The following is a 144,179-nucleotide window of genomic DNA, read 5'->3' as shown; positions in this document are numbered from 1 at the left end:
CCTTTGTGAGCTCAATGATGGTGAAAGTCTCAATGCGCCCCTTGCAAGAGTGGCTTGCTTCCATTCAGGGTTGCAGGCATTTGTAGCCCTTGGTCATGCTTGAATACCTCTTCCAGCCACGCATGCTGTCCATTGCCATTCTTTGATAGGATACACCTTTGCCTCCTAAAATACCCAACTCTAAGGTTCTAAGAAGAGTTCTTCAGTCTCAACTGGCGAAAACCATCTCAAAAGCTGGCAGACACCTGGGGGAATCTCATCTTCCATGTCTGTAGAAAATCAAGAAGCTGGATAAATTGGCATATTGGGATTGACATATACACACTACTGTATATAAGAGACAACTAATAAGGACCTACTGTATAGCACAGGGAACTCCACTCAGTACTCTGTAATGACCTATATGGGAAAAGAATCTAAAAAAAAAAAAAGGAGTGGATATGTGTATATGCATAACTGATTCACTTTGCTGTACACCTGAAACGAACACAACATTGTAAGTAAACTATATGCCAATAAAAATTTTAAAAAAAGAACCTGAGGGGATGGGGGCAATCCTGACCTTCTTTCCACCGGTACTCATCCACTTGCCATCTCTCTGCTAGTCTGCTCTCTTATGTAGGGAGCGTGGAGCGACCCTCAGGTCTGCTGGTCAACCAGACATCCATATAGGGAATAAAATGCCAATCTCTGCTTCTTGCAGTCACCCCCAATCTTTACACATAATTCTTTTGGAGCCTCATTAAAGATCACCTCCCTTGTTTTGGGAAGGGGAAGCAACCTGCTCTCTCTCTGTCCTCTTGGGGGACAGAGGGCATAGATTCTTCCCATGAGTTGCGGTTTTAAGACCGTTGAACAGTTCTCTTTCTATATAGTCTAAGGAGGGCCAGGAACCGGGTGTGGCAGTAGGCCTGGTTCTACATTTTTGCTTCTGTCTGTGAGATCTCTGGGGAGGGCAGCCCCATTACTGGCTGCTTTGTGGGCACCAAACACAGAGAGCTTAGGGCCTTCTGTCTTCAGGTCTGACCCCTAGCTGAAATTTTGCTGAAATTTTGCACCCTGAGAAAAATCCAAGTTGACATCTTTTTAAAATATCCTTACACTCTGGAACTTGCTCCCTGTGTGGGCTGTTCTCTATTTGTCTTGTTCCCTAAGATCTCTTCTCTACCTTTCCCTCTCCTGCACTGCACCTTGGAAAGCTGATTGCTATGGACATATGACCTCGATTCCCTGGTCTTTTTGCTTCTGGTTAGTTTTGGCTAAAGGGAGGCAGTGGTAGGAGACTGGAAAGGAGACTCCCAGCCCGTGTTCCTCTGTGGCCAAAGCCCCCACCTGGTGACCCCTCTTCCTCACCCCCAGCTAGTGGTCCCTTCCTCCTGCCCCATCAGTTCAGTGCTGGTAAAGCTCCCACTCTGCTAATCCCAGGATGCATTACCTTCACGTGTTGGTTCCCTTGACCCCTTGCTGCTTCCTTAACCCCGTCCACACCTCTGAAAAGGGTACATTCACTAAAATAATTTTAGTTAAATTCTTTGAGTAGGCCTTCTGCTTTCTTTTGTGACCATGACAAATGTGGTCACATTTTTCCGTTAGCAAAATATCCTGAGGTCTTCCATGTCTTCATGTATATGTTTACTTAAATGAAGATGCATAAATGAATCATGAGGAAACATCAGACGAAACCCACATTGAGGGGCATTGTATAAAAAAATTGGCTCGTACTCTTCAAGGTCATGAAAGACAAAGGAAGACCAAGCGACTATCCCAGATTAACTCAAAAGACATGACAAGTAAATGCAATGCCCGGTTCTGGACCGGAAAGGAAAAGTGTTTTTATTTTTACTTAAAAAATTTTATTTTATTGAAGTATAGTTGATTTACAATGTTGTGTTGGTTTCTGATACAGAGCAAAGTGATTCAGTTTTATATATATATATGTGTGTGTATATACATAAGGATTTATATATTCTTTTTCATATTCTTTTCCATTATGGTTTATCATAGGGTATTGAATATAGTTCCTTGGGCTATACAGTAGGACCTTGTTGTTTATCCATTCTCTATATAATAGTCTGCATCTGCTAATCCCAAACTCCCAATCCATCCCTTCTCCACCCCTCCTCCTCTTGGCAACTACAAATCTGTTTTCTGTGTCTGTGAGTCTGTTTCTCTGTTTATAGAACAAATCATGCTATTAGTTAAGCTGCAAGTTTAGAGGTGAGGATTTAGGGTAGGATAGTTGGAATGAAAAATTATTTCAAGTACATAATGAAAAATTGGCATAAAGTGATCATTGTAAATGATTTATACCAAGCCCCTAGCCAGGAAATATAACTGGCAAATTGGGTACTTCTCTTTGGATTGCTAGAAACTGCATCAAAAGGAAGAATAATGCTGTGAGTATCACAGATACATAATGTGTCCTTAAAACTTTTGCCCAAGTGGTAATTCTAGCATGCTTCATATACACAAGGTCAAATAGTACTATACTTGGAAATGACTAGATTTTCTTAGACGATTTGTGTAGCTGAAACTTGGGTGATTCAGTTCCTAACTCTCTTGATAATGGCATAATCCAAACTAAGATTACATAATTTAGCTTTTATAATTGAAAGAAGCAATTCTTCGAGAGTTTACGCCATAACGAGGAAAGATGTGTTATACAAGTATCAGCACAGACCTCTCTCATCCTTGCCAAGTCATCCACTTTTGCTTTGGAAATGTATTTGTGTATTCAGTTGTATGTAGGTGTATGTAACATTCTGGAAGCTCAGAAAGTTTCCTATATAATCCTCAAGTTTGAATGCCGCTAGATCCTATCTGTACCTGCTTCATAACTCTGCTGGGATTACTTGCAGAGCATATTAGGATTTGAAAAACTTTCATAGGTATGGGAGAAAATTTTGTAGTGGTGGAGGGGGCAGCTAACTTGGCCATGGATCTGATCATCAAGAGAAAGGATAGCCAATTAAGGAAAAGATAGTTTCTATCCCAAAGAACCCTGGGATTTCACCCTGATTTGGACTGGTGTGATTATCTAAGGCGATCCATCTAGTTCACGGGTGGCAGCACCAGGAATTTCTGTCAATGGTGACACCATAAATTAGGTGGCTCCAAGTCTTCACCTAGTCTTCGTAGGCTAAAAAGAATTGATAATCAATGACTGGGCAGGTGGTCAAGTCCCAACTAAGTGGCTTTCACCCTGACACAATGCCCTCTGTTTAAAACAAAACACCTGGAACTAACACAACATTGTAAATCAACTATACCCCGATATAAAATAAAAATTAAATTTAAAAAATAATTACAAAAGGATTTGCATGTGTTTGACAAAATAAAGATGAAAACAAAGATGGGGCCGGGAGGTCTCTGGTGGACCAACGTCCTGAACAGTGGTCCACCAATGGTCTCGGCTCTCCCACCTCAGTGGCTCAGGCCTGACACCGGGCTGGAGCACCAAGACCTGTCAGCCACATGGCAGATGAGTTGTTTATTACCAAGGATATTAAAGCACAGGAACTAACAGCCAGATGAAGAGATTCATAGGGTGAGGTCGAGAATAAAGAAACTTCAGTCCTCTTTGAGTTTGGAGCCCTGATCAGTGGCACATGAAGGCATTCTTCTTCACCAGCCTGGAAGCTCTCTGAAACCCCTCCTTTTGGATTTTAATGGTGGCTTCACTACACAGGCATGGTTGATTAAATCCTTAGGCATTGATGATTAATTACAAAGGCAACTTTAAAAAACCAGTATGCCCTAACTATAAAATAGAAATTAAAAATGAACTGATAAAATTTATTTTAATATATAATGCTTGTGCACAACCCCACTGGAACAATGCTCCCCAAACTCACCTGCATACACATCTCCTGGGATTTTGTTAAAAAGCAGATTCTGGTTTAGTAGGTGTTAGGTAGACCTTGAGAGTTTGTATTTCTGATAAGCTTCCTGGTGATGTCAGTGCTGCTGGCACCTGGCATACACTTTGAGTAGCTTGGCCCTAGAAGTTATAACTGCAGAAGTGGTTATATCTGCGAATGCAGCTTGACACAGGCGTGTCAAATCAGCAGTTGAATTACCAGGAGTGGCGTTGTCATTATTAATGTGATTTTTCAGGAAATCCCTGAACAATTCTTGGTAAAAAAACCTGTTCCACTTCCCTTGATTTGCACAGTTAGTTGCAGTCTTGCAAAAATGCTTTGTGCTCATCTGTGAAACGAAGTTGAGTTTTAGGCTCAGATAACGATGGACGTTTTTTTCACCTACAGGAATGCCCAGGGGGATGCTTGAAATTTTCATGGAATCCAGGGCCACTCTTTGTATGCAAGATTATCCCATGGATGGCCGAACATTATTATCCTTGACTCTTGCCCACTAAATATCAATAGCACACCCCATCCCGAGACAACCCAAAATCACCCCCACAAATTTCCTAAGTCCTCTCGGGTACAGAATGGGATTCCCAAAGAGTGTGAATCAAGACAGAGTGCTTGCGGCAGAAACCCATGGTGAGGTTGGGCAAACACATCAAGGGTTAGAGGCCACGGTTGCTTGGAGACAGGTAAGCCTGGATTTACCCAGATGTGCAGGTCCGTTTGCTTATGACACTGATACTACTTCAAAGGCTGTTGGAGAAGGAGTGGGCTGGAATAGAAGATGTGTCTCAGTGTGAAAGCATCTACAAATCGCTTGGGAATCTTGTTAAAATGCAGGTACCGATGTGGAAGGTCTGGAGTGGGACCTAAGATTCTGCTTTTCCAGCAGACTCTTAAGTAATGCCAAGGCTGGCTGCTGGACACCATTTGCTCCACACGCCCTGAACAGCAAAGGATGCAACACCTAAACTTGATGGCACTGGGGTTGTAGGTTGAAAACCTCAGTGCCCAGAATTGAGATGAGCTGAGGGCACCTAGTGTGGACAATCTCCCATCTTTTTTCCCCCTCTGTAAGAATTTTTCTTTTTCTCACTCCTTCTTACCTCTCAGAGTGATGCCAACCAGTGGAGTACAGAGCATTAGCTTGTTTGCAAAGGGTTTCTGGTTACTCTGCAGAATGGGGATGTGGTGGATAACATTTCATTTAAAGGTCATTTTAGGTCTAAAAATACAGAAAAAATGGTACAGAGATTCTATTTATGTCATCAAAGGATTTACCTAGGCATCATTTGACCTATTGTTAATGGATACTTGAAAACCAGATTTCCTGGAGATAGCATCTAATTCAAATAATGACTTACTGATGATTGAGAATTTTCTCAAAAAATCTGTTAAGGGAAAAATTGTTATTTGGTTCTGGGGTCAAGATTACAACATGCATACTATAAATCTCTACTCTTGTGCTTGGAGTGCGGCCAGCAGGTAGCTGGTGGGGGGCACCCACTCTCTGGGTGGTGCAAGGGCCTCCTTAATTTTTACCTTAGATGCCTCACCTGCCTCACCCTAATTCTGACTCTGCCGGTGCCCATGACAGACATTGCAAGGAGATGATGCTTGTATTGAGAAATGCATGGTGGGTGTACCACTTACCTGGATGAAGATATCTTCCATGTATCTTTGGTTGTTACCGGTTGTCTGGGATACTGTATTTATTCATACGTTTTGTGGTTTGCCAAAATAAACCCCATATAAAGCCATGCCAGATCCTTTCTTGAAGACCTAGAGATGGAAAAAATCTCGACAATTCTTTAAACAAATTTCTCCTTCTCTGTATCTAACATTTCTTCTTGGGCTTCTTACAAATGGAGTATTATTTTACCATAGAATTTCATAGCCTGTATATTTGTTATTTGGAAAGCTCACCTAAGGATGAGAATTTCCAGATTGAGTGAGTTTTTTATGAACAAAACAAACACAAAACAGAACAGCAAGCCAAAACCACAAACCATACCCCTTCCCCAGCATGACTTGTCATGATTAAATTATGAAAAATGCTTTATTTTTGAAAGAGAATGAGATCCCAAAGGCCAAAACCAACACTGGAAATCCTTCTGTTGGAAAAGGCCTTTTAGAATATTTTGTAGCTGGGTGTCAATTGCTTTGATTTAGACCCGCTGCATTAAAATCAGTGTGAGCGAAGCGTGGACCTGAAATGTATAGAGTGGCAAAACAACGGGGGTCATTCTCGATCCTGCCTGGTGTTCAGGCAGGATTGAGAACGACAGCCTGAGGGTATGTCTGTTTTCATGGTGGCAGAAAATGCCCACCTTGTCAAAACAAAGTTTCTCTCACTATGTGAACCTAAGGAGGCATTACCAATTAAATTTTTTTCCTTGAATTTATGGGAAAATGATATTATAATAGCAATAACAAAAATAAAACCAGTAAATTCCATAACCCTGATAAATGACTCACTTGTTTTCATTGTCTGTTTTTCCAGCTAGTCTGTCCTCAGCTAGTCCGTGATCAAGCTTCAGGGGTGTGTGACCTTGGCAGTGACACAGGGCTCCACACTCAGAAGGGCCCACAAATTCCCTAGCTGGTCACGTCTTAATACATGTATGTAACGGCATGAAATTTTAGACAGCTCTGAGTCCAGGGCTGATGTGAAGCTGCATTCTTTTTTCACTCGAAAATATATTATAGGTATTTTTCATGCCATTTTATGCTGTTGTTATCATCTTCATGAGGATTAGTTTTTATTGTTATAGAATATTAAATGAATTACATTTATAATCAAGCTTCTATTCCCTTACCTTAATTTTTCCCATATTAGGTTGCTTCTCGTTTTTTCACCAATACATATTTTATACCAGTGAGAATCTTTGTACATTCAGCTTTATCCTTTGAAAATTTTACTGAGGATGCATTCTTTGGACGGGAATCAGTGGGCTGGGCTGACCGTACTTCTCTGCTTGCCTAGGACAGTTGGCTTATGCCTGGTGTATTTATTAATAGCGCCCCCTTTTGATCTCAGACGTGCTCCCATTTGGGCTGTAAATGTCATGGTTTTCTTGGCTATGACTGGTATTATGGCTATTGAACACTTTTAGAAGGGACAGCTGATAAAATCAAGTGATCAACCGTAAAATATTTTATAGAACACTGAGAATAAAAACTTTAGAAAATAAAATATAGTAAAAGGAAAAGCTTCTTTAGAAAAGATTATCAAAGTAGGTTTAAATTTTCCACACAATCACATAATTAAGAAGAATGGGATTAAGTAAATGGCAGTAATATTTGGGGCATTTAAAAAATTTTAGCAAATATGTGGTTATTAATGTCCCGTGGTGGTAGGAAATACCACTTAAAAATCAAGATGTTACCTTTATTTTTACAATCCACAGATAATTCTGGTATTGTATTAAAATTTCATTAATTCTGGTATGACCAATTTAAAATGTGTGATAACTCAGCAAGGTCTTTAAGGTTTCTCTTTTCTATATCACGAAAAAAGGAAAAAAGGACATTCTTAAGTGAGGAATAGTATACATAAGAATATAGAAAGAGACAGTTATTCACTTTGGAGAATAAATAACTTAAAAGCTTCAATAATTGTACCTACATAGCCAAAATGAAATGACTCGGTAAGCAGGGCTTTGTAGCTGCTTGGATTCCTGTTCTGATCTGCTAATTCAAATATTCTTATCTATTCATTAACTTAGGGTTTTCTTCCGAGTATGATTAATACATCCAGTTCCAATTAGTACATGAACACGAACATGGCAAAGCCTCACTTCCTTGAAAATAGTGTACCATCATTTCATTACTTTTTCCAATTCCAGACAGACCTGCCCCTTGAGTTTGTTCCAAATTTGTGGAATTTTGCAGGAGGCCATATTTTTAGGATAAAGGCCCCCAAACGCAAGTGTTCCTAAGACTTGAGTTTGAATGTGACCTTTATGAAACCAAAGTGCAGTCCAGGATTTACAGGGTATGAAGCTTTTGACAGTCTCCTTCCTCTGGAAAGAAAGGGCACGTGGAGGTAGGAGGTATACGCCTGGGCTCATTTGTACTTGCCAGCAGCGTGAAGCTGCTGGGGAGATCAGGGAGGCTGCTCGTGGAAGGCTCAAGAGCTTTGAAGGTTTGATGGAGAACACAAACTGCCGAGTCTGAGACAGCATTATTTTAATCTTATCTTCGACACCGATGAGCTCTGTGACCAAGAACAAGTTCGTCTTCTCTGAGACTCAATTTCCTTGTTTGTGTATCACTAAACAAGTTTCTCCCCACAGTTCCTGGGCAGTGAGTTTAGACTGTGTTCTCAAAAGAGAAGGAAAAGACAACGGATGCCTGAGAGGAGAGGCAGCCAGGAAAAAAATCAAGAAAGTTGGAGTTTTGTGTGATTTTCCTGGAGTAGAACAGATCCTCACAGCGGAGGAAAGGAGGTAGGGGACCCTCTGGGCAGGCTTAGCCGTTTTGATCAGCTGGATCAGAGTGGATGACCGGCCGTTTTGCCCTTGCCAGGGGCCAGGCATCTTTTAGGGCAGTGCAGGTGTCAGAGGGTGTGGTTTGGAGGTGACCAGCAAGAGGTAGTGGCCAGTGGAAGCGATAGTGCCTCCAAGGAGGGGTCCAGTTGGGCGATAAACTAATTCCAAGCCTGGATATCCATCTTAAGCCTTTAGCCTTTGATTCAGTGGCCTCTAAAAAGCGTCTTTCATTCATAGAATCCTGCATAATTCTCTCCTTTATTTAGCGAGTGCTGACCAGGTGTTCAGCACTGGGGATAAAGATGGACAATTGCTGCCCCAGAGCTCTCAGACTTTAGGGTGGAGACATTCATTACAATTTAGTGAACATGTTAAGGCTTATTGGTGACCCCTCCTGGCTAAACTGACCTTGTTCTGCAAGTGACAACCAAACTCTGCTTTCTAGGAAGGAAGGCGTAGACGTCTTTGGCCGCTGGGTCTGGAGATATGTCAGCTTCGCAAATCTTAACTCCCACCCGGGAGCCAATGTGCTCAACTGGTCCTGTCCCACTGGCGTTGTTTGCCTTCTATGATGGTTCTTTCTTGGGAATGGGGACTGGAGACCACCTTCCAATATCTTCATCCTTCTTGGTCACTGTCCCAGAGAACTCACTTTGGTTTCCTTGGCTGTGAGGTCACCCCTCTACTTCAGCTGGTAGACTGAGGACTTAGTCATTCATCCTGGTTGTTGTCAGCACTGCTTTCTAGGACTAGGCCAGGCCTTACTCCTAGTAATCATGCTGTCTAACCCAACTCAGAAGTCCCGATCATTTTTTCTGTTTTGTTCACCGTGGGCCTGACTGCCTCTGGCCATTGACAGCCTACCTGGAGGCAGATGAACATGGTTAAAATGAGGTCAGGTAGCTAATAAGTGGAAACACAAGAAATTCAAACCCAGGTGAACCAACTCCAGAGTCCATGTCCATAACCATAGGACTACTGGTCTTTCAACATTGTGTACGCTCTCCTCCACGGTCTAGCATCCAGCATTGCTTGCTCTTGAGAAAATCCAATTCGGCTCACAGGATCACTGCTTTGTTTGCAGTTTGGTTTTCCCCCTCCCTCCCTCCTTCCCTTCCTTCCTCTCTCTGGAAGCTTTTAGGATCTTACATTTACTGCTAGTATTCTAAATTCAGAATGTGTCTAGATATAGGTCTTTTCCTCTTTCTCTCTTCCTTCACATTGTCAGTCAGTGAGTCCTTTCAATTTATGAGTTCTAGGAAAAAATTTTGATTCATTTCTTTGACCAACCTTCCTCTTTATCCATTCTCTCTTCATGGAAAACCAAATCCTACATATTCTACCTCCTGGACTGCTTCTCTCTGTCTAATTTTTTTCTCTCATATTTTTTATCTTTTAGTCGTACTTTTTGGGGAATGTCCTCAATTCTATTTTCCAACCCTTCTATTGAATTTTTAAATTTTGGCAAATATTTAAATTTCAAAGAACTTTACTTGTTTTATATCATCCTGATTTTTAAAAACTATATTTAATATTTTGTCAATTTTCTCTGATGCCACCAATTAGAAATTTTTGAAGTTCTCATTAATATTCCCAGCACCTTTTCCTCTTTTTCTTTCTCTTTTTGAAATGAACTTCTATTTGTTCATACTGGCCTTTCTCTTTCATGTGGAAGACTTTTTACAAACATCTGGTGATTGCTGATTGTCTCTTTATATTTTAAAATGAGGTGTTGAAAGTTGCTTGCGAGTTCTATTGCAAGGTTGGGGCTTGTTAATAGGTGCCTCTGTGTATCAAGTGATGGAGCAAGGAGCTGACCTGCCCTGGGACTCAAGAATACTCCCAAAGGTGAGAGTCTAAAGCAGACTCTTGTCCAAAGCAGAAGCTTCCGATTTCACGCCGGGAAAGCAGATCCCTGTGCGAAATATTCTGTGTGAAGTTGTAGTATTGATACTTGTCACGTCACATATTGACTCTTGTAACCACTATGGCTGCATAACAAATTTCTCCCAAACATGGTGGCTTAAAATAGTTATTTATTACCTCTGAAGGTTTCTGTGGGTTAGAAAGTTGGTAGCAGCTCTGACTGGTGGTTTGGATTTGGGATTGCTCATAAATTGGGGCCACAGTCATCTGAAGGCTTGACTGAGGCTGGGGGATCCACTTCCAAGGGGACTCACTCATATGCCTGGGAAGTCGATGCTGGTGCTGGTCTCTCCACATGGCCTCTGCACAGGGTTGCTTGAGCATCCTCACAGCATGGCTTCTCCAGAAGGGAGCAATCCAAGTGGACAGAGTGGAAGCTTGCAAAACGTCTGAAGATCGAGCCTCAGAAATCTTTGGAGAAATGTCTGTTTAGGTCTTCTGCCCATTTTTTTGATTGGGTTGCCTGTTTTTATGATATTAAGCCACATGAACTGCTTGTAAATTTTGGAGACTGATCCTTGTTGGTTGCATCATTTGCAAATCTTTTCTCCCATTCTGTGGGTTGTCTTTTTATTTTGTTTATGGTTTACTTTACTGTGCAAAAGCTTTTGAGTTTAATTAGGTCCCATTCATTTTTGTTTGTTTGTTTGTTTTTATTTCTGTTACTCTGGGAGACAGATCGAAAAGATATTTCTGCGATTTACATCAGAGAGTATTCTGCCTCTGTTTTCTTCTAAGAGGCTTATAGTGTCTGGTCTCACATTTAGGTCTTTAATCCAAAGAAGGCATACAGATGGCCAAGAGGCGTGTGAAAAGATGTTCAACATCGTTAATTATTAGAGCAATGCAAATCAAAACTACAGTGAGGTATCACCTCACACCTGTCAGAATGACTATCATCCAAAAATCCACAAACAATAAATGCTGGAGAGGGTGTGGAGAGAAGGGAACCCTCCTGCACTGTCGGTGGGAATGTAAATTGATACAGCCACTATGGAGAACAGTATGGAGGTTCCTTAAAAAACTAAAAATAGAACTACCATATGATCCTGCAATCCCACTCCTGGGCATATATCTGGAGCAAACCATGGTCCAAAAGGATACATGCACCCCAATGTTCATTGCAGCATGTTTACAGTATCCAAGATGTGTCGAATGTCCATTGACGGATGAATGGATAAGGAAGATGTGGTACCTATATTCAAAGGAATGTTACCCAGCCATAAAAAAGAACAAAATAATGCCATTTGCAGCAACATGGATGGACCTAGAGATTATCTTACTAAGTGAAGTAAGTCAGACTGAGAAATGCAAATATCATGTCACTCATATGTGGAATCTAATTTAAAAAATGATACAAATGAACTTATTTACAAAACAGAAGCAGACTTACAGATATCAAAAAGAAACTCATGGTTACCAAGGGGAAACATGGGGGAGGAGGGATAAATTGGGAGGCTGGGATTAACACACACACACTACTATGTATAGAATAGGTAACCAACAAGGACCTACTGTAGAGCACAGGGAACTCTACTCAATATTCTGTGATAACCTATATGAGAAAAGAATCTAAAAAAGAATGAATATATGTATATGTATAACTGAATCACTTTGCTGTACACCTGAAACTAACACAATGTTGTCAATCACCTATACTCCAATATGAAATAAAAAGTTAAAAAAAAAAAAAAAAGAAATCACTCCTTGTCACTCCTGCTATATTCTATTGGTCATATAGGGCTTCTTGTATTTAATACGGAAGGGGACTGAACAAACGAATACCAGTACGTAAGGATCGCTGGAGGTCATCCTGTATGATGGCCACCATGCAGACTTCCAATTTGTCTTCCTCTGTTCAGTTTTACATCTTACTCTCACTTTGTGATGTAACTTAGTTTCTAATTCCAGGCTCCCTGGGGCTCTGTCAAGAAAGGCAGGCAACTTTGTGCCCTAGTTTCCATGTCTGCCTCTGTGTACACATTGTGCTATTCCTCCTTCCATCTCTCAGAATTTTCTTGAAATTTCCTGTCTGCCAGCGGATTCCCTCATGTTCTCTTTCTTACGGTAGGTGTATATATTTTCCTTTCACTATCATTAGTGAGTTATAAAGAGGAAGGAGAGAGAAATGTATTTGGTCTATTTGTCATTTTTAACTTGAAGCCAGAAATTGTGGTTTTAATGCAGATCCCAGAATGGAACATACTTTTATTTTCATGGGCTGATTTTCTGATTATCTCTATGAATAAACTGCCTTCCCCTAATAGCTAAGAACAGCTAGTTAATCTAACGGTTATGGAAAGATTTTTAAGAAACTTCAGTTAATCTACAAGACATAAGTAGTGCTGTGTGCTGTATGCTTGCTTGACGCTTAAATTTTCTTGGTCTTATTGCGATATTAATGTAAAATTAGGACTGCAATTTATAATGGGTTTCATGCTGTGAAGTTGGCACTGTATTTCAGCGGCTAGAGGAAAAGATGAGTTTGATGACTGGTGATCCTGTCACTTTTGTGGCTGGAGCAACTCTATAATGTACCTTTTTCTATCATTAAAAACGTCTCTTTCCTCACCAAATACAATTTGCTCATAAATATTTATAGCTCTCCATTCCCCAGGCTTTTCATTACAGAGGCCTTCATTTACCCTGATGCAGACCTCTATCTAGTTTTTTTTTTGGTTAATAAAGGATACACATTTTTCTTTTGAAACCAGTAAGAACCTAAATTGAAAAGAGCCAAAAATATCTGATATTAGAGTTAGTTTTACATTCAAATTTCTCTCTCTTCTTTTGTTTAAAAAACCCAACTACTAAATAATTTGTATTGATTGCTTGAAAACTTAGAAAACACACACAACCAGAAATAAAAATAATAAGCAAAAATCAGCCATAATTTTACCACTTTCCTCCTGGTATATATCCCTTTGATTTGTTTTCTGTACATACATGCTCATTATTCTCTGTTAATTTTGTCACATAATGGTTTATTATGAACATCCTTCTTTATAAAGAAATCTAAGCCAGTTATTTGTCAATTATACTCCAATAAAACTGAAATTAAAAAAGAAATATAAGCCTAAATGATCAATTTTAATAATTCATTTTATGAATACAATAATATATTTAACCCATTCCCTACTGATGGATATTTAGGTTGCTATAAAATCTTGGTTATAATAAACAGTACTTTTATGAATATTCATATATGTGTGTATGTACACACACACACAAACACACACACACACACAAAAATACCCACGCTGTTACTTTGACTATTTCTGGAAGATAGATCCTTTGCAGTAGAATTTCTGGGTTATAGGCTATGCACATTTCACATTGTCAACTTGACCTCCAGAAGGGTGGAAATATTTACATAACCACAAACACACACTTGAACCTCCAGTTTGTCACACCCTCTACAGCACCAGTGTTAATCATTATTTTAATAGTTGCCAGTGACAAGTTTTCCATTTCCACCTTGCCTCGCTCTCCGCCCTTCTCCACCCTGCTCTCTTTTGCATCAGCAGGCTTCTTGCTCTCTGGCCTCTACATGGGTCAGCAATGGAACCACTGGCAGAGCTGGGCAGACAGGAGCAGAGTGAGGTCAAGGCATTGACTCTTCTGCTCCCTCCCTGCCAGGCCGATGGTGAATGGGCTGCATGCTTCCATCAAAGGTGGCGGCACCTGTCTGGTGGTCTCCAGGAGCTATTCCTCCCTTGCCCCTGACTCAGGGTGGGAGATGGCTCCCTCCAGGGCTGCTGCTTGCTTGGGCCTTCACCACCCCTGGCTGGTCTCTCAGCCCTTCCCACACTTGTGTGAAAAGCCCGTGACATTAAGCTGTTCCCAGTCACCCTGCTTAAGTGTGCCTTGTTTTCTCCCAGGACCCTCACTAATAGATGTAACAAATAATATCTCATTTTTACGGTCATATTTTTGCCTCACATATTATAATTTCCGTCCAAATTTGTCATTTAACCTTGTTTGCAGCATTTTTGCAGTGCCATGTTAAATAGCTTTAGGCAGTCAGATTTTTTGCCCTTTTCCTTGTTACGTCATGTTTAGAAATTCTTCCCCAACCTGACTGTGCAAATAGCCACCCGAATTTCCTTCTTTTATGTTTACAATTACATATTTTAATATTTATGTCTTTAATTCATCTGGATTTTCTTCTGGATGAAGGTATGAATTAGGGATACACTTTTCTTTTTTTCTGTAACTGCAGATTTTTCTCTAGTTTTCCCAACAAGGCTTACTGAATATTTACCATTTCCCCACTGGTTCGAAGGTCTCTCTTTATCATCATTAATCACTTATTTGTTTTCAGTTGATTTATATGTCTACTCTGGCTCCCTTGTCAAGACTTTTTCATTTCTGAAATGACTTTAAAATGTATTTTAAAATATAGTACGATAAGTTTCACTTCATTACTCTTCTTATTCAGAAAATTTCTGGATATTCAATTTTTCATGTTTATTCTTTAAACAAACCAGGATTTTTTTCAAGACCTTTCTGCATCAATAGTATCTTAGGATTTTATTTGGCATTGTATTATATTCACATATTATTTTATAGAGAATTGATTTCTTTTCAATTTTGACTCTTCCAATCCAGATATATGGTTAATATATATTTACCTAAGTCTTTTACTGTCTCGGTAAAGTTTCTTCACACATCTTGTACAATTTTTATATTAAAAATAAATTGTCATTGCTATTGTGGCATTTTTATTCTTGTTATAAAAAAGATATGGTGAAGGAGACTGAGAGTTATTTCTAGCTGGGTTTTGAAAAATCACTAGCAAATTGAAGCTCAAATTCATTATAAACTACTTTGCAAAGCATTTCAATTTTTTCCCCGATATTTGTGCTCACAGTAACTCATCAGCCATTTCACATTAGTTTACAGTTATGGATTATATAGTGTCACTGTTAATTCATAAATGTATAATAGGCTTCCATTTCTAAGATCATACAGCACCCGTATATTTACACTTTAAATTTTACCAAACATTAGTGGCATCCCACAATAACCTTATGAGGAAAGAAATCCATATATATGAATTAATTATCTATAAAAATAAAACTCCACATACATACGTGTTCAACATACTAACACCAATGTTAAAAAAAGTCATGTGCAGGTTGAATAACCCTTGATTTTCCAAAGCTCTTGCTAAATATGAAACATTTTTATTGTAGTAAGATGAATACTAAACATTAGCTCTAGAGAATTTAAGTACATTTAATATGTAGCTTAAAAAAATTACCTCTAATTTACTTTCAAAATAAGTTTAGCATTGTTGTAGTAATTTTTTTCTTTTTTTTTTTGCGGTACGCGGGCCTCTCACTGTTGTGGCCTCTCCCGTTGCGGAGCACAGGCTCCGGACGCGCAGGCTCAGCGGCCGTGGCTCACGGGCCCAGCCGCTCCGCGGCACGTGGGATCTTCCCGGACCGGGGCACGAACCAGTGTCCCCTGCATCGGCAGGCGGACTCTCAACCACTGCGCCACCAGGGAAGCCCTGTAGTAATTATTAATGTTACAAAATCTGTATAGATTCTCCTAATGAAATTTCTAAGCAGTTTAATTTTTCTACAGTGCATCTGAATTTTGCATGCATTGTTTTGAATTCCCGAATTTAGTTAATGGGCCTAAAAAAAGACTATTTTTTAGAGCAGTTTCAGGTTCACAGCAAAATTGAGCACAAGGTACAACGATTCCCATGTACCCCCTTCCCTCACACATGCACAGACTCTCCCATTATCAGCATCTCCCACCAGAGTGAGACACTTGTAACGTTCAGGAAACTACACTGACACATCATAATCACCCGAAGTCCATTGTTCACGTTATGGTTCACTTTTGGTGTTGTACATTCTGTGGATTTGGAAACATTTGTAATGACATGTTTCCACCATTACAGTATCATATAGAGTAGTTTCACTGCCTTAAAATCCTGTGTGTTCTGCTTATTCATCCTTCCTTCCCCCTAACCCCTGGCAACCACTGATCCTCTTACTGTCTGCATAGTTTTGCCCTTTCCAGAATGTCATATAGACTTCTGTCACTCAGGAGTATGCATTTAAGTTTCTTTCATGACTTTCCATGGCTTGAAAGGTCATCTCTTTTTACCACTGAATAATATTCCTTTGTCTGGGTGGACCACAGTTTATTTATCCATTCACCTGCTAAAGGAAATCTTGGTTGCTTCCAGGCTTTGGCAATTATGAAAATAGCTGCTACAAACATCCACGTGCAGGTTTCTATGTGGACATAAGTTTTCAACTCCTTTGGGTAAATACCGAGAACCATGATGGCAGGATCCTATGGTAAGAGTATGTTCAGTTTTGTAAGAAACCACCAAACTGTCTTCTAAAATGACGGTACCGTTTTGCATTCCCACCAGCAATGAATGATAGTTCTGTTTGGTCCACGTTCTCGCCAGGATTTGGTGTATGCCAGTGTTTCAGATTTGGGGCATTCTAATAGGTGTGTAGTGGTATCTCATTGTTTTAATTTGCATTTCCCTGAGGACATATGATGTGGAGCATCTTTTCATATGCTTCTTTGCTATGTGTATATCTTCTTTGGTGAGCTGTCTAAGGGGCTTTTCTATTTATTGCTAATGTTTCCATTGGGAATACAGAAGCAAGGTGAAACAAATGTGTGTATTCAATGAATTGATAAACTGAAATATGGGAGGATTAAGTAGCTTATGTTTGCTCATTTTACTCTTTTAGGTTCTTTAGATTTTGCCTTCTCCTGTTACAGGAGTCTCCTGTCCAGTCTGTCCTCATTTGCGCAGTGACCTCTTCGAGGACAAGTCAGAGTTTGTCCCTTTGGCTCAGATGTTTTGATACCGACCAGGGTTCTTGGCCTTCCCCAATCAATTTCTTCCCCAATCAATAGAAATTGACTAGAGGCCAGGACAAGAAATTCAGGCAAAGCTTTACTGGGGCCCCTGCTGCAGCAGAGGGGAGCGAGAACAACCAACAGGTTCCCTTGCTCACTGCCCTAGCGGGGGCGAGCTGGTTCCTTATATGGGGTGAGGGGAGGGGTGTGTCCAGGGGTGGGGCCAGAGGTGTGGCTTAGGTGGTCTGCCCGCCCCTTAGCTGGCGCTGAGTGCAGGGGGCATGCACAGTGCCCTGCTTTTGCTCCTAGCTCTTCAGAAGTGGCAGTTGGGTTTTTGGTCTTTTTGTATCTTGTAGTCCATAATTTGCCCCAACTGCGCATGTACACCGTTATTTTTAGTCCCTCATAGTTTCTTTGTATTTTGTTGTTCAGGTGCAAGCCTTGCAGCACTGCAGCAAAGGGTCCCACATCCTAGCCTGTCTCAGTTTTACAGAGAAATGAGAACGTTCAATGCTCCTTATGCCTACAGAGTAAGCTGACAGTGTCTAGGTGTACAGCCAGTATCCCCAACTCTGTCCCTTTCGTAACCCAAGGCTTTTGTAGCCTATCTTTTCTTTCCTGTTTTCATGTTGTAATCACATTGTTCTGTCCTCCTCTCCACCCCTTGAAACTCTACCCAAACTCTCAGCAGAAGATCCAACACTAAGTCTTTTTGATTTTGTTGATTTTCCTCATCTGAAATAAACACTTCATTTTTTCCATTGCATTTTTGTATCTCTCTTATAAGCTTAATAATTTTTGGTGCACATGCATTAAGAATTGCTCTATTTAATAAGCACCTTTTTTTTTTTTTTTTTGGCCGCATCATGCGGCATGCGGGATCTTAGCTCCCCGGCCAGGGATCAGACCTGTGACCCCAGTATTGGAAGCGCGTAGTCTTAACCACTGGATGGCAGGAAGAATGTTTTTTTGTCTGTGCATGCCATGGCTTGCTGTGCCTAGCGTAGCTCAGGTCTTACACACAGCAGCTTGTAGAACTGAGTGGTAGTTTCTAATGCTAAGATTCACTGGACAATGTTGACATTAGCCAAAGTTGGACTATTATATAATTGAATCTGTGCAAATAAAGTTATAGGCTTTCACTATTACTTTTATTTGGGAAAGGAGTAAAATGATTTATTTTTCACAATGATTTCTTACATTCTACTGTATTTCCCCCTCCCTATGATCCTTTACTTAAGGGCAAAGTCAAAGTTATTAAAGATATAAGGAAGGGGGATTTTCACAGAGAAAACAATGAGGTGGAAATTTGAGAAAGCCAAAGGTGAAATAAACAGTGACCATAAAGTATGTTGGTAGATTTTGGCGGGGTTGGGAGGAATATAGAGCAATGGGAAGGTAAGCGGTGACAGAAAAGGAATCCACTGATGGTCACGAGCGACTCATTGAATTCATCTTATCATTTGGTCACACATTACAGAAGACGAACTACTCCTCATTAATCCTGAAGATCTAGTTTGTATCCCACCCCCTTCATGAAGCCTTCCTGACGACTTCAGCACAGCATGGTGCTTGCTTTCTGGATTTTTATAGCATCTCTAATAAATGCTATAATGTACAATAGTGCAATCAATACTAGCACTTAATTGGGACCGACTTGTTTAGTTTTTAATTGCATTATGAACAAACCCTCTTCTGAATCAGTGTTACACATTTTAGTATACTTCCAAGGATGCAAATGTCATGATTGTGTAAGAAGTACTCATTTTTGAGTACTTTGTTGGCTAAAGAGAACCATTTTTAAAAAGTTACATACATAACAAACATTTTATTTTTATTTAGAATATAAATAGATATTCACTTATTAATCTTTTAATGTAAGGCAAAATTCTTTTCTTGGAGTTTGAGTTTGTTGATTTAAGTGCCATTTTGTCTTCCTTGTATAATATTCACCCATTATGAATCATCTACGATTTTCAATTTTTTGAACAAGATATTAAAAACATTCTTAGAGAAATTTGAGAGTAGAATCCATCTAACATTCTACCTTTTCCTCCAGTCCTTTAAAAATTGTTACACCCATTTGATTCGACTCTAGTACTTTTTTTTTTTTTTTTAGATGTTGGGGGTAGGAGTTTATTTATTTATTTATTTTTGCTGTGTTGGGTCTTCGTTTCTGTGCGAGGGCTCTCTCTAGTTGTGGCAAGCGGGGGCCACTCTTCATCGCGGTGCGCCGGCCTCTCACTACCGTGGCCTCTCCTATTGCGGAGCACAGGCTCCAGACGCGCAGGCTCAGTAGTTGTGGCTCACGGGCCCAGTCGCTCCACGGCATGTAGGGATCCTCCCAGACCAGGGCCCGAACCCGTGTCCCCTGCATTAGCAGGCAGATTCTCAACCACTGCGCCACCAGGGAAGCCCCTCGACTCTAGTATTTTTAAGGGACTTGCCTTTATTAAAACTTTCCACAAGCATTCAGCTGAGATTTTGTATAAACAACTTTTTTCACCCTCATACTTATCAGTTTATAGAATATTCAGTTAAATGACATAATTATAATAACAATTCCAACTGGCATTAATAATTTGAAGACAAACTTAACTGACTCTTAGTAAAATACAACTTGGCTGGTGTAATCCCTGTCATCACGTAGGGTGTGTGTATGTACTGGTCATGGCTAATGTACCATTGGCATCAGTCAGTATATTTTCTGGATGGACTGGGAGGGCATCAGGTAATCTGTGATTGGAAAATAGATACAAGGGTTTCTTCCATACTTACTTTCTATACTTATTTTTTTTTATTGCAATCTTCTAGCTTAGATGACTGACCATGATGGATCATTGGAACAATTACTGCATTAAATATGGCTACTAAAGTGTTTTCATCAAATTGTAATATTTCATAGAGGAAGGCATAAGAAGGAATAAGAAAGAAAATGCATATTAAGTGGTTAGCACCTTGCATGGCACGCAGAAGATGCCTGACCAAACCATTAGTAGTTATATCTTAACCTACGTTCTCCTTTGAGGACTAGTGGGAAAGTGAAGGTAGCCTCAGGAGCTGTCTTTGGGATAATTTATGGTGGGGATGGAAGGTGTTCCTTTCCTTAGGAATATCTGGGATCCTTCAGTTATTTAGGGACAAACACCGCTTTATTCTTTTTCCGAGATAGAGGGATAGAGTTGGGAATTGCCCAAAAAGAGGGTCTACTATACATGTGGCCCTGATTCTTATCCTAGCTGAAAACTGGGGAGGCAGCGCAAATCTCTTTGCATCTTAATGCAAGTTCCAAGGAGACCTTTATCCATTGCTGTGGCTTAAAAGGTAAACAGCTGCCACCAGGAAAGAAACCCTTGACCCAGAAAACATTCAGCGCCATGAATTAGATATCGGATTTAGCTCTGGTACAACCTTGGAATGACATTAATTCATTTATGTCTCTGGTGGCTTGGGGAGCCCAGGGGAGTGGGCTCCCTGAGATCTTTTCAGAGGGCCCCTGAAGTCAAAACTATTTTCATAATATACTAAGATGTTATTTGCTTTTTTCACCTTCGTTTTCTCATGAGTATGCAGTGGAGTTTTTCTAGAGACTAAATGATGTGTGATATTGCAACAGAGTGGGCGCAGGAGCAGATGGGATAATCCAGTTCTCATCGATTAAGCCAAATGTTAAAGAGATTTGCAAAAATGTGAAACAACACTATTCTCTCACTACTTATTTTGTTTTGGAAAATAGAGTTATTTTTCATAAAACCCGTTATTTATGCTAACATAATGAGTTTGTTATTGTTTATTTATAAATAATAAATCGATATTTCAGATTTTTCTATTTTAATTTCAAATATGGTAAATTTTGAAAAATATTTACCCACATGAACAAAAAGCTTTCTGGAGTCCTGGATAATTGTTAAAGTGTAAAGAAGTCCTGAGATCATGAAGTCCTGAGAACAAGTGATGTAGAAGAAAAGAGATTGGACCGAACCCTAGGAAATGGTACAGCCAAGAGATGTAGAATTTGTAATGATCAATTAGCATTTAACAGATTATATTATTATGGGTCCTTGATTCCAAACACTTTTAAAGGCGAATGAATGCATTCTAAGAGCCCTGAAACATTTTGCCTCAAACCTTTTAAAGCAAAACCAGACACAGTGCAGAGTAATTAGCAAAAAGGAAAAAACAGATTCATGTTTCTAAAGAATTTAGCAGGAGAGGAACTGAGAGGTGAAGAAATTATCATGCCTTGTAATGGCACAGTCTTTTAAAATATGGATAAAGTTTGAATTTAACCCACAAGCTTTGAAAGTTACTGAAAAATTCTTATTTTAAAATTGCCATCTAGCTAAATTAGCTAATACTTTGTTAATTTCCTTTATCCGTATTCTTCTCTAGCCTATGTACCAGCAGTTATAATGCATTGTTTTAACCGATATGAAGAAGAAATAACTGCTCAAATACCAAGCCAACGTAGTAATCATTAAAAAAAAAATCATTAAAAAAACTCAAAATAACGTAGATACTTGAATATGTAGATTGATAGTATGTTTAGCTACAGCCTTTTAGTAGCATGAGCCATATTCCATGATTCATCTTTATGAGTCATGATGAACAACATGACCTACTTGTACATGTTTAGTTTGTGAGGATTGGGTAACAATAGGTGAGGCACTCCAGTGGTATCATTAAGATTCAAGAGCCTTTACAAAGGCAGGTCTTTGGAATAACATTTCATTAATTGCTCACGTAGTTTTCCATCAGTAACTAACCCCTAATTCTGTAAGTTCATCCTGGAGCATGCATTTCTTAAAATAACATTGATCATTTTTTTATATTGCAAAAGGAATACGTGTTCATTGTAGAAAATACAGCAAGTATGGAGAGGCTAAAAGAATTAAACGAGTATCAGAGGCACACCCTTCTCATGAAAATCATCCTCTCAACATTTTGGTATGTATCTGGTTAGTCTTTTGTGACAAGTAAATAATACCCATATGTTTTTCTTTTGCAAAAATGGGACTATACATACTGTTTTGTAAATTGCTTTCCCCCCAATAGTATTTCATTAACATTTTTCTTTCAAGTATACTTTTTTTAGTACTCACATTACCTAAAGTTCTCCAGATATTTTTCTTGCTATTATCTTAGATTATGAGAGTGTATCACGCTGTCTTGAAGGTTATATCGCTCAGGGTTCTTGCTTGCAAACAACAGAAACGGACTCTGGCTAAATTTCCCAGAAAAGGAGTTTTCTGGAAACATTGGCAGCTCCAAGGGTGAGGGGTAAAGTGGAACAGCCAGGCTCAGAACATGGAAACAAATGCCCACTACAGTGAAACACTAGAGATTTCTACCTAAATATGTGCACGTTTAAAAATTTAGTCCTACCTGCTTGACCCTGCAGAATCTATTCCGTACACTTAGATTAGGACTGAGAGATGACAAAATGGTAAAAGACGAACAGCTCAACCACTGATATACATGCACCTCCGAACCAGAGGGGTTATTATATAATGAGACCAGCAGACCAAAGACCCCTGGGCTTGCTGCATTGTGAGTCAGATGTAAGACGGGCCGATTTCATTTCTCACTTATGGTTATTTACGGAGCACACACATTGCAGTTATTTCTTTGCGTGTTGGGAATGACCACGGTGGGCTGTCCTGAGGAGGCTTTGAAAGTCAGCTGGAAGCTAGGGCTGGATGACCTCAGTGTGAAATGCTCAGTCTGTGGCGATGCTCAAAAGCAGAGGAGGCGAACCCAGGATGTGAAGGCTCTTAAGATTTAAGGCTGTGCTATGTTGTAGGGGCAAATCAAGCCCTTTCATTCCCCATCGCCCTCTTCGAAACTGCTAAGTCTGAGACCTTGTGTTAGTCTGACTGAGACAAGAGCTTGACCAGGCCTTTTGAAATATAAGATGAATTCTTGGGGAAAGGTGAGAAACTGTGCCATTTTGAAAAGTCGTCTTCTACTAAAGTCATTGCATGATGACATTCAGCAGCATTAAAAATGACATGAGGAAGAAATAGTGCCTTGAGAGATTAGAATAGAATTTCTCTTAGCTTTCTTTTAAAGTTCTGGGAGTTCTTCTAGAGACATGTACTCCTGGTTTGTTCAGTAAAATTGGATCTCCAGTAACTGTTCTACGAGGGAGAGGCTGTCTTTCACACAGCACTGGACTCTTTGTGGTGACAAAAAATTATCAGTCTCTTCCCTTCTCCACTTCCTCTCCCTACCCTATCCCCCCTACCCCTAAAGAAGTGAGCTGAAGTCTTAAAATAGGAGCTTGCTGAGAAAATGAGTGCCCTAGTCTCTGCAACCTTTTTATCCACGTGTTTTCTCAGAAAATAAGGGCTTCAAAGAGTTGACACTAAGAAGTAAAGAAATGGGCAGTAAGTGGACAAATAGAAAGGCAGGTACTCATATCTGCTACTGAGAACCTACTCGTCCACTTTGCCTGTATCTTCTCAGTTAATGCTCCCGACCACTCTGTCAGTAGGTATTAGTATTTCCATCTTACAGAGGAGGTAACTGAAGCTCAGAGAGGATGAGACTTGCCCACAACCACAGACGCTAACAAGGAGATACCAGATGCAAACTGTGTTTTTTTTTCCACTGCAAACTATTTCATCACAATCCTTGTGTTGTGGGTGAGGGGTATCGAGGAGAAGGAAACCGGTCAAGGACACTGCACTGATAGGGAGAAGGGAGACGAAACAAGACCATTTTATGACATTTGTAATTGACGTTTGTTGGTGTTAACATCTGTATTTGTAGTTGACCACAATATAACATGTAATACAAAATTACATAAATATAAAGGACTGATTATTAACTGAATTTATTTAACAACATGGTCACTAAACACTAATATGAAAACTCTGTCTGTGGCTCATGTATTCATACTCCTTACATTAACAGAAATGTTTTTGTGATAATCCATTCCACTATCTGATAAATTTTGTAAATGGCCATATCTGTTTATCTATATCTCTATCTCCCTATCTGTCTATCTATATCTATCATCTTGATCTGTCTATCTGTCTATATCTATCATCTCTATCTATCTATCTATCGATCACCTGTATCTATCACCTGTATCTATCTATCTATCACCCATATCTATCTATCTATCATCTATTTATCTATCTATCATCCATTCATCCATCTTTCCTCATATGTATACCATGTGTATATATGTACCCTCACACGCATACATACATACTCAAAAAAAGGTTTTAATTCTTGGCACATCTTTAGGCTTTTATGTTAGTTAAAACAATATAATAACATTTTCTGATTATAAGACTAATCTTTGCTCATTGATGAAAAGTTTTAAAAGTGGGATGAAAATGAAAATCACCCAAATCTTATAAATCAGTGGAAACCACTGTTAGCAGTTTGTTGTATTTCTCCGTATTCTCAAAAGTATATGTTCAGGGAAAAATCTTCCTGTCTTGAGACCATTATAGAGTCATAAGAAATTAACCAAAATAGTACAGATCTGTCCTGTGTATCCTTACCTGGTTACGCCCAATGGTCACATCTTATACAACGATGGTATAACACCCAAATCCAGGGAGCTGACATTGGTGCACTGCATGTGTATAGTTCTGTCAGTTTAATCACATGTATATATTCATGTGATCACCACAACCATAAAAATTGTATATGTACATTTTAAAAATTGGGAACTTTCTGTATAATCTGCTTTATAACATTTTTCTTCATTTAACAATTTAGTACATTGAGAACATTTTTCAATACAATGAATATCTCTCCTATAATGATTATATTTTTGTCTGTCTAGTGTTCCATTGTGTTGACATACACATTTGTGTGCATCTTGGATACTTTCTTTATAGTAAGTAGTAAGTAAAATTAGGAGGTCAATGGCTATGGACATGTTAAAGGTATTGGCAGCATGCTACTACTCATTTCTTGAAATAGTGTATCAATTCATACTCATGTGAGCAGAGTGGATGACACTGCCCACTAACCAGTGACTTGGCCAACATAGGTATTTGTAGTAAAAGAAATCAATACCTATCTGATAAGGTGAAAAGTGTTTAATTTGCATCTATGCTTTAATTTGCATATGTGTGATTTATAGTCAGGTTGAATGTTTCTTATGCTTATTGAACGTTTATATGTCTTGATTTAAAATTTTTATTCCTATACTTTTGCCAAATTTTTCTATGGGGGATTTTTTCCTATATATATTTGTAAGTGTCATTTATCTGTGAAGGACATTATCCACTATCCCATATAGTGATTTCTTTGGTATGTTTGTTTGAGTTTGTTGTTGGGTTTTAAATTTTGTTCATAATGGTTTTGCTGTGCAGAAGTTAAGAATTTTTGTGTTATCAAGACCTATTAATCTTTTTTTAGTAGTTTCTGCCTTTGGAGAGTCCTTTTCCACATTAAAATACTCAAGTTTTTTTCTTTGTTCTTTTAGGATTTTTTTTATATTAAACCCTTTAAACCATTTGCCTTCTATTTTAGTGTGTAGTATGAGCTAAGTATCTAGTTTTTGTTCTAAGTTGTTAGCTATCCAAATAACAGGTTTTAAGCTCTTTTTTAAAAAATTTATTTATTTATTTATTTTTGGCTTCATTGGGTCTTTGTTGCTGCACGCGGGCTTTCTCTAGTTGCGGCGAGCGGGAGCTACTCTTTGTAGCGGTGCACGGGCTTCTCATTGCAGTGGCTTCTCGTTGCGGAGCATGGGCTCTGGGCATGTGGACTTCAGTAGTTGTGGCATGTGGGCTCAGTAGTTGTGGCTCGCGGGCTCTAGAGCGCAGGCACAGTAATTGTGGCACATGGGCTTAATTGCTCCGCAGCATGTGGGATCTTCCTGGACCAGCTCTCGAACCCTTGTCCCCTGCATTGGCAGGCAGATTCTTAACCACTGCGCCACCAGGGAAGCCCCAAATAACAGCTTTTAAAATCCTTTCATTAATCTGAAATGTCTCATTTATCATATATTAAAATCACGCTTATACTGCACAAAGGATAAAAAGTGGATTTGAACCCATATTCATTCATTTCATTTACTCATTCATTCTTCAACTTACTCATTCCACAAACATTCATTTAATCCCCACCATGTGCTTTAGATGCAGTGGTTAAAGTGATGCACAGGTTGGACAAGGTACTTGTCCTCACAGGACTTTCATTCTTTTAGGAGTGGGTTGGGGAAGGAAAGAGGTTATAGCGAAGAAGTAAAAAGTTATGAAAATTTAGGTAGAAGATCTGTGAGAAAGAGAAAATATGACTGCGTCTCATGACCTCACACCCTAGTACAAGCCCCCATCATGTCTTGCCTGGACTATTTCAATGGTTTTCTAATTCGGCCTCTTTTAGTCTATTCTCCATGCAACAGCCAGAGTAGTCTTTCTAAAGCACAAGTTAGATCACCCAACTCCTCTGCTCAAAACACTTCAATGGCTCCCCCTTCGTTTTCTGTGGCTGGGTAACAAATTACTATAGACTAGTGGCTTAAACCAGCACACATTTACACCTCACTGTTTCAGGGGTCAGGAGTCAGGGGTGGTGGGGGTCTTTTAGCATCCATCTGCCACTGAGAGAAGAAGGCAATGCCTTACACGGCCCACCCTGACATCCCTCTCTGGCCACGGTTCCACCCCCCTTGCTGCCCCTCCTCCAGAGCCTGCGGCCCCCAGCAGGTCCTCAGACCCACCAGGCACTCTGCAGCCTCGGAGCCTCTGCTTTGGCTGTTCCCACGGTGTGGAGTGCGCTTCCTACACACAACCTCTGCTTTCCTTCGACTCCGTCAGCTCTTTGCTTCTATGCTACCTTTCTGTGTCCCTGACCACCCAGAGAGTGCTGCTAGGCTCCTTCCCACTCCAACTCCTGAGCTGCCTGTCTCTTGTAGCCTGGGCTCTGTTTTCTTTCTCCCACAGCCTCTGACAATCTATTGCTTCTGACGTATGCTATATTTGCTGTGGTTATCCTGTATCATCTGTCTTGTCCCATGAGAAAGTCAACTCCACACACAAAGGCAGGGATCTTTGTTTTCTTCATGGTACCCAAAAAGTGTCTGGCACATAGCAAGCATTTCATAAATATGTATTGAATAAATGGGGCTGGAAATTACTTAATGACATTTGAACCAAGTTTGCCTTTTTTTGTTGGCTCTGCCGTGCGGCATGTGGGATCTTAGTTCCCTGACCAGGGATTGAACTCACGCCCCCTGCAGTGGAAGCTCGGCGTCTTATGCACTGGACCACCAGGGAAGTCCCTGAACCGAGTTTTGAATAAGAGGCCTTCTCTGAAAAGATCTGTGGAAGAAAGATCATTTCATGCAGATAATTTGGAAAAAGATTTTACACATTATTTCACTGAATCCTCTAAAAACCCTGTGATGTATGTGCAGTTATTATTCCCATTATACAGATGAGGAAATGAGGTGCAAGGAAATTAAATAACTCACTGAAAGTCACACTGTTAATATTTAAACAGAAAGCCAGGCAATATGGGACCACAGTCTGTATACTTAACCTCTGTGCTTTGCTGCCTTTCAAGGCATAGCCAGTGCAAAGGCCCTGAGGCTGGAACAAACGTGGAGTTTTTAGGACAGCAAAGAAGCCCAGTGTGGCTGGTGTTTATTTAGGCGTTAGCAACACGAGATGAACTGAGTCCAGAGAGTAGACAAAGGTGACAACATAGCAGCCTTACAGACTGGGGTAAGGAGTGAGGTAGAGATTGTTCTTATTGCTGAAGGCTTTTTTTTTTTTTTTTTTTTTTTTTTGCGGTACGCGGGCCTCTCACTGCCGTGGACCCTCCCGCTGCGGAGCACAGGCTCCGGACGCGCAGGCCCAGCGGCCACGGCCCACGGGCCCAGCTGCTCCGCGGCACGCGGGATCCTCCCGGACCGGGGCACGAACCCGCGTCCCCTGCATCGGCAGGCGGACTCCCAACCACTGCGCCACCAGGGAAGCCCTGCTGAAGGCTTTTAACAGGGCAATGGTGTGATTTGATTTAGGTTTAAAAATAATTTACTCTGGATCCTGAATGGAGAAGGAACTTGAGGGTGAAGAAGGAGGTAATGAAAAAAAAAATCTTCATGAACAATTCTGTTAATTCTCTGTCCCCTGGATGTATTTTTTTAAAAGTTATATTAGTTTATAAATACCTCCTTGAATCTGTTTGATTCCTTATTCTATCAGCTAATGGAATAGCTTTACATTTTTATTATGTTTTATGATCCTTTGCACGGTGAGCTTTATGAAAATGCAGAGGATGCAACATTAGAACTTTAAAAAAATTTTTATTAGAGTATAGTTGATTTACAATGTTGTCTTAGTTTCAGGTGTACAGCAAAGTGATTCAGATATATATATATATATATATATATATATATATATATATATATATATACATTCTTTTTTAGATTCTTTTCTCATATAATCACAGAGTAATTTTTTTTTCTTTTTTTGCGGTACACGGGCCTCTCACTGCTGTGGCCTGTCCCGTTGCGGAGCACAGGCTCCGGACACGCAGGCTCAGCCGCCATGGCTCACGGGCCCAGCCGCTCTGCGGCATGTGGGATCTTCCCGGACCGGGGCACGAACCCGTGTCCCCTGCATCAGCAGGCGGACTCTCAACCACTGCACCACCAGGGAAGCCCCACAGAGTAATTTTTTAAAATTGTGTTTATCTATCTATTTTTTATTGGAGTATAATTGCTTTACAATATTGTGTTAGTTTCTGCTGTACAATGAAGTGAATCTGCTATGTGTATACCTATATCCCCTCCCTCTTGGACCTCCCTCCCCCATCCCATCCATTTAGGTCGTCACAGAGCACCGAGCTGAGCTCCCTGTGCTATACAGCAGGTTCCCACTAGCTATTTTGCACATGGTAGTGTATTTATGTCAAACCTAATCTCCCAGTTCGTCCCACCATCCCCTTCCCCGCCTGTGTCCACAAATCCGTTCTCTACATCTGCGTCTCTATTCCTGCCCTGCAAATTGGTTCATCTGTACCATTTTTCTAGATGTCACATATATGCATTAATATATGATATTTTTTTTCTCTTTCTGGCTTACTTCACTCTGCATGACAGACTCTAGGTCCATCCACATCTCTACAAATGACCCAGCTTTGTTCCTTTTTATGGCTGAGTAATATTCCACTATCACAGAGTATTGAGCAGAGTTCCCTGTGCTACACAGTAGGTCCTTGTTGGTTATCTATTTTATACATAGTAGTGTGTGTATGTTAATGCCAAGTTCCTGATTTATCCCTCCCCCCACCGTTCCCCTTTTGTAACCGTAAGTTTGTTTTTGATATCTGTAAGTCTGTTTTGTTTTGTAAATAAGTTCATTTGTATCATTTTTAAAATTAGATTCCACATATGAGTGATATCATATATTTGTCTTTCTCTGTCTGACTTACTTCACTTAGCATGATAATCTCTAGGTCCATCCATGTTGCTACAAATGGCATTATTTTGTTCTTTTTTATGGCTGAGTGATATTCCATTGTATATATATATATATATATATATATATACACTGCATCTTCTTTACCCGTTCATCTGTTGATAGGCATTTAGGTTGCTTTAGGTCCTGGTTATTGTAAATACTGCTGCAATAACACTGGGGTGCATGCAGCCTTTCAGATTATGGTTTTCTCCAGATATATGCCCAGGAGTGGAATTGCTGGGTCATATGGTAATGCTATTTTTAGTTCTTTAAGGAACCTCCATACTGTTCTCCATAGTGGCTGTATCAATTTACAATCCCACCAACAGTGCAGGAGGGTTCCCTTTTCTCCACACCCTCTCCAGCATTTGTTGTTTGTAGATTTTCTGATGGTGCCCATTCTAACTGGTGTGAGGTGATACCTCATTGTAGTTTTGATTTGCATTTCTCTGATAATTAGTGATGTTGAGCAGCTTTTCATGTACTCTTTGGCCATCTGTAGCAACACAAGAACTTTTGAGAAGACAGACAGAAAGGCCTCACGTGCGCCGATGTCAAACTGCAACCAATCCATAACACCCTGGCTCATTTCCAGAATAAAATCTTATTTTTAAAAACAGATTTATTGAGGCATAATTTATGTACCATAAACTTAACCCAGTTTCAGTGAATAATTCAGTAATTTTTAGTATATTTACCGGGCAGTGCAACCATCATTGCATTCTCATTATAGAACTTATCACACAAACGTCGTGTCCACTAGCCGTCACCTGTCTTTCTCACCTCGACAGCCATGAATCCACTTTGTGTCTATGCATTTGCTTTTTCTGGACATTTTGCATGAATGGAATCATACGGTATGTGATCTTTCATGTCTTGTTCCTTTCACTTAGCACAATGTTTTGGAGGCCCATCCATGCTTTAGTATGTATCAGTACCTCATTGCTTTTTGCTCCTGAATAGTATTCTGTTATATGGGTATACTATATTTTGTTTATTATTCATCGGTTGACAGATATATGGGTTATTTCCACTTTTGCTTATTATAAATAAAGCTGCTTAAGGCATTACCATACACATCTTTGTGTGGACATGTGTTTTCATTTCTCATGGGTGGAAATTTATTTTGGAGGAGTGGAATTGCTGGGTCTTTTGGAAAATCTCCATTTAAATTAATTTTCAAAGTCTTAAATAAAACCAGAATAGCCTACACGGTGAATTAATTTTGATAAGTTGCCATCTCCAAATAATTTTGATTATTTTGCTATTAAACGTAAATTTGTAAAACTAGCGTTTGTTATATACTTGACATTTTAACTTAATAAGGGATGTCTTTGCACTTCATAATGTTTCAGATATTGAGAAATAATTTCTCTATGCTCATAGATTTTTTTTCTTGATGCTCAGTTTGTGATTTGATTAAGAATGTCATTAAAAAGAAGATGTTCTCTAAGTTATTGTTTTAGACCATATAACATATGGAGTTATTTCTGCCTTTAAAATAATCTGTGGAGCAGGTTTGAAAACCACAGAGTGAATATCTTTCTTCTTTGTTATTTTAGCTGCTGACATTCTAAATTCAATTTAGCAATGGCCTTATATTTTTAAAGTTAATGAAGTAGAATTCAGGTTCAGTTAACAGTAATTTAAGATGACAATTAAATCATTAGTGAAGCTAATTATTTTATTAAATGGAAAACTCACTGTAATACCCAAGCTCATGATGAAATAAAATCTTAGTTCCAAGAGCTATGCAGACCGCGAACTGATAGGTGTCTAGCACTTTTTAACAAAGTAGCACAATGGCAAGGTTGACAGGTGACACTCCTGCATAAGGTATTATTTCCAGCAAGCTGAAGTTTAATATTTAGGTTCATTTCTAGATCGGTTTTATTTAGCTAAGTCCCATAGGGTGTAAAACACCGTTTCACAGCATCTCAAGCAGGGTTTCTAAATATAAACATATCCATTATGTTTATCCCATTTATCTCAAACTCACATGACAAGTGTAGTAATTGCCATGTTTAAAATAAAAATAAAATAAGAAAAACGCTGCTAGGAACCCTCCTTGTACCTTTATTTTGGTAAACAAGGGCATGCATTTCTCTTGGGTATGTACTTGGAGCAAAATTTCTGGATAACAAGGAATAGTATGTTCAACTTTGATAGATGAGGCCAAACCATTACCCAAAGAGGTTAAATTTACTTTCACCACCAGTGTGTGAGAGTGTCTGTTGCTCGGCCTCGTTTGAAAAAGTAGAACTGGAAGCAAGGCAGGTCCATCAACAGTGAAAGGGATGACCAAGAGGTGGTCCATTATCCCACAAGGGGACACTGTACAGCGTTGAAAATGAGCCGTGGGGTTCAGGTAACAATAGGCTTGAATCTCAAAGCATAATGTTCAATAAAGAAAGCAAGGCATAAAGGAAAGCGTACTGTATGGTATCTAGTTTTGTAATGTTCAGAAAAGACAAAATTAAGCTTGTGGTATCAGAAGTCAGGATGGTGGTTGATCTTGGGGAGTAGAGGGGCCAATGATGGAAACGGCAGGAGGGGAGTTTCTGGGTGACCTTCTGTTTCTGGACCTGGGTTTCTTCACTTTGTGATATTTCTCTGAGCTGCATACCTATGATCTATACACCTGCATGTGTGCATGTTAAATAAACCGCAATAAAAAAGTAAAAACAAGTAGGTAGTCAACTCAGAAGCACATGAATCGTTGCCTTTTGATTTTAATTGTAGCATTGATTTGAACTTCAGCAGAATCCTTAAAGTAAAATTTATTAAAAAACTCTTGTACACAAATAAAATTCCGTGATATATGCTATGAATGTCATTTATTTCAAAATAAGTTTGCTTCCTCATAGAATTCTTTTATAAATTTCCAAAAATAGCTAGGATTTTTATTTTGAGTACTTTAAGTTTACAAATTAATTTTGGAGGTATTGTCATCTTTATAGATGTTTTTCACCTAGGTTTATCTATGAAGTTTCTCCGTCTATTTGTTTGCCCTTGTGCTGTTTAGTATTAATAATTTTTTTTAAAAAATTGTATTCACATAGTTAAAATATGAATACATTCTTATTGTTAAAAAATTAAAACATTACAAATAAGTTTATAATCCCAAACTCAGATATAGCTTTTCCTTTCCATAGGCTGTTCACAGTTATCAGTCTGGCGTGTACCCCTACAAATTTTCCTACACATCTATATATATGTAAATGTACTCAGAGAAGACATATGGTATCATGTCATGATTTTTGTCTATGTACCATGTAATCCTTATTTGTGTGTGTGTGTGTGTGTGTTGTTATTTTCCCCTCCCAACAATATGCGTTAGAACTTTTTTCATGATAGAACATTAGAATTCCCTCATTCTTTTAATTTTCTGATTAGTATTCAATAGGACAGATATGCAATGGATTATTTATTCATTCTATTAATGAATATGTAGACTGTTTCAATTTTTTTATGATTATAAACAGTGCTAAAACATAGCCTATACACATCTCTTTATGCATGCTTGCATGTTTTTCTCTAAACTAGACTTTGAGAGTTACAATTAGTCAAAGAGTATGCACATATGAAAGTTTGATTAGTACTGCCTAATTCTTCCCTACAAATTTTTTCCAATTGGCATGCCTTCTAAGAATATATAAAAAATATTCATTTCTGTCTTCTCATCAACATTTCATATATTAAGTATCATAGGAGATGGTAAAAATGAATGATTATCGTGTTCATGGAATTTATAATTGAATGTGATTAAGTGTATAAATAGTTGTAATATAAGGCAACACAAATAATGCCTTAAAGATAGCTAAATTTGTAGAAGTAATGGCTTGTGGTTCTTGGCAATGTGAAGAGAGGTTATGCTATCTCTGGGATGCCTTAGTGAATTCTTCCCAGCCAAAAGGCTGACTCAGAAACCCAACTTGTTGCTTACTTACTGAGTGGATTCAATTTCCAGGAATAGATTCACAATAACCAAACTTGTGGAGCCTGAAGTACAAACCCAGTTTATTAATGCACAGGAAAAACAGATGTGCCAAAGAGTCCAGACCTGCCCTCCAACCGTTACCTTCTGTCCATGGATACCCCATACAGAAAGCTAAGTTATCATTTAAATGCCAGCTAGTCCAGGTTTTAAGAAAATATATCTAGATTGCAGTCCACTGGGCATGTAGTCTCTATTAAGCCTCTCAACTGGGAAAACTGATTTATATTCTTGATCAATGAACTTGAAACGAGAAAACAGAGAAAGAGTGGAGATATTTACTCGTATCACCACCTCCACAATATGAGATGTACCTGCCCCTGGTCAACAGATGTCTCCTTAGCAAAGACATCCTCTCTCAGACACTGTTGGGCTGGGTCCAGCCAGTGTTTTCCTGTAGCATTCTCTTTTTTCTGGTCCCTCAAGGAAGGACAGTCCTCCATCTGATGGGTACATTATATTCCACTACAATCAAGTATTGTTCTCTGGGAGCAATCCATGTTATTTAACTCTAATAATAAAATCAATAATTATAGTCAGTGACGTTTATTTAGGGCTTATGACGTGCCAGGCATAGTTCCAAGTGCTTTAAATACATTAACTCATTTAATCCTCTTTAAAGTGTCTTTCTTGATCTCCCTTTTTGTCCATCATGTGTTGGTTTGATAGCTTATTTATCCAAGGGAGCAAACTCATTTATTTTATTTACATGTTCTTGGAGTGACCCTCAATATAGGTGTAACATATGGAAACACAATTAAAATCCAGCAGCAATGCTAAGTAGAAGAGATTCTTTTTGACGAGGTCAATAAAAGAAATTTCTCATGAATAAAGAGATGGTGCTCTAAAGAATGAGTAAAATTTTTATTGACAGAGACTAGCTAAGATTTCATGCTTTAAACAAAATGAGTTTTCCTGCTTAAAAGCTAAGTTTCATTTACCTGGAAAGTTTACTGACGTGAAATACCTAATTTCTCAATTATGCCTGATAAATAAGATGTATTTTATAAAGAATTTTGCTATTCGGGGTAGAGGTAGAGAGAGAATACGGGTATTTTCCTGTACAATTTTTGTTGTCTGATTAAACTAAACAGAAATAAAACAAAACTGTCATTGGCTCTGTGAGCCTTTTCCTTCTAATCGTGTTTCTCACACACTTGTAGTACAATTTATATCTTAATAAAAATGAGGCTCAAGAGATGCTCTTGAGATCCAGGAGGGGAAATTAGAATGCGTTGCCCTTGATTGCAGAATCTGTTATTTCCTAGGGAAAAAGCATCAGTGGTCAGTTATAAATTGTGATTCTGACCTACATTGCAGAGCTAGCAAATTTCCCTGGGAGCCTGATCAATAACATACTGTTAAAAGAGAACATTGCTAACAGCCTTTCCTTAGAAAAAGCTAAGGTCCACAGTCAAGAAAACAATTTGTTCAATTTCATCTGCTCTCCTGGAATTCCCATTGGGTGAAATTGCTCCCTATTTCATAGTCACAAAAGCATTTCATTTAAAATAATAATGTTGATGTTCATTGCACTTTAATATCAAAGTTATACATGTAAATATAAAAGGGACCTATGGATTACTGTGATAGCAGGCTGGCTGTGTCTGACATCCTTCTCCCAGTTTCCAGTGTGGTACCCTGAAAAGATGCACAGAGAAGACCCAAGCTGGCAACAGAGGAAGAAACTAAAAGGAAGACAGCCAGTCAGCTTTTGCATGAAATGTCTACTAGTTACCGCTGATGGAGACAAATTAAGAACCTATTCTTGGACTACACACCACCTGCGCACTTTTTGCATCTGAACTGTACAGAGAGGCCCAAAGATAATATGAAGAGATCTTAAGTCAACCCCTATTTAAAGGGGGCCATTCTCTGAGTTAGGAGTTTTCAATCTTGGCACTATTGATATTAGGGTTAGGGTTAGGGTTACAGCTAGGATTAGGGTAGCAGGCTGGCTGTGTCTGACACCCTTCTCCCAGCTTCCGGTATGGTACCCTGAAGAGATGCACAGAGAAGACCCAAACCGGCAACAGAGGAGGAAACTAAAAGGAAGACAGTCACATCCAGTCCCTAGACCAGATAATTCTTTGCTGTGGGTGGCTGTTCTGTGTGTTGTGAGATGTTTAGTGGCATCCTGGTCTCTATCTACTAAATGCCAGTAGCACTCCCTACACTTACCTCTGGTTTTGATGACACAAAAATGTCTCCAGACATTGTCAAACTCCTCGAGGGGCAGAAGAGGCCCAGGTTGAGAGCCAGGATCTAAATGACTAGAGTAGCCAGAGCCTGGAGCACCCCCTCTGTCCCACCTCTCCTTTATCACCATAATACCTGCTTTTCTCACTTTTTATGACAGGAAGTCAAGAGGGACAGATTGAAGTGCCCTGAAGCCCAGGCACTCTGTTCCTAAAAAAATGTAAGGAAACATGTTCGGACCCCAAGTCATCTGTGCTGCAAGAAGTTAAAGTAATGGTTAGCTTTGAGGGAGGGGATATTGACAGGGCAGGGACATAAAGGAGGCTTTTCCAGTGACAGAAATATTCTGTACCTGGATCTAGGGATGGTGATACATATTGAAAGTTCATCAAGCCCAACTGTGAAGCTGGGTGCACTTTGCTATATTTAAGTGGTACTTTAATTAACAAAAACATCAAAAGAAAGAAAGACACAGGAGAGAGAAAACCCAGCTCGGGCACAGTAAAAGGAAAAGGGCAAAGGACCATTTCTTTGCAGATTGATGGGGAGAACGTACTTTTGAACATGAAGAGCCGTGCAGAGGTTAGCAGGCATGAGCTCCGTTTGGGGAGGCTTCTAGATTCTCACACAGCCCATGCCATGGTGCTCCATAATCCCTGTGAAGCAAAGGGAAACCTAGTATTAAAAGCTGGGCTTTGGGATTAGTAGATGCAAACTACTACATATAGAATGCATTAAACAACAAGGTCCTACTGTAGAGCACAGGGAACTATATTCAATATGCTGTGACAAACCATAATGAAAAAGAATCTGAAAAAGTATGTGTATACATGTATAACTGAGTCACTTTGCTGTACAGCAGAAATTAACACAAAAATGTAAATCAATTATACTTCAATAAAATAAATTTTTAAAAACTCTGGGCTTGGGCTTACCTGGTGGCGCAGTGGTTGAGAGTCCGCCTGCCGATGCAGGGGACGCGGGTTTGTGCCCCGGTCCGGGAGGATCCCACATGCTGCGGAGCAGCTGGGCCCGTGAGCCATGGCTGCTGGGCCTGCGTGTCCGGAGCGTGTGCTCTGCAACGGGAGAGGCCACAGCAGTGAGAGGCCCGCGTACCACAAAAAAAAAAAAACCTCTGGGCTTGTTATTCAACCGTTTACCATATTCTTGGAGAAATTTCAGCAAAATACAAAGATAATGGATCGGTTTTAAAAATGCAAAACAATCTAAATGCCCATCGACAGATGAATGGATAAAGAAGATTTGGTACATATATACAATGGAATACTACTCAGCCATAAAAAGAAAGAATTCTCTTAGCTTTTGCTTGTCTGTAAAGGTTTTAATTTCTCAATCAAATCTGAATGAGATCCTTGCTGGGTAGAGTAATCTTGGTTGTAGGTTTTTCCCTTTCACCACTTTAAATATGTCTGGCCACTCCCTTCTGGCTTGCAGAGTTTCTGCTGAAAGGTCAGCTGTTAACCTTATGGGGATTTCCTTGTATGTTATTTGTTGCTTTTCCCTTGCTGCTTTTAATAGTTTTTCTTTGTATTTAATTTTTGATAGTTTGAATAATATGTGTCTTGGCGTATTTCTCCTTGGTTTTATCCTGTATGGGACTCTCTGTGCTTCCTGCACTTGATTGACTATTTCCTTACCCATATTAGGGAAGTTTTCAACTATAAACTCTTCAAATATTTTCTCAGACCCCTTCTTTTTCTCTTCTTCTTCTTGACCCCTATAATTCGAACGTTGGTGTGTTTAATGTTGTCCCACAGGTCTCTGAGACTGTCTTCAATTCTTTTCACTCTTCTTTCTTTATTCTGCTCTGCGGTACTTATTTCCATCCAAAAACAACAGAATACACTTTCTTCTCAAGTGCTCATGGAACATTCTCCAGGATAGATCATATATTGACTCACAAATCAAGCCTTGGTAAATTTTAAAAAATTGAAATTGTATCAAGTATCTTTTCCAGCCACAATGCTATGAGACTAGATATCAATTACAGGAAAATAAAAAACTATAAAAAATACAAACACATGGAGGCTAAACAACATGCTACTAAATAACCAAGGGATCACTGAAGAAATCAAAGAGGAAATCAAAAAATACCTAGAAACAAATGACAATGAAAACACAATGACCCAAAACCTATGGGATGCAGCAAAAGCCATTCTGAGGGAAGTTTATAGCAATACAATCTTACCTCAAGAAACAAGAAAAATCTCAAATAAACAACCAGACCTTACACCTAAAGCAATTAGAGAAAGAAGAACAAAACCCCCCACAAAATTAGCAGAAGGAAAGAAATCAAAAAGATCAGATCAGAAATAAATGAAGTAAATGATAGCAAAGATCAATAAAACTAAAAGCTGGTTCTTTGAGAAGATAAACAAAATTGATAAACCACTAGCTAGATTCATCAAGAAAAAAATGGAGAAGACTCAAATCAATAGAATTAGAAATGAAAAAGAAGTAACAACTGACACTAGAGAAATACAAAGAATCATAAGGGATTACTACAAGAAACTATATGCCAATAAAATGGACAACCTGGAAGAAATAGACAAATTCTTAGAAAAGCACAACCTTCCGAGACTGAACCAGGAAGAAATAGAAAATATGAACAGACCAATCACAAGTACTGAAATTGAAACTGTGATTAAAAATCTTCCAACAAACAAAGGTCAGGACCAGATGGCTTCACAGGTGAATTCTATCAAACATTTAGAGAAGAGCTAACAGCCATCCTTCTCAAACTCTTCGAAAATATAGCAGAGGGAGGAACACTCCCAAACTCATTCTGCGAGGCCACCATCACCCTGATACCAAAACCAGACAAAGATGTCACAAAGAAAGAAAACTACAGGCCAGTATCAGTGATGAACACAGATGCAAAAATGCTCAACAAAATACTAGCAAACAGAATCCAACAGCACATTAAAAGGATCATACACCATGATCAAGTGGGATTTATCCCAGGAATGCAAGGATTCTTCAATATATGCAAATCAATCAATGCGATACACCATATTAACAAACTGAAGGAGAAAATCCATATGATCATCTCAATAGATGCAGAAAAAGCTTTCAACAAAATTCAACACTGATTAATGATAAAAACTACCCAGAAAGTAGGCATAGAGGGAACTTACCACAACATAATAAAGGCCATATATGACAAACCCACAGCGAACATCATTCTCAATGGTGAAAAACTGAAAACATTTCCTCTAAAATCAGGCACAAGACAAGGATGCCCACTCTCACCACTGTTATTCAACATAGTTTTGGAAATTTTAGCCACAGCAATCGGAAAAGAAAAAGAATTAAAAGGAATCCAAATTGGAAAAGAAGAAGTAAAGCTGTCACTGTTTGCAGATGACATGATACTATACATAGAGAAGCCTAAAGATGCTACCAGAAATCTACTAGAGCTAATCAATGAATTTGGTAAAGTAGCAGGATACAAAATTAATGCACAGAAATCTCTTGCATTCCTATACACTAATGATGAAAAATCTGAAAGAGAAATTAAAGAAACACTCCCATTTACCATTGCATCAAAAAGAATAAAATACCTAGGAATAAACCAACCTAAGGAGACAAAACACCTGTATGCAGAAAAGTAAAAGACACTGATGAAAGAAATTAAAGAGGATACAAACAGATGGAGAGACATACCATGTTCTTGGATTGGCAGCATCAACATTGTGAAAATGACTATACTCCCCAAAGCAATCTACAATGATTCAATGCAATCCTTATCAAACTACCACTGGCATTTTTCACAGAACTAGAACAAAAAATTTCACAATTTGTATGGAAACACAAAAGACCCCGAATAGCCAAAGCAATCTTGAGAAAGAAAAACGGAGCTGGAGGAATCAGGCTCCCAGACTTCAGACTATACTACAAAGCTACAGTAATCAAGACAGTATGGTACTGGCACAAAAACAAATATAGATCAATGGAACAGGATAGAAAGCCCAGAGATAAACCCATGCTCATATGGTCACCTGATCTTTGATAAAGGAGGCAAGAATATACAATGGAGAAGAGACACCCTCTTCAATAAGTGGTGCTGGGAAAACTTGGACAGCTACATGTAAAAGAATGAAATTAGAACACTCCCTAACACCATACACAAAAGTAACTCAAAATGGATTAAAGGCCTAAATGTAAGGCCAGGCACTATAAAAGTCTTAGAGGTAAATATAGGCAAAACACTCTGACATAAATCACAGCAAGATCCTTTTTGACCCACCTCCTAGAGAAATGGAAATAAAAACAAAAATAAAGAAATGGACCTAATGAAACTTAAAAGCATTTGCACAGCAAAGGAAGCCATAAACCAGACAAAAAGACAACCCTAAGAATGGGAGAAAATATTTGCAAACAAAGCAACTGACAAAGGATTAATCTCCAAAATATACAAGCAACACATGCAGCTCAATATAAAAAAAAAACAAAAAACCCAATCCAATCCAAAAATGGGCCGAAGACCTAAATAGACATTTTTCCAAAGAAGACATACAGTTTGCCAACAAACACGTGAAAGAATCCTCAACATCATTAATCATTAGAGAAATGCAAATCAAAACTACAATGAGGTATCATCTCACACTGGTCAGAATGGCCATCAACAAAAAATCTAGAAACAATAAATGCTGGAGAGGGTGTGGAGAAAAGGGTACCCCCTTGCACTGTTGGTGGGAATGTAAATTGACACAGCCACTATGGAGAAGAGTATTGAGTTTTCTTAAAAAACTAAAAATAGAACTACCATATGACCCAGCACTGCCACTACTGGGCATATATCCTGAGAAAACCATAATTCAAAATGAGACATGTACCACAATGTTCATTGCAGCTCTATTTACAACAGCCAGGACATGGAACCAACCTACATGTCCATCAGCAGATGAATGGAGAAAGAAGATGTGGCACATATATACAATGGAATATTAGCCATAAAAAGAAACAAAATTGAATTATTTGTAGTGAGGTGGATGGATCTAGAGTCTGTCATACGGAGTGAAGTAAGTCAGAAAGAGAAAAACAAATACTGTACGCTAACACATATATTTGGAATCTAAAAAACAAAAAAGTTCTGATGAACCTAGGGGCAGGACAGGAATAAAGATGCAGACGTAGAGAATGGACTTGAGGACACAGAGAGGGGGAAGGGTAAGCTGGGACGAAGTGAGAGAGTGGCATGGACATATATACACTACCAAATGTAAAATAGATAGCTAGTGGGAAGCAACCACGTAGCATAGGGAGATCAGCTCGGTGCTTTGTGACCACCTAGAGGGGTGGGATAGGGAGGGTGGGAGGGAGACGCAAGAAGGAGGAGATATGGGGATATATGTATACGTATAGCTGATTCACTTTGTTATACAGCAGAAAATAACACACGGTTGTAAAGCAATTATACTCCAATAAAGATGTTAAAAAAAAGAAATAATAGTAAATGATAGTGATCAAAAAAAACCCAATGAAATAGTGTCAATTGCAGTAACATGGATGCAACTAGAGATTATCATACTAAGTGACATCAGAAAAAGAGAAAGAATATATGATATCACTTATATGTGAAATCTAAAATGCAACATAAATGAACTTCCCTATGAAACAGAAACACAGACATAGAGAGCAGACTTGTGGTTGCTGAGGTGGAGAGAGTTGAGGGAGGGATGGATTGGGAGTTTGCATTAGCAGATGCAAACTATTATATATAGAATGGATAAACAACAAGGTCCTACTGTACAGCACAGGGAACTATATTCAGTGTCCTGTGGTAAACCATAATGGAAAGGAATATGAAAAAAAAGAATGTCTCTACGTGTATAACTGAGTCAGTTTGCTGTATAGCAGAGATTGGCACCACATTTTAAATCAACTCTACTTCATTTTAAAAAAATAAAGGAAAAACATGAAAAATGCAATAGATGATCCATCTAAGCTGTGCCCACAGAAAGAGACCCTGCGTGCTTACTGGGGAGTTGAGAAGGAGAAACCCTATCAGCTGTGCTTGTCCGCCTCCGTGAGTGCAGTCGTTGGACCAACAGGATCCTGTGGGGCTTTTCTGCTGCTAGTTGTTTGTTTTTGGTCGTGCCGTGTGGCATATGGGATCTTAGTTCCCCGACCAGGGATTGAACCCTCGCCCCCTGCAGTGGAAGCACAGAGTCCTAACCACTGGACCACCAGGGAAGTCTCAACTTAGGTAGTTTTTTTTGTTTTTTTAAAGAAGATGTTGGGGGTAGGAGTTTATTAATTTATTTATTTTTGCTGTGTTGGGTCTTCATCTCTGTGCGAGGTCTTTCTCTAGTTGCGGCGAGCGGGGGCCACCCTTCATCGTGGTGCGCGGGCCTCTCACTATCACGGCTTCTCCCGTTGCGGAGCACAAGGCTCCAGATGCGCAGACTCAGTAGTTGTGGCTCACGGGCCCAGTTGCTCCGCGGCATGTGGGATCCTCCCAGACCAGGGCTCGAACCCGTGTCTCCTGCATTAGCAGGTAGACTCTTAACCACTGCGCCACCAGGGGAGCCCCCTAGGTACTGTTTTTTGAGGCAGAGTGTTCTCCCTACCCCATCCCCCTAGTGACACCAGTTATTCTCCATCTAATCTAAAGAGCAGTATCCTCCACGATGCTGGGCCAGCAATGGCTCGTTGTTTGGGGTACCAGAGCCCACACAGTATAGCACTGTGTCCAGAGTACTAACAGGGAGCAGTGAGTCAGCCTCGATGGGCTTATGGAGCAGTCAGTGTGCCAGGGGCGAATCTGGCCCCTGAAATCACGCATCATCTACACGAAAATGGTGTGCACGCTGCATGGCACGACAGTCCCCTCGCCCCCGCTTCTAACCCCGCTTCCACCTCTCATGCTCCCCTGTCTAGAGATTTGGAGGCTACTTCTCATCCTGAGTGGTCAGTGCATCTGCCAATTCACACATCCCAGCACGCCCACATTTTGAATGGGCTCCTTCTGTCCAGAGTGGCTGGTACGTCTGACATGGGTAGTGTGTTGGGTGTAATTGTTCTGTTAGTTCTTCAGGGCGTCCGTGGTGGTCCATTTGTCCAGGCCAGCGGGGTCTGCACCATTTGTTTGCATCTCTCTGGCACCTCCTAGTTGAACTCAGCAGGTTTAGGAGGCAACCTAAACCACATGGTCTGAGCACCTCCGTGGTTGGGTCTAGGTAGTGCCTGGGGCTTTTGCATGCCTATCCAGGAGGGGTTTCCATTGCCTCAAAATTGTTCCTCTCCCTGGCTTGGCTGTTCAGTCTCTTAAATACCTACCTCTTCTTCCAAAGAGGGGACCCACCTTTACCCTGCCTTGTCCTAGCTCTAGCCAGTCCCCAGCAGGGCTATTTAATAGGAGGGAGGCTGACTGCTTGTACCTTGTCCACACCCCGTCTGGGAACCCATGAGGCCTGGGCAGCAGGATTCTTTTCCACTTAGCTCTCTCGCAGTCCTGACTCTCTCCCAGGACTGCCAGGGATTAAGGGAGTCCCCATCAGTGGCTTCAACATACCTCTCTCTTATCTTTTGGCTTTGTGTCGAAGGAGCCATGATTCGTTGATTTGCTTATTGATTAGTTCATGTATTCATTCAGGAAATATTTATTATTTAATATCGACTGTGTTCCAGGCATGACTTTATGGGTGAGGGCTATAGCAGTATATGAGACAGACGAGATCCTTATTCTCTTGGAGCTCATTTTCCAGTGGAGCAAACAGACTAAGTCAATAAATAAACAAACAAAAATAATAATAAAAAATAAATAAATAAATAAACAAGTATATAGTAGAGAATGATAAATGCTATGATGTAAATAAAATCAAGACATGTGATATTGACAGGGCTGGGGTGGGGAAGGTACTGAGAAGGTATAGTTTTTGTCTATGCAAATAAGAATGCAGAATCTTAAAGTACCCCAGGGTTATAAAGTGCAGTGGAGACTTGATAGCCTACTGGCATCCACTTCCCCCTTGCTCCTTCCTAAACAAACCATTTCTCAGGGAAGGCTGAGTGTCCCAGCTCTAGTGCTCGGCCCTGGTTAATATCACCAGTCATGGTAGCCCCATCCCCCTGGCCAGCGATTGGTCGAAGAATCTGAGCGTAAGCACATGAGGTTTTCCTGTCAGTAGGGTTTGGATCACGAGGGGGCTCATGATCCAATCTAAAGCAGTGAGATGTGCAGGGGAGTCTTCTAGAAATGTCTGGGAAGTTTTCTACCCTTAATCGGAAGATTTGGTCTGTCTCTCTCATTAGCTGGGATCAAGGAGGCAGGAAGATGCAGGTGTTCCTGGGAGCTGGCCTGCAGCTGTGTAGGAAATGGACCGTTTCAGACCAGAGTGTTAGGGAAGCAAGCTGTCTGGTTCTTGAGGACGTGAGTGAACCTCTAAGCCAACCCACGTTGAATGTCTGCTCTTTAGTGCTCGTCCTTCATCCCTGTGTAGCCAGAGCTTCTGTTCACGCACAGAGCGGGACAGAGGGCCCCCGGAGCAGCCCTCAGCCAGTGATGAGCAGGAGATGATAGACAACTCCCTCATCTCCCTGGTCCCTGCTAAGACGGCTCTGAGCATCCTGTGTTCTCCAAGCAGAGAACATGTACACTGAGCCGTGCATGACAACAGGAGTTCATCCGCGAGAAAAGTGCTCCCAGCTGAGGCAAAGGTTAGCAAAACCCTAACGTGGGATTTGTTTTGGCACATTCGAGAATCAGAAAAAAGGAGGACAAGTGTGGCTGGGACCTGGTTAGCAGGTTATAGAGTCAGGGAATCTGGCTAAAGTCCTTCTCCACATACTGCCGGCCATTTGGTCTTGAGCAGGTTCTCCAACCCTTTTGAGTCTTAGTTTCCTCATCTTTAAATGGGCTTAATCATAACACCCCCACCTGGACAGGGCTGTGAAGAGCATCAAAGGAGCGTGTGAATGTGAAATGTTTATTACGTCCCCTGGCACAGAGGAGTTATTCTCTCAGCTAGATTAGGTTTGCTCGCAAATGCTCCGTTTGCCATGGATTTTACATCTTTTCGGGGTCATTGTCAGAATGAGCAAAGTCTCACCCAGCTGAACCTCCGGGCAATGAGAGCAAACTGCCACGGGTAAATCCCGAGGAATCATAACTAAGAGTTCTTTATAGAGAAATTATCTGGATCCATTTAGAGCTCGGGATGCCCCAGAGTTCATCTCCTTGCCGGGAAATCTGGAAGCAGGCCGTAAAAGCTTGCACAGTGTAGGGTAAGTGTATCATCTGAGCCAGAGCACATCACCTCTCCTGTAGCCACATCTGCTGCGAACTATCAAAATATAATCTGGCCAAATCCATAAAGATTGTGGCCCACAATAAAGACTTTGGCAGATTTGTCCGTCAGATAAAATGAAAACCCTACTACAGACCTTATTGGGGGGAGCAGAAGGGCCTGGTATGGTGTCACTGGAACACACATGATTAATTACCTGACGGGCCTTGGCATGTGTATTGTGGCTGCTTTGAAAGCTGCTCTAACGTAGATTCCTACTCCTAACGGAAAGAAGTGTCCAGGAAAGAGCCTGAATTTTCCCTGATGTCCAGGGTCATCAAAAATACTCCCTGCCTCTTTAGGCCGTGTCCAGCTTCCAAGGGAGCTACTGCAAAATTGCTTATGTTAATTGCACAGATCACTCTGTACCATGGATCCAGAGCTGACCCGCAGGAGGGCAATTCCACCCAGAATGCTTTTAGCAGAGTGCTATCAACACATGGATAAATACTATGATTTATTTATTTATTATTAAAATAAATAAATTTATTTATTTATTTTTGGCTGCATTGGGTCTTCATTGCCACATGCAGTCTTCCTCTACTTGCAGCGAGCTACTCGTCGTTGTGGTGCGCTGGCTTCTCATTGCAGTGGCTTCTCTTGTTGTGGAGCACGGGCTCTAGGTGCTCGGTCTTCAGTAGTTGTGACACACGGGCTCAGTAGTTGTGGCTCACAGGCTCTAGAGCGCAGGCTCAGTAGTTGTGGCCCACGGGCTTAGTTGCTCTGTGGCCTGTGGGATCTTCCGGGACCAGGGCTCGAACCCGTGTCCCCTGCAGTGGCAGGCGGATTCTTAACCACTGTGCCACCAGGGAAGTCCTAAGACATTGGATTTAATCATGTGTATTCGTTTACAAAAACAAAGATCAAGAAAATGTGTTTCGACTCACCTGTCAGTAGTGATATTTCTGTTAGAGCTCCCTGTCAGAGAAGTCTCATAAAATAATAGAAATGGCTAAGTAATATTTATCTAGGGCAAGTAATATTTTTCTGACCTCTCGGAAGCTCTGAAAGTAATCAAACCTCTCCATATTTAGTCAAAAGCTATTTCGGGACCCTTTCTGTCTACCATCATAGACTAATTTTCTATAATTATGGGCTATTAAAAATGAAGAGATAAAGATTCAATTCCTATCTCTGGCACTTACTCATTCTTTGACCTTATTAATAATCATAGTAATAATGACAGTTAATATTAATGACAGCTTACCGGGCCCCAAGCCTTAGGCATAGCAGTTAACTTATACCCATTTCATTTAATATTTGCAAAACGCCTTTGGGAGGCAAAAATGTATTACCGTGATATTCTTTTTACAGCTGAGAAATAGAGACTTGAAAAGGTTGAGACACTTGTCTAGGGTCACACTCTTAGCAGACGACTAGGCTGCATTTCCAACTTGGGCTGCCTGGCCTGGGGGATCACGTAGTCACAGTATATTCTGCCCCCTCTGGGGCCTCGTTCCCTCATCTATATTCGTCTTGCTCTCCTAGGTAAATGGGGAGGCCAGGGCTTGACCCAGACTGAGTTTCCAGACTAGGCGTGGGAGGGAGCAGAGCTGGCTCAGGCACTGGGCTCAGGGTGAGACCAGGACCAGGGCTGCAGCCATGGGGGTGGGGCAGGAAGCAGAGGGACGTCTGAAGTGCCCAGCCCCAGCCCAGTGAGCCAAAGCGGAGGATCACCTCCAGAGATGCTGTAACACTGAGCAAGGGCATTTGGGAGGCAGACTGGAGAGACTGCCAGAGTCGGGGAGACTGAAGCGATGGGAACAAACTAGAGGCTGTCCAGGGTGAAGAGGGCTGCTGGGGCAGAGCTGCAGTGGATGCCCGGTATACTCCTGCCACCGGTGCAACAGAGGTCATCAAGATCTCTCTCTTCCATGCATCTCTTGAAGAGTCACGAAGGAGCCTAGGTGCAAGCTCTCTGCAAACTCTAAAGTGAGGATTTTTATCCTAAAGCATTGTCTGTGTCTGTGCACACCAGATAAGATGAATCCGTGTGTCTGGTTCTCTCACAGCAGCCTGGGCTACAGATTTCTGATCCAGAACACCTCAGTTGGGTTTAGGGCTAGGTGGAAAGTAGGAAGATCGTTTTGACAAGGAAAGAGGGAGAGAATTTTCCAGTTTCGTCATTGCTCTGAGCAGAGAATATTCACGTGTACCAAGAGAAGGACCAACGCCATTGCAAATTAATGCCAGAACGCCATGGTTCCTAGGTGATAATGAGTGGTGTGTTGACATATGGGATCCAGGACTTAAAACACGTGTGGCCGATTTTGTTCTGTAGCTGCAGCTCGGCATTGTTCATGGCAAAGGGAATCTCCAGTGCTTGTGAGCGCTGACTATCCCAGGCAGAAGGGCAGCACGATGGGGAAGGAGCTGAATTCAGAGGCAATCGAGGAGACCTTGGGAGAATTTATTACCCTCGACCTGTTGGGCCCAGGTTGGAGATGCCCAGGGTGGGCCGGGGGCTCACGTAGAACACGCTGCTGAGTTTCTATTCCACTCCGCAGCCCAGGGAGCTGGAGTGGACAGCCCTGGGAGGCAACTGGTTTCACGCAGCTGCCACGGGGCCTGCATCCAGCTGGGTGGTGAGGCTTGTGCCGGGGGTGGCCGGCGGCAGGACCGAGACGGGGTTGGCAGAGACACGGCTGTTACCTGACGTGGAGGCCTGGCAAACGACAAGCCAGCAGCAGAAAGCTGGAAGCTCTGCAGCTCCACCAATGCTGGGAAGAAGCTGTGCAAAGACATTTCTCTGCTGGGAATGCCCTTGGCTCCCACTGTAGGCTGTTCAGTTCAGGCCGAATAGGAAACAGCCATTGACATCAACCAGCCTTCGGCATCAGAACCTGGCAGGAGGGTTCCAAGGGCAATCAGGAGACTTAGGTGAATCCAGCCTTCCAGTTTGTGGAGGAAACACTAAGCCAAAGTTAGCTTTACCTTCTAGGATGAAGAAGTAGGAGAAAGCCCGAAGAGCTAATAAAAAGATTCTGAAGGAGGAAAACACAAAACCCACTCTTCAGGATGCAGAAAAAGTGGACAAATAGTTAAAAATAATGACAGATGGCTCGCTTAGGAGCAGAGGGGAGTGATTAAACAGAGGTAACTGAGGTTTCTAAAAAAAGAGACCAGAGCAAAAGGATGAGAGTCACATTCAAATGTGTGTTAGAAGCAGATGTTCCCGAGCTGTGGGAAACCTGATTATATAGAAATGGCTAATGCGGTATCTGCCTACGGTAGTGAAAAAATATCCAGACATATCCTGGTTATATTTTAAAACTCAAATGCTTCCAAAGCATCCAGGGAGAAAATCAGGTGGCTTGCAAAGGGGGACAATCATACTTCCCTCTGATATCATCTCTACAATATTAAAACTTAGAACAGCATAGATTATGGGAATAGATGGGGCAAAGATTTGGCTTAAGAATGGTGCAAGCCAGGGAACTATACTCAGTGTTTTGTAATAACTTATAAGGGAAAAGAATCTGCAAAAGAATATATATATATATATATATACACACACACACACACATACACACACATATATATAAAACTGAATCACTTTGCTGTACACCTGAAACTAACACAACATTGTAAATCAACTATACTTCAATTAAAAAAAAGAAATTAAAAAAAGAATGGTGCAACATCTTATTCTATCAATATCTATCTATCTATCATCATCTCTCTGTCCATCTATCTATCTCATTCCACTTCTGAAAAGGTAAGTCAAGTAGCTACCAAAGAAAGGTCCCTGAAAAAAAATGACTCAAAGGTGAACTCTAGCTGCCCCAAAGATACAGAACTCAGTGATGGGAAAATCATTGTACAAGGGAGACATAAATTAAATTTAAAGAATTGTTGTAAATGTGGTTTGAAACCAAAGGAAGGTGTCAAAAACAAAATCTGAAAGAAACACGCCCAATCAGAAATTTGGCAGGGTAGGTTATGTATATATGTCCAAAGCACTTGACACATAGTACATGCTTTATAAACATTTGCTGAATGAGTATAGGGCCCTTACCATGTATGTAAAATACGTCAGAGAAAGGGGGATGGCCAGGACTTACATGAAACTGAGTAATTTCCTTCTCCCCATGGGTAAAGCAGAAAATGAAGGAGGGTACACAGTGGTATTTCTTTCTATAAAGAAAACATTTTTAATCTTAACAGTGCAGTACCTTGAAAAGAACAATAGTGCAGTACAGCAGCTGGCCTCCAGGGGCTGGCATCGAGGGAACAGCAGGAAGAGTTACTGACTGGAGGAGGGAGGGGAGGTGGGAGATGGCAGAGCTGAGGGATCGTCAGCAATAGAGGACAGAGGGCAACCTGCAGTGTCACTCACGCCTGACGCTGATGGCGCAGGATCTGGTTCCTTGCTGGATTCAATTCTATCCACCCTCTTGAAAAAACGGTCCAGTGATGTCTGGGTAGTAGCTCTTTTTTTCTCGTCATAGATGACACGGTAGCACTGGGTTGCATTCTGAGTGGCTGCTGCAACCTCCGTGTACCGTTCTACCCTCTGATCCTGTACCTCAAAAACTAACAGCGCCGCCTCAAGTAAAGAAAATTCCCTGCCATTTCCTGCATCGTGAATCCCTTCGGTTCTTCAGTTACTTCTTCCTCCACTTTTGTTTCCATCATTTATCACTTGGCGCTTCTTAACAGGACCAGAAGTAATCAGTACCAGCTACATCACTGCTGCTTTTTCGCTTGCTTCCAGATATCCTGGGTTTGAAACAAAGATACTGTACTCTGTACAGCAGGACTGTACAGTAAAGTACACAAAAGCACAACCACTTGTAGAGGATGCACACACGTGACAATGTACGCCAGACACAGGAACTAACTTTCGTGACTGGACATGTGAACACACATTGCATCTTTGAAAGTTCGCAACTTGAAGGTTCATAGGTTGGGGACTTACTGTACAGACACACACACAGTTTTCTGAGGGAGATTGCCTCTGCTGGCTCACCTGGGCTTCCGGCATAGATTCAGATGCTAGGCAGTGGGTGGGAGCAGGCACTGTGGAGATTCGTGTAGGAATGTGAGGGAGAGAAGATGCAGTGCAGCAGGGTGAGGTGAGGGGAGAGTTGGGAGGGCAGAATCTTAGGAGGGAGGGGAGCAGAGGGCAAGGGGAGAAAGCCTGGGGAGGGAGTCAGGAATAGAGGCACTGAGGATTTGGAGAAAGGATTTTAGGAAGAGTCGCTGTGGGTCTGTATAGGATACCCTTTGACGTTCTTGCAGAGAGACCATTAGGGCCGGAAGTTCTCTCTACTTTTGGCTTCTGGGCAGAGTTTCCTGGCATGGTCACATGCCTGGAGACTGAAGGTGCAGGTTAGGTGCCGCCGGTACCATGCAGGGCACAAAACACATTTTCTCTGCCCTCGTGGAACTTACACACTAGCAGGGGTGCTAATGTGAATCAAATAACCACCCAAGTATCAAGGATTCATTCATCATTCAGTGATCCATTCATCCACTCTTTTTAAAGCACTTACCATGTGTCAGGCAGGCACTGTTTTGGGTTTTGGGGATTCTGATACATCAGTAAACAAACAGACCATAGGATTCCCGCCTGGGGCGGCTTTATAATGTGCCAAACTCTCGAGGCTGGAACTTCATGTCCCAGAATTTCCTTCTCTGTGCATTTCCGGGATGAAGATGGCCCCAGAGAAACATGCAGAAGCTCTGCATGGCAGGAGCCAAGCTACGGCATCGTCTCTGAAGGTCAGTGCATGGGGCAGCTCGTGACACGGGAGCCGACCTGCTGGACCACCGTCCTGGTGCTGGGGTCACCTTCCTTTCCTCTGAGGCCTGGGTCCAGCCTGCTGCAGCTCCAGGACAGAGGGCCAGCTTCTGCCGCGATTCCCCCTGCCACCTGGACTGGAGGCAGTGGGCCACCGAGGTCCAAGGTTGTCCCGTGAGTGCCACCGTGTCCCCGCTCCCACGCACGGCCAGGTCTCCTTCCTGACTGCTGGAGAGCTTGACGTCGGGCCACACCAGGCTCCACACCAGTTGCAGAGGCAAGAGCCCGCACAGCTGTGCCACCTGTTCCCACGACTGCACCGTGACTAACTCCCGTGATCCATCCCTTTTCTCCAGCTCGCCTGTGGTTCTACTGCTCTGGTTGAATCCTGATAGATATTCTGCCCTTGGGCAGTTGACATTCTAGACAGACAATAAATAGCTTAATACATAAGCAAATTGTGAAGTATGTTTCAGAGGGAAAGGTGTGATGGAAAGAAAATTAGAGAACGAGTTGGGGGGTCCTAGGGTACCCTTGGGGGTGGATGTGGGGAGACAGGTGCTATGGGAAACAGGGCAGTCGTGATGGGCCTTACTGAGAAGGTAAGATCTGAGGGACCAGCCAGACGAAAACGCCAAGGTCAGAGGGACCACAGGACACACTGCCAGAGGCAGGAGGTTGCCCGGAGCATCCCTGGAGCTTCCAGGAAGTCAGTGTGACTGCAAGGAAGGGGCAGAGGGGTATCAGGCACTGGGGGGGTCTGGTTTGTGCAGCAGGGGTTGGCGAACATGGACCTGTGGGCCACGTCCAACCGCCTGCCTGCTTTTGTGCATCAAGTCTTACTGGCACGCAGCTATGCTTGTCCATTTCCACATCATCCGTGGATGCTTTCTGGCTACCGCTGCAGAGCTGAAAAGTTGTGACAGAGACTGTATGGCCTGAACAGGCGGAAATATTCACTCCAAAAGTTTGCTGATCCCTGATCTAGAGGCACAGAGGTTTTGCCTTTTACTCTGAATGGAACAGCCATATCAGGGCTTTGGGTGGAGGAGAGCCATACTCGGACTAACCTTATACAAGAATTATTCCTGCTGCTGTGTTGAGAGCAGATTGCAGGGTGCAAGGGTAGAAGCGGGGAGACCCTTTGGGAAGCTATGGCAACAATCCAAGCGGGGGATGATGGTGGCTTGGACCAGAGCAGCAGCAGGAGGGAGCAGAGCTGGTTGGATTCGGGTTATTTTTTGAAGGTTAAGCCAAGCTGACAGACTGGATTTGGGGTGTGAGAAAAATGAGTCAACATATACATAGTTACAACGCATCTTAAGTGCTGGTATAAAGGATTCCTTAGAGGTACCTCAGGGACCACAGGATGGGAATGGTGCCAATCTCCCTGTCCAGCTGAAGCAGTACTGTTTGTCTTTTTCATGTATTGGACTTTCTACTAGAAGAAAGATTGTTTACAATCTTGGCTACATGTTAGAATCACCCGGGCACTTTTATAAGGTCTGATGCCTGGGTCGCCCTGACCCCCTAATTCTTACTTAATTAGTTTTGGTTTTGACCTGAGACCCAGGATTCATAAAAGATCCCCTGGTGATCCTTTTATCAACCAAAGTTGAGAACCACTGCTCTGATATTTTCTTTGAACAAACTTTCTATGTTTTGTGTGTTTTTTTTGCATTTAGAAATTGTTTTCAATTTCTTTTCAATTTTTATTGGAGTATAGTTGAAGTGAACTTATTTACAAAACAGAAACTTGCAGATCTCGAAATCAGATCTATGCCTTTTGAATGATTGAAAAGGGTTGGTTTGAGATCTAGAAGGGTGTGGTGGAATTCATCTTTTTTTCCTTTTATCTTCCTGTACTCTTTGAAGCAATTTCTTCTCCCCTTTGTTCTTAGCCTTGGTAGTAGTAACGCCTGTCCCCTCACCATTAAGGGGAACTTCCTGGAGCTCTTCTCTCCTTTCCCTGGTGCAGTCAGATGGCAGCTGAGCCCAACCGGTTGGACACACGGATGGTTGCAGGTGCAGGTGACGTTACAGCAATGGCCAACATGCTGGCGTCGTCCTGAACAGGATTTCCCAACATGCATTGGCTGCTGCGTCCTGCTCCCAGCTTTCTGGTCCTCAGCGCCCTGATTCTTTCTGTCCATCCCCAAGCCTGGTGCCCCTGCTTCCTCTTGGTCCTGTCAGTCTCCTTTGCCCTGCCCTGTATCATGGCGATAAATTCCCTATTGCTTAAGTCAACTTTAGCTGGTAACCAAGAACACTCTTGATACACAATGCCTGGGTGGCATCCTTCACTCTATTTGTATCATGACATTATTCCAGTCTATTCATTGTGATTTCTTGGAGAATCACAAGAAAAGAGCAAACAACAGGAATAACAATCTATGGAACTATGCTTATTCGATAAGGAAGAGACAGATATGAGTTGGGGCCAGATCCTTTGGAGATTATAACAATCATTTGTAAAACGAGCATAGCTATCAATAATAACCACAATTTCTTAACCATTTACTTCTTGAAATACGAAAATTGGATATAATGTTTCGACAGATGCCAAGTGTTTGTTTGAAATGCAATATAGGTAAAATCTTCAAACTGGTGAATTAACAAGACCTCAGTCTTGGGCCATGTGTCTGATACCCAAAGGAAGAAGGATTTGTGTCAGTTTGTGTCCTGTAGGAAGCAGACCAAGATGAAATTAGGAGTGCAAGAGATTTAGTGTAGGAAATGCTTGTGGTAGGTAAAGGGGAGTGGTCATAGAAGCAGCTAGAGGGGAACCTCAGACCAGGCTGCAGGTCTGGCACTTGTAAAAGGGGAGCAGCGAGGAAGGACGATCCTAGGAAAAGCTCAGGTTGCAATGCAGCTCTGAGAAAGTCTAGATCAGGCTGATGGAGAGCTCCAGAGCAAAGGTGGCCAGTTAGAGGAGTCCTGCCTTGACCCTAGTAGACTGCAGAGCTCAGGCATTAGCTGGGAGCAGCCTGGGCAGAGTGGCCTCGATATGAATGTTGGGGCAGATCTCAAAGATGCAGCAGCTGTAGGTGGTCAGCTGTGTTCCTTGCCCCAAGTTCTTTCCTGAAAGATTTGAGCAGTGCCCTTCCATAGAGGTCACAGAGGGCCACAGGAGGCAAGGCGGGAGGAGCTTTTCTTTCTTTCCTTTTCTTTCTTTCCTTCCTTTCTTTCTTTCTTTCTCTTTCTTTCTTTCTTTCTTTCTTTCTTTCTTCCTTCCTTCCTTCCTTCCTCCCTCTCCCTCTCTTTCTCTCCCTTCCTTCCTTCCTTCCTTCCTTCCTTCCTTCCTTCCTTCCTTCCTTCCTTCCTTCCTTCCTACCTTCCTTCCTCCCTTCCTTCCTTTCTTTTACCCTCGGCAGTGAAAAACACAGAGTCCTAACCATTGGGCCACCAGGGAATCCCCAAAGGAGGAAAATCTTATCTTTCAAAATTCAGGGTCAAATTCTCCCACCTGCTCTGATCTTTATTCAAGACTACGTAGGGTGTGAGAACTGCATATATGATGGGAGGGGTTATGACTATGAGTTTTCTCTTTGCTTTAGCAAGAAGTCTTTCAATCCCTTGTTTGAGGAAGATGAGTCATTTTGAAAACTTGGTGCATTTCCTTCCCTGTAGGGAGGGGTCAGAGGTGGGCTGCTGAAGAGCAGAGGCATTATTCTTCTAAGAATGGGACCACTGGGAAAGGGTATAGAGCCCATCTCTTCTTTCCTGCTCAAGCTATGTTCTTTCTGTTTCCTCCTCTCTCCTGTGCCATCTACTGCTCCTTCTTTACCAAATCATTTCTATCCCTATAAGCGTGCTCTTAAAAAATTTCCCTTTGTCCCGAATTCTTCTTCAGTCACCCTCCTATTATTCTGCATCTATTCAAGACCAAGCACACCAGCTTTCTCTTGTTCTTTTACACCCATTCATTCTTCACTTTATCTGGCTCCAGTCTTACTGTCCCTTAGAAATGGCACTTGTCAAGGGCACCAGAGACTTCCTTGGAGCAAACTTAATGACCATTTCTTTGTTCTTGCCTATGTGACCGCTAGCACCTAACACTGCTGAGACCCCTTCTTTTTGAAACACATACCTTTCTTGGTTTCCCATCTCTTGGTATTTTCCCTGTCTCTCTGGCTACTCCCCCTTGGTGTCCTTATTTGACTCTCCCTCCTCAACCAAGGCTAAACTTTGGACTTTTTCTGGTTTAGGTCTGAGCTGAATACTCTTTTTTTTTTCTTTCCCCCTCTCTCTCCAGTGTTTCCTGGTCAGGGTGCTTTGGCCATTTTGGGTGGGAAATTCTTTGTTGTGTGGTATGTTCTTGGCATTGAAGGCCTTTTAATGGCCCTGGTCTCCAGGTACCTAAATCCCATTTAGACTTTGAGTTTTTCATCAGTTCCCCAGAAGCAGACCCTGAAAAGAGGAATCTGTGCAAGGGGTTTATTAAGAAAGAGCTCCCAGAAGAATCGGAAAGAGTATGAGGGGAAACAAGGTAGAGAAGGAGGGACACTGAGACAGAGGGATATTTCAGGCCAAGTTCCAGCCTCAGACAGATCCCCAGAGAAGCTCTGAGTGTAAGTCACACCTCAAGGTTCTCCTGGCTTTGAAGCAGGAGATAGATGGGCTCCAGTTTAGACATTTACGACTGGTCTTCTGTTTACATTTCACGGGGCAGGAAAAAGTGGGCGTCAGGCCGGACACTTACACCTAGCCTCCTGTTTGCATTTCCTGAGACAGGAGATAGGTGGGCTTCAGGTTAGGCACTTAAAATCAGCCTCCTGTTTGCGCTCCGAAATGGCAGCAATGACAGAGACAGGGTAAATAGCCAAGCTTTGTCTCTTGAGGATGTCTTAAGATAACTGTCACAGCAAGAACAAAGAGGGACAAAACCTTGTTTGAATAAAGTATCAAGGGATCTCCACTCTCCTCTGCCCCCTGGGGCAAGGGAGACATTACGCATGCACAGAAAGGCTCCTTGGGGGTCAAAAGTCAGGGGACAATGCCCGGCCATAATGAGTCCTGCTTCTCCCAGAGGCCTTAACAGCAGGATCCGTGCGTGAGGTGGAGAGGTGTGTGCGCACCTATGGGGAGGGTCCTGAGGCTAATTAGCCAGGAGGGACAAAGCAAGATGATTGGCCAGAAGGGAAACAAAAACCCGGAAGACTGCCCCCTTATAAAGGATGTAAACTGCCCGAAGGCAGGACTCTCTCTCTGAGTTTGCCCGTGTGTCTTCCCGCATGTAGTTTGCTTTTCCAGTAAACTTTTTACTTTTCTCTTTACCTTCTGCCTCCTTGCCTGAATTCATTCCTGACAAGGCAGGCAAGGACTGGGGACCCAGGCCCTAGCCTCTGGCCCCTGTGGTCTAACAGCTACGACTCGCGGCCCGGGAACTGAGATCTTGCTTCCAGCTACTGCTCGCTGCGGCTTGCTGCTGCGTGCGTCTGAAATCAGCTTGAGACAGGGAACTGGGTTTTCATATCCCTCCTTACATAAGTCATTGCCTAAGGACTGCTCTGTGTGTGTGTGTGTGTGTGTGTGTGTGTGTTGGGGACCAGGGTGTTTGGTGTCAGTGGGTCAGATATCAACTCCGAAGCACTTTCAACTCTCCGTGTTTGCAGCAATGCAGGTCAGCAGCTCAAAAGAAATCACTGAAGAAAGTTGCAGGTAGGAGCCCTTAGCAGCAAACAACTCAAAGCTGGGGGATGGATGCTCAGAGCTGGTAAGGACGATTCCAGGGGACCCGGGAGGAGCACAGACAGAATGCGTTACAATTTTCTGTGATGGGCATGTGGATGGAACAGGGTGGGTAGAGGCTGAGTGTACAAAGGAAGAGAGGGGAGAGTGCATCCCACCCATGAGAGTGGTTCCTTGGAGGTCTGTTTTCTGGAAAGTTCTCAGGTGAGTGGCTATGAGAAGACAACTATGAGACTTACAATGTGAGTTCCTAAGAGCTGTGTTGGCAGAAGCCTGCATCTAGCCTCCTGGTCCAGGAATCACTCTCTGGGATCAGCTAACCATTGTTTGCACTCAGAGGCTTGGCCTCCAAATGCCCTTCACTGCACTTGGCTGGTCTCCTCCCATTTCCTCCCAGGCCTCTCACAAACATGATCCCTTGTGGAGGGAAGTGCAGGTCTTCTACCCACTGTGAGCAATGAATAGGAGTGTCTGTTTTGCTGTGTCTTTCAGATTGAGGTATTTTGTTTGTTTGTTTATTTATTTTAAAGATTTTTTTTTGATGTGGACCATTTTTAAAGTCATTATTGAATTTGTGACAATACTGCTTCAGTTTTACGTTTTTGGTTTTATGGTCACAAGGCACATGGGATCTTAGCTCCCCGACCATGGATTGAACCCGCACCCCCTGCATTGGAAGGCGAAGTCTTAACTACTGGACCACCAGGGAAGTCCCCAGATTGAGGTTTTATAATTAAAAAATGACTAACTGGATAACTTAAAAATGGAAAGAGGAAACTTTTCTGTTAAAAGTTAAGAAACTGTTTAGTAAACCATTATACTTGTAAGTTGTAAAAGAGTACATGTAAGTACACCACAAGCTGGGAAGAGAGGAAGCTGGATGCTTCATTATGTGGATATATTTTGAAAAGCAGACAGAGGAGACTATTCACCTTCAACTCTAACACCCAAAGGCATCTGATTGTAACGTTTTGATTTACTTCTTTAGGATATTTTTCCATCTACATTTTTTCGTATAATGCTTCTCCCTTCTAACGTCATAACAGAAGCCTTTGCATGTGCTACAGGATCCTCTTGGAAAACAGTATTTGAAATTGTTGCATAACGTGCCTATTCAGCTTTACTCAACATTTTTGCAACTGTTGGATAGTGAAGGTTTTCATGCTTTTGTTTTATAAATACCACTGCAATGAACAATATCACAGAGGTGTGTGTGTGTGTGTGTGTGTGTGTGTGTGTGTGTGTGTTGTGGACCACTTTCCAAAATACCTTACGGCTTGTTGTGGTTTTACAGTAATGAAAATAAAAACAAAAATAAACTAATGGGAGCTAATTAAACTTAAAAGCTTTTGCACAGCAAAGGAAACCATAAACAAGATGAAAAGACCACCCTCAGAATGGGAGAAAATATTTGCAAACGAATCAACTGGGCAAAGGATTAATCTCCAAAATATACAAGCAGCTCATGGAGCTCAATATCAAAAAAACAAACTACCCAATCAGAAAATGGGTGGAAGACCTAAACAGACATTTCTCCAAAGAAGACGTACAGATGGCCAAGAGGCACATGGAAAGATGCTCAACATCACTAATTATTAGAGAAATGCAGATCAAAACTACAGTGAGGTATCACTTCACACCGGTCAGAATGGCCATCAACAAAAAATCTACAAACAATAAATGCTGGAGAGGGTGTGGAGAAAAGGGAACCCCCTTGCACTGTCAGTGGGAATGTGAATTGGTACAGGCACTATGGAGAACAGTATGGAAGTTCCTTAAAAAACTAAAAATGGAACTGCCATATAACCCAGCAATCCTACTACTGGGCATATACCCCAAGAAAGCCACAATTCAAAAAGACACATGCACCCCGCAATGTTCATTGTGGGATGAAAAATGTCTCGTTTTGGGGGGTAGTTTTCAATGTAACAGTAGATAAGTAATCTAAGGCTCTTGATATATTCAAGGTGCCTTTTCAAAAGGTTATACATATTTGTTCACTCATCAGAAAATAGATAAGAATGGCTGTTTTACTGTAATCTTGAGGTTTTCTTTTTTAAAATTTTATTTTATTATTTTTAATCGAAGTATAGTAGATTTACAATGTTGTGTTAGTTTCAGGTGTACAGCAAAGTGATTCAGTTATACATACATATATACCGTTTTTTTTCAGATTCTTTTCCCTTATAGATTATTACAATGTATTAAGTGTAGTTCCCTGTGCTATACAGTAGGTCCTTGTTGGTTATCTATTTTATATATGATATTGTTTATATGTGGAATCTAAAAAAATGAACTTATATACAAAACAGAAATAGACCCTCAGACATAGAAAACAAACTTACGGTTACCAAAGGGTAAAGCCAGGGAGGGGAGGGATGAATTAGGAGTTTGGGTTTAATATATACATACTGCTATATTTGAAACAGGTTTTCTTGAACAGGTCCAAGGACTATTCATTTGTAACCTTAAGATTATTATTATTATTTTTTTTTACGGTACACGGGCCTCTCACTGTTGTGGCCTCTCCCGTTGCGGAGCGCAGGCTCGGCGGCCATGGCTCACGGGCCCAGCCGCTCCGCGGCATGTGGGATCTTCCCGGGCCGGGGCACGAACCCGCGTTCCCTGCATCGGCAGGCGGACTCTCAACCACTGCGCCACCAGGGAAGCCCCTCAACTGTACTTTAATAATAAAAAAAAGAAGGTGGCAGAGAGCCTCGTACTAAAATGATCAAGGAACGGTGGGGAGTGAAGAGTAAGCCCGTAGGTACTGCAGCAAGGGGATTCGAGAGTGGTGTATTAGGGTGGTACCTCTCAGTGGGGTTCAGAAGTCTTTCAGAAGAGGCAGTCAGGTCCAGAAGTGGTAAAAAAAGAACAGGAAGGGCCTCTCCACTTCAGGCCCCATGATATGCAGGATTTAGGAGGAAAACAGTCCTCACTTGAGAGAGTTGTGTGGAAAGAGTCATAGCGGGACAGCCAGGCTTTGTCAGAACAAGAAAGTGAAGGAACTCCTAAAAACATAGGATCTGAGGATTTGGCTGGTAACAGACTATGAGTTCCAGGGGATACAATGGATGAGTCTGAGTGATGGAAAAAGAGTAGGCTACTGGGTGTGAGTACAAGATGTGCTAAATCATGCAGGGGTGAGAGCCCTGGGACCCAGAGATAAGGAAACTGGGGCTAAGAGGGGTTAAGTGACTTAGCTAAGTCACTTAGTTGATACGAAACATCATTTATCTCTATTCTCAAGAATAGGAAGTAGCATGAAATCTCCTAGGAGGCACTTGGCAAATGTTTGTTGAATGACTAAATCTACTTATCTCTATGAACAAATACAGTCATCCAAAGAATTCAAGGAAGAAAAAAACCCTTTATATCAGTTAATTCAACATTTCAGTAAAAATGGGGGTCTTTGAGCCTCAATCACTGTCTCCCTGCCCACAGCTTCTGCCTGGGCAATTCATTTTGCTTGAATTGTATGAGGTTATCAGAGGGATAGTAGTGTCATCAGCTCACTGAACACAGAAAAATGGAACTGTGGGAATAAGTAATTTCTAAATGCATGGGTGAGTTAATTTCTAGGACAGGATGCATACGAATGTGTTCGCTGCCTTTAAAAGCACATTTAAATACCCTAGACATGAGAATACAGGTACACTTTTGGACCCTCTGGTTATATTACGTAGTTCGTGAATCATCTTAGTCAACTTTTCCGGAAAACAAAGAAGAAGGTGGTTTTGCTCCTCAACCTTTTGATAGTTAAGTGTTAACTGACAACAGCCTCACTAATCTGGTTACAGGGATCTCAGCAGTTTTCCAGAGTCTTGGAGTCGGGGAAGTATTTGTAAGCTTTTCCTTGTTACGTAAGTCATACACGTAAAAAAATAATCATTGTCATATCAAAATAGAATCATCCCTTAAACAAAACCCCAAATCTCCATTTTTCTCTACACTCTTTTGATAAATTAAAAACGGGGGGAGGGGTTCTTATATTAAAACATCGATGAAGCCTTGGACAAAAATTTAATGTTCGTAGGTTTTCAAAGAGTCTCATATATGAGAATATGTCCGGTGCAATCAACTACCTTCTGATTTCTCTGTTTTCAAAAGCTCATCCACTGCTTTTCCTCATTATTTTGAGTTTGCAGAGCACTTTAACTGCTTTGGAGCGCTTCTGTGAGTGAAATTGGAGAGCAGTGCTGTCTGTTCAATCACGGAAGCCTAAAGTGTGCTGTGCTATTGTCACACCAAGAGCACATGCTTAGCTGCCAGTTGGACATGATGGGGTATATATGAAACGGAGCGGGACCCTATGGCCCTCCTCCCCATGTCCTCAGCCTCCCTTTTGTCTGTGGAAAACTTTAGCTAAAGAATAAGTTTACTCAGAGAAGTGAGAAAATGCAGAAACAAAGGACAACAGTCAAACAAGACAAAAAAGCAATACTTTAGTCATTAAGCAAAGTCAAGGACCTCTAGTTCCTCTTCAAGGGCTATAGATAATATTCTGAGCCCTATGCTGTGAGCTGTCTTGTAGATTCTGAAACCTCCATCAGGTGGAAGAATTTTATTACATGATGACCAGACTGTAGCCATGACATAAGCTGCCACATTTCTGAAAATTTACCTCAATGAATTGGAAACAAACCGACTCTGCAACTGAAGATTAAATGTATTTAGAACAATCAAGAGGACCCTGATCAGACCACCACATGACCAATTGCAAGATGCCTGTCAGAGCTGCTTGTGCTGTTTCTGCATGTAGCCCGCTCCCTCCATCTATGGAAGCTCTTGCCCACTGATTGTCAGTTGGCGGGGGGGGTGGGGTGTTGGCCTTTGGACAGGAGTCCACCCTCCACCCTGGTTGCTGGCCTCCAAAATAAAGCAGACTTTCCTTTCCACCAGCCTTGCCTCTTTATTGGCTTTTGAGTGGTGAGCAGACCCTCACTTTCGGTAACATATGCATGGAGTAGCAGGAAGTATAGCATGGAAGGAAAAACACTACTGAATAGAAGAACAACTTATGATACTTATGAGCATTAACAGTTTAATTTAAAACTCCTGGAAAACAATGAAATAATCTATCCCCTGAACTTACTCTTACACAAAGTGTTGATCAGGGGACTTCCAGAGGGGTCTTTTGTTTGTATGGATTTTTCTGGTTTTAAGCACATAAATGAAATCCTCTAAGTTTGACTTCCTACACTATATGATTTTCATTTGAAATGTCCAAGTTCAAAGGTCATGAGACCTTATGATGTTATATGTAGAGTCCACGAAAGCATTGTTAGTTGACTTACACTTAGTATTTTACAATATATTTTATATAAATGTATTCATTTTCAAATATAAATATTTTTATCTAAATATATTGTAAATGCACCAATGCCACATCTTCACTCTAGTTCAGGAAGATGGTAGGCACACGGGTTTGTATTTGCTCACTCGAGCAAGCCACCGCTAGCTCTTCTTGGAAAGAGGCATACATACATAAACAAACACATGAGCAAAGAAATAAATGCTAGTTTAAAACAAAATTGGCATTTGACCATGTTCTGACATCACAACAAAACTGGCGTTATTTTCCTCAGGGTTTCTTTTTTTTTTTTTTTTTTTTTTTTTTTAGGGTTTCTTTTTATGTGTATCAGTGACTCATGAAAATTACAGGAGACTCTCCAGAATGGCCATCATCAAAAAGTCTACAAATAACAAATGCTGGAGAGGGTGTGGAGAAAAGGGAACCCTCTTACACTGTTGGTGGGAATGCAAATTGGTGCAGCCACTGTGGAAAACAGTACAGAACTTCCTCGAAAAAACTAAAATTAGAATTACTGTATGATCCAGCAATCCTGCTCCTGGGCATATATCCAGACAAAACTATAATTCAAAAAGATACATGCACCCCAATGTTCACTGCAGTACTATTCACATTTAGCCAAGACATGGAAAGAACCTAAATGCCCATCAACAGAGGAAAGGATAAAGAAGATATGGTACATATATAAATGGAATATTACTCAGCCATAAAAAAGAACCAAATAATGCCATTTGCAGCAACATGGATGGACCTAGAGATTATCATACTGAGTAAAGTAAGTCAGAGAAAGACAAATACCTTATGATATCACTTACATGTGGAACGTAAGATACAACACAAATGAATCTATTTATGAAACAGAAACAGAATCACAGACCTAGAGGACAGACTGGTGGTTGCCAAGGTGGTGGGGGGTGGGGGAATGATGGATTGGGAGTTTGGGATTAGCAGATGCAAACTATTATGTATAGGATGGATAAACAACAAGGTCTTACTGTATAGCACAGAGAACTATATTCAATATCCTGTGATAAACCATAATGGAAAATAATATTTTAAAAAAGAATGTATATTTATGTATAACTGTATCACTTTGCTGTACAGCAGAAATTAACACAACATTGTGAAGCAACTATACTTCAATAAAAAATTACGAGACTCTCAAATTTATAAAAATTAGGAAAAATGTGATTCTTCCTTGCTCTCAAGTCCCCTCAAATTCGATTTTAGAAATAAGTTTACTTGGCTATGTTTATTTCTGATATCATAGAAGAGTTTGATTTCATAATGTATAACACCTGCCTTTGGCAGAAACACTGATCCTTTTTAAGCTATAAGAGGAGAGAATTTTTTCCAGGCAATCCCCTCTGAATATGTCTTTAACCCCTCCATCCCAGAAAAAGTTCACTGCCATTGTCATTCACTAGTGCAGGACTCATTCTGGGTCTTCCTTCAGTGTTGGCTTAGAGCATGTCCCTGCTTCCCTCCTGTGGCCCAAACACCTGCACACCTGCGTCCACACCTGCACACCTGCATCCACACTTGCACACCCACATCCTTCCCCTCTGGTGTCCGGCTTGGGCTTAGCAGCTACCCCAGTTCTTTGTGTAGCCCTTCCCTAGATGTCCACTGCTCAGCACTGGTGCCTGGTGCTGGACCTGGCGCCTGGCACCTGACCTCCCTCCTGGTGGGCCTGCTGTGCCTGGTCCTCACTCATCCAGGTGTGGGAAACAGACATCTGCAGAAGCTGTTCCTCCATTCATGATAATTTAGGAAACAGAGCCAAAAGTTGCCAGGCATTGCCACATCTCATGAGTGCCTTTCACATAACCATACACTTTAAGATGATATTTAAAGAGACAAATCCTGTGTTTAAAAAATTAGCTGACAGCATAGTGCTTTCTTTTTTATTTTTAAATTTTTATTTTATTTTTATTTATACAGCTGGTTCTTATCAGTTATCTATTTTATACATATTAGTGTATATATGTCAATCCCAATCTCCCAGTTCTCACAGCAGTACCACCACTGCCACCACCCTGCTTACCCCCTTGGTGTCCATACGTTTGTTCTCTACATCTGTGTCTCTATTTCTGCCTTGCAAACTGGTTCATCTGTACCATTTTTCTAGATTCCACATATATGCGTTAATATACAATATTTGTTTTTCTCTTTCTGACTTACTTCACTCTGTATGACTGTCTCTAAGTCCATCCACATCTCTACCAGTGACCCAATTGCCTTATTTTTTTTATGGCTGAGTAATATTCCACTGTATATATGTACCACATCTACTTTATCCATTCATCTGTCGATGGGCATTTAGGTTGCTTCCATGGCCTGGCTATTGTAAATAGTGCTGCAATGAACATTGGGGTGCATGTGTCTGTTTGAATTATGGTTTTCTCTGCGTATATGTGCAGTACTTGGATTGCTGGGTCATATGGTAACTCTATTTTTTGTTTTTTAAGGAACCTCCATACAGTTCTCCATAGTGACTGTATCAATTTACATTCACACCAACAGTGCAAGAGGGATCCCTTTTCTCCACACCCTCTTCAGCATTTGTTGTTTGTAGATTTTCTGATGATGCCCATTCTAACTGGTGTGAGGTGATACCTCATTGTAGTTTTGATTTGAATTTCTCTAATAAATACTGATGTGGAGCAACTTTTCATGTGCCTCTTGGCCATCTGTATGTCTTCTTTGGAGAAATGTCTGCTTAGGTCTTCATTATTGAGTTGCATGGGCTGTTTATATACCTTGGAGATTAATCCTTTGTCTGTTGATTCTTTTGCAAATATTTTCTCCCATTCTGAGGGTTCTTTTCATCTTGTTTATAGTTTCCTTTGCTGTGCAAAAGATTTAAGTTTCATTAGGTCCCGTTTGTTTATTTTTGTTTTTATTTCCATTACTCTAGGAGGTGGGTCAAAAAAGATCTTGCTGTGATTTATGTCAAAGAATGTTCTTCCTATGTTTTCCACTAAGAGTTTTATAGTGTCCGGTCTTAACATTTAGGTCTTTAATCCATTTTGAGTTTATTTTTGTGTATGGTGTTAGGAAGTGTTCTAATTTCATTCTCTCACATGTAGCTGTCCAGTCTTCCCAGCACCACTTATTGAAGAGACTGTCTTTTCTCCATTGTATATCCTTGCCTCATTTGTCAAAGATTAGTTGAACATATGTGTGTGGGTTTATCTCTGGGCTTTCTATCCTGTTCCATTGATCTATATTTCTGGTTTTGTGCAAGTACCATACTGTCTTGATTACTGTAGCTTTGTAGTATAGTCTGAAGTTAGGGAGTCTGATTCCTCCAGCTCCGTTTTATTCCCTTAGAATTGCTTTGGCTATTTGGGGTCTTTTGTGTCTCCCTACAAATTTTAAGATTTTTTGTTCTAGTTCTGTAAAAAATGCCATTGGTAATTTGATAGGGATTACATTGAATCTGTAGATTGCTTTGGGTAGTATAGTCATTTTCAAAATATTGATTCTTCCAATCCAAGAACATGATATATCTCTCCATCTGTTTGTGCCATCTTTAATTTCTTTCATTGGTGTCTTATAGTTTTCTGAGTACAGGTCTTTTACCTCCTTAGGTAAGTTTATTCCTAGGTATTTTATTTTATTTTTTGCAATGGTGAATGGGATTGTTTCCTTAATTTCTCTTTCTGATCTTTTGTTGTTAGTGTATGGGAATGCAAAAGATTTCTGTGCATTAATTTTGTATCCTACAACTTTACCAGATTCTAGTAGTTTTCTGGTGGCATATTTAAGATTATCTATGTATAGTATCATGTTATCTACAAACAGTGACAGTTTTACTTCTTTTCCGATTTGGATTCCTCTTATTTCTTTTTCTTCTCTGATTGCCGTGGCTAGCACTTCCAAAACTATGCTGAATAATAGTGACAAGAGTGGACATTCTTGTTTTGTTCCTGATCTTAGAGGAAATGCTTTCAGTTTTTCACCGTTGAGAATCATGTTTGCTGTGGGTTTGTCATGTATGGCCCTTATTATGTAGAGGTAGGTTCCCTCTATGCCCACTCTCTGAAGAGCTTTTATCATAAATGGGTGTTGGATTTTATCAAAAGTTTTTTCTGCATCTATTGAGATGATCATATGGTTTTTATTCTTTAATTTGTTAATATGGTGTATCACATTGACTGATTTGTGTACATTGAAGAATCCTTGCATCCCTGGAATAAATCCCACTTGATCATGGTGTATGATCCTTTTAATGTGCCATTGGATTCTGTTTGCTGGTATTTTGTTGAGGATTTCTGCATCTATATTCATCAGTGATTTTGGTCTGTATTTTTTTTTTTTGTAGTATCTTTGTCTGGTTTTGGTATCAGGGTGATGGTGGCCTCGTGGAATGAGTTTGGGATTGTTCCTTCCTCTGCAATTTTTTGGGAAGAGTTTAAGAAGGATGGGTATTAGCTTTTCTCTAAATGAGTGAATGAGGGTCAGGAGCAATGGAAGGCCAGACCCAGCAGCTGATTTGAAATACTAAGGCGTGATATGGCCATCAGACCCTATGATACAGATCATTCTGTCTTCTCTTAAAAATATCCACTTTAGTCTGTGCAAGGTTGGCCCACGCACAGCCCTAGTGTGGGAAAGCAAACTTGCCTGGGTCTCAGTGATGCTCCTTCCCTCCAGCTGGCTAGAGGAACGCTAAGCCAATGCTTTTCTCCACAAAACCAATACGTTTATATTTGGTTTGTCATTTATCAACCTCTGAGTAACTTGTTCCAGGTAGAGTGATGGAGTTGAGAGAGGGGTTGTTTTGAGGGAGGTTGGCGGGCTGCCCAGGCAGGCTGTCTCCTGAGTGTCTTGTCCCAGCAGGGCTGCCCTGTCCTAAGTCTGGGTCTTTGCCTTGCACAACATTGATATTTCACTCAGTGTGGAAAGGACTGTGTAATCAAACCCACAGGACTGACAAATATGAACCAAGATCCCAAATTATTCATTTACAATGAAAAATATAACTGGGGAGCAGGTGAGAAATTCGTATTAGCTGGGGAGTAGTGTCTTCTGACTGCTTTAGGGAGACGTGTAGGAAAGAAGTGTTTAAATCCCAAGATGGATGGAGGACCCAGGTGAAGAGAAAGTGATGAGCATCACTGAGCCACGAGACAGATGCTCTACTGCCCTGGTTCCCAAGCTGCCAAGCAGGCTGTATATTCGTGCTCAGAGGCCCTGGATGGCCCTTTCTCCAGATAAGGCAAAATAAAACTGTCAGGTCTCCAATTTCCGCATTAGAATGATAATCCAGGACACCTTGATTGGACTTCCATATTTGCAAATCCCTGCAGCCCTAAATTGGTTTGCATTAATTGCTACATTTAGCTAATCTCATCCATGATGTATTAACTCAGTAATTTCATTCTTATAAAATGGTTACATTATTTATAGGTTTTGGGGTGGGGGTCTGGGCTTTGCTTCTCACGTTGATAACAGTTTTTGGGTGCTTGGTCCACACTCCCTATAAGTACTAATTGATAATTATCCTTAAGCAGTGCCTTTCAGAACGCCAGTCTCCATGCATTAGTGTGTCATAAAATCAGATGAGAGGGTTCTGATCAGTGGCTTAAAATGAAATAAAATAAGAAATATTAGAACTTATGGCACATGGTTAGGTAAATATCGTTTTATATGTATTTTGTGTACTAGGTTGTGATGTAAAACGTTTTTCTGCCTCTAGGTTGTGGTTAAAAAAGCTTATAAACCCCTCCCTAGAACTCAGAGCATCATGCTCTGCCTTAGAGAGCAAGATGCTCTTCGTATAGGAAGGTGTTAGAAAATTTATGTACAGAAACCTTTGCTCAGAAGAGCTCTGTTATTGAGGGGACAGTCTACACTCTGTGACAGAGACCTGCAGAAACGTCCCATATTGACGGTGTGTGATAGGACATAAAAAAAGAGGTGCAAGGCATGTCAAGCCAAGTGTGAATGAGAAATCAGCTGAGAGGAAAGAGTTTTGGATGCTGGCTGGTCACTGCTTTTCTGTGGCTCAAGTTTCTCCTTTTGCCCTGGGGCTTGGAGTTCCTGACGGTCAGAACAGAGCTGCACCGAATTGATCGAGTTCTGCATGAGACAGGTGATACCTGCTAGATTCAGCCAGTCAAAACGAATAACGAGATTTTCCTATGAAATTTAATTTTCCTAGGAAATTGTTTTCATAAGCACAAAAATGCAGCATATATTTGTGCACTCAAGATAAGTGTTTGGCAGACTCTTTGAGGCGCAAATACGTTTTATTTTTTCCTCTGGAGCGCAGTTTATTACATAGCGCTAATGTGTCCATGGACAGGTTCTGCTGAGTATTGCAAATGTCAGACTGCATTATCCATCCATCCATCCATCCATCCATCCATCCATCTATCCATCTCTTCATCCACCTCCATCCATCCATTTGTCTTTCCATGTGTGTCATCTGTCCATCCATCCATTTGTCCATCCATACACGTGTCTGTCCACCAATCCATCCATTTATCTGTCCATGCATGTGTCCATCCATTCATCCATCGACCTTCATCCATCCATTTGTCCATACGTGTGTCCATCAGTCCATCCATCCATCTACTTTTCCATCCGTATGTGTGTCCATCCATCCGTTTGTCTGTCCATATGTGTGTCCATTTGTCCATCCATCCACTCCTTCCTTGTTGAGTACCTATATACTCTGTGCAAGCAGTTTGCCCTCTTATTGTGTATTTTCAACATGAGAAAGTCTTAGGTTGGCTGGGAATTTGAAAGTTATTTGATGTAGTTCTTATCAGATGAATGCATCTTCTCTATAGTTCTCCTGGCAGGCGGTAATTGAGGTTTTTGCAATCACAGGAATACACCCCTCTGACTGAGAAAGTTCTTTCTTGTGTTTCTTTTTCACTAGCTCCCCTCAGAAGCCTCTTGTCTGACTCCCGTACAGATAAGGATTCTGAAGAGCTGCTTTCCACCTACTTGCCCCTTCCAATTCCCGAGCCAGTTCTTCAGCTGGCTAGTTTCTGAGCTAATTTTATTCCAGCCTGATGACATATTAAGATTTGCATCCCCATCAGAGGATGGGATCAAGACCATGGCTAATGTCAGGCAGGTCTAAGGTCTGTCCCTATCCCAGGCTACACCTTTCATGTTCCCACTCTGCTGCCCAGCTCTTGTGCCTCTGCTTCTCTCTGGTTTTCCCTTGGGATTGACACCCCAGTCTAAATCTCACCTTGATTGGGGCCCTGACAACCTTCCGGTCCTTTCCCATCTGTCTTTCCCCAGCTATTGGATGGATGGATTCAACCTGAATGGTCTTCCTCATGATGCTGTGATGCCCCTATCTGCTACTGCAGGTGGAACCTTGGGCACTGGTGCCATCTGAGACTGAGCCTAAGCTAGCCATGGTCCCCTGAGCATTCTAATCTAGATTCTTGGTTTATTTCTTTGAGTCCAGTCCCAACGCCAGCTGAGTCCAACTCTGGTACCCTCTTCTGGATTTCTCTGCCTAGTCTTATCATGGAAGTTCCAGCCTGCCTCTCCATGAGTCTCTCCAAGGTATGCATGTTGGTTCTAATTCTCCATATTGGTTCTAATTCCAGCCCAAGGGGCCATGTCTAAGAGAGCTCTTCATATATTTGAAGATGTTTACTGTTTCAATTTCCTCTTGCCACCTAACAAACTGCCTCAGCTCAGCACAATAACAGTAACTTTTTTCTGCTAATGATCTTGCAGTCTGGCGAAACTAAGCAGGGAAAAATTCATTTTTGCTCCATCTGGTGTCAGCCAGGGTAGCTCAGTGAAGTAAGGATCTACATCCAAGTGGCTCACTTACGTGGGCTGGCAGGGAATGCAGTCAGGGTGGCTGACTGGGTGCCTCAGTTCTGCTGCGTGTGGGCCTGTCCTTGTAGCTGCTTGACAGTCCGTCTAACAGGGTGGCTGGGTTCTAAATGGGAGGAAATGGAAGCTGCCAGTCTTCTTAAAGACTGGGCCTGGGAACTTCCCTGGTGGTCCAGTGGTAAAGAATCCGACCTGCAACGCAGGGAACTCGGGTTCCATCCCTGGCCAGGGAACTAAGATCCCACGTGCGGTGGGGCAACTAAGCCCACGCACCACCGCTACTGAGCTCAAGCGCCTCAACTAGAGCCCACGTGCTGCAAACCACAGAGCCCACGCGCCCTGTAACCGGCGCGCCACAACTAGAGAGAAGCCCTCACGCCACAATGAAGAGCCCGCACGCCGCAACAAAAGATCCCACATGCCTCAACGAACATCCCGCATGCCACAACTAAAACCCGACACAGCCAAAAATAAATAATAAAATAAATCTTAAAAAAAAAAAAAAGACTGGGCCTGGAACTGGCACCGTTTCACTCTCCCTGCATTCTCTTGGTCAAAGCTGTCATAGAGTCAGCCCCAGATTCAAGGGGTGGGAAATATAGCTCCCCTTCTTCTTCTTCTTTTTCTTTTTTAGAGGAAAATACTAATATATATATATATATATTTTTTTTTTTTTTTTTTTGCTTTACGCGGGCCTCTCACTGTTGTGGCCTCTCCCGTTGTTGAGCACAGGCTCCGGACGCGCAGGCTCAGTGGCCACGGCTCACGGGCCCAGCTGCTCCACGGCATGTGGGATCTTCTCGGACCGGGGCACAAACCCGTGTCCCCTGCATCGGCAGGCGGACTCTCAACCACTGCGCCACCAGGGAAGCCCCTAATACATTTTATTAATACATTTTACATGACTTGTAAACTTCCACTGAAAACAATTTTCCTATACCATAAATAGACAAAATTTGAAAGGAGGTATTTAAAGTGTATAAATATGTAAAAGGATTAATATCTAGAATATATAAAGGAGATTTGAATAAATGAAATAAAGTAAAGGAACCAATAGAAAGTAATGCTTAGAAGGTGTGACTGTAAACTTGGAGAAGAATAAACCCAATAGCGAATAAAGTATATGAAAAGATATTCAACCTTATAATAAGAGAATTCAAATTAAAAGGAGGTAACATTTCAGAACTGTCAGATGTCATATATTTTGATGGTGATGTAATTTTGCATGTTGGCCAACATATGGAGAAAAAAGGATCAGATGTAATTTTAGTGAGAAGGAAATTTGCAAAACAATCATTATGTAGTACACCTGAAACTAATATATTATATGTCAATAACAACTCAATGAAAAAGAACATTTGTGAGATACTTTACAGTCAGATTTTGCAATGTCTCATTTGAAGGTCATTTCAAAATGCTCTATAACCCTAAATTCTATTCCTAAGAATGTGCCCCAGAGAAATTCCTGTGTGTGATAAAGCTTTTACAAAAAGACACACTGGTAGCTCTGTTTCTTGATGGAGGGACTTGACAAAGATCTTGCAGCCACTTGTAACCCACCTCAGTTCCCAGAGGTGCATCTTGTCCTGTTGCCTTGCTTCACCCCTCCTCCCAACCCTTCAGGCTTTTCTCAACTGAAAAGCCCTTGTCCCTTTCCCACTACTTTATATGGCATCAATCCAAGTCTTATCAAGGTGCCAACAGCATTTGCTTGAACAGCTATAATCACAGTCATGCCAGGAGTTGCGATGGGTGTGGTGAGGCTGAGATGACTAAGACACGGACCCTGTCCTTAAGGGAACCATAGATTAGAAAAATACTGTTTTTTCCCCTCCTCTGATCTAGTTTTAATCTCTCCCCCACCAAGTATTCTACCAAGAACATAATGCAATATTTTAATATAAGCGTATTATGGAATATAGAACAAGATTTTCACCTCCTTTCTATAAAAGCTTACATCGTTCTTGATACAACCCAAGGCCATGTTAACTTCCTTAAAAGTTACATTTCATTGTTAATTGACACTGAACTTATTATTGATTATGCCTCTAAGTCTTCTCTTTCTAATGTACTCTTGGTATGGCGTGGCACTTGTATCTCGTGCTCAGCTGAATTTTCGACTCAATTCACCTACTTCGAAGCTGTCTTTGTAAAGTTTCACCTTGTTAGAACTAAACTACTGCTTTAGCCTATAAGATAATTTAGATCATCACCTCTTGTCTAACATAGTAATGTTCAGTCAACCCAAAGTTGATGTTTGTGCTCTTAGGTGGTCAGGCAGTTAATTGACAAAAATGTTAAATAGACTGAATGTAGAGCCCTGTGACCTGCCACTGGAGATCTTCTCGGGTGACACAGGAATCACACCACTCAGCTCTCCAGCTGTTGTGCCCCAGTTGGCAAAACTTCATTTGGCCCAATAGCGTATCATGAAAATAACACTTCCAAGGGTTAGCTCTATCACTCATCTCTTTAAAAAGTTTATACAAATATCCACTCAACACCAACAGGGTTATCTCCCTTGAAATGTTATCTCTACGGGTTTCCAAGTAGACCACAGGGCTGTATACTGTCTTGGAATGTCCTCAGAAGGCTCCATCACTGAGCAGGTAACACAGTAAACATCTCAGAGTCCTTTCTTTCAAATGGAAGAGGGGAAGACAGAGATAAAAGGAACTCTTCAAACTTCACCTTCTTTCCTTGTGGCTTGTGGTTTCCTCCTCCTCTGCCCCCTCCAAAGCCTCCCCGGCCTCTGCCACCAAATCCACCTGGGCCACCTGTGCCACCACCTCTGCCTCTGCAGCCACCTTCACCCTTAGGCTTGGCCCAGTCCAAAGTAACTTTGTTTCCATCAATTTCACCATCTTCCATGGCCTCCTTGACAGCTTTGGCACCTTCCTCGCTGTTGAAGTCTACAAAACCAAAGCCCTTGGAGGATCCAGTCTCCCGGTCAGTGACTATCCTTGCACGAATACTCCTTTAATGTCTCTTCTGTAGTATCCTCAGACAGACCTTTGACAAACAGAGTTTTGGATGGTTGGCTTCTTGCATTAGGTGATCCCCTGGGTCCTTGCAACTCCAGCCTGATTGCTCTGCCCTCAATTTCCCTTTTATTACATGAATTTAAAGCTTCTTTAGCATCTTCAAATGAAGCAACTTCTACGGTAGTTCCCAGATCTTGCAACCCTATGGCCCTGTCGGGGAAGGAAAAATGATCAGGAAAATATAACGTTTTCTCAGTGAAAATGTATTGTGTCCCAATCAGCCCTACTCCTTTTTTACACTCTTACCGACTTAAAAATATCATTTCGTATTTTGGTGATTTCTTTTCTCAGAAGTTAGTTTGATTGAGGTACAGTTCACATACAACAAATGACACCCATTTAAAATGTATAATTTGACATATGATATCACTTATATGTGGAATCTAAAATATGATACAAATCAACATATATATGAAAAAAAAAAACAGACTCATGGATACAGATAACAGACTTGTAGTTGCCAAGGGGGACGGGGATGGGAGAGGGATGGATCGGGAGGTTGGGATTAGCAGATGCAAACTATTATATATAGGATGGATAAACAACAAGGTCCTACTGTATAACACAAGGAACTATATTCAGTATCCTATAATAAACCATAATGGAAAAGAATATGAAAAAGAATATATATATATATGTATAGCTGAGTTACTTTGCTGTACAGAAGAAATTAACACAACATTGTAAATCAACTATACTTCAATAAAATTAAAAAAATAAAATGTATAATTTGATGCATTTTGACAGAATTATGTATAGACCCTTGAAACCACCACCATAACTGGGACACAGGACATTTCCACCACCTTCCAAGGTTTCCTCATTCCCCTTCTCCTTAACTCTTCCCTTCCATCCCTGGTCAGCGGGCAACCTCTGAACTCCTTTCTGTCACCATAGGTTACTTGCTTTATCTACAGCGTGTTACAGATGGAATTATACAGTATGTACTTTTTTTGTGTTTACCTTCTTTCACTCAACACAATTATTTTGAGGCTCATCCATGTCGCTGCTCTCCCAGGACTGTGTTGCTTTTTACTGCCGAGTGGTATTCTGTTGCAGGGATAGAACACACTTTCTTTCTTCACTTCCTGTTGGTAGACATTCGTTTCTAGTTTTGAGCAATGATGAATATAGCTCTTTTGAATATTCATGTCTGAGTCTTGGTGTGGACATGTGTTTTCATTTCTCTTTGGTACCTAGATGACTTCTCCTTTTTTGGATTTTTGTGTTGCTTTGTTTTCTCACCAGACTCTTCCTACCTAGAATTAACATCACCATTCTGCGCTTTTGAAAACCTAACTTATGCCCTATTTGGAAACTCCAGCAAAAGTTATCTACCTCTAACCTTCTTGGATATCATGATAGTTCCTCAAAAACTTTCCATTTACAAGTTCTCTCAGTCCTTGGAATATAGTTCCATAAATTAGAGAATTGATTCTCCTTTAGCTAGCAGATTTTGGCATAAATATTACTAAACACTTAGTGTGTCAGACTAAGTAGTTTTATATGTACATTATCTGATTCCCCACTCACAACCATCTTATAAGAGAGGTACTATTTTTATTTATTTATTTTTTAACAGATGAAGAAACAGAAGCATAGAGAGATGATGTAACTTGCCTAAATTCTGACAGCTGGGGAGATATGTTTTGAAGCTAGTGTTTGTGTCTTGAGCTGGAGTCCAGACCATTTCACAATATAAGACAGAGCGTGGTGATTATGAGAAGAAACTGGGCATACAATGTGATGAGCGCTTATAACACAGAAAGATTACTCTAGGTGAGGACAATGAGAAACGTCCTTGACAGGGAGGTGATGGCTAAAGTGGATTTTGAAAGCTGGGATGAATTTGGTAATGGTAAGGTGGGGACAAAATGATATAAAATTCAGATGCACAGGCAGCATAAACAGCAGCCCAGGGGCAGGAATGGGAGCTCCATTGAGCCGCCTCAGTGCAGAGATCTGTGGGTGATGGGAGGCCAGGGGGAAAAGCGGCCTTGAGATTAGGTGCCTTGGCGGGCAGACTGCGATCAGACCAACACCAGTCTTCGAATGCCAGGCCAGGGAGCTGACCTTGACTGTAATTGTGATGTATGGCATGCAGTGCTCAGGCTGGGCTTCAAGATTAATATGGTGACTTGAAATGGATCCAAGGAAGATGACAGTAGAACTAGGAAAGCCAATTGGGAATCTACTGCACTTAAAAATAAAAGATCAGAAGGGCCTGAATCAGAGGGAATGACAGGGGCGCAGTTTGTATTGAAAGAGCCAACGTAACTCTGCTTAGTATTAGAAGTTAAAATAATTTTTGTGTCATTTACTGTTTTTGGCTAATCTTGCAACTGCTTTTCCAAACTAGCTTTAAGTACTCAATTGCGTTTATACCCATTGATATTTTTCTGTTTTTTTGAAATTTATAAACACAGAGCTCTCAAGTTATGCCATGAGCATATAGAAGGAATTAAAATCTAAATAAATTGAAACTATTTAACTCATTAAATAAATGCACTTCTTACGATCCTTACTTAGGTAATAGTTGAGTTAGTAACTCTTTCAAGTGATATCTCTTTTTGCTCATATCTAAAAGACCTATAATATTTTACAGTTACATAAGTAGTTAATAAAGGCGGTGGATTTCAGAAAGTTTAAGTATAAAACTGAAGAGCTTACAGAACACCCACACATATTTTATTTTATTTATTTTTAAAATTATTTATTTATTTATTTTTGGCCACGTGGCTTGTGGATCTTAGTTCCCTGACCAGGGATTGAACCCTGGCCTCGGCAGTGAAAGCATCAAGTCCTAACCACTGGACTGCCAGGGAATTCACTGTTTTATTTTATTTTCTGAGGTATAGTTTACACACAGATTGTTACTGAGACCAAGCTCACTCTACTTGCCACACGACAGGCCAATAAATTGGGAGATCAATTGTTGGGGCAAGGAATAATGATTTTATTTGGAAAGCCAGCAGACCAAGAAGATGGCACACTAGTGTCTCAAAAAACCATCTTCCCTCAGTCTGAATTCAGGCTCTTTTTATACAGAAGAAGGGGAGGGGGATGGGCCCACTTCAGTGCCAACCAATGGCTGAGCAGGACTTTTAATGGTTGCTCACTTGGGGGAGGGGCCCACAATGACCCCGACCAATGGCTGAGCAGGACCGCTACCAGTCGCTTGCTAACAGCCAGGTGCATGCCCCACCCCTATTACAAGATCTTAATGAAGAGACCTTAAATACATAGTTTGATGAGTTTGACAAACATACACCTGCACATAACCTTGCCCTGATGAAATATAGAACTTATCATCACCCAGAAAGTATGCTTCTTCCAGACAATCCTGCACCACTCCCTACTTCCCCCACTGTTCTGATTTATGGTCACAGATTGGTTTCGACTGTCCTAGAATTTCACATAAATGGAATCATGCAACATGCACTGTTTTGCTGTCACCTGTTGTAGAGATTCGTCTGTGATGGTTGCACATATCTGGAGTTGTTTCTTTCTTTTTTTTTACAGCTTTATTGGAGGATAATTGCTTTACAATGGTGTGTTAGTTTCTGCTTTATAACAAAGTGAATCAGTTATACATATACATATGTTCCCATATGTCTTCCCTCTTGCGTCTCCCTCCCTCCCACCCTCCCTATCCCACCCCTCCAGGCGGTCACAAAGCACCGAGCTGATCTCCCTGTGCTATGCGGCTGCTTCCCTCTAGCTATCTACCTTACGTTTGGTAGTGTATATATGTCCATGCCTCTCTCTCACTTTGTCACAGCTTACATGTACCCCCTCCCCATATCCTCAAGTCCATTCTCTAGTGGGTCTGTGTCTTTATTCCTGTCTTACCCCTAGGTTCTTGATGACATTTTTTTTTCTTAAATTCCATATATATGTGTTAGCATACGGTATTTGTCTTTCTCTTTCTGACTTACTTCACTCTGTATGACAGACTCTAGGTCTATCCACCTCATTACAAATAGCTCAATTTCGTTTCTTCTTATGGCTGAGTAATATTCCATTGTATATATGTGCCACATCTTCTTTATCCATTCATCCGATGATGGACACTTAGGTTGTTTCCATCTCCGGGCCACTGTAAATAGAGCTGCAATGAACATTTTGGTACATGACTCCTTTTGAATTATGGTTTTCTCAGGGTATATGCCCAGTAGTGGGATTGCTGGGTCATATGGTAGTTCTATTTGTAGTTTTTTAAGGAACCTCCATACTGTTCTCCACAGTGGCTGTATCAATTTACATTCCCACCAACAGTGCAAGAGGGTTCCCTTTTCTCCACACCCTCTCCAGCATTTATTGTTTCTAGATTTTTTGATGATGGCCATTGTGACTGGTGTGAGATGATATCTCATTGTAGTTTTAATTTGCATTTCTCTAATGATTAATGAAGTTGAGCATTCTTTCATGTGTTTGTTGGCAGTCTGTATATCTTCTTTGGAGAAATGTCTATTTAGGTCTTCTGCCCATTTTTGGATTGGGTTGTTTGTTTTTTGGTTATTGAGCTGCGTGAGCTACTTATAAAGTTTGGAGATTAATCCTTTGTCAGTTGCTTCATTTGCAAATATTTTCTTCCATTCTGAGGGTTGTCTTTTGGTCTTGTTTATGGTTTCCTTTGCTGTGCAAAAGCTTTTAAGTTTCATTAGGTCCCATTTGTTTATTTTTGATTTTATTTCCATTTCTCTAGGAGGTGGGTCAAAAAGGACCTTGCTGTGATTTATGTCATAGAGTGTTCTGCCTATGTTTTCCTCTAAGCGTTTGATAGTTTCTGGCCTTACATTTAGGACTTTAATCCATTTTGAGCTTATTTTTGTGTATGGTGTTAGGGAGTGATCTAATCTCATACTTTTACATGTGCCTGTCCAGTTTCCCCAGCACCACTTATTGAAGAGGCTGTCCTTTCTCCACTGTACATTCCTGCCTCCTTTATCAAAGATGAGGTGACCATATGTGCGTGGGTTTATCTCTGGGTTTTCTATCCTGTTCCATTAATCTATCTTTCTGTTTTTGTGCCAATACCATATTGTCTTGGTTACTGTAGCTCTGTAGTATAGTCTGAAGTCAGGGAGCCTGATTCCTCCAGCTCCGTTTCTCGTTCTCAAGATTGCTTTGGCTATTCGGGGTCTTTTGTGTTTCCATACAAATTGTGAAATTTCTTGTTCCAGTTCTGAGAAAAATACAAGTGGTAGTTTGATAGGGATTGCACTGAATCTGTAGATTGCTTTGGGTAGTAGAGTCATTTTCACAATGTTGATTCTTCCAATCCAAGAACATGGTATATCTCTCCATCTATTTGTATCATCTTTAATTTCTTTCTGATGAAAGACTGAAAGGAATGTACAGTGGAGAAAGGACAGCCTCTTCAATAAGTGGTGCTGGGAAAACTGGACAGATACATGTAAAAGTATGAGATTAGAGCACTCCCTAACACCATACACAAAAAAGACCTTCTACATACAGGTCTTTTGTCTCCTTAGGTAGGTTTATTCCTAGGTATTTTATTCTATTTGTTGCAGTGGTAAATGGGAGTGTTTTCTTGATTTCACCTTCAGATTTTTCATCATTAGTGTATAGGAATGCCAGAGATTTCTGTGCATTAATTTTTTATCCTGTTACTTTACCAAATTCATTGATTAGCTCTAGTAGTTTTCTGGTAGCATCTTTAGGATTCTCTATGTATAGTATCATGTCATCTGCAAACAGTGACAGCTTTACTTCTTCTTTTCTGATTTGGATTCCTTTTATTTCTTTTTCTTCTCTGATTGCTGTGGCTAAAACTTCCAAAACTGTGGTGAATAAGAGTGGTGAGAGTGGGCAACCTTGTCTTGTTCCTGATCTTAGTGGGAATGCTTTCAGTTTTTCACTATTGAGGATGATGTTGGCTATGGGTTTGTCATGTTGAGGAAAGTTCCCTCTGTGCCTACTTTCTGCAGGGTTTTTTTTTTTATCATAAATGGGTGTTGAATTTTGTCGAAAGCTTTCTCTGCATCTATTGAGATGATCATATGGTTTTTCTCCTTCAGTTTGTTAATATGGTGAATCACATTGATTGTTTTGCGTATATTGAAGAATCCTTGCATTACTGGAATAAACCCCACTTGATCATGGTGTATGATCCTTTTAATGTGCTGTTGGATTCTGTTTGCTAGTGTTTTGTTGAGCATTTTTGCATCTATGTTCATCAGTGATATTGGCCTGTAGTTTTGTTTCTTTGTGACATCCTTGTCTGGTTTTGGCATCAAGGTGATGGTGGCCTCGTAGAATGAGTTTGGGAGTGTTTCTCCCTCTGCTATATTTTCGAAGAGTTTGAGAAGGATAGGTGTTAGCTCTTCTCTAAATGTTTGATAGAATTTGCCTGTGAGCCATCTGGTCCTGGGCTTTTGTTTGTTGGAAGATTTTTAATCACAGTTTCAATTTCATTACTTGTGATTGGTCTGTTCATATTTTCTATTTCTTCCTGATTCAGTCTTGGCAGGTTGTGCATTTCTAAGAATTTGTCCATTTCTTCCAGGTTGTCCATTTTATTGGCATAGAGTTGCTTGTAGTAATCTCTCATGATCTTTTGTATTTCTGCACTGTCAGTTGTTACTTCTCCTTTTTCATTTCTAATTCTATTGATTTGAGTCTTCTCCCGTTTTTTCTTGATGAGTCTGGCTAATGGTTATCAATTTTGTTTATCTTCTCAAAGAACCAGCTTTTAGTTTTATTGATCTTTGCTATCATTTCCTTCATGTCTTTTTCATTTATTTCTGATCTGATTTTTATGATTTCTTTCCTTTTGTTAACTTTGGAGTTTTTTCTTCTTTCTCTAATTGCTTTAGGTGCAAGGCTAGGTTGTTGATTCGAGATGTTTCCTGTTTCTTAAGGTAGGATTGTATTGCTATAAACTTCCCTCTTAGAACTGCTTTTTCTGCATCCCATAGATTTGGGGTCATCGTGTCTCCATTGTCATTTGTTTCTAGGTATTTTTTTAATTTCCTCTTTGATTTCTTTAGTGATCACTTTGTTATTAAGTAGTGTATTGTTTAGCCTCCATGTGTTTGTATTTTTTACAGATCTTTTCCTGTAGTTGATATCTAGTCTCATAGCGTTGTGGTCGGAAAAGATACTTGAAGCAATTTCAATTTTCTTAAATTTACCAAGGCTTGACTTGTGACCCAAGATATGATCTAACCTGGAGAATGTTCCATGAGCACTTGAGAAAAATGTGTATTCTGTTGTTTTTGGATGGAATGTCCTATAAATATCAATTAAGTCCATCTTGTTTAATGTATCATTTAAAGCTTGTGTCTCCTTATTTATTTTCATTTTGGATGATCTGTCCATTGGTGAAAGTGGGGTGTTAAAGTCCCCTACTATGAATGTGTTACTGTCGATTTCCCCTTTTATGGCTGTTAGCATTTGCCTTATGTATTGAGGTGCTCCTCTGTTGGGTGCATAAATATTTACAATTGTTATATCTTCTTGGATCGATCCCTTGCTCATTATGTAGTGTCCTTCTTTGTCTCTTCTAATAGTCTTTATTTTAAAGTCTATTTTTTCTGATATGAGAATTGCTACTCCAGCTTTCTTTTCGTTTCCATTTGCATGGAATATCTTTTTCCATCCCCTTACTTTCAGCCTGTATGTGTCTCTAGGTCTGAAGTGGGTCTCTTGTAGACAGCAAATATATGGGTCTTGTTTTTGTATCCATTCAGCCAATCTGTGTCTTTTGGTGGGAGCATTTAGTCCATTTACATTTAAGGTAATTATCAATATGTATGTTCCTATTCCCATTTTCTTAATTGTTTTGGGTTCGTTATTGTAGGTCTTTTCCTTCTCTTTTGTTTCTTGCCTAGAGAAGTTCCTTTAGCAGTTGTTGTAAAGCTGGTTTGGTGGTGTTGAACTCTCTCAGCTTTTGCTTGTCTGTAAAGGCTTTAATTTCTCCATCAAATCTGAATGAGATCCTTGCTGGGTAGAGTAATCTTGGTTGCAGGTTTTTCTCCTTCATCACTTTAAATATGTCCTGCCAGTCCCTTCTGGCTTGTAGAGTTTCTGCTGAAAGATCAGCTATTAACCTTATGGGGATTCCCTTGTGTGTTATTTGTTGTTTTTCCCTTGCTGCTTTTAATATTTTTTCTTTGTATTTAATTTTGGATAGTTTGATTAATATGTATCTTGGCCTGTTTCTCCTTGGATTTATCCTGTATGGGACTCTCTGTGCTTCCTGGACTTGATTAACTATTTCATTTCCCATATTAGGGAAGTTTTCAACTATAATCTCTTCAACTATTTTCTCAGTCCCTTTCTTTTTCTTTTCTTCTTCTGGAACCCCTATAATTCGAATGTTGGTGTATTTAATGTTGTCCCAGAGGTCTCTGAGAATGTCCTCAGTTCTTTTCATTCTTCTTTCTTTATTCTGCTCTGCAGTAGTTATTTCCACTATTTTATCTTCCAGGTCACTTATCTGTGCTTCTGCCTCAGTGATTCTGCTATTGATCCCATCTAGAGTATTTTTAATTTCATTTATTGTGTTGTTCATCGTTGTTTGTTTCATCTTTAGTTCTCCTAGGTCCTTATTAAATGTTTCTTGCATTTTGTCCATTCTATTTCCAAGATTTTGGATCATCTTTTCTATCACTATTCTGAATTCTTTTTCAGGTAGACTACCTATTTTCTCTTCACTTGTTAGGTCTGGTGGGTTTTTATCTTGCTCCTTCATCTGCTGTTTTTCTGTCTTCTCATTTTGCTTATCTTACTGTGTTTGGGGTCTCCTTTTTGCAGGCTGCAGGTTCATAGTTCCCGTTGTTTTTGGTGTCTGTCCCCAGTGGCTAAGGTTGGTTCAGTGGGTTGTGTAGGCTTCCTGGTGGAGGGGACTAGTGCCTGTGTTCTGGTGGATGAGGCTGGATCTTGTCTTTCTGGTGGGCAGGTCTACGTCTGGTAGTGTGTTTTGGGCTGTCTGTGGACTTATTATGATTTTAGGCAGCCTCTCTGCTAATGGGTGGGGTTGTGTTCCTGTCTTAATAGTTGTTTGGCATAGGATGTCCAGCACTGTAGCTTGCTGGTCGTTGAGTGAAGCTGGGTGCTGGTGCTGAGATGGAGATCTCTGGAAGATTTTCGCCGTTTGATATTATGTGGAGCTGGGAGGTCTCCTGTTGACCAGTGTCCTAAGTTGGCTCTCCCACCTCAGAGGCACAGCACTGACTCCTGGCTGCAGCACCAAGAGCCTTTCATCCACACGGCTCAGAATAAAAGGGAGAAAAAGTAGAAAGAAAGAATTAGTTGAAGTAGAAAGAGAGAATGAAAGAATGAAAGAAAGAAAGGAGGGAGGGAGGGAGGCAGGGAGGAGGGAAGGAAAGAAAAAAAGAAAGAAAGAAAGAAGATAAAGTAAAATAAAATAAGATAAAATATAATAAAGTTATTAAAAAATAATTATTAAGAAAAAAATTAAGAGAAAAAACCAAAAAACAACAACAGCAAAAAAACGGATGGATAGATCCCTAGGACAAATGGTGGAAGCAAAGCTATACAGACAAAATCTCACACAGAAGCATACACATACACACTCACAAAAAGAGGAAAAGGGGAAAAAATCATAAATCTTGCTCTCAAAGTCCACCTCCTCAATTTGGGATGATTTGTTGTGTATACATGTATTCCACAGATGCAGGGTACATCAAGTTGATTGTGGAGATTTAATCCGCTGCTCCTGAGGCTGCTGGGAGAGATTTCCCTTTCTCTTCTTTGTTCTCACAGCTCCTAGAGCTCAGCTTTGGATTTGGCCCCGCCTCTAGGTGTAGGTCGCCGGAGGGGTTAAAGGAGCCGCTGATTCGGGGGCTCTGGCTCACTCAGGCCGGGGGGGGGGGGGGGAGGGAGGGGCACGCAGTGCGGGGCGGGCCTGCGGCGGCAGAGGCCGGCGTGACGTTGCACCAGCCAGAGGCGCACCGTGCGTTCTCCCGGGGGAGTTGTCCCTGGATCCTGGGACGTTGGCAGTGGCGGGCTGCACAGGCTCCCTGGTACGGGGTGTAGATAGTGACCTGTGCTCGCACACAGGCTTTTTGGTGGCGGCAGCAGCAGCCTTAGCGTCTCATGCCCGTCCCTGGGGTCCGCGTTGATAGCCGCGGCTCGCGCCCGTCTCTGGAGCTCCTTTAAGCAGCGCTCTTAAACCCCTCTCCTCACGCACCAGGACACAAAGAGGTAAGAAAAAGTCTCTTGCCTCTTCGGCAGGTCCAGACTTTTCCCCAGACTCCCTCCCGGCTAGCCGTGGTGCACTAGCCCCCTGCAGGCTGTGTTCACGCCACCAACCCCAGTCTTCTCCCTGCGCTCCGACCGAAGCCCGAGCCTCAGCTCCCAGACCCGCCCGCCCTGGCGGGTGAACAGACAAGCCTCTCGGGCTGGTGAGTGCTGGTCGGCACCGATCCTCTGTGCGGGAATCTCTCCGTTTTGCCCTCCGCACCCCTGTTGCTGTGCTCTCCTCCGCGGCTCCGAAGCTTTCCCCTCCGCCACCCCCGTCTCCGCCCGCAAAGGGGCTTCTAGTGTGTGGAAAGCTTTCCTCCTTCACGGCTCCCTTCCAGAGGTGCAGGTCCCGTCCCTATTCTTTTGTCTCTGTTTATTCTTTTTTCTTTTGCCCTACCCAGGTACGTAGGGGGTGTCTTGCCTTTTGGGAGGTCTGAGGTCTTCTGCCAGCATTCAGTAGGTGTTCTGTAGGAGTTGTTCCACGTGTAGATGTATTTCTGGTGTATCTGTGGGGAGGAAGGTGATCTCCGCGTCTTACTCTTCCGCCATCTTCCCGGAAGCCCCATGTTTTCGTTTTTATTGCTGAGGAGGATTCTGGTATATGAATACGTCATTGTTTGTTTGCCCATCCTCCTGTTGGTTTGGATTGTTTCCAGTTTGGGGCTGTTACGAATAGAGCTTCTATGAACATTTCTGTGTGGGTCTTTTTGTGGCCCTATGGTTCCCTTTCTTAGACAAATGGCTTGGGAGCCATGTCTGGGTCGTATGGTAGGTGTATGTCTAACCTTTTAAGAAATGGCTACACTGTTTTCCAAAGTGTGTGGATTTTAAGAATATATTTTAGGATTGTGTGGTTCTGGACATCTTATTCTTATAAAGCCTACCAACAAGACTTGATTAAGAATGTAATATTCACGTTAGACTTACAACGATATTTCCTGTGGCAAGGAGGACTTAGAGATTACAGATGGCTGGCTTAGCCATCAACACTATTTTCTCCATAATTATGCTATAAATTAGGGGTGACCCCTGAGCCTCTTCTAGTAAGAACCTCAGTAACCGGAAGGTGAACACAAGACCCTCCAAGGTTTTGGAAAAGGAAAAACATGCTATCATGTCACATAAGTTAATAATTTTAAGGAGCCTGTAGGCTTGGCAGTGGAATTAAATGCTTAACAATAATTCAAAAATGGCTTAGAGAAACTTAAAAATGTGAATCATTTAGCAGGACTGAAATTTTGCTCCTGGCACATATGTGTGACACAGGAGAGCACTTACCTGGGAATTTATTACCAGCTTCTGAGCAAACAAAGCCTGACCTACATTTGACTAAAGTCAGCTGTCTTTGGTTAATCCTGTGGGCTTCTTTTTATTAATGTCACAATCGCTAATGTGGTATAACATTGTCATTATCGAATAGCACAGTGGGATGAGCTGCAGCTGTTATTTCTCTTTCAGAACTTACTGAATCATTAAATCTGAGTTTGGGGGACTACAAGTTGTAAAGATTATTCAAATTCTGATTGAGAAATAGGACTACAGGGAAATTGTAGGTACATGAAGTAAAACTTTGAATCAATCAATGTTCCTTTTTTTTGGTGAAGGTTGAATGATCAAAATTGTTCCTTACGTTTAATTTAAAACCAAATGTCAAGGAAATAGGTGAACAAAAGAAAATAAAACAACGATAATAATTGCATGCTAAGTCTCTTTTTTCTGTGGGGAAACCGATGTGTTGTTACTGGGGAAATATTAGGAAAATCATTTTCCTTCAAAAGACTGTAACATTTTAAGAATCTTAACATTAGTTTAAGAAGGATACACTTTCATTCTAACAAGCCAGAGAAGAACTGATTTCTCTTTAATACCTAAGGAAATTTTGTTGTATTGTTTGTAGGTCTTTCTTGCAAAAATTTCTCTCTTCTTTTAGAATTCTTACTTTGCCTTTGGTCACAATTAGTCCTTTGTAAAGGGTATGAACCTGCAGTTTCCAAACTGAACCAAGTTACGTTAGCGCGGCTCAGAAAATTTTCAGTTTTTGAAGCAGAAGTACAGTGATATTGAATTTTTGTTGGATACCGCATAAACTACTAGCCCAAGATACTTCACAGTTTCTTCAATGTGATTGTACTACATTCCCCTCCAGGGTGTCAAGTATTTGCGAAACTGGGTTTTCACAGTTGCTGTGATAAATAGCAATCACCACGTGAAATGCAAAGTGGAATGAGGGCTGAGGGTGGCAGTGTCCAATCTGATTCCAAGGCTTAAGAAGTTTTGTGGTGACCAGGATGCACACATCCTGATTAATAAGTGCTTGTGGTTATTTAAGGATGAAAGAAAAAAAAGCATATTTTCTTTCAGTTTATGTGAATTATTTTTTCAAATGGCTGTTAAGTTGTTAGGACACACACACACAAAATTACCAAGTTGTATGGACCTAACAAATTAGTAAATAAAGCAGTTGGTCATTTCTTTTGGGTTAGGGATGTTGTGAAAAAATTACCAAGTCACTTAAGGATCCCTTGAAGGGGAGAAATTTGGGGAACTCCTGGTATAATCTGATGATCATATAAGATCATTTCTGACCTGTTATGTTAATTCAATTACTGTGTTTTGAAAGTTACTTTAAAATGTTGGGAGCAACAGAGTTCAGAGGTTGGCATTTCTTTCTTTTCTTTAAATTGAAGTATAGTTGATTTACAATGTTTTGTTTCCATTATGGTTTATTAAGGGATATTGAGTATAGTTCCCTGTGCTATACAGTAGGACCTTGTTGTTTATCCATCCCATATATAATAGTTTTCTTCTGCTAATCCCAAACTCCCAATCCATCCCTCCCCCCTGCCCCTTGGCAACCACCAGTCTATTCATAGCTTGGCATTTCTTTTTTTTTTTTTTTTTTTTTTGCGGTTCGCGGGCCTCTCACTGCTGTGGCCTCTCCTGTTGTGGAGCACAGGCTCCAGACGCGCAGGCTCAGTGGCCATGGCTCATGGGCCCAGCTGCTCCGCGGCACGTGGGATCCTCCCAGACCGGGGCACGAACCCGCACCCCCTGCATCAGCAGGCAGACTCTCAACCACTGCGCCACCAGGGAAGCCCGCTTGGCATTTCTGAAGCTCATTTCTTCTAGATGATATTTTGGAACTCAGGTCTTCTGCAATGACGTCGTTGACTCCAAGCAAAACTTTTAAGTTGAAAAGCTTGTCTTTGGCATCATACTCCATGGACACAGACACCCCTGGATATCTGGAATGCTTGCTCCCCACCACTCCACTCAGCATGTGGTCTGTGGAGCAGCTCATCAGAAATGCAGACTCTCAGGTCCCACCCGGAACTGCTGAATCAGAGCCTGCGTTATCACAAGGCCTCCAGGTGACTCACATGCACATTAAAAGTGAGAACCACTCCTGTCACATCCCACCTCAGCTGCCCTAGATGAAATCCCCCATTCCCTTTGAGTGCATCTTTAAAATCTAGTTTTTGGTTCTCTATCTGATTTGGGCCTTACTATCCACTACTTAAATCAAAACTTGCTAATGAATTAATGTCTGAGGATAGTTGAAATGTGCTATCATTTCCCAGATAACTTAGGAATTTGGGGAGAAGCTTCATATAAACATTTATCTAACCCAGCATTTTCAAAATATGTTTTGGACTGAATGCTTGTGTTCCCCCACCCAAATTCATTAGTTGAAGCCCCAACCACGAAATGCAATGGCATTTGGACTTGGGGCCTGTGGAGGTCAGGAGGGTGGGGCCCTAGTGATGTGATTAGTGCACTTGTAAAAAGAGACAACAGAGAGCTTACTCTCTCTCCTGCCATGAGAACAAAGAAGAGGTTATTTGAGCACACAGCAAGATGGCAGCTGCCTTTAATCTAAGAGAAGGAGCCTCAGAATGAAACCTACCTTGCTGGCACCTTGGTCTCGGACTTCCCAGCCTCCAGAACTGTGAGAAATGAAATCTGTTGTTCAAGCCACTCAGTCTATGGCATTTTGTTATGGAGTCTGAGCTGAGACACGGACCATAATCAGCACCTGGTACAGTTGGGAAGCCCTGCATGTCCTAATTCAGTAGTTCTGGGGTCCAGAAATTTGTTTATATATAGCCTACACAGTGAGTATTAGGATCAGATACTTCATAAACCCACTACTTCCCAGATTTACTTGACTGTAAGAATCACCTGAGAACTTGTAAGCTCTCTGACAAGAACCTATAAAATAGGTGTTTTTAACGAATGTGCTGGATGATTGTGATAATTAGGTAATTTGGGAAAATCTTTTTAACCCAAGGATTAAAAGTGATGGAGTTTTGGGCACTTGCTGTGGACAGGAAGGAATATATTAGTGGGCTTCTCTATTCAGTGATCCTCCTACTGACGTGGCCACAGAAAAAACTGAAGTTGGCAATGTTATTCTTCAGGCGCTTCCAGCTTCCTTTGCGTCTTCCTGCCTTTCTTCCAGGTGACCAGGGCTATTCTCAGCCTTCTGCATCCACGTATGCCTTTGGATTCTGGACCACTTGGAAGGCATTTTGAAAGAGAATTCAATTAAGTTATATATGACAAGTTGTAACTTAATGCAACGTTCTTCCCATGTGGGCTTGCAATTCAGTGTGGGCAATTCCCTGCCCTTGAATAAATGCAGGGAAGTGTGGGTGCAGGTGTGGGGGGCAGTGATGGGCATGGGAATTTTAAGGCAAGAGAAACGTCTTCATACCTCCCCCCCATCATCTTTCATAAGAAGTCATCTAATCTGAGCACAAATAAGTTGTTTTCTAGGTTTTGCCATTGCTTCAAACCAAGGTTGGCTCTGAAAAAAATCGCAGCACAAGTGTCTAAGATTTTCTAAATGCATAGAATTTGAAAAACTGTCACAATGGAATGTTATTTTTTGTCTTGTAAGTGTCTTTGACGTTTCTCCGTGCAGCCAGCTCACTGCACTCTCTCATGTTCTGGCTGTATTTTGAGGGGTCGGCTCACTGTGTACCCTGCAATGGGTTTCTCTGGTGTGGAGCAGAAGGCATGGATGTCAGGCATGTGAGATGGAAAAGCGGGATGTTAAAAGTGGGAAAGCGCCTTTCTGTGCTGCCAGAGAGGAGTCCACAAGGTGTTCTGGGTTCCTGCCGTCATTTAAAGGGAAAACTTAACAACGTCCAGAGCAAATGAAGGAGGAGGATGTCCTCAAATTCCTTGCAGCAGGGACCCACTTAGGGGTCCCCACCTGGACTTCCAAAAGGGACAGAACATCGACAAAAGGAAAAGCGATGGCCCCCACATCATAAATCTGACGACTACCTGGGAGAATCTCTTTATGGCAGCTCGTGCCGTGGTTGTCAGTGAAAACTGGGCTCATGTCAGGGTTCTCTCGTCCAGGAAGACCGGCCAGCCAGCTGTGCTCACATGTCCTGCTGCCACTGGGGCTGCTCCTGTCACTGGCAGCTTCACTCCTGGGACCATCCAGGCAGCCCTGCAGGAGCCCTGACTCCCAGGGCTTCCCGATCCCGGTGACGTCAGCCTGTCACCCGCTCCATGGCTCTGCGTCACACAGCCTCTCCTCCGTGCCAAGGGTCCACTGCCATCCAGGCCGTGACAAGGGAGCCCACTCAGCAGGTCTGAGCAGGTGGGTGCTGGCCGGGGAGGTTCTGCACGTGATCTCTGCTTGTACAGAGATGCTGAAGGGATGGGGACAGAAGGGCAGGCTGCTGCTGAAAGGCTGTGACTGAGGAGGAATTGCAGGGTGAAGGGGCAGCTCAGCTCCCGAAATTACCACTACTCAGCCAGGGGTCTGAAGGTTGGGGTGACCTCCGTGCCTGCCCAGGGGTCCCCCCTGAAGACTGGTCCCCAGGCCCCACTGCTCAGGCCACTGAGTGGGTAGGAAGAACCACTGAGTGAATTTCAGCTGTTGTTGCACAGACTCTTAAACAGAAAGCAGAAATAAGGTTGACGGAAAATAAACCTTTCTTTTTTAAAAAAGTGAGAAAGGGCCACTTCACAGCATCAGCAACCAAAGCCCCGGGGGGAGGGAAGGCTCTGTGGTCCATGGTCAGTGGATAGTAGGGCTGGGAATGGAGCTTGGGTCCTCTGATTGCAGTTCTGCCTTTCCAAGTAAACGAAGATGATCATAGCAAACACTTATCGAATTATTACGTGCCAGACGCTGTTCTGTGATCAGCACACACGTTGTCATTATTCAAAGTACACATGGTATCTTTCTTTCTTTCTTTCTTTTTTAAAGATACAGCACTGAGTTTACTTCATTCCTTTTACATCTACCAAGTAAGGCTGCATTCTAGACACCTTCCTTCTATATAGAGATTCTTTTTTTTAAATTGTGGTATAATTGAGAGATAGCATTATATTTCAGGTGTATAAAATGATTCAGTATTTGTATACATTGCAAAATGATCACTGTGATAAGTCTAGTTAACATCCATCACCATACATAGTTACAAAATATTTTTTTTTCTTGTCATGAGGACTTTTAAGATACGCAGTTGACCGTTGAACAATGTGGGCATTAGGGGCACCAACCCTGTGCAGCTGAAAATCTGCATGTAACTTATAGTCAGCCCTCTGCATCCACAGTTTCTCCCAACCAAGGATCGTGTAGTACTGTAGTATTTACTACTGAAAAAAAATCTGTGTGTGAACCCACGCAGTTCAAACCCATGTTCTTCAAGGGCCAACTGTATTCTTTTGGCAACTTTCAAGTGTGCAATACAATGTTATTAACTATGGTCACCATGCTATACATTACATCCCGATGACTTACTTATTTTATAACTGGAGGTTTGTACTTTTTGATTCTAAATCAAAGACATTTTTAGTGATATTTTACTATATATCGTTATTTCCTTAAGAGCATAAGTGCCGTTAAGCTCATGTACTTATTCAAGTCAAACTGTTCTATCTACAGGATTCTGGGTCCATGCAGTTATTTTAAAAAAGTTTTTATTGGAGTATAGCTGCTTTACAATGTTGTGTTAGTTTCTACTGTACAGCAAAGTGAATCCCCTCTTTTTTGGATTTCCTTCCCATTTAGGTCACCACAGAGTACTGAGTAGAGTTCCCTGTACTGTATGGTAGGTTCTCATGAGTTCTCTATTTTATACATAGTCGTGTATCTTTCTTTCAGTTTACACCACACATGAGGTAGGTGCTATTCCTCCCCTCCTTCTGCAGATGAGGGAGCGCACTCTAACTTAGGTCCAAACATCGTTTGTTTATTGCGTGTTGGGTCCCTGCGCAGTTACCAGCTTCCTTCCCTTGGCTCAGGTGGGTCCTTCAGTATTTGCTAGGTGGTGATGGGTTGGACTTTTTCTCTATTCTTTTCAGGGGGTGATGTCACGCTGTGTCAGTAGAGGGCGCTGGAGGGACATTGCCAGGGGGAGATGCTCTTCGTCCGCGGCTGCGTTCGCTTCTCCCGCAGCCATCAGTCGTGGGGGGCTGAGCGGGGAGGGACATCTGGTGGCGCTCTGCGCAGCTGTGCCCCGGAGGGGGCAGCCCCTTAGCAACCTGCAGCCCCAGCCCGGGCCCAGGAACCACCTTGCTCTGGCCTCCTGACACGGACCTGGCATACCCCGGACCCTGTGCCCTCTCACCAACCTGGCTTGTGCCCTTGACGTGTGTGGACACCACACACTCCAGGCCTTTCACCTGCAGTGGCGCCAGACTCCCTCTGCACGCCCTCTCACCAGCCACAGCTCGCCTGTGCCTGAAGGGTCGACACTGCTTACCCAGCAACCCTGGTCCAGCCCCAGTCCAGGCAAACAGTGAACTTCACCACCCGAGGGCTGCAAGTAGGCCGTCTTCCATGAGGCTGAATGTCAGCCTTGGGGAGGGGACTTTCCCTCTCAGTTTGTCCTTCCTTGGATAGTCTCCCTTTGTCCAAGGTCTCCTTTAGAGTTGTCTTTACATCTTTGTAGTTATTCTCCTATCAGGGGTTAATAATTCTTTATATTAAATTTATGTTTACTGTCTTTTGACTTCCTAACCTGATCCAGACTGACACAATCTCCTCCTCTTTTCCACCCAGAATAATCTCTTCAACTGTCTGCTTTGCTTTATTTCTGACTCATCTATATGAAGGTATTTTTAAAAATTTACTTTATTGAAGTATAGTTGATTTACAATGTTGCATTAATTTCTTGTGTATGGCAAAGTGATTCAGTTATAAATATATATATACTCTTTTTTATATTCTTTTCCATTATGGTTTATTACAGGATACTGAATATAGTCCCCTGTGCAATACAATAAGTCCTTGTTGTTTATCTATTGTATGTATAATAGTTTGCATCTGCTAATCCCAAACTCCCAATCCATCCCCCCACCCCATACAAAGGTATTTTTTTATGACAGCAATAATTCAATTGTTTTCTCTCTCTGAGCTCAGGGAGTGGCCAAGGGGATATCCAATAACTGATTGATTCCACAACACATTCAGTCATAAAAACTTTTGCTGAATGCATGTTTGATACAAGGTGCTGGGGGTTCACAAGGCGGATCAAGGCACCACCTTTGCTTAGATGAGCTCACAGTCCTGTAGAGGAGGCACGAGGTTAAACAGATAAATTAGAATACCATGTGAGAACTACTATAGTTGAGAAATGAGCACAGCTTTCTGGGAGCACAATGACAGAATGACTCATTCTGTCTGAGGGAGCTGACACAGCCCCATCAGAACTGGATCTGGAAGAGTTTACCTAACTCTAAAGTATGTGAAAATCTGTTGACATAGATCACTATTTGGTTATATACAGGGCTATGTAGATAACTATAGACCGATTTTTTTCCTTTTTTTAAATTTAATTTTTATTTTATATTGGAGTAGAGTTGATTTACAATGTTGTGTTAGTTTCAGGTGTACAGCAAAGTGATTCAATTATGCATATACATATATCCATTCTTTTTCAGTTTCTTTTCCCACTTAGGTTATTACAGAATATTGAGTAGAGTTCCCTGTGATATAAAGTAGGTCTTTGTTGATTATCTGTTTTATATATAGTATATGTTAATCCCAAACTCCTAATTTATCCCTCCCCCCCCCCCACCTTTCCCCTTTGGTAACCATAAGTTTGTTTTCGAAGTCTGTGAGTCTGTTTCTGTTTTGTAAATAAATTCATTTGTATCATTCTCTTTAGATTCCACATATAAGTGACATTATATGATATTTGTCTTTCTCTGTTTGACTTACTTCACTTAGCATGATAATCTCTAGTTGCATCCATGTTGCTGTGCAAAATGGCATCATTTCATTCTTTTTTCTGGCTGAGTAGTATTCCATTGTACATATGTACCACATCTTCTTTATCCATTCCTCTGTCGATGGACACTTAGGTTGCTTCCAGGTCTTGGCTGTTGTGAATAGTGCTGCTATGAACATAGGGGTGCATGTATCTTTTTGAATTATGGTTTTCTCCAGATATATGCCCAGGAGTGGGATTGCTAGACTAAGTTTCTAGACTTTTTTATCGGGGTGCTAGTAAAGGTAAAGAGGGATGGTAAAGTATCGTTGCTGTGCTGGGGTCAGAGGCCAGGGCCAGACATAGGCCTGGCTTTGTCGTTAACTCACTGGAGGACCCTTGAACATAGTAATTCTGTGGAACTAAACTTCTTTGTCTATAACCTGAGGCCATCAGATCACATAGTCCCATCTGTCTCTTCTAACTCTCAATGCTATATATTTTAATAGAATGCATTTAAATAGCACATGCAGGTTGTATGAAACCAAAAGAAAATTTTAATCAGAAAGCATTCTAAATTGTCTGTAACATTTAATTTTACTTAAAAAAATTTTTTTTTGTAAATACCATGGCAAAACACTTACCTTTGTTAATTCTAGGTTATAGTTACAAGAGTGGTTGTTATTTTCTATCCTTTCCATATTAACTTTTTCAAAATAAAACAATTTAGTTTAAAAAGGAAAAATATAAGAAATGCACATTGGATATAAATAGATATTCAAAGTAATTCTAAAATTAAAATAACTAAATTTTTTTTTTAAGTAAGGTACTATTTGGTTAAATAATAGGAGACGTCTTGGAGGAGATCTCAGAAATAGATGCTTTAATCTGGAGGAGTTACTGTGTTTATTGTTCACTTATTTGTCTTCCAGAATGCTTCCAATCGGGAAGGGCTGGCTCTGTAATGGATCCTTTATATTTTCTGAACAAATGCTAAAGTCAACCCTGCAGACAGCCCTGACGTTTTGACACAACTTTAATTACACTTGTGGCTCTAGATAGATGTTGCTGGGGACCAAATGGTAGAAGGACACATCACCAGATCTCACTTCATGAACACTTTACAGAGGCTTGGAAGAGAAGCTGAGAAATAGATTCCTTAATGAATATCATAGGTGAGGAGAAAATGTCCGGAATGTGTGTATATTTATTTGTCAGTATGATGTTGTTAAAGGTCTCTGAGGATATTGGTATCTGCAATTATTTTAAGATATTTAGCATTCGAGGTGGCATATGGGCTTTTCAGCGGAGTCTACTTATTCTGTCTATAGTAGCTTAGTATGATGACTGGGGAACTGGGATTTGGAGTGACAGCTTGGAAAGTTTACTTCAACTCTCTGAGCCTTAGGTTCCCGGGTCTGCAAAATAAGGCTGGTGATAACAGTTACTTACACTGTAGGATTAAAGAGGTGATATATGTCATGAAGTACCCCATTGTCTGGAAAAGAGAAAGCACTCAATAAAAGTAAAGATTTATTATGATCACTAGAGCAAATATCTCAGGAAGACGGTAGGGGCCAGATGCCAAAAGGATGGGTCCAAGTTTTGGATTAGGGGCCTACTCATTGTGTATCCTCAGATGAGTCCATGATGATCTTTAAATCCTGAGTTTTTTATTTGTAAGATTGAACTTACTAAGTCTGCCTCCTTCCCTTCTAGGATTGCTGTAAGAACCAAGGGAGAATGTGTATGTGAGAGTACTCCCTGCACGCCATGGGCCAGTGGAAGCAATTCCTGTGAGGCAGGATCATCTTCCCATCCACCATCCTAGCATACAGAGGGAGTCTTAAGTAAGACATGGTAGAAAGACAGAAACTTGTTCAGCATCTTTTCCACAGCACATTCTATGGACTGTCTCCAAATCATATTGAATTCTGTCCATTTCTTTGCTTCCTTTGCTGCCATCTTAGCTCAAGATACCATCATCTGTCATCGAGGGAAGCGGCCTCTTTACTGGTATTCTGCTTCTACTCCTGACCCCCTTTAAGCCATTTTCCACTCAATTTCCAGGGCAATGTTACTCTTCTTCTTAAAGCCCCATAATGGCTTCCCATCACACTTAGAATAAAATCTGTACTCTTTACCATGAAGTCATGTGCAATCCAATCCCTGCTCACCTCTCTGATTTTATCTTCTGTTACTTTATGTTGCCAACTACACGCCAGCCTCATGAGCCTTCCTTCTATTCTTTAAGAAGGTCAAGTTCATTCCTAAGAGCATTGATCTAGTTGTCCTGCCAGCCTAAAATATGCTTCCTCCTGATGGCTTCCCCCAGTCCTGTTGCAGCTGACTATTTCTTGTCATTCTGTGGTCTCCCTGGAGAGGATTTTTCTGGCCCTTTTATTGCACTGTCCTATTTTAATTTTCTCCAAAGCTTATTGTCTTTCAAGTTTAGCTTCAGAAGAATGACATCCTTATCCGTCTTATTTGATGCTTCATTCCTAGGACCTAAAAAATACTTGGTGCTAAAAGAATCCATTAGCTGAACATATAAATTAAACTTTAAAAGGGGTCAATATTAGCAAGGACTTGCTTATTGTTATTCATTTTTTGTTTGTTTCACTTAGAAGACTCTAAAGGACCTCAAGTCTCCTCCAGGATAGGACTTCAAATGCTTGAATTTATCTCCATGTACTCACCTCTTGCAGCTTGGAATGGCTCCGAGCTTCTAGAAGGATCTGGTTCTTTGCTTTGGGGCTAGCGCTGACATCTGGGGAGAATAACAAGTAGAGAAAAAAACAAAAAAGCCTGAGGGCGCCAACAGCAGTAGAATAGATTTGTAGCAGTAGAATGTCTCCAAATAAACTGTTGTATATTCATACAATGGAATGTAAGGAACAGAGCATTACTGCTTCATGAGGCATCTTGCAGTCATATGGTGAATGAAGGAAATAACAGAGTACAAACTATATACTATATGATTCCACTTATTTGAAGTCCTTGAACAGGCAAAACTAATGTATGGTGATTCAAGTCAGGACAGTGGTTACCTTTGAGGGGAAGGTATTGACTAGGAGGACGCATGAATATACACTATGTTATATATGTAAAGATGAATCCCCTTTTATATTTAATATTGATACAACTCAATAAAAATATTTTTAAAATCCATGGACGTAGCCATTAAAAAATCCTGAGGAGGGAGTTGTGGGGGAAATAACAGAGAGGGAGGTCAGAGATGGTGCAGATACATTTAAGGTAGACCCAGCATGGACCCACCATCCATGGACTCTGTGGGTGGGTGATATAAGCCAGCATGAAGTTTCCCACTGTTTGGATGAACATATACACACTGCTATATATAAAATAGATAACCAACAAGGACCTACTGTATAGCACAAGGAACTCTACTCAATATTTTGTAAAAACCTATAAGGGGAAAGAATCCGAAAAAATAGATATATATGTATGTATAACTGAATCACTTTGCTGTACACCTGAAACTAACACAACACTGTAAATCAACTATACTTCAATAAAAAATAACTTTAAAAAATTTTAAAGGGAAGATATTTAAAAATTTTTTAAATTTTAAAAAACGGAAAAGGAAAAAAAAGACTTCACCTACATATCCTCTAAAACCTAATCAGCCTAATTGTGAGGTCACAACTCTAGTGCCCAGAGAACTCAAGATATTCAACATTGTTCAAAAGTCAAGATTTTAGTAGCAACATCAAGCATAGCAAATGCTGAATTCTGGAATTAAAAAAAAAAAAACAACCAGCATGAACAGTGACACACATCGCATGCAAAATTTACCTACATGACGACAGAAAATTGATGAGGCTGGCGACCCTCTGATTTTTTTTCTGTCTTTTTAAAACAAGACACAGTACGTTTCTCAAGCACAGGAGTCACAGAAGCTTTGATGGTACAGACTAATCAAGGCAAAAGCCCACACCACCTCACCTCCTTCATGTGCAAATCCATATTTTCCTCTAGGTGAAAATGCAGTGTCTTCCTCAAGTATTCTGCTCCTCTGAAGTCTGCAGAATAGAAGGGAATGTAGTGGGTCAGCTGGCAGGAGACGGGACATTCTGAGGCCAGTAGAGCTGTTTGATTAGATGAAATGACAGTCAACGCCATAGACCGCTGCTTGGGCGATTTGCATATTCTCCATAAATCATGGGGCAGATACTTATTCTTTGCAGAGAGCGGTTCCTTTTCTCCCTTTTGGCTCAGATTCCCTCTGACTTTTCAGAATGATCAAGTGCTTGGAAATACATTTCGTGTGGTTTGTTTTATTTTTGAAAGATGGGAGGGTTATATGTGTGGCTGAAAAGCCAACTCCAAACGTGAAGTTCTTTCCTAACATCTGTACGTGAAGCTCGCATTGCCATGCGTTTTCATGGCTGGCATTTGGAAGAGCATCATGCTTGCTATTCTTTACAGAAGACCCGAGGTTGGCTTAAAGAGGGCTCGAAAAGCACAGCTTGTTTCCTTGTTTCAACAGGACAGAGTAGCTCATCTAGTTTGCAATCTACCACCATCCAGAACTGGGTAGCATTGTGGTAAGTGGTACTTTAGCTCCTAGCTTTAGAGCCCCCGTAGGTTTCCTCTTTGGTAGCCCTGTTTTATCAGACCTTTTTAAAGTATAAGCCATGTTCCTACTACCCTTTGTCTGGGTTTCTCCAGCCTGTGCTTACAAGTGAAGCTATATTATTAAGAATCAGCTGGTTCCTCTGGCTTTTGCTCTTCCTGTTCACATAGGATCTTAGGTTCCTCAGGTGAGGTATCCCTCAAGTATTAGGTGTTCCCAACAGGTATCTCATATGTGCTTATAAACCAGCCAGGCTCAGCTGGGCAGCACTGCATCAACAGACAATTATGTGTCTGCCACCTTGAGACCCAGAAGCCCTTGAGATAGCATGGCCAACGTGGTGAAGAATGAGTGATGGTTTTAAAATATGGCTCCAATAAAGAAGATGTGGTACATATATACAATGGAATATTACTCAGTCATAAAAAGGAACAAAATTGGGTCATTTGTAGAGACATGGATGGACCTAGAGACTGTCATACAGAGTGAAGTAAGTCAGAAAGAGAAAGACAAATATTGCATATTAACGCATATATGTGGAATCTGAAAAATTGGTATAGACGATCTTATTTACAAAGCAGAAATAGAGACATAGAGGTAGAGAACAAACTGGATATGGATACCAGGGGGGAAAGGGGAGGGTGGGATAAATTGGGAGATTGAGATTGACATATATACGCTATTGATACTATGTATAAAATAGATAACAAATGAGAACCTACTGTATAGCACAGGGAATTCTTCTCAATGCTCTGCGGTGACCTAAATGAGAAGGAAATCCAAAAAAAGAGGGATATATGCGTACACATAGCTGATTCACTTTGCTGTACAGTAGAAACTAACACAATATTGTAAAGCAGCTATACTCCAATTAAAAAATAAATAAATAAAATATGGCTCCAAATTCTGTGATGTTCCTTCAGTCAAGGTCATGTCTGTGTCCCTTCCCTTAGAATCTGAGTGGGCCAACCGTCCTTTGACCAGTAGAGTATGGCAGACACGATACTATGTGGCTTCCGAGGTCAGGTCTTAAAAGCCATGCCACTGCCACCTGGCTCTCCTGGAACATTTCCTCTCCAGGTGGTCTCTCTTGGGACACTGTCTCTCAGAACCCAGCTGTGAGAAGACCAAGCCTCATGGAGAAGCCGCGTGTAGGTGCTTGATCAGTAGTCCTGGCTAAGTGCACAGACTTGGAGTCATCCCAGCCCAACATGTGAGTGAAAAGCCTCCAGATAATCCCAATGCCCAACAGTTTGGATCCCCCCATCCCTCCCACTCTTCCCAGCTGAGACCCCAGACATTATGGACCACAGACAAGCCTTTCCCACTGCCAACCTGTCCAATCTCCAGACCTTCCGAATCGTGGGATATGATAAAATGGTGGTTTTTATCTCAGTTTGTGTTGGTTCCCCAGCAGCAGATAACTGGAGTAGAATGCTTTACTTTCCTTTTGGAGTTTGTGCCCTGCTGTGTCAGAGTGGTCCTGAGGAGGGCTATTTGTCCTCTGTGCTCACTCAGGCTCAGAATCACCCCTTACATCTTAGAGCTCATTTATATGAAGGCTGAGAAGCCTCTCTACCTACAGAGGCCCCTTGGGCCTGTCCCACATCTTCCTCAGATGTCTTTCTCCTAATGTTCTGCAGCACCTCTGTGTCAACAGGCCTCCAGTGGGCACAGTCCATCAATTTTCCAAATGAGCCCAGACAAAAGTTAATCCTCATTATCCTCAGTCTGTTGATAACCATGATGGCCATGTGCAGCAACATGGATGGACCTAGAGACTGTCATACTGAGTAAAGTAAGTCAGACAGAGAAAGACAACTGTCATATGATATCGCTTATGTGTGGAGTCCATAAAAAAAAGGATACGAATGAACTTATTTACAAAACCGAAACAGACTCACAGACTTAGAAAATGAACTTATGGTTACCGGCGGGGGGAAGGGTAGTGGGGAGGGATAGTTAGGGAGTTTGGGATTGACATGTACACACTCCTATATTTAAAATGGATAACCAACAAGGACTTACTGTATAGCACAGGGAACTCTGCTCAGTATTCTGTAACAACCTACATGGGAAGAGAATTTGAAAAGGAATAGATACGTGTATATGTATAACTGAATCACTTTGGCGTACACCCGAAACTAACACAACATTGTTAATCAAGTGTACTCCAATGTAAAATAAAAAGTTAAAAAAAATTTTAAGTGGCTGATGTTTATGAATTGGAGTGAGATGTGTAGGTACACGGACAGAGAATGAAACAGGATACTTTAAAATATTTGAGTGTCTGAGATGTTACTGACACAGTAAGTGAGCAGAGACCTTAAGAAAGTGAGTGAGGAAGCCCTGCGGATTTCCGAGGGACGGCTTCCAGGCAGAGGAAAGGCAGTGACAGCAGCCCTGAGGCAGCAGCAGCTGGGGTGTGTGAGTGATGGGGTCGGAGAGGAGAGCAGTGATGAGGTCAGAGAGGAGAGCAGGGGCCAGATGATGGGGGGACCTGGTTGGACTGAGATTTTATTGGCAGTGGGAGGAGATTTTATTTGGAGGGATTCAGCTGAAGAAGGACAGGCTCTGGCTCACCAACATAGAAGATTCATCCTGGCTGCCTTGTGGAGAATAGATCGTAAACTGGGAGTCCAAGTGGGAGGCTATCACTTGGCAATATTTTCACCTACTATAACTGGAGAAGCAGAGCATATTCTGATGAACTTTTAGTTCTACAGGAAGAGCTGGAAAACAATATTTTCTGAAAACATGCTTCATGAAGAACTATGGATGAAGATGTTGGTCCATAAACTTTTGGGAAATCAGATAGAAAGACATCTACTAAATTTCTGAGAAAATCAAAAAGGAAACCACAATATGGTAGAGCCTTGGTCAGCCCAGATGTTACCGGACCAAACTCCAAGCAAGGAGTCTGGGTCTTTTAAGAACTAGCTGCCTAGACTCCTTGCTTGGTGCCCTGCAATAAATGCTGCACTTTTCTTAACCACAACCCGGTGTCAGCAGATTGGTTTTACTGCCCTCAGGCAAGTGGACCCAAGTTTGGTTCAGAAACAGTTTGAGTTGAGTTCCTATCGTTTATACCCAAAGGGTCCTGATTGATCTCCTAAACTACATTGGGATCACATTTACAACAGTCCATTCATGATACTGTAGTTTCACCTCCCTTTTGAACTTTTATATCCTTTTGTACACCGTTATTCAGAGGATTCAAAATATCTTGTCTAGTCAAGTCATCTGCAGTGATTTGTGTCTGAATTTCATATTTTCAGTACATTTATATTATCATGCATTTCAGTGTCAACACCTTCATGTTAACTCAAGAATCTCTGTGTTCTCTGGTTTTATGTTTGTTGCAAACGTTTTCACATTTTAGGAATGTGCTGTGTAAACCAACACTACACAAAATTGATTCCCAGTTTTTAGTGAGCTATTACTCTTTTGATAGAAACAACAAAATGACTGAAATGTTCCCCATTTCATACATCATAAGGCAATATTGTATCATGAATTAGTAATCGGCATTCCCAATATTATAGATACTCATCTGTAAGAAATTGCAGGCACTTGTAAATTTCTTTCCGTTATTCCCACCCTCCTGGGTTCTGACCAGGAACAGAATTCTGTAGCGGTTTTTTGCCTTATTGCTATTTCAAAGCAGGTCTTTGTGCTTAAGTACAATTTTCTACAAGAATCACACCCAGCGTGGTCCAATGGGCTGGTCCAATGGGCTTACAGCCACGTGTAAGGAGTGTGACATTAGTGGAAGTTTAACGTGGTTTTCTACCTTAAATAGTCACTGGCTGTCATTCATGCTCTGAGGACATTTTTAGGCTTCAAACAAGATCCATCAGAATATTCCTACCTGGGCTGGTGCCACTGCCATGATTACCTGCTGGCTGATTGGCCCCATAGAGCTCATAGAGCATTTTTCAGTACACGCCAGCCCAAGTGCCTCTACTTGGAAATTCTAAACACACTGGAAATACATTAGGAATAATAAGTAGAGCTAAGAAAAGAGATGCGTAAAATTAAAGCGGTAAAGGTATTAACTCCAGCCTCAGGTAAGACATCCCAGCTCATCCCAGCTCTCCAGGGCTGAGCTGGTTCCCCTGCTTGCTCTGGTTCACATCTGCATGGGGTAGCTCATGGCACGAACATGTTCTCACATCAAAATGGGTTGAAAATGAGATTTTTTTGGAATGGATGTGCCTTCTGAGAGCAATTTTCCCAAGCTGTAATTCTTAGTAAGTAAGGGATACAATCGTTAGAAAGTCCCTAATGCCCAACTGGTTGGGATTTGCTCCGATTCAAGTTGTCAGTCATCAGCTGTATGCGGTGATGAATGGAGAAAACGATTACTTTTATCCACATCTTCCATAGTAGTTAAGTATGTCCCACTTCATTTTTTACTCTGGGGATGAAACATTATGATTTATTCCTTTTGCTCTGTTGCTTCAGATTTGTTAAAGACATTCTGTTATTTGATGAAGTTATTTCTGAGGGGAGGCAAATACCTCATTTCTTACCAGATTTGATGTTATTTGTACCAGCTGTTGGCAAGAATGTTTTCGCAAACAACAGGGTTTGGTGAGAATGTAACCATGTGATACCATGTACCACGCAGTACATATACAAGCACTAATGGGTAATAGCTGATTATAAACTTAGGCACTAATGACATTTCAAACATACATTTTAGACTTCGTACTTTTTTATTAACAGAGGTAGGTTTGAAAAAAAAAAAAAGATTGCTGGTCCCTAGTCCCTGTGTGCAAGTGGCGTTGCCAAGGGCGTCACAGTCAGACAGCCACAAGGAGGAGCCCAAGCATCAAACTGAAAATTAACACACGCTATTAAGTGTGGCTCCTGCTGCTTTTGCCAACCTATTAAGACAATATTGATTCTTAAATGGAGGTGAGGTGATTTGTGGGCCTTTTGCCCAAATTAATATCACTCGGGGGTGTTTATATTGATTTGCTGGTATGTATCCGAATATTTAAATACCTATGATAACATAGGCATCATCTATTCTTCACCCAGGAGGCAGAGGGATCTTTAAAAATTGCAAAGGAGATCATGTCACCCGCTGGCTTAAAGCCTTCCAACGGCTGCTCTTCACTTTGGGAATTAACTACGTGGTCTTTTCCTTGGCCTCAAGGCCCTGCTTTGTCCAGTTCCCATGTCCTTTTCTGGATCCATCTCACACCTCTCTGCCCACAGGCCTGATGCTGTAGCCACATTCGCTGGCCGACAGGTCCTAGAATGGCTCCTTTTCCGCCTTAGGGAATTCCGGTTTCCTCTGTTATTCCCCATCTTGGCATGCATACCTCCTTCTCATCGTTGGAACTGGGCTTCAGGGTCACCTAGAGCCTTCTTTCCTGACACAGAGAGTAAGTTGGCCTGCCCACCCTCCTCCCATTCGGTGTCTCTTCATTCCTTCTTAGCATTTATCACAAGGTAATTCTCCTGGCCATTGATGTGTTCCCCATTTATCACCTGGCTTCTATTTTGGAATATATATTAGGGCAGGAATGTTGTCACTTTTAACACTGCAGTATCCACAGTGCCTAGAACAATTCTTGGCACACTGGAAGTGTGCAATAAATATTGTTTGAATGAATGAGGTTTTATAATTGGAACTTACAGAACGTGACTGGGCCAATGTGTCCCTAAAATAACAGCTGTGGAAACAGTTTTAAAAAATTAGTCTTTTGTCTCAATGACGTTTATTCATGGTTTCAGAGCCCACTCATTTGTTCCCCAACTGTACACATGCTGTTCCTACTGACCCCCAAGAAGGGGTAGCAAATGCCACACAGTGAAATCTAAAGCCCCCCGCCCCCAGAATAAATCACTAGCAGCATTGCTGGACAAACAAAATTAAAATTAAACAAAACATACAGACATCTTCCACTGCCATCAGTATTATTTGAACCGTGATGACACAAGCTTGTTTCTGAGCAACAGCATCTTTGGCCCCATTCGTGGTACTTCCCTCTGGTGGTGTCACCAGCATCACGGTTCAGAGGTAGTGATAGAGGCTTTCATTGACCACATCTGTCAAATGCAGGAGGATATTTGGCTTGTTTGGAGCTTTTGTCCTTCCTTCGAGAAGGCCCTGGTGCCTTCCCTCCTCAAGGAGCCTGCCTTAGAGTCGGGGCAAGCAGGCTCCTTTAAGACAGATCTCGCGTTCTTGTGAATGCTCCCAGAAAATTCCTGGCTCTGCTAAAACTGTAACCTAAGACTCACTAAGCTTGAGTTTCTGCCAAGTGTATTATTTCACTACGTATAATATATTTCACCTTATACTTGTGTTTTAAAAATAGCTTGTGATTCTTCTAGTAATGACCAGTCATTACTCAACCTTGCTCATTTTCTCCATCTTCCCAAGAAACTTTTTCTAGGTAGTACATTTATTTACCAAGAAAAGAAACACTTCCTTTCTGGAAATGTACTCAGGGAAGATTCCCCGAAGAAATATATTTGATCCTTTCACAGGAAGAAAGTTGACACATTATCTGTTAGAATGACCATTCCAAAAACCATGCCTACATATTTTAAAATTCGCAGAATAGCAAAAGATGTCAATGCTGGCATATATTTTGTTTATTACTCTCTGGGGTCACTTTGTTAGGATATGGCATTAAAAATGCTCTTGTATTTCTTAGAGAGTTGGGAAAAATAACTGCAATCGAAATAGAGTCGTGATTCCTTCTCACAGGTCACCACTTAATAGGGAGCAGAGATACCCAAGCCTGCATGACTTGTTTGCAAGGAGAGAGGGGTCTTGCACTCAGGTGTCTTAATCTGTAATGTTGTGATACACAGGATTATGTTGATAAGATGTATACTGTTTCTGGGTGACCTGTGACGGTGACATACTTGTGATGTTAATGGGTGTCCTGACTTTAGCTGTTGGTGTCACTTTTAGTTCTAAGTATATATAGTACTATGTTCCAAGGTATCTGTGGTAGACTGATTACAGAAATGGTCTTAATTCTCCAGGCATCCCTGAGCATGGATCCTTTGCAATGGAGCTTTGCAACAACTGCCATCAGGAGGTGGAGTCTATTTCTCGCTCTTTGAATCTGGGCTCATCTTATCAGCAGAAAGTAGCTAAAATGACAGTATGTCAGTTCTCACCCTAGACCTCCAGGCTACTTGTATATTTCTGCTCATGCTGGTATCCCTTTTCCTTCCACATGAACAAACCTGGGAGAGCCTGCTGGAAAGTGACAGATCATTTGCAGCAGAGCTGAGTCATCCCAGCTGAGGACACCCTAGCCCAGCCAGCCCCTGGCTAACCTACCAAACCAATTGCAGCCAATGAACAAGTCTGGCTAAGATCAGCCACACCTGGGCCAGACCAACGAACTCTCTGGTCAACCTGTAGAATCATGAGCAATAATAAATCGTTACTGTTTTAAAGTCACTTAATTTTTAAAAATTTTGATAACTTGGACATATTACGTTTTGTAAATTTAAGTTGTCCAGCATGTTACTTGGATACATTCATATAATCATGTGATTGCCGTTGAAGCAATAGTTATCACATTACATCTTTATAGTACAACATAATTGTCTATATTCATTAGGCTGTGCATTAGATCTCTATGGCTTATTTGCATGTTGTTACAAGTTTGTACCATGAAACACCATTGTCCCTCTTATTCTCCCACCCCACATTCCCTGGTAACCACCATTTTACTCTTTTTTTTTTTTCAGGTTTAAGTTTTTTAAGTTCCACATATAAGTGATATCATAAGTATTTGTCTTCCTCTGTCTGACTTATATCTTGCTTAGTGTAATGTGCTCAAGGTCTATTCATGTTGCTACAAATGACAGGATATCCTCCTTTCTCATGGCTGAATAATATTCCATTGTGTATATATATCACATTTTTAAATCCATTCATCCATTGATGGGGATTTGGGCTGTTTCCATATCTTGGCTATTGTGAATAATGCTGCAATAAACATGGGTGTGTACATATCTCATCAAAATCCTGTTTTCATTTCCTTTGGGTATATACCCAGAAGTAGAATTGCTGGATCGTATGGTAGATCTATCTTTAATTTTTTGAGAGCACTCCATGTTGTTTTCCATAGTGGTTGGACTAATTTTTATTCCCCCCAACAATGTATAAGGGCTCCCTTTTCACCACACCCTCACCAGCACCTGTTGTCTCTTGTCTTTCTGATGACAAACATTCTGACAGGTGTGAGGTGATAGCTCATTGTGGTTTTGAATTGCATCTCCCTGATGATTAGTGATGTTGAGCATTTTTTCATGTGCCTGTTGGCCATTTTCATATCCTTTTTGGAAAAATGTCTATGTAGTTCTTATGCCTATTTTTATTTATTTATTATTAACATCTTTATTGGAATATAATTGCTTTACAATGGTGTGTTATTTTCTGCTTTATAACAAAGTGAATCAGCTATACATACACATATATTCCCATGTCTTCCCTCTTGTGTCTCCCTCCGTCCCACCATCCCTATCCCACCCCTCTAGGTGGTCACAAAGCACCGAGCTGATCTCCGTGTGCTATGTGGCTGCTTCTCACTAGCTATCTATTTTACATTTGGTAGTGTATATATGTCCATGCCACTCTCTCACTTTGTCCCAGCTTCCCCTTCCCCTTCCCCATGTCCTCAAGTCCATTCTCTAGTAGGTCTGAGTCTTTATTCCCATCCTGCCCCTAGGTTCTTCATGACCATTTTTATTTAGATTCCATTTATATGAGTTAGCATATGGTATTTGTTTTTCTCTTTCTGACTTACTTCACTCGGTATGACAAACGCTAGGTCCATCCACCTCACTACAAATAACTCAATTTCTTTTCTTTTTTTTTTTTTTTACATCTTTATTGGAGTATAATTGCTTTACAATGGTGTGTTAGTTTCTGCTTTATAACAAAGTGAATCAGTTATACATATACATATGTTCCCATATCTCTTCCCTCTTGAGTCTCCCTCCCTCCCACCCTCCCTATCCTACCCCTCTAGGTGGTCACAAAGCACCGAGCTGATCTCCCTGTGCTATGTGGCTGCTTCCCACTAGCTATCTATTTTATGTTTGGTAGTGTATATATGTCCATGTCACTCTCTCACTTTGTCAGAGCTTACCCTTCCCCCTCCCCATATCCTCAAGTCCATTCTCTAGTAGGTCTGTGTCTTTATTCCCGTCTTAACCCTAGGTTCCTCGTGACATTTTTTTTTCTTAGATTCCATATATATGTGTTAGCATACAGTATTTGTCTTTATCTTTCTAACTTACTTCACTCTGTAGGACAGACTCTAGGTCCATCCACCTCACTACAAATAACTCAATTTCTTTTCATTTTATGGCTGAGTAATATTCCGTTGCATATATGTGCCACATCTTCTTTATTCATTCACCTGTCAATGGAAATTTAGGTGGCTTCCATGTCCTGGCTACTGTAAATAGAGCTGCAATGAACATTGTGGTACATGACTCTTTTTGAATTATGGTTTTCTCAGGGTATATACCCAGTAGTGGGATTGCTGGGTCGTATGGTAGTTCTATTTTTAGTTTCTTAAGGAACCTCCTTACTGTTCTCCGTAGTGGATGTACCAATTCACATTCCCACCAACAGGGCAGGAGGGTTCCCTTTTCTCCACACCCTCTCCCGCATTTATTGTTTGTAGATTTTTTGATGATGGCCATTCTGACTGGTGTGAGATGATATCTCATTGTAGTTTTGATTTGCATTTCTCTAATGATTAATGATGTTGAGCGTCCTTTCATGTGTTTGTTGACAATCTGTATATCTTCTTTGGAGAAATGTCTGTTTAGGTCTTCTGCCCATTTTTGGATTGGGTTGTTTGTTTTTTTTGATATTGAGCTGCATGAGCTGCTTGTAAATTTTAGAGATTAATCCTTTGTCAGTTGCCTCATTTGCAAATATTTTCTCCCATTCTGAGGGTTGTCTTTTCATCTTGTTTATGGTTTCCTTTGCTGTGCAAAAGCTTTGAAGTTTCATTAGGTCCCATTTGTTTATTTTTGCTTTTATTTCCATTTCTCTAGGAGGTGGGTCGAAAAAGATCTTGCTGTGATTAATGTCCAAGAGTGTTCTTCCTATGTTTTCCTCTAAGAGTTTTATAGCTTCCAGTCTTACATTTAGGCCTTTAATCTACTTTGAGTTTAATTTTGTGTATGGTGTTAGGGAGTGATCTAATCTCATACTTTTACATGTGCCTGTCCAGTTTCCCCAGCGCCACTTATTGAAGAGGCTGTCCTTTCTCCACTGTACATTCCTGCCTCCTTTGTCAAAGATGAGGTGACCATATGTGCGTGGGTTTATCTCTGGGCTTTCTATCATGTTCCATTGATCTATATTTCTGTTTTTGTGCCAGTACCATAGCGTCTTGATTATTGTAGCTTTGTAGTATAGTCTGAAGTCAGGGAGCCTGATTCCTCCAGCTCCGTTTTTCTATCTCAAGATTGCTTTGGCGATTCGGTGTCTTTTGTGTTTCCATATAAATTGTGAAATATTTTGTTCTAGTTCTGTGAAAAATGCTAGTGGTATTTTTATAGGGATTGTATTAAATCTGTAGATTGCTTTGGGTAGTATAGTCATTTTCACAAGGTTGATTCTTCCAATCCAACAACATGGTATATCTCTCCATCTATTTGTATCATCTTTAATTCTTTCATCAGTGTCGTATAGTTTTCTGCATGGAGGTCTTTTGTCTCCTTAGGTAGGTTTATTCCTAGATATTTTATTCTTTTTGTTGCAGTGGTAAATGGGAGTGTTTCCTTAATTTCACTTTCAGATTTTTCATCATTAGTGTATAGGAATGCAAGAGATTTCTGTGAATTAATTTTGTATCCTGCTACTTTACCAAATGCATTGATTAGCTCTAATAGTTTTCTGGTAGCATCGTTAGGATTCTCTATGCATAGTATCATGTCATCTGCAAACAGTGACAGCTTTACTTTTTCTTTTCCGATTTGGATTCCTTTTATTTCTTTTTTTTTCTCTAATTGCTGTGGCTAAAACTTCCAAAACAATGTTGTATACTAGTGGTGGGAGTGGGCAACCTTGTCTTGTTCCTGATCTTAGTAGAAATAGTTTCAGTTTTTCATCATTGAGGATGATGTTGGCTGTGGGTTTGACATATATGGCCTTTATTATGTTGAGGTAAGTTCCCTCTGTGCCTACTTTCTGGAGGGTTTTTTTTTTTTATCATAAATGGGTGTTGAATTTTATCAGAAGCTTTTTCTGCATCTATTGAGATGATCATATGGTTTTTATCCTTCAATTTGTTAATATGGTGAATCACATTGATTGATTTGCGTATATTGAAGAATCCTTGCATTCCTGGGATAAACCCCATTTGATCGTGGTGTATGATCCTTTTAATGTGCTGTTGGATTCTGTTTGCTAGTATTTTGTTGAGCATTTTTGCATCTATGTTCATCACTGATATTGGCCTGTAGTTTTCTTTCTTTGTGACATCTTTGTCTGGTTTTGGTATCAGGGTGATGGTGGCCTCGTAGAATGAGTTTGGGAGTGTTCCTCCCTCTGCTATATTTTGGAAGAGTTTGAGAAGGATAGGTGTTAGCTCTTCTCTAAATGTTTGACGGAATTCACCTGTGAAGCCATCTAGTCCTGGGCTTTTGTTTGTTGGAAGATTTTAAATCACAGTTTCAATTTCAGTGCTTGTGATTGGTCTGTTTATATTTTCTATTTCTTCCTGGTTCAGTCTCAGAAGGTTGTACTTTTCTAAGAATTTGTCCATTTCTTCCAGGTTGTCCATTTTATTGGCATAGGATTGCTTGTAGTGCTCTCATGATCCTTTGTATTTCTGCAGTGTCAGTTGTTACTTCTCCTTTTTCATTTCTAGTTCTATCAATTTGAATCTTCTCCCTTTTTTTCTTGATGAGTCTGGGTAATGGTTTATCAATTTTGTTTATCTTCTCAAAGAACCAGCTTTTAGTTTTATTGATCTTTGTTATTGTTTCCTGCATTTCTTTTCATTTATTTCTGATCTGATCTTTATGATTTCTTTCCTTCTGCTAACTTTGGGCTTTTTTTGCTCTTCTTTCTCTAATTGCTTTAGGTGTGAGCTTAGGTTGTTTATTTGAGATGTTTCTTCTTTCTTAAGGTAGGATTGTACTGTTATAACTTCCTTTTTAGAACTGCTTTGGCTACATCCTGTAGGTTTTGGGTCGTCGTGTTTTCATTGTCATTTGTTTCTAGGTATTTTTTGATTTCCTCTTTGATTTCTTCAATGATCTCTTGGTTATTAAGTAGTGTATTGTTTAGCCTCCTTGTGTTTGTATTTTTTACAGATTTTTTCCTGTAATTGATATCTAGTTTCATAGCGTTGTAGTCGGAAAAGATGCTTGATATGATTTCAGTTTTCTTAAATTTACCAAGGCTTGATTTGTGACCCAAGATGTGATCTATCCTGGAGAATGTTCCAGGAGCACTTGAGAAGAATGTGTATTCTCTTGTTTTTGGGTGGAATGTTCTATAAGTATCAATTAAGTCCACCTTGTTTAATGTGTCATTTAAAGCTTGTGTTTCCTTATTTATTTTCATTTTGGATGATCTGTCCATTGGTGAAAGTGGGGTGTTAAAGTTCCCTACTATGATTGTGTTACTGTTGATTTCGCCTTTTATGGCTGTTAGTATTTGCCTTATGTATTGAGGTGCTCCTATGTTGGTGCATAAATATTTACAATTGTTATATCTTCTTCGTGGAGTGATCCATTGATCATTATGTAGTATCCTTCTTTATCTCTTGTAAAAGTCTTTGTTTTAAACTCTATTTTGTCTGATATGAGAATTGCTACTCCAGCTTTCTTTTGATTTCCATTTGCATGGAATATATTTTTCTATCCCCTCACTTTCATTCTGTGTGTGTCTCTAAGTCTGAAGTAGGTCTCTTGTAGACAGCATATATATAGGTCTTCTTTTTGCATCCATTTAGCCAGTCTATGTCTTTTGGTTGGAGCATTTAATCCATACATTTAAGGTAATTATTGATATGTATGTTCCTATTACCATTTTCTTATTTGTTTTGGGTTTGTTATTGTAGGTCTTTTCCTTCTCTTGTGTTTCTTGCTTAGAGAAGTTCCTTCAGCATTCTTTGTAGAGCTGGTTTGGTAGTGCTGAATTCTCTTAGCTTTTGCTTGTCTGTAAGAGTTTCAATTCCTTCATGAAATCTGAATGAGATCCTTGCTGGGTAGAGTAATCTTGGTTGCAGGTTTTTCCCTTTCATCACTTTAAATATGTCCTGCCACTCCCTTCCTGCTTGCAGAGTTTCTGCTGACAGATCAGCTGTTAACCTTATGGGGATTCCCTTATACATTATTTGTTGTTTTTCCCTTGCTGCTTTTAATTTTTTTCTTTGTATTTAATTTTGATAGTTTCATTAATATGTGTCTTGGCATGTTTTTCCTTGGATTTTTCCTGTATGGGACTCTCTGCACTTCCTGGACTTGATTAACTATTTCCTTTCCCATATTAGGGAAGTTTTCAACTATAGTCTCTTCAAATATTTTCTCAGTCCCTTTCTTTTTCTCTTCTTCTTCTGGGACCCCTATAATTCAAATGTTGGTGAATTTAATGTTGCCCCAGAGGTCTCTGAGACTTTCCTCAAGTCTTTTCATTCTTTTTTCTTTATTCTGCTCTGCAGTAGTTATTTTCACTATTTTATCTTCCAGGTCACTTATCCATTCTTCTGCCTCAGTTATTTTTCTATTGATTCCTTCTAGAGAATTTTTAATTTCATTTATTGTGTTGTTCATCATTGTTTGTTTGCTCTTTTGTTCTTCTAGGTCCTTGTTAAATGTTTCTTGTATTTTCTCTATTCTATATCCAAGATTTTGGATCATCTTTACTATCATTATTCTGAATTCTTTTTCAGGTAGACTGCCTATTTCCTCTTCATTTATTAGATCTGGTGGGTTTTTATCTTGTTCCTTCATCTGCCGTGTGTTTTTCTGTCTTCTCATTTTGCTTAACTTACTGTGTTTGGGGTCTCCTTGTTGCAGGCTGCAGGTTCGTAGTTCCCGTTGGTTTTGGTGCCTGCCCCCAGTGGCTAAGGTTGGTTCAGTGGGTTGTGTAGGCTTCCTGGTGAAGCGGGACTACTGCTTGTGTTCTGGTGAATGAGGCTGCATCTTGTCTTTCTGATGGGCAGGTCCGTGTCTGGTGGTGTGTTTTGGGGTGTCTGTCACCTTATTCTTATTTTAGGCAGCCTCTCTGCTAATGGGTGGGGTTGTGTTCCTGTCTTGCTAGTTGTTTGGCATAGGGTGTCCAGCACTGTAGCTTGCTGGTTGTTGAATGGAGCTGGGTCTTTGCATTGAGTTGGAGATCTCTGGGAGATTTTTGCCATTTGATATTACATGGAGCTGGGAGGTCTCTGGTGGACCAATGTCCTGAACTCGACTCTCCCACTGCAGAGGCACAGGCCTGATGCCCGGCCAGAGCACCAAGACTCTGTCATCCACATGGCTCAGAATAAAAGGGAGAAAAAAAGAAAGAGAGAAAGGAAAAATTCAAATAAAATAAAATAGAATAAAGTTATTAAAATAAAAAATAATTATTAAAAATTTAAAAAGTATTAAAAAAAAAGAAAGAAAGAAAGAAGAGAGCAACCAAACCAAAAAACAAATCCACCAATGATAGCAAGTGCTAAAAAGTATACTAAAACAGAAAACTGACAGTCAGAGCCCTAGGACAAATGGTAAAAGCAAAGGCATAGACAAAAACACACACAGAAGCATACACATACACACTCACAAAAAGAGAAAAAGGGAAAATATATATACATTGTTGCTCCCAAATCCACTGTCTCAATTTGGGATGATTCGCTATCTATTCAGGTATTCCAGAGATGCAGGGTACATCAAGTTGATTGTGGAGATTTAATCCGCTTCTCCTGAGGCTGCGGGGAGAAGTTTCCCTTTCTCTTTGTTCGCACAGTTCCTGGGGTTCAGCTTTGGATTTGATCCTGCCTCTGCATGTAGGTCGCCTGAGGGTGTCTGTTCTTTGTCCAGACAGGACGGGGTTAAAGGAGCAGCTGATTCGGGGGCTCTGGCTCACTCAGGCTGGGGGGAGGGAGGGGTACGGAATGCGGGGTGAGCCTTCGGTGGCAGAGGCCAGCGTGACATTGCCCCAGCCTGAGGTGCGCCGTGCATTCTCCCGGGGAAGTTGTCCCTGGATCATGGGACCTTGGCAGCGATGGGCTGCACAGGCTCCTGGGAGGGGAGGTGTGGATAGTGACCTGTGCTTGCACACACTTAGTGGCTGCAGCAGCAGCCTTAGCATCTCATGTCCGTCTCTGGAGCTCGTTTAGGCGGTGTTCGGAATCCCCTCTCCTCGCGCACCCCGAAACAATGGTCTCTTGCCTCTTAGGCAGGTCCATACTCTTTCCCGGACTCCCTCCGGGCCAGCTGTGGTGCACTAGCCCCCTTCAGGCTGTGATCATGCAGCCAAGACCAGTCCTCTCCCTGGGATCTGACCTCCGAAGCCAGAGCCTCAGCTCCCTGCCCCCGCCCACCCTGGCGGGTGAGCAGACAAGGCTCACGGCCTGGTGAGTGCTGGTCGGCACCGATCCTCTGTGCGGGGATCTCTCCACTTTGCCCTCTGCCCCACTGTTGCTGCGCTCTCCTCCGCGGCTCCGAAGCTTCCCCCCTACGCCACCCTCTGTCTCTGTCAGTGAAGGGGCTTCCTAGTGTGTGGAAACCTTTCCTCCTTCACAGCTCCCTCCCACTGGTGCAGGTCCCGTCCCTATCCTTTTGTCTCTGTTTATCCTTTTTGCTTTTGCCCTACCCAGGTACGTGGGGACTTTCTTGCCTTTTGGGAGGTCTCCCAGGTACGTGGGGACTTTCTTGCCTTTTGGGAGGTCTGAGGTCTTCTGCCAGCATTCAGTAGGTGTTCTGTAGGAGTTGTTCCACGTGTAGATGTATTTCTGGTGTATTTGTGGGGAGGAAGGTGATCTCCGCGTCTTACTCTTCCGCCATCTTGAAGCTCCTCTATGCCTATTTTTAAATCAAATTTTTTCTGTTACGTTGTATGAATCCTTTATATATTTTTGGATATTAACACTTTATCTGATACATGGTTTGCAAAGTTTTTATCCCATTCTGTAGGCTGCTATTCCATTTTGTTAATTGTTTCTTTTACTGTGCAGAAGCTTTTGAGTTTGATGTAGTCCCTTTGTTGATATTTGCTTTTGTTGTTTTGTGCTTTTGTTGTCATGTCCTAAAAATATTTACCAAGACCAATATCAATGAGCTTCTTCCCTGTTTTCTTCTAGGAGTATTAGGTCTTATGATCCATTTTAAGTTAATTTTTGTGAGTGGTGTGAGATAGGGATCCAATGTCATTTTTCTGCATGTGTTTCTCCAGTTTTCCTAGTACCATACGTTGAAGTTCCTAGTACCATATCTTCCCCCTATTGGGTGTTCTTGGCCCCCCTTGTCAAATAATAGTTGACTGTATATGCTGGGATTTAATTCTGGGCTTTCTATTCTGTTCCATTGGTCTATGTGTCTATTTTTACCGTAGAACCATGTTATTTTTATTACGATGGCTTTGTAGTGTAATTTAAAATCAGGAAGTGTGATATCTCCAGCTTTTTTCTTTTTTTTCTCCAGATTATAAAGCCACTTAATTTTGAGTTGCTTTGTTACCCAGCATTATTGTGACAATAGCTAATTTGTATGCTATTGGACACATGTTTCTGGGAGACAGTTGACTATAGTTTTAGACATTGATAGTTTTGTGGCTCTGGGTTATATTAACTATGGGTTTAGATAATAGTGGTCTTGTGGTTCTAGGTGTTGGAGGTTCAATGATGATGCAACTTGAAAGTATTTATGGCAATGTAGCTAATATTTATGGCTTTTGATAATGATGGACTTGTGCTTTTGGTGGTTATGGTGCTTATGCTAAGAGGTGGTTATCATGTTGACAGTACTTCATATGACAACCCGTGTGATATACTAGGGAATTCAGATTTTCTGCCATGTTGCCACAATTTGATAACTGAATGACAGCTCTCAATGCCACAGAGTTTCCAAGGAAGCTAAATATACCTATTTCTTTGTTTCTTGCTAGACTGGGAAAGTTGAGATATTGTTGGGTATCTTCTCACTGTTTATATGTGTGTGTGTACACAAGCATTCGTGTACACACACACACACACACACAGAAGACTATAAAGGATTCCCGGCTATTGCACTGTACGTGTGGAGGTCAACCTTCGCCATGCCATGCCAATCTGGGTCCCACTGGCACAGATGCCGGAAGTGGAGACCTTCTTACACCAATTCTCATGATTTTTCAGAAAAAACCCACCTTCTCTAGGCCTAAGTTCAGCCTTTACAGGAAGGGCTAATAAATGTGTGTAAAAATACCAGATCATTCTTTTCCTTTGGCTGAGCATGTCCAGTGGTTAGAGACAGAGCCCTTACCGTACTTCAGCAGGGGAACAGTCCACGTATGGGGCTCCAACCCGGAGGACCCTGGTCCTATCGCTGGAATGATCCTATTCTCCTAGGAGGTAACCAGTAATGCTTGCCTTTGGTTTCCACATAACTTCTTTGCCAGTGTATCCACTTGAATTACGGGGTACCATAGTACTCTTTAAGAATCCCTTCACATTTTCTGAGGCTATTTCCCACCTTTGTGGATAAATGGTTAACAAAACTCTTTCCTTTTTTTAAAATGAGAATTTGACCTTTGGCTAACTCTCTAGCTCAGTTCCCCTGGTAACTTGACAATGACAGAATGTCAACTGTGTTTCTAGGTAGGATTACTTGTGCTAAAAATGACCTTTGACTGGCACTTTGCATCTGGCCTGGAAGCAAGATAAAGGAACTATAAATACTTGATAGGGAAGCTACACTTTGGGCTTCCCTAAGAGCTGTGACTCTTAGATCTGGGCATGCATCTTTCAGGGACCCTGGAAGCTATGGATCTTATGGGTTAGACAGGGTGGATCCTGTACCTGCCTGATGTGGGTCTCATCTCCTGGCATCTGAGCTGTTAGACTGCTTCAAGGACCACCATAGAAATAGAACACCTGAAGTTGTCCTTTTGGTAGGCTCTGGGTTTTGTCCTCTCACCTAATAAGTGGGCGCCAAGTGTGGCCCTTGACAGTCTTGTGAGTGAATATTTAATTGAACCTAAAATGATCTCTAATGGGTATTGCATACTTGGCTTAGGTCCATAGGTCCAGCTGCTGATACACTTGCGACACCGTCTGGCCTGAGAGGACTCTATGACAGCTGCCCTCTATGTGAGTTTGGGGGTGATTCATCACGCATGAGGTGTTTGCCAGGAGATTAAGTGGCAGGATGCCTGTTTCCTTGGGGGTCCCAGACTATGGTACTAGCACATTGACAGAAGTGTTGTCTAGGTAACTCGCCTAAATGCAAGATCCCTACTCTGACTAAGACAGAGTACATGGAGAAGGGTTTTTTGGGAAGGAGGCTAAAGACCTTGGGGGGATGATTATGTTGCTGGTAGTACTGGTCAAAGATGGCTGTTCCTGGTTAAAACCAAAGGGCACTCACAACATAGGGCTATCAGGAATCACACGGCCGGTCACAGGAAAGGCTGTGAACCCCCATCTTAGGCATGCCCCTAACCAGAGGAGGGCCTTCTTTAGGGGGGCCCTAGGAAAGTCCTGGCCACACTGCCATGCCTGCCCCTTGTCTAGAGAGAGCAGGCAGGTCTGTGTAGGATGAGTCAAGTGCTCAAGCAGCAGCCTCTGGAACCTTCCTCCATCTCAAGGCTCTATTCCACTCTGTGTTGGCTTCATCTTCAGTTGGCTTTTTCCTAGAAAGAGACAGCGGTTGCCACTGGCAGCTCCAGGCTTCCATTTTGCCACCTTAGCAACCACAGAGGGAAGAGCGTCTTTCTTTCCTTCCCTCCAGCAAGTATGCTGTGGCTGACGCTGCCAGGGCTTGGAACCCACGAGCTTCCTGATCACGGAGGCCGGGGTGATGGGAGCTCTCATGGCACTGTCTAGGAGCTGGCTGTTCAGGACATTTGAAACACATAGCCTGTGATTGGATCAAAGTGGTTTCCCAAAGGAAAACTGGAGGGCTGGGATGCAAGGGAGTGGGGAAGGAACACTAGGAAGCCTAAACAATAGTGGTTCCCAACAGTATCCCTGAGCATCTAGGAGGAGTATGGAAAAGTGATGATTTGCATTCATTTAATATTGTCTTGATCACCTACAAGCCCCTGAAAGGTACAAAGTCAAAGACAAGGGCAAATACTGAGGCTTAGACACGGAAGTACCTTAATATATGATGGAGTGTGGGTGAGACAGCTGTGTGAAAAGTGATACTCGGGGAGAAAAGTGATAAATGCCATGACGCGGACATCAATCCAGAGTTTATAGAAACTGGCCGTGATCATGACAGCTCAGAAAATACTGGAGAAGAATTCTGGCATTCTCAACTTCCATCCAGTAGAAACTCCTCAAACTTCAGTGTGCTACGTTGTCACCTGGGGATGTGCTTAAACGCAGGTTCGATGCAGCCGGTCTGGGGAGGGGGTCCAAGATTGTGTGTTTGTAATGAGCTCCCAGGTGTCTCTGATGCTGCGGTCCAGGGACTGCGCGCTGACAGAGCAGGAGAGGGTTTGGTCACTGCACAGCTGGTACTGATGCTATTCCTAAAGAAGAGGTGCCTCCAAGACATTTGGGGAGCATTAGGATAGCATCCCAGGTACAACAGGGAGTGTGAGAAGGCTTGTTGAGGGATCTCTTCTCAACAACTAGGCCTAGTGGGGCAGTTTGCATGACCCTGCAATGCTAATGTTGGCAGTCTTTCTTCGTGCTGTGGCAGCACTTATGGAAGTAAATTATGCTATGAAATGAATTATATACAGTGAGATGATCACAGGGGTCTCCGGCCAATGGACAGCTCCCACTGGAATGAATCTGGAGATGGAGGGTGTTAAAAAAAAATAGCCAAATGGCAGGATACTGTGTAACCAGAACTATTTTCCAAATGAGCCATAAAAGGATGTTTGGAGAAAGTTAATCTTTAAAAGTCTGCTCCCACACTGTTGTCTGGATTCCTTAGAAGACAAGGAATACCATTCCTTTTCCTTACACGCTTCTCTCCCAGGGTTGTATTCAGAAAACATCCATTTATCTCCTTGACTTGTTAAGCAGCAAATCCAACAACAGGTTTTAACTTGCTGACTCGAATTTCATAGCATGGTCTTAATCAGACCCAGCTTGCTTATACCAGGGAAACTAGTTGTATTCTAAATTGGATCCTTCTTTTCTGTTAGAAGAATAAATGGTGGTACTCCTCAAAATATTTAAGGACAAAACGCTTAAGCCTAGAACTAAAAAGATAAATAAAGCAAGCAAAAAAATTATGGAGGAATTGAACTCTGGGAATTCAGGACATACTGCAGTTTAGGACCTAGCATTTTTTCTGCAAGTCATTAATAATTTTGACTTTGAAGTCATTGGTCAAAGGCAGAAATTAGATAGACCAATATGTGTAAAAAGGAATTGTTTAGTAGTATTTTGGATAGTTTCCTCTAGCATCTGTTTTTCTCTTTTCATCTCATTCAACTTAAATGACAAATACAATGCAGTTGGCACAAAGGACATTAGATTGTTCCAACAAACAGATGCTCAGTTGTAACTCACCTGACCTGTCCTTGAATCTGTCTTTGGAGTGGGGTGGGGAGCAGAAGGGGTTATTCCATAGTAGGGTCAATACCTGTATATGCCTGTTGGTTCCTGACACTGGAGCAGAGTGAGAAGGGAGAGAGTCTTTGAGAAAAGAATAGCGATTCTGTGACTCAAGGGCTCCAGTGCCAAGCCCTGAGCTTTGTTTATGATGGGTTGATATTAATGAGTTCCTCTCTTTTCCACTTGATTTTTCTCATCCAATAAAAATGCAAAGCTATCTCAATGTTTATGTCTCATACATACAAACTACAAATACTTTGCAAATAAGGTTAAGAAAATGACATGGCATCTGGTCTTCGTAACTAGACAAGATGCGCTTCTCCAGGCAGCCTCCCCGACTACCTTATGTGATACATCCATTGTGGCTCCCTCTCCGGCCCCTCCCCTCCCACTGCAGCCCTGATCTCAAGACTCTCATAGCATTTCTCACCACATAATTCGTCATTTATTTATTTGTTCTGTTCATTGACTGTCTCCCTCCTTTAGAATATCAGATCTACAAGAGCTGGAATCTTTGTATTGTTCATGGATGTATCCTGCATCCATGGAACAGTGCCTGCCTGGCCCTTGCTAGGTTTTCAATGAAGCCATGAATAAAATTTTATATATATATATATATATATATATATATATATATATATTCTTATTCTAAATGCTAATGTATGTATATATATGTGTGGATATATGTATAAATATATGTGTATATATATACATATGTGTGTAAATATATGTATATATGTGTATATATATGTATAAATAAGTAGATACATATATTAGCATTTAGAATAAGTTAACTCCCATATTCATAGACCAGGTTGAATTTAAAACAGGAATACAGCCATCTACTTATACCATGTCTCAAACACAATAAGGATACCATGGAATATTATCTCATACTTTTTTTCCAGTGGAAGAAAAACCATTTTTTCCTGTCATGGAACAAAAGAGATCACTTGATACAGCATTGATGAGAGTTCATTGGGTAATAATAAAAATTTCATTTCTATGTAGATGAATTAACTTTTCCCAAAGTGTTCAGGTAAGCTAAGGTTTCTCCATCTTGGCACTATTGACATTTGGGGCTGGTTAATTCTTTGTTGTGGAGGGTTGCCCTGTGCTTTGTTAGATGTTTAGCAGTGACCCTGACCTTGACCTACTAGGGACCAGTTTCACTCCCCTTCCTATGGCTATGACAACCAAAAATGTCTCCATTTGGTCTCCAACCAAATGTCCCCTGGTTGGAACCATTTAGTCAAACCAATCAATCCAACATTATTGTAAATAGGCTCATTGGCTTGCAAAGGTTTTTCTTTAATCATTAAAGAGATAATAGCTGTCTTTCATCAAGCCCTTATGTGGTAGGCCGAATAATGTCCTCGCAAAAGGTCCACACCCTAATCCTGGGAAACTGTGAATATGTTACCTTGTATGACAAAAGGACTTTGCACATGGATTCAGGTTAAAGACCTTGAGATGAGGGGATTATCTTGGATTATTCAAATGAGACCAATCTAATCACACACTCCTTTACAAGAAGAGCATTTTAGGCTGTAGTCAGAGAGGAATGCCATCACAGAATAAGGGCCAGAGAAAGGAATGCAGCCCTACTGACATCTTAATTTCAGCCTAGTAAGATCCGTGTGGGACACGAGACCTGCAGAACTGTAAAATAATAAATTTGTATTAAGTAGCTAAGTTTGTGGTCATTTGTTACAGCAATAATAGAAAACGGATACAATTTATCATGCTCAGACCTTTATATATTAACTCTTTCCATCTTCTTATTTTATAGATGTTATTGGCTTAATTGTATCCTTGCCAATTTATACGTTAAAATCCTATCCCCCCAGTTCCCAGAATGTGACTGTATTTGGAGATAGGGTTTTGATAGAGGTAATTAACGTTAAATGAGCTCGCTAGGATGGGCCCTCATCCAATGACTGGTGTCCTTGGACACCGCAGGGAGAAGACGCACACAGGGAGAAGACCATGTGAAAATACCCAGAAAAGGTGGCCATCTATAAGCCAAGGAGAAAGGCCTTTAGAAGAAACCGGCAGCCAACACCTTGATCTTGGACTCCTAGCCCATAGAACTGGGAAAAAATATATTTCTGTTGTTTAAGCCACCCGGTCTGTGGTACTAGCAAACTAATATAATACATGAGGAAACAAAGTCAGAGAATACAGATAAATTTCCCTAGGACACACAGCTAACACAGAGGGATTAGAGTCTCCCAAATCCATGACATGTACACACTGCTATATTTAAAATAGGTAACCAACAAGGACATACTGTAAGAAAAAAATTAAAAATTAAAAAAATGAAATAAAATAAAATTCCTGTAATACCAAAACAAACAAACAAAACAAATGCAACATAAAGTAAAAAAAAAAAAAAAAATCCGTACACTAAGTGATTCCTTTAGGTGGTCAAGATCATGAATGATCCAGAGGATTCCAACTAGTGCCAGTTTGTAGAGGAAAAGCCTGAATCATGCATTCAAATTCTGAATGACTTACCAGCAGTTGTGTCTTGAGTATCATGTTGACCTCAGAAACTCAATTTGCTCATATGTAAAAGTGTTATTATTTTCTTCCCAAGGTAACTTCAGTAATTAAACTGGACAAACTTCAGTAATTAAACTGGACAATGAATGGAAAAGGACTTTGACGCTGCAAGCGTGAGGTGGTATTTTTAAAGCGTTACCTCTACTGGAAAAAGTGAGTGTTGTTCTGACAGTACCCTCCAGACCTTCTTTTAGGTGTGTTTGGTGAATGCCCATTTTGGAACCTGAGAAGCAACATATGAAGGATTCTTCAACTGAAGGGGAGCAAGAATGTACAAGACTCAGTGTTTTCTTTCTATAATTCCTTCTAAAAGGCAATTCACGTTGGTTTTATTGTTTGAAATTCCCAGCGGAAGTCTTATCAAGTATGGTGTTCAGAAAACCAGTGGGAAGAAAAACAGCTGTTTGAAAAAGAAGGGGAACGGTCCACTTTGGTTACCTTGTCGGGTTTATGATGGGATAAGAGTAAAAACCAAAGAGAAGAGGACTATTTACCTGTGGTAAAGTTAACAAGACAGCTTTCCCACAGGACGGCAACGGGTTCCACAAGTCTGTGGGCCCATGTAATGTTCTACCAGTGGGGAAAGCATTTGTTTTGATTTGAAACTCCACAAGCTTCTCTTTCATAATATGTACTTTAAAAAGGATAGTCCTTTTTGTATAAGAGGTAACAGAAGCTTCAAGTGCTCAGAAGGTTCTACCAGCCCCATGAAGCTTGCTTCAACCGTGCCCTTTAGGAAGGGACTGTACAGCCACTTCCATCCAACTTTCAGATTCCAGATGAGGACAAATTTAGTGCCGACACGGGCAGCTGACATGCTTTCTTGCAGATGCTACCAAAATAACATTACCTACTCATTCTGGCGTCAGTAGGATATACCTATGCCATTCATTTTCTAGAATGTCCTTTCCCCTTCTCGCTAAGGTACTTCTCGTCAAACTTCAAGTCCTAGCTCAAATTTCATCTCTTTTGTGAAACCTTTTTCTTCTTTTTATAGATACTGTAAATCCCTCACTCATCTGTGTATCACTAATACCTTATTCAGATCTCAAATATGCTATTTATTCTCTTATATAATGATAATTTGTTTACCATTTAGTATAATAATGATTTGTGAGGTTTTCAAATGAAAGCTATACTGTGTTCCCAGCAGTGGTGAAACATAGCAGGTGTGTGTGATGTATTAATGAATTTCAGGTCAGAGGAGGGGTTTTGAATAGCTTTTACAATTTATTTATTCATTTTTAATTTTTAAATTTTATTTTTTCTTCCAGTTTTATTGAGATATAAGTGACATACAGCACTGTATAAGTTTAAGGTGTTCAGCATAATGATTTGATTTACATACATCATGAAATTATGATAACAATAAATTTAGCGAACATCCATCATCTCATAATCTATATAAGATCTAACAAGATCTGTGTGTATCTAACAAAATTAAAGAAACAGAAAATATTTTTTTCCTTGTGATGAGAACTCTTAGAATTTACTCTCTTAACCATTTCATATATAACACAGAGCAGGGTTAGTTGTATTTATCATGTTGTACATTGCATCCCTAGAACTTATTTATTTCATAACTGGAAGTTTGAACTTTTGACCACCTTCATCCAATTCCCCCTCCTCCCACCCCCCAACTTGGATAACCACAAATCTGATCTCTTTTCCTATGAGTTTGCTTGTTCATTTTTTAAGTATAATTGACCTACAACGCTATGTTAGTTCCTGTTATACAACATAGTGATTCAAAATTTCTGTACATTTCGAAATGATCACCATGATAAATCTAGTTACCATCTGTCACCACACAAAGATATTACATAATTATTGATTATATTCCTCTACACTGCATTTCACACCCGTGACTCATTTATTTTGCAACGAAAGCTTGTATCTCTTAATCTCCCTCAGCTACTTCTTTCCTCCTAGCACCCTCTCCCCTCTGGCAACCACCTGTTTGTTCTCTGTATCTATGACTCTGTTTCTGTTTTGCTATGTGAAAAGTGGACAGAGACATGCAAGACAATCAAATTGGACTACTTTCTTACACAATGCACAAAAATACATTCAAAATGAAGTAAAGATTTAAATGTAAGCCCTGAAACTATAAAACTTCTAGAAGAAAAGATAGGCAGTCAGCTCTCCCCTGGACAGAGGTTGGAAGTGTGGGAGAGATTCAGTACCAGGAAGATTCTAGGCCACTAGCTTTGAAGACGGGGGTGGTGAGGGGAGAGGCATATGGCAAGGGTCTGAGGGTGGCCCGGTGGAGCTGAGAGCGGTGCCAACAGGTGCCTGCAACCACAAGGACTTGAATCCTTCCATCAGTCTGAATGGGCATGGAAGCAGTCTTTCCCAGAGCCTCCAGAAAGGCAAGTAGCGTGGCTGACACCCAGATTTTACCCTGAGAAACCCTGAGCAAAGAACCCAGCGCACCATGCCTGGATTTCTGACCCTCAGAAGTGTGAGCTAATAGATGGGTTTGTTTTAGCCACTAAAATAGAATTCATTATGCAGCAATAGAAAACAAATGCAAGTCATAAGAGACTGAATTTTATCAGTGGCCTGAATGGGCTTGGAAGAGGCCTCTCAGTTTTAGCTGACACCTTGATTCAGCCTGGGAGACCCTGAGCAGAGAACCCAATTACTCTGTGCCCAGACTTCTGGCCTACAGAAACTCGGAGATGAGAAACTGTGAGATGCTTTACGTTACTAAGATTGTGGTAACTGCTATGACTGCTATAGCTAATACCCCCCTCACCCTCATTGGCTAGCATGGATTTATTCTCACTAGTGTGCACAGTGGGATCCCAGCTATGAACTAATTTCCATGGTCCAGATGGGAGATGCGGGTGGCTTGGGTGAAGAGAAGAAGAGGGGATTCCCTCAAGATCTTAACAATCACCAAGGCAAGGAGCGCTTTGAAATGGGAGTGTACCAGTCCGAAAATCATTAGAAAGCAAATTAAATAAGCTTAAGTCAAGTGGGACATGAGTTCACATCTTTCATTATTTCTTCCTTGGGTCTGCAAGCCTGTGACGTAGAAAAAGGCAGTGTTGATCGTTATCAGCGAAAGAAGTTGCAGGCAGTAATCCAAGCAGGGTGTAAATCACCACTGATGTCAACAAGTGAAAAAAGGTAAGTAACACTAGCTTCTCCAAGTTCTAGTGGCTTTTGATAGTAAAAGTTTCTCCTTCCAGTTCTCATGTATGGACTTTCATGCTTTGCCTCTGTCATCTCAGAGTTCTAAGCATCCTCAGAGGGAGATGGTGGGGAAGGTCATGTGCTTGTGGCTCATCTCAGGTCTGTTCCACATTTCACTAGTAAGGACCCAGCCGCATAAACACTGCAGTTTCACTGCAAGGGACTGGGAGAACTAGGGTATGGTGAGTGCTAATCATCTCAGCTCCAGAGATCGGGCTCCTGCCACACCCTGTTGGCTTATGACTGGATTGTTCAAGATGAAGCTGGAGTGTTTCCTCTGTCCTCTTAAGCAAATGAAATAAGAGAATCTCTCTCTGTGACATCCGTTTGCCTCAATGGTGAGCAGTTTCTTTTTTCTGTTTGTTTTTGTTTTGTTGGTTGTTTGTTGAACTGCAGTCTACCTGCATCAAAATAGTATTCTCCAGTTTTTAGAAGTAGAATCCTTATCTATTTTCTTTTTTAAAGACCATGCTTCCTTTTGGCCTCTTCACTAATTGGGTACCTGTTTGGGGTTTCCCTGTACCCAATCATACCTGTCAAATGCACAGTCATATTTTGTGTCCTGAGATCAGCTTTGTAAAACCAAAGTAGCTTATAAGATAGAAGAGTTAATTGCTGGATTGAGGGCCTATTATCAAAAATCAAAACTTGTGTTGTCTATTTACAATAGCCAAGACATGGAAACAATCTAAAAGTCCATCAGTAGATGAATAGATAAAGAAGATGTGGTACATATATTCAATGGAATACTACTCAGCCATAAAAAAGAATGAAATAATGCCATTTGCAGCTACATGGATGGACCTAGAGATTATCATAGGAAGTGAAGTAAGTCAGAGAAAGACAAATATCTTATGATATCACTTATATGTGGAATCTAAACAAATGATACAAATGAACTTATTTACAAAACAGAAACAGACTCACAGACATAGAAAACAAACTTATGGTTACCAAAGGGGAAAGTGGGGGGAAGGATAAATTAGGAGCTTGGGATCAACAGATACACACTACTATATATAAAATAGATAACCAACAAGGATCAACTCTATGACACAGGGGACTATTCCCAATGTCTTGTAATAATGTATAGTGGGAAAGAATTTGAAAAAGAATATATTTATATATATATGTGTATATGTAACTGACTCACTTTGCTGTACACCTGAAACTAACACAACATTGTAAATCAACTATATTTCAAAAAAACCCACAAAAACTTGTCCACAAGTAGAGTGTGAACATTTAGGACCTACAAAGGGTCTATAGTCATAGGTTCTAGCCCATATATTTGTGTAACCTCTGACTGCTCTACTTTGTCTAGTCTCCCTATTGTTCTGTATTTAATTATAAATATGATAGCTGGTATTTATTGAATGCTTTCTCTGTACCAGGCCTTCTTCTAAGCACTTTACCCTAATTATTGGGATCTTCACAAGAAATCTACAAAGTAGGTATTATTATTCTTGTTATAGATGGCAAAATTGAGTCATGGAGAGGTTACATAGTTTTAGAAAAATTATGGATTTCAGGGCCATCAGATTAGATACCTTTCAGGGTATTGGGTGAGGATCTCTGGTATGATTTTCACTTATAAATTTTTGGAGAACTTTTTTGCTTATTTGTCTATATTAATGACTCAGCAACATATCTGGCTTGCCTTACCTTGTTTCCAAGTTAGTTTCACAGGAAGAATATTGTTAATGCTTTCTGGCTACAGGGGCATATATCTTTACAAGTAGTCAAGATACTTCCTGTGAGTTTCTCCAATGATGCTCATCATATCAATCATACTGTTTTCAAGGAAGTGATGGGTTGACTAAGCATGATTCTTGGCTGTAGACCCATTGTACTCTTTGCATAACATTAAAAAAAATAAATTTATTTATTTTTGGCTGCATTGGGTCTTCATTGCTGTGCACAGGCTTTCTCTAGTTGCGGTGAGCGGGGGTTACTCTTTGTTGAGGCGCGCGGGCTTCTCATTGCTGTGGCTTCTCTTGTTGTGGAGCCCAGGCTCTAGGTGTGTGGGCTTCAGTAGTTGTGGTGCGAGGGCTCAGTAGTTGTGGCTCGCGGGCTCTAGAGTGCGGGCTCAGTAGTTGTTGTGCATGGGCTTAGGTGTTCCGCTGCATGTGGGATCTTCCCGGGCCAGGGCCTGAACCCGTGTCCCCTGCATTGGCAGGCACATTCTTATCCACTGCACCACCAGGGAAATCCTGCATGACATTTTTGAATCCTTATCTGAAGTCATTTCTTCATGAGAACATTTTGTTTGTGTTACCAAAATTATAAGCTGCTGAAGAGGCAGCTCAGGACTCACGTGGAATAGGAGTTGTTTGTAAGTCTTCTGGGCAAAGTACTCGTTTTCAACTTGCATTTATTGGTATTGTTCAATTTAGGTGAGAATACTGTGTGAAGTAAGCTCTCTTAAAAATATCATCTTTGAGTTTGTTTAGTCAGTAGCACAATCCAACCATTGTCAAATCCATTTACTACTATTTACCCATGAGGTATCTTAAGGAGGGCTGATTCATTTCTCAGATGGTTCAAAAATGAAGTGCTAAAGCAGAAATTGGTTCTTACGCAGTTTTTTTTTTTTTTTCCTCTTAAATCTTGGCTGATGTTCTCTGCTTTTGTATACTGTGGGAAATTTTCTTCTAGGTGGTAATGAGCTATCAGGGATCATAAATAGGAGGCTCAACCCTCAGGCCTTATAAGACCCAGGAATTTACACAGTGTGAAACGGATTTTCAATGTGAAGCCCTTTAGATGGCCATTCCTGTGCCAGCTTCCTCTTGTCCCTATCACTTTGTTTTGTTTGACCCAACTTGTACATTTCTATGATGGAGTTGGTCCCCTGGAGAGTATCCTGGGATGCTCTCCAGTTTCTAGAAGGTGGCTGTCTAATTTTCTCTTTTTCAAAATATGAGTGCCTTTTGGGCCAGCTCATCAACTGGACACATTTTGGGATTTCTCAAAACTCAGTCACATCTGGCTAAGACCCAGTCTTATTTTCTCTCCTGGGTACAACTTTTATAACAAAGCATTCGACAGGATTGAGGAATTAGGTGCTCCATTTACAGCCTATTAACAAGAACCAAGATTTGGGCTGCAAGTGTGGGCTAAGGGTTTCGGACCTGTAGTATGCTTGGCCATGGATACTATTCAAAATATTTACATAACTATTCAACATATTTATGTAAATTCTGGTTTGCATGCATTTTAAATCACTGTGGGTCTGGGGGAAGGATTAGGGGTTAAGATATGTCCAGTTTATAATACTTATAATGCTTTATAATACTCAGCACGCTTTCTTATCATTCTAATTTTTATATAAGCCCCAAATCCTGAAAAAAAAACTCTAAGAGATTCTAAACCTGTATTGACCAATATGGTAACTACATTTGAACCATAGCTTGTCCAAATTAGTGCAAAGATGCACTGTGAATGTAAAATATACACCAGATTTTAAAGTATGACAAGTAAAATCTAAAATATCTTCTTAATAATTTTTTATATTGGCTACATGTTAAAATAATAATATTTTGGATAGATTGGGTTGAATAAAATATATTGTTAAAATTAATCACTTGTTTCTTTTTCCTTTTTTAAATGTGACTCAGAAAATTTTAAACTACACATGTGGCTTACATTACTGACTTACATTATATTAGTATTGGACAACATTGTGCTAAACAATTAATAAAGACTGTTACAATCTTAATATATATTAATGTTTAGCACAGATCACAGTTGAGAAATATTGACATTTGCTGGTCTTGATATTTGCCATACTGAAGTTGTAATTAAAATGCCAATAAATCCTCATTGAGTCAGGACACTTATTTCTTACTTGAGTTCACCCATTCACCTTCCAACGCCTAAGCTTAACAAAAAGTCTCCCTAAAATAGGCTTTGATGTGCATGTTCTGGTGTCTGAAATACTCTCATTGCTTTTGATGGATTATAGTTGAGAACCAGGAGGCACATGGTTTGTTTTGACAGTGAGGAATGCAAGAGGCTTTCTAGTTTAGATTTAACATTCCATCTGCTGTGTTTTACAAGTAGAAGAGCTCAGTGAAGAGGGACCTGCTGGAATGGGGTGGTGGTAGTTCTGTTTTATCCCATGTCTTCCTTTTTCTTTAAACTTATGAGCTAAAGAAGAGACATAACAAACAACATCACTGTGCATTAACAACCTTGCCAAGTGTAACAGATGAACATAGTTCTACTGAGTATCACTCAGTCTTAGCCAGTCAGATTGCTCACTGCTCTGCCTCAACTGCCAGGGAAAGGCATCTCTTTAGAGCTATAGATTCCATTTATGATTCAAAGAGAACTGCTTCCTATGGATGGCTATAATACATCGAAAGCAGGAAGCCTGTTTCCTTGGATCAAACTGAGTAAATTTCTGACTGCCAGGTCTCTGTGGAGTTTGTAGGTGGAAGGGATCTATAAGTAGGGACTCAAAGGATTTCTCTCTCCAGCTCATATGTAAGCAATTTGGGGTCAAGCCTTTAAGCTGGTGAATGTGCTTTCTACACATGTTCTTTCTCTTCTCCTGTGGGCTGGAAAGGCAATGACCGGATTTACCTTGAAATTTGAACGAGTAGCCTCTATTAGCCTGGGTCCCTGAATGACCATGTGGAAGACAGACATGCGCTGCCTGGGCTGTTCTGTGAGAGGGAATTAAACTTTCATGTGCTTGAGCTGTTGTGTTTTGGGAGTTATTTGTTACAGATGTTTGGCCAACCCTAGCTAATGTAAACCCTATTAGTTATCCTTTTTACTGAAGTGTGGCTGATTTACAATATTACATTAGTTGCAGGTGTACAATATAGTGATTCAATATTTTTATAGATTATACTCCATTTAAAGTTATTAATAAATATTGGCTATATCTCCCTGTGCTGCACAATATATCTTTGTTGCTTATCTATTTTGTATACAGTAGTTTGTACCTCTTAAACTCCTACCCCTATCTTGCCCCTCCCCGCTCCCCTCTCCTCACTGGTACCCACTAGATTGTTCTCTATATCTGTGAGTCTGTTTCTGTTTTGTTACATACGTTCATTTGCTTTATTCTTTAGATTCTACATATAAGTGATAATATAGAGTATTTGTCTTTCCCTGTCTGAATTATTTCTCTAAGCATGATACCCTCCAGGACAATCCAAGTTGTTGCAAATTACTCAATTTCATTGTATTATATGGCTGAGTAGTATCCAATTGCATATATATATATACCACATCTACTTTATGCATTCATCTCTTGATGGACACTTAGGTTGCTTCCATGTCTTGACTATTTAAAATAATGCTGCTATGAACACTGGGGTGCTGTATCTTTTCAAATTAGTGGTTTTGGTTTTTTTAGATATATACCCAGGAAAGGAATTTCTGGGTCATATAGCAGCTCTATTTTTAGTTTTTTTTTTTTTTTTTTTTTAGATTCCTCCATACTTACTTTCCATAGTGGCTACACCAATTTACATTCCCACCAAAAGAGTACAAGGGTTCCCTCTTCTCCACATCCTCTCCAACATTTGTTATTTGTAGACTTTTTGATGATAGCCATTCTGATAGGTGTGAGGTGATATCTTTTTTTTTTTTAAACATCTTTATTGGAGCATAATTGCTTTAAAATGTTGCGTTAGTTTCTGCTGTATAACAAAGTCAATCAGCTATACATATACATATATCCCCATATCCCCTCCCTCTTGCGTCTCCTTCCCACCCTCCCTATCCCACCCCTCTAGGTGGACAGAAAGCACAGAGCTGATCTCCCTGTGCTATGCGGCTGCTTCCCACTAGCTATCTGTTTTACATTTGGTAGTGTATATATGTCAGTGCCACTCTCTCACTTTGCCCCAGCTTACCCTTCCCCCTCCCCATGTCCTCAAGTCCACTCTCTACATGTGTGTCTTAATTCCTGTCCTGCCCCTAGGTTCTTCAGGACCGTTTTTTTAAAGATTCCATATATATGTGTTAGCCTACAGTATTTGTTTTTCTCTTTCTGACTTACTACACTCTGTATGACAGACTCTGGGTCCATCCACCTCACTACAAATAACTCAATTTCGTTTCTTTTTTTGGCTGAGTAATACTCCATTGTATATATGTGCCACATCTTCTTTATCCATTCATCCGTCAGTAGACACCTAGGTTGCTTCCATGTCCTGGCTATTGTAAATAGAGCTGCAGTGAGCATTGTGGTACATGACTCTTTTTGAATTATGGTTTTCTCAGGGTATATGCCCAGTAGTGGGATTGCTGGGTCATATGGTAGTTCTGTTTTTACTTTTTTAAGGAACCTCCATACTGTTCTACATAGTGGCTGTATCAATTTACATTCCCACCAACAGTGCAAGAGGGTTCCCTTTTCTCCACACCCTCTCCAGCATTTGTTGTTTGTAGAGTTTTTGAGTATGGCCATTCTCACTGGCGTGAGGTGACACCTCACTGTAGGTTTGATTTGCATTTCTCTAATGATTAGTGATGTTGGGCATCCTTTCATGTGTTTGTTGACAATCTGTATATCTTCTTTGGAGAAGTGTCTATTTAGGTCTTCTGCCCATTTTTTGGATTGGGTTGTTTGTTTTTTTGATATTGAGCTACATGAGCTGCTTGTATATTTTGGAGATTAATCCTTTGTCAGTTGCTTCATTTGCAAATATTTTCTCCCATTTTCAGGGTTGTCTGTTCGCTCTGTTTATGATTTCCTTTCCTGTGCAAAAGCTTTTAAGTTTCATTAGGTCCCATTTATTTTTGTTTTCATTTCCATTTCTCTAGGAGGTGGGTCAAAAAGGATCTTGCTGTGATTTATGTCATAGAGTGTTCTGCCTATGTTTTCCTCTAAGAGTTTTATAGTGCCTGGCCTTACATTTAGGCCTTTAATCCATTTTGAGTTATTTTTGTGTATGGTGTTAGGGAGTGTTCTAATTTCATTCTTTTACATGTAGCTGTCCGAGTTTTCCCAGCACCACTTATTGAAGAGGCTGTCTTTTCTCCATTGTGTATTCTTGCCTCCTTTATCAAAGGTAAGGTGACCATATGTGCATGGGTTTATCTCTGGGCTTTCTATCCTGTTCCATTGATCTGTCTTTCTGTTTTTGTGCCAGTACCATACTGTCTTGATTACTGTAGCTTAGTAGTACGATCTGAAGTCTGGAGCCTGATTCCTCCAGCTCCGTTTTTCGTTCTCAAGATCTCTTTGGCTATTGGGGGCCTTTTGTGTTTCCATACAAATTGTGAAATTTTTTGCTCTAGTTCCCTGAAAAGTGCCATTGGTAGTTTGATAGGGATTGCATTGAATCTGTAGATTGCTTTGGGCAGTATAGTCATTTTCACAATGTTGATGCTTCCAATCCAAGAACATGGTATATCTCTCCATCTGTATGTATCATCCTTAATTTCTTTCATCAGTGTCTTATAGTTTTCTGCATACAGGTCTTTTGCCTCCTTATATAGGTTTATTCCTGGGTATTTTATTCTTTTTGTTGCAATCGTAAATGGGAGTGTTTCCTTAATTTCACTTTCAGATTTTTCATCATTAGTGTATAGGAATGCAAGAGATTTCTGTGAATTAATTTTGTATCCTGCTACTTTACCAAATTCATTGATTAGCTCTAGTAGATTTCTGGTAGCATCTTTAGGATTTGCTATGTATAGTATCATGTCGTCTGCAAACAGTGACAGCTTTACTTCTTCTTTTCCAATTTGGATTCCTTTTATTTATTTTTCTTCTCTGATGGCTGTGGCTAAAACTTACAAAACTGTGTTGAATAATAGTGGTGAGAGTGGGCAACCTTGTCTTGTTCCTGATCTTAGTGGAAATGGTTTCAGTTTTTTATCATTGAGGATGATGTTGGCTGTGGGTTTGTCATATATGGCCTTTATTATGTTGAGGTAAATTCCCTCTGTGCCTACTTTCTAGAGGGTTTTTATCATAAATTGGTGTTGTATTTTGTCAAAAAAATTTTCTGCAACTATTGAGATGATCATAGGGTTTTTATCCTTCAATTTGTTAATATGGTGTATCACATTGATTGATTTGCATATATTGAATAATCCTTGCATTCCTGGGATAAACCCCACTTGACCATGGTGTATGATCCTTTTAATGTGCTGTTAGATTCTGTTTGCTAGTATTTTGTTGAGGATTTTTGCATCTATGTTCATCAGTGATATTGGCCTGTAGCTTTCTTTTTGTGTGATATCTTTGTCTGGTTTTGGTATCAGGGTGATGGTGGCCTTGTAGAATGAGTTTGGGAGTATTCCTTCCTCTGCAATTTTTTGGAAGAGTTTGAGAAGGATGGGTGTTAGCTCTTCTCTAAATGTTTGATGGAATTCGCCTGTGAAGCCATCTGGTCCTGGACTTTTGTTTTTTGGAATGTTTTTAATCACAGTTTCAATTTCATTACTTGTGATTGGTCTGTTCATAATTTCTATTTTTTCCTGGTTCGGTCTTGGAAGGTTATACCTTTCTAATAATTTGTCTGTTTCTTCCAGGTTTTCCATTTTATTGGCATAGAGTTGCTTGTAGTAGTCTCTTATGATGCTTTGTATTTCTGCAGTGTCAGCTGTTACTTCTTTTTCATTTCTAATCTGTTGATTTGAGTCTTTTCCCTTTTTTCTTGATAAGTCTGGCTAATGGTTTATTAATTATTTTTATCTTCTCAAAGAACCAGCCTTTGGTTTTATTGATTATTCTTATTATTTCCTTCGTTTCTTTTTCATTTATTTCTGGTCTGATCTTTATGAGTTCTTTCCTTCTGCTAACTTTGGGGGGTTTGTTTGTTCTTCTTTCTTTCTCTAATTGCTTCAGGTGTAAGGTTAGGTTGTTTATTTGAGATTTTTCTTGTTCTTGAGGTAGGATTGTATTGCTATAAGCTTTCCTCTTAGAACTGCTTTTGCTGCATCCTATAGGTTTTGGGTGATCGTGTTTTCATTGTCATTTGTTTCTAGGTAGTTTTTTATTTCTTCTTTGATTTCTTCAGTGCTCTCTTGGCTATTTAGTAATGTATTGTTTAGCCTCCATGTGTTTGTATCTTTTACAGTTTTTTTCCTGTAATTAATATCTAGTCTCATAGCACTGTGGTTGGAAAAGATACTTGATGTGATTTCAATTTTCTTAAATTTACCAAGGCTTGATTTATGATCCAAGATATGATCTATCCTGGAGAATGTTCCATGAGCACTTGAGAAGAAAGTGTTTTCTGTTGTTTTTGGGTGGAGTGTCTTATAAACATCAATTAAGTCCATCTTGTTTAATGTATCATTTAAAACTTGTGTTTCTTTATTTATTTTCATTTTGGATGATCTGTCCATTGGTGAAAGTGGGGTGTTAAAGTCCCCTTTGTGTTACTGTCGATTTCCCCTTTTATGGCTGTTAGCAATTGCCTTATATGAGGTCCTCCTATGTTGGGTACATAACTATTTACAATTGTTTTATCTTCTTCTTGGATTGATCCCTTGATCATTATGTAGTGTCCTTCTTTTTTTTTTTCTTGTGGTACGTGGGCCTCTCACTGTTGTGGCCTCTCCCATTGCAGAGCACAGGCTCCGGACGCACAGGCTTAGCGGCCATGGCTCACGGGCGCAGCTGCTCCGCGTCATGTGGGATCCTCCAGGACTGGGGCACGAACTTGTGTCCCCTGCATCGGCAGGTGGACTCTCAACCACTGTGTCACCAGGGAAGCCCTGTAGTGTCCTTCTTTGTCTATTGTAATAGTCTTTGTTTTAAAGTGTATTTTGTCTGACATGAGAATTGCTACTCCAGCTTTCTTTTGATTTCCATTTGTGTGGAATATCTTTTTCCATCCCCTCACTGTCAGTCTGTATGTGTCCTTAGCGCTGAAGTAGGTCTCTTGTAGACAGCATACATACAGGTCTTGTTTTTGTATCTATCAGCCAGTCTATGTCTTTTGGTTGGAGCATTTAATCCACTTACATTTAAGGTAATTATCGATATATATGTTCCTATTACTATTTTCTTAATTGTTTTTGGTTTGTTACTGTAGGTCTTTTCCTTCTCTTGTGTTTCATGCCTAGAAAGTTCCTTTAGCTTTTTTTGTAGAGCTGGTTTGGTGGTGCTGAATTCTCTTAGCTTTTGCTTGTCTGTAAAGGTTTTAATTTCTCCGTCAAATCTGAATGAGATCCTCGCCGGGTAGAGTAATCTTGGTTGTAGGTTCTTCCCTTTCTTCTCTTTAAATATGTCCTGCCACTCCCTTCCGGCTTGTAGAGTTTCTGCTGAACGATCAGCTGTTAACCTTATGTGGATTCCCTTATATGTTATTTGTTGCTTTTCCCTTGCTGCTTTTAATATTTTTTCTTTGTATTTAATTTTTGATAGTTTGATTAATATGTGTCTTGGCGTGTTTCTCCTTGGATTTATCCTGTATGGGACTCTCTGCACTTCTTGCACTTGATTATTTCCTTTCCCATATAAGGGAAGTTTTCAACTATAATCTCTTCAAATATTTTCTCAGTCCCTTTCTTTTTCTCTTCTTCTTCTGGGACCCCTATAATTCGAACGTTGGTGCATTTAATGTTGTCCCAGAGGTCTCTGAGACTGTCCTCAAGTCTTTTCATTCTATTTTCTTTATTCTGCTCTGCAGTAGTTATTTCCACTATTTTATCTTCCAGGTCACTTATCCGTTCTTCTGCGTCAGTTATTCTCCTACTGATTTCTTCTAGAGGCTTTTAAATTCATTTATTGTGTTGTTCATCATTGTTTGTTTGCCCTTTAGTTCTTCTAGGTCCTTGTTAAATGTTTCTTGTATTTTCTCCATTGTATTTCCAAGATTTTGGATCATCTTTACTATCATTACTCTGAATTCTTTTTCAGGTAGACTGCCTCTTTCCTCTTCATTTGTTTGGTCTGGTGGGTTTTGGCCTTGCTCCTTTTCTGCTGTGTATTTCTCTGTCTTCCCATTTTGCCTAACATACTGTGTTTGGGGTGTCCTTTTTGTAGGCTGCAGGTTTGTAGTTCCCGTTGTTTTTGGTGTCTGTCCCCAGTGGCTATGTTTGTTCAGTGGGTTGTGTAGGCTTCCTGGTGGAGGGGACTGGTGCCTGTGTTCTGGTGGGTGTGTCTGGATCTTTTCTTTCTGGTGGGAAGGACTGCCTCTGGTGGTGTGTTTTGGGGTGTCTGTGACCTTATTATGATTTTAGGCATCTTCTCTGCTGATGGGTGGGGTTGTTTTCCTGTGTTGTTAGTTGTTTGGCATGAGGTGTCCAGAACCTTAGCTTGCTCATCATTTAGTGTGTCTGGGTCTTAGCATTGAGACGGAGATCTCTAGGACAGCTCTTGCCGATTGATATTGCGTGGGGCCGGGAGGTCTCTGGTGTTCCAGTGTGCTGAACTTGGCTCTCCCACCTCAGAAGTTCAGGCCTGACACCCGGTCGGAGCAACAAGACCCTGTCAGCCACACGGCTAAGAAGAAAAGAGAGAAAAAAAGGATAGAAAAGAAAAGAAAAGAAAGTTATTAAAATAAAAAAATATATATTAAAATAAAAAAATTTAAAAAGTAATTAAGAAAAAAAAGAGCAACCAAACCAATAAACAAATCCACCAATGATAACAAGCGCTGATAACTAAACTAAGATAGACGTAAAAATCTGAAAATGGTCAGTCGCATACAGCAAACCCCCAATCTCAGTTGCTCCCGAAGTCCACTGCCTCAATTTTGGGATGATTCATTGTCTCTTCAGGTATTCCACAGATGCAGGGTACATCAAGTTGACTTTGGGGATTTAATCCACTGCTCCTGAGGCTGCTGGGAGAGATTTCCCTTTCTCTGCTTTGTTTGCACAGCTCCTGGATTCAGCTTTGGTTTCTCCCCGCCTCTGCGTGTAGGTCGCCCTCTGGTGTTTGTTCTTCGCCCAGACAGGAGGGGGTTAAAGGAGCAGCTAATTAGGGGGCTCTGGCTCACTCAGGCTGGGGGGATGGAGGGGTACGGAATGCAGGGCGAACCTGCGGTGGCAGAAGCTAGCATGACATCCCAACAGCCTGAGGCGTGCCGTGTGTTGTCCTGAGAAAGTTGTCCCTGGATCACGGGACCATGGCAGTGGTGGGCTGCACAGGCTCCTGGAAGGGGGGTGTGGATAGTAACCTGTAATTGCACACAGGCTTCTTGGTGGCTGCAGAAGCAGCCTTAGCATTTAATGCCCGTCTCTGGGTTCCACGCTGATAGCCGCAGCTTGCACTAGTCTCTGAACCTCGTTTAGGTGGTGTTCTGAATCTCCTCTCCCTGCGCACCCCAAAGCCATGGTCTCTTGACTCTTAAGCAGTTTCAGACCTTTTTCCGGCCTCCCTCCCAGGCAGCTGTGGCGCACTGGTCCCCTTCAGGCTGTGTTCGCGCAGCCAACCCCAGTCCTCTCCCTGGCATCTGACCTCCAAGGCCCAAGCCTCAGCTCCAAGCCCCCACCCGCCCCCGGCAGGTGAGCAGACAAGCCTTTCGGGCTCATGAGTGCTGGTCGGCACCGATCCTCTGCGGGATTCTCTGCACTTTGCCCTCTGCACTCCTGTTGCTGTGCTCTCCTCCATGGCTCCGAAGCTCCCCCCCTCCGCCACCCTCGCTCTCCACCCGCGAAGGGGCTTCCTAGTGTTTGGAAACTTTTCCTCCTTCACAGCTCCTTCCCACTGGTGCAGGTCCCATCCCTATTCTTTTTTTAAAAAATTTTTTTAACATCTTTATTAGGGTATAATTGCTTTACAATGGTGTGTTAGTTTCTGCTTTATAACAAAGTGAATCAGTTATACATATACATATGTTCCCATATCTCTTCCCTCTTGCATCTCCCTCCCTCCCACCCTCCCTATCCCACCCATCCAGGCAGTCACAAAGCACCGAGCTGATCTCCCTGTGCTATGCGGCTGCTTCCCACTAGCTATCTACCTTACATTTGGTAGTGTATATATGTCCATGCCTCTCTCTCGCTTTGTCACAGCTTACCCTTCCCCCTCCCCATATCCTCAAGTCCGTTCTCTAGCAGGTCTGTGTCTTTATTCCTGTCTTACCCCTAGGTTCTTCATGACATTTTTTTTTCTTAAATTCCATATATATGTGTTAGCATACGGTATTTGTCTTTCTCTTTCTGACTTACTTCACTCTGTATGACAGACTCTAGGTCTATCCACCTCATTACAAATAGCTCAATTTCGTTTCTTTTTATGGCTGAGTAATATTCCATTGTATCTATGTGCCACATCTTCTTTATCCATTCATCCGATGATGGGCACTTAGGTGGTTTCCATCTCTGGGCTATTGTAAAAAGAGCTGCAACGAACATTTTGGTACGTGACTCTTTTTGAATTATGGTTTTCTCAGGGTATATGCCCAGTAGTGGGATTGCTGGGTCATATGGTAGTTCTGTTTGTAGTTTTTTAATGAACCTCCATACTGTTCTCCACAGTGGCTGTACCAATTCACATTCCCACCAGTAGTGCAAGAGTGTTCCGTTTTCTTCACACCCTCTCCAGCATTTATTGTTTGTAGAATTTTTGTTGCTGGCCATTCTGAGTGGTGTGAGATGATATCTCATTGTAGTTTTGATTTGCATTTCTCTAATGATTAATGATGTTGAGCATTCTTTCATGTGTTTGTTGGCAGTCTGTATATCTTCTTTGGAGAAATGTCTATTTAGGTCTTCTGCCCATTTTTGGATTGGGTTGTTTGTTTTTTTGTTATTGAGCTGCATGAGCTGCTTGTAAATTTTGGAAATTAATCCTTTGTCAGTTGCTTCATTTGCAAATATTTTCTCCCATTCTGAGGGTTGTCTTTTCATCTTGTTTATGGTTTCCTTTCCTGTGCAAAAGCTTTTAAGTTTCATTAGGTCCCATTTGTTTATTTTTGTTTTTATTTCCATTTCTCTAGGAGGTGGGTCAAAAAGGATCTTGCTGTGATTTATGTCATAGAGTGTTTTGCCTATGTTTTCCTCTAAGAGTTTGATAGTTTCTGGCCTTACATTGAGGTCTTTAATCCATTTTGAGCTTATTTTTGTGTATGGTTTTAGGGAGTGATCTAATCTCATACTTTTACATGTACGTGTCCAGTTTTCCCAGCACCACTTATTGAAGAGGCTGTCCTTACCATTGCAACAAAAAGAATAAAATATCTAGGAATAAACCTACCTAAGGAGACAAAAGACCTGTATGCAGAAAATTATAAGACACTGATGAAAGAAATTAAAGATGATACAAATAGATGGAGAGATATACCATGTTCTTGGATTGGAAGAATCAACATTGTGAAAATGATTCTACTACCCAAAGCAATCTACAGATTCAATGCAATCCCTATCAAACTACCACTGGCATTTTTCACAGAACTAGAACAAAAAATTTCACAATTTGTATGGAAACACAAAAGACCCCGAACAGCCAAAGCAATCTTGAGAACGAAAAACGGAGCTGGAGGAATCAGGCTCCCTGACTTCAGACTATGCTACAAAGCTACAGTAATCAAGACAGTATGGTGCTGGCAGAAAAACAGAAAGATAGATCAATGGAACAGGATAGAAAACCCAGAGATAAACCCACACACATATGGTCACCTTATCTTTGATAAAGGAAGTGGAGAAAGGACAGCCTCTTCAATAAGTGGTGCTGGGAAAACCATCCCTATTCTTTTGTCTCTGTTTTTTCTTTTTTCTTTTGCCCTACCCAGGTACGTGGGGAGTTTCTTGCCTTTTGGGAAATCTGAAGTCTTCTGCCAGCGTTCAGTAGGTGTTCTGCAGGTGTTGTTCCACATGTAGATGTATTTTTGATGTATTTGTGGGGAGGAACGTGATCTCCATGTCTTAATCCTCTGCCATCTTTGTGAGGTGATATCTAATTGTTGTTTTGGTTTGCATTTATCTAATAATAGAGATGATGAGCATCTTTTCACGTACCTGTTATCCATCTGTATATCTTCTTGGAAAAATGTCTATTCAGGTCTTCTGCCCATTTTTTTTTTCTTTGATTAGGTTGTTTGTGTTTTTGATGTTGAGTTGTATGAGCTGTTTATATATTTTGGATATTAATCTGTAGCTGGTCATATCATTTGCAAATATATTCTCCTGTTCTGTAGGTTGTCTTTTTGCTTTGTCAATGGTTTCCTTTGCTGTGAAAACTTAATTTTAATTAGGTCCCATTTGTTTATTTTTGCATTTATTTCTTTTGCCTTAGGAGACAGATCCAAAAAAATATTGCTATGATTTATGTCAAAGGGTGTTGTGCCTATGTTCTGTTCCAGTAGTTTTATGGTTTCAGATCTTACATTTATGTCTCTAAACCATCTGAGTTTATTTTTGAATATGGTGTGAGGAAATATTCTTATCTCATTGTTTTACATGTAGCTGTCCAGTTTCCGAGCACCACTTAATGAAGAGACTGTCTTTTCTCCACTGTATATTCTTTGTCTTAGGTTAATTGACTGTAGCTGGGTAGGTTTATTTCTGGGGTCTCTATTCTGTTCCGTTGATGTACGTGTCTTTTTTTTTGGTGCCAGTCCATGCTGTTTTTTTGTTTGTTTGTTTGTTTTTGTTTTTTGCAGTACACGGACGTCTCACTGTTGTGGCCCCTCCCGTTGCGGAGCACAGGCTCCGGACGCGCAGGCTCAGCGGCCATGGCTTACGGGCCCAGCCACTCCGCGGCGTGTGAGATCTTCCCGGACCGGGGCAAGAACCTGTGTCCCCTGCATCAGCAGACGGACTCTCAACCACTGCACCACCAGGGAAGCCCCAGCCCATGCTGTTTTGATTAAACCCTATAAGCTATTATACTGGAAATTATCTGATTTGAAAATAAGAAAAGGTCATAAATCACAAAGGAGATAACTTTCTTTTCTCTTAGCATACAGTTTTATCTGCAGCAGTCATGATCTTATTTTTCTTGCCTTTAACTTAAGCTGGCTTAGGCGTTAGTCCTGGAGGTGGAGTATATTGGAACTGGGAAGGAGTCATGTAATCCAAATGCCTTATTTTGCAGGTGAGAAAATACCCATATCTTGCCTGCCTGATGTGACATGGCTAGGGAGTTTCAGGAATTGGAGTTTCCTGTTTCTCGTTTCAGTATCTTTCCAATACGTCTAAGAGGTGTAAATAATTCTTATGTAATGTGGCAACTCTGACGGATTGGTAGTGCCTGTCTGGCCTATTATTTTCAACAGTAAGAAGCTGCTTTTTGGCCCGTGAGAGAGGAAGGAGAGTGGAGAAAATTATGCATTGTATTCACCAATTCTGCATTACCTAATGCAGCTTCATAGTGAGGTAAGCTTCATGATGTCTCTTGGCAGTATTGAGAATGTGCTAGTTTTATTTATCTTTCAAGTTGTGGCAGTCTGAATGAAAAACCCTGATAGTGTCATCACTAACAGCATTAGCATTCCAGTGGTGTGGAAAGAACATAGGCTGGGTGTCTGAAAATCTAGGTTTTAGCCTTAGTCTGTTACTCACGATCATGGGCAGGTCATTAAACACACCTAAACTTTAGTTTGCTCATTTGTTAGACAGTGCTGTGAAACGAGATTCTATTCTATGTTCAAATTCTTATGATTCTACAAGAATATGTTTTGATAGCATTCTGTAAACATAGTTTGTTGCTTTCATAAACGTATCTGTATCATCTCTCTATATCCTATCATTGATCTATCTATCCATCTATCTACCTATTTGACATAACCTTTAAGAGGCATGAATCAAATTCATTAAATTGAATCAAATTCACTAAAAATATCCAAGCATTTATAATATTAGGATTAATAATTACAAGAAAACATATTTGTATGGAGCTTTTATTTATGTCTCCACATTTGATCTCCATAACAAATTTATGAGGTTGGCAGAGATCTTTTTTTGTGACATGGCATAGCTTGAAAAAAGGGCTCCATTTACAGGTAATAAAATTGTGACTTGGGAAGCATGCATGACAAAACACTAAATCACAGAACAAGTAAGTGAACAAATTGGAGTTTGATTTCAGACCGGATGCACATTTTCTGTAGATTACATTTCCTTCATAATCCTTTACAATTAAAACCAGTTATAGTTTGCTTAGAACATTTTTTTTTTTTTATGGAGACGACTGTTTCATGTCTAGGGTAATTCAGATTCCAGACACTTTGAGTTTTACTTAGTGAGTTTGTGTTGTTTTTGTTGAGGCATATAATAGATCTCCAGCGTCCTCTCTGTTCTCTTTTTGCACGAGAAGTCATATGCTCCACCACTCCTCATGATAGGTTTCTCTTGATCCTTGTTCATTCTTGGCTCGAATTAACCCCTCCCATTGAGTCATGGTGGGTCTTTGCCACCACTTTTCAGCCTAGCTTCAGTGTGAACCTTGGATAGAAAACAACTCAGAGTGTCCCATCAGTGAGATTGAGATGCCGCAAAGAAGGGCATAGGAGGATGTAACATCTGTACTGAATCAAAGTAATTGGTTGCCAGATGTACTCCACATGCCTTATCCTTTTCTTTCTGGATAACGTGCTCATCAGGCAGCATTTAACAGCTGTTAAGTGACCTGGATTGTGTGGTATCTTTACTGTTGCAAAATTTTCCAATTGTTTAACAAGACAAACACATGAGTAAACTGTTAGGGCAAATGGTTTATGTAATGTTTTGTTAAATTATATATGTTTCGTGTGTATGGCATTATAATTTAACATCTGTATAGACTACAGAGTGATCACCACCACAAGACCAGTTACCATCCATCACCATACGGTTGACCCCCTTCATCCACTTCACCCGTCACCCCTCATAACCACTAATCTGTTATCTGTATCTATGATTTTTTTTGTTCATTTGTTTTTTTAGATTCCACATAAGAGAGAAATCATATGATATTGTCTTTTTCCATTTGACTTATTTCACTAAACATAATACCTTCATGGTCAATCCATATTGTCACAAATGGCAGGATCTCACCCATTTCTATAGCTGACTGATATTCCATTGTACATATATACCACATCTTATTTATTTGTTCATCCACTGATGGATACTTAGGTTGTTTCCATATCTTGACTATAGTGAATAATGCTGCAGTGGAAAAAAAGGTGTATATATTGTATATTTTGGATTCATGTTTTTCTGTTTTTTGGATGTTATACCCAGATGTGGGATAGCTGGGTCATATGGTAGTTCTGTTTTAATTTTTTATTTCCATAGTGGCTGCACCAATTTACATTTCTAACAGTACACAAGGGTTCCCTTTTCTCTACCTACTCTCCAACATTTGTTATTTCTTTTTTTTTTCATCTGTTATTTCTTGGCTTTTTGATAATAGCCATTCTAACAGGTGTGAGGTAGTATCTCATGTGGTTTGGATTTGCATTTCTCTAATTATTAGTGATGCTGAACATACTTTCATGTGCCTGCTCACCATCTGTATGTCTACTCTGGAAAATGTCTACTCAGATCCTCTGCCCATTTATTAATTGAGTTGTTTGTTTTTTAGTTGTTGAGTTATATGAGTTCTTTATATATTTTGGATATTAACCCCTTATTGGATAAATGATTTGCAAATATCTTCTCCTGTTCAGTAGGTTCCTTTGATGATGGTTTCCTTTGCTGTGCAGAAGCTTTTTAGTTTGATGTAGTCCCATTTGTTTAGTTTTATTTTTGTTTCCTTTGCCTTTGGAGTCAGATTCTCAAAAACATTGCTAAGACTGATGTCAATGAAATTACCACCAATGTTTTTTCCTAGGAATTTTATGGTTTCAAGACTTACATTCAAGGCTTTAATCCATTTTGAGTTAATTTTTTTGTGTATGTTGTGGTCTAGTTTCATTCTTTTGCATGTGGTTGTCCAGTTTCCCAAAACCATTTATTGAAGACTGTCCTTTCTCCATTGTATGTTTTTGTTCCTTTGTTGTAAATTAATCATACATATATATGTGTATATATATATGTGTCAATTTATGTGGTTTATTTCGAGGCTTGCAATTCTGTTCCATTGATCTGTGTATCTGTTTTTGTGCCAGTAACAAACTATTTTGATTACTATAGCTTTGTAGTATAGTCTGAAATTATGTAACTTGATACCTCCAGCTTTGTTCTTCTTTCTCAAGATTGTTTTGGTTATTCAGGGTCTTTTGTGTTTCCATACAAATATTAGAATTATTTGTTCTGGTTCTGTGAAATATGCTATTGGAATTTTGATAGGGATTGCATTAACTCTGTAGATTGCTTGGGGTAGTATGAACTCTTTCTGATAGTTTGCTAATAGTGTATAAAAATGCCACAGATTTCTGTATATTGATTTTGTATCCTGCAACTTTACTGAATTCATTTATTAGTTCTAATAGTTTCTTGGTGGAGTCTTTAGGTTTTTCTATATATAGTATCATGTCATCTGTAAATAGTGACAATTTTACTTCTTCCTTTCTGATTTGGATGCCTTTTATTTCTTTTGCTTGCCTAATTGCTGTAGCTAGGACTTCTAATACTATGTTGAATAAAAGTGGTGAGAGTGGGCATCTTTGTCTTGTTCCTGATCTTAGAGGAAAAGTTGAGTATGTTAGCTCTGGGTTTGTGGTATATGGCCTTTGTTGTGCTGAGGTACGTCCCCTCTATTCCCACTTCGTTGAGACTTTTTGTCATCCACAGATGTTGAATTTTGTCAAATGCTTTTTTTGCATCAGTTGAGATGATCATAAAATTTTTATCCTTCATTCTGTTAATGTTATGTATGTGTTAATGTATGTGATGTTAATGTGATGTGATGTGTATATATAAGGATATTGGCCTATAATGTTCTATTTTTGTGGGGTTCTTGTCTGGTTTTGATCTCAGAGTAATGCTAGTTTTATAAAATGAGTTTGGAATGTTTCTCTCCTCTTCAATTTTTTGAAAGATTTTGAGAAGGGTAGCTATTAAATCTTTTTTGAATTTTTATAGAATTTGCTAGTGAAGCCATCTGGCCTGGGCTTTTGTTCTTGGGACATTTTTGATTACAGTTGCAGTCTCCTTACTAATAGTAATTCATCTGTTCAGATTTTCTATTTCTTCATGATTTGTTTCTTAGATTATGTTTCTAAAGAATTTATCCATTTCTTCTAGGTTGTCCAATTTGTTGGCATATAATTGTTTGTAGTAGTCTCTTATGATCCTTTGTATTTCTTTGATATTAGTTGTGAATTCTCTTCTTTCATGTATGATTTTATTTATTTGAGTCTTCTCTTTTTTTCTTGGTTAGTCTAGCTAAAGGTTTGTTGACTTTTTTTTTTTTATCTTTTCAGAGAACCAGCTCTTAGTTTCATTGATTTTTACTGTTTTATTTAATGTCTCTATTTTTTAAATTTCTGCTCTGATCTTTGCTATTTCCTTCCTTCTACTAATTTGAACTTTTTTGATTTCTTCTTCTGGTTCATTTAGGTGTAAAGTTAGATTGTTTATTTGGGATTTTTCTTATTTCTTGATGTAGGTCTGTATTGCTATGAACTTTCCTCTTAGAACTGCTTTTGCTTTATCCCATAGCCCCGGGTATAACATATTTCTGTTTTAATTTGTCTCTAGGTATTTTATTTTTCCTTTGATTTCTTTGATGAACCATTGGTTGTTCAGTAGCATATTTTTAATCTCCATGTTTGGTGGGGTTTTTTTTCCGGTTTTCTTCTTGTAATTGATTTCTGGTTTCATCCATTGCTGTCAGAAAAGATGCTTGATGTGATTTCAGTCTTCTTGAATTCACTGATACTTTTTTGTAACCTAACATGTGATCTATCCTGAAGAATGTTTCATGTGTACTTGAGAGGAATGTATAGTCTACTGTTTTGGATTGAATGTTTTGTATATATCTATTAAGTTCATCTGGTCTGATGTGTCATTGAAGACCCATGTTTCCTTATTGATATTCTGTCTGGATGATCTATCCATTGATGTAAGTCTAGTGTTAAAGTCCTCTGCTCTTATTGTACTGCTTTCAATTTCTCCCTTCAAGTCTTTTAGTGCTTGCT

The sequence above is a fragment of the Delphinapterus leucas genome, chromosome 4 (genome assembly GCF_059928025.1).
Source record: "Delphinapterus leucas isolate spDelLeu-1000000601 "Yukka" chromosome 4, BTC_Dleu_Yukka2, whole genome shotgun sequence".
NCBI lineage: Eukaryota > Metazoa > Chordata > Mammalia > Artiodactyla > Monodontidae > Delphinapterus > Delphinapterus leucas.
This window is presented reverse-complemented; position numbering follows the sequence as displayed.